Source organism: Microtus pennsylvanicus, chromosome 2 (assembly GCF_037038515.1).
Source record: "Microtus pennsylvanicus isolate mMicPen1 chromosome 2, mMicPen1.hap1, whole genome shotgun sequence".
NCBI classification, from domain to species: domain Eukaryota; kingdom Metazoa; phylum Chordata; class Mammalia; order Rodentia; family Cricetidae; genus Microtus; species Microtus pennsylvanicus.
Genome location: NC_134580.1, coordinates 96588668 through 96728790, shown reverse-complemented (window position 1 = coordinate 96728790; position 140123 = coordinate 96588668). Strand labels below are relative to the sequence as shown.

The window sequence follows — 140123 nt, the reverse complement described above, 5'->3', positions numbered from 1 at the left end:
CTTCCCCTCTGAAGCCCTGAGTGGTCCACGAGATTAGGCTTTCTACGGCAAAACTGAGCCGTTTCCTTTCTTCCTGGTGCCGAAGTGTTGAAGTCAGGTCTGGAGACTTTCAGGAAATTTGTCTCACTTCAGCAAGGCTCCCTGCAGCAAACCCTGGGCTGAGGAACCGCTCGGGGAAGGACACACTAGCCATGGGGCAGGTAAGCTATAAGCAGCACAGACAGCGGGGTGGGCCATCTGCCTTGTCCAGGGGGACCATGAGCAGAACCCATGCTTGCCCAGTTTCCGCGGGTCCTTAGTAGCTTGGTGAAGGCTGGTGCACGTGACTGTTGGTGCCTGAGGGTGCAGCCAGGGTAGGCAGAGTCAGCAGCCTGCCAATTTCCCTCCAGCAGTGGCCTGCCAACTATCAATCTTCCACTCCTGGCGAGAATCAAGGTCGCTGAGCGGCTAGGACTGTCCTGCAGAATTCTTCAGGTCTCTCGGCCATGCAGGAACAGAGGATGAACCGAGGGAGCGAGGCTGCAGCTGTTTAGATGTGAAGACCAAGAAACACAGCGGTGAGTCCATCCAAACACCCCAGACATCGTTCTAACGGCTCTGGGCTGCCTCTCAGCTGGGTATAGGAATACCGTGTTCCTATGCAAGCTCGCCCCCCCCCCCCCCCCGCACCCCATCTCTCTGCCTCTGTCTCCTCCCCACACAACCCCCTACCTCCAAGGAACGCTGCTTGTCTCCTCAAGCCTGGGGACTTGCAGTAAACCTGCCCCTAGTGGTGTCGTACCAGAGCCCTGGAACCAACTTTAGCCTTCTGTGCCGCCACAGCCCCTGTGTGTAGCCTCAGGATTGCTGCTCACTTGCACTTGCTGGCTTTGCTGGTGCACACAAAGGCTCCCTTGTTTCTGGCCCCACAGAAGTCACATGCTTTCACTCTTAACCAGCGCTTTAAAACGAAACACCCACCCTCTCTGGCCCCAGATGACCCTGTTTACGTCTGCGGAGCCAGTTCCAAACAGCTACAGTAGTGAAAACTGCTTTCCAGGGCGACTTCTCGACTGTTGGTGTAGAGAGAACAAATCTTCACTTTGTAGAACGAGGGGACTTGAAGGAGTTTTGGGAACTGGCTTGCGGGGGGGGGGGGGGGGGGATACGAAGAAGCCAGCAGCTGGTCCCAACTTCTCTATTTTCTAAAATATCTTTTACCCGAGACCCCAGGGGTCAAAGACAAAGCTTGCGAGCAATAAAAGGATGAGCCGAGTTTTAAGGGTTAAGAGGCAGAACATTCTAGATATTCCTAGTGAGATCCTATTTTGTTTAATCCTTGAAGAAAGTGATATTTTCTTTCTTTTTAAGAAAGAGACTTTTTGTTTTGTTTTGACTGTGTGTGTGTGTGTGTTTAATGAGTTCATGAAACGTCTGGGCTCAGATCTGTTGTTTTTTTTAATTTTTAATTTTTTTCTTTTTTCCTTTTTTTTTTTTTGTTTGGGCCCTAAAGATTCCTTTCTTTCGCTTTGTGAGTAGTGCCCGCGTTTACTGTGAAGGAAGTCAAGTTTCCTTTGATTGTTCTTATTCGGATCAAAGTGGTAAAAGTTGTAGGGAAAACACCAGAGCCCAGGAGTCCTGGCAACAGTAGAGTCCCCAGATGAGGTGCCACTCATGAGTCACACAGAAAACAGCAAGGATCAGACACCTGCTGGTCTCTGTGCACCCGTGAGCGTGAGCGAGCAGTGGAGCTCTGGACAAGGAGCCAGAAGGCAGCTCCATGTCCTAGACCAGCGATTCTCAACCTTCCTAATGCTGCAACCCTTTAATACAGTTCCTCATGTCGTGGTGACCCCCCCAACCATAAAACTGTTTTTACTGATACCTCATAGCTGTGATTTTGCTACTGTTATGAATGATAATGTAAATATCTGATATGTAAGATATCTGATACGCGAATCCTGTGAAAGAGCTGTTCAGACTTCGAGGGGGTCGCGACCCATGGGCTGAGAATCGTAGTGATAGGGTCTGGAGAAGTTTCCAGGCAGGTGAGCTTCCTTCCCAGTGATGCTGCAACTCAGATGCTGTGTCTGAGCTCAGGAGAAAAAGAGTGCGTGGCCAACGAGCAGTGTGCCTGCACACAGGAAGAGAACACCGCAGCCATAATTGCCGTCTCTGGCTGAGGGAGCCTCAGAAAGTGGCCATACCACACTCATGGGAAGGTAAGCAGAGAGTAGGCAATCACAGAGAGGAAAGAGTAAACAGGATGGCAGAGGAGACAATGGGTCTCACTCAACACTGTAGTCCTGGATTAGGTGAACCGGGAGACCTAAGCAGAAGTGAAGTTTCACCTTTGAACCCAGGCAGAGGATAATTGCAGGTCACTCTGTCCTCTGTCTTCCCAGTCCAGTGATTCAGCGGCCTCATGTTCTAGCAATGTACTCACAGAATGGGGCAGCCTCTGTCCCCATGGTGGATTATGCAGGACAGAGCCTCTGGCCAAACTGCAAAAATGAACGTGTAGCCAAGAGAAACACAACCATTTGTGTGTGCGTGTGTGTCCGTGTCCACTGGATATGGCTAGTGTGCCCTAACCCATCCTGACTGACACAGTAACAAAAGGAGAGCAGGTTACCACCTTTCCGTTTTCTACCCACTGTTTTTAGGGTCAAGCTCTGGCTGGCTTGAAACTTGGTGTGCAGACAAGGCTGGCCCTGATCAAATTCACAGTTATCCACCTGCCTCTGCCTCCCAAATTCTGGGATTAAAAGTGTGTGCCACCACACCTGGTTTATCTATGTAGTCCTGCTATATAGGCCAGGCTGGGCTGGAATTATTAATCCTCCTGCCTCAGTCCCATGAGTGCACCACTATGTTTGCCTTCTGCCCATACTTGAAGCTGCTGTTTTAAAAAATGCCTGGGTAAGGTGGTGAACGGCCATAAGCCCAGCCTCTTGGAAGGTTTAGGTGGGAGGATGAGGGGTTCAAGGCCTGCCTAGAGCTCATAGTGAGAACCTGTCTTACACAAGTAAGCAAGTAAAAGCACAAGAGAGACCTTGGCAATTTAGTCATGCATCAAAAGATTTCTTAAGAAGGAAAAACAAACAAGCAAGCAAACAAACAAACCCAAACATGACCCTCTGATCACAATTAACAAAATATAAAAAGCTTTATTGCAAAGCAAAGGGTCAGCTTCCGCACGTACTAAACATAAAACTTATAAGACTTTGAGATCGGTTTCTTTTCTTTGTCTTTTTTTTCTTTCTTTTTTTCTTTTTGGTTTTGGTTTTTCAAGATAGGGTTTCTCTATGTAGTTCTGGCTGTCCTGGAACTAGCTCTTGTAGACTAGAGTGGCCTCAAACTCACAGAGATCCACCTGCCTGTGCCTCCTGAGCGCTGGGATTAAAGGTGTGCGCCACCACCACAGCCTGGTTCACCCTTCCTTCCTTCCTCCCCACCCCCTTTCTTGGGGTCTATAGCCCAGACTGGCTTTAAATTCACTAAGAGTCCAAAGATTACCTTGAACTTTAGATCCTCCAAAGTGTTGGATTGCAGATTTATGTCAATACATACAGTTAATTTACGCAGAGCTGAAGATCAAATCCAGGGCTTTGTGCATGCTTGGCACGCATTCTACCAACTGGGCTCCATTCTTAGACCCCTGATTTGTTCATTCTTCATTCATTCATTCATTCATTCTCTTTCTTTTTATTTTCTTTCTTTTGAGACAGGGTTTCACTGTGTAGCTCTGCTTGGCCTGGACTTCTCTTCGTATGAGAGTAGGGGAGGATGGCCTGAAGTCATGGAGATCTGCCTTGCCGCTCGAATGCTGGAATTAAAAGCACACTCCACCATGCCCAGCATCTCCTTATTTCTTTAGAAACTATTCCTAAGTGCGGCGTCTGGGTAATAAATGTAAGGACTACTAAATGCCAGACTAGATAAAGCTGCCATTTTCAAGAGCTTCAGGCAAGAGTTTATTTCTCAGTCACACGTCTGTCTAATGTGAGTGTGTGGCCTGCGACCTTTATGAGGCTCTTCAAGGACTCACAGTCCATCCAGCTTATTATGCTGTCGCCACCAACAAGTTCCTTTAAAAGCCACGGAGTCTGGAAAACACAGGGTGGAGAGCACACAGCAGTCTCTCAGCTTGGAAGCGTTGTGTGCCACCCCCTGTCATCCCCACTCCCTGGGCATCAGGGAAGGACTGGTGACCTAGGACCAAACTTACCTCAAGGAAAACTGAAGGCTAATGTTGCTGGCTGGGTAGCCGTCCTCGGAACGCTTGTTATGTGAGGTGTTTCTGGTAAGAATGAACCAATGTATATTCACCCCAGATAAGGAACCAAGGACAGCCGATTCTACCCAAGAGTTGCTGAGACCGGTGAGTTTATTGGGCTCACTTGTAGGAACAGGAGTTACTCACAGGAAGGATGGGTACCACAAGCAGCCACATCATCAGAAAGTCTAATCCCATACTTCCCCAGAGCTACATAGAGTGCATGCTCCCTTAGTGGCCTTCCACTTTCTGTATTCTCTGGCAACTTCCAAGCTGGGGAAGAATTATATGCAGCTTGGAGGAAGGGATGGCCAGAATCCCAGGTGAGGATCTAATGTCTCTCTCTCTCTCTCCCTCTCTCTCTCCCTCCCTCTCTCTCTCTCTCTTTCTCTCTCTCCCAGTTAACAGGTCTGAAACTGAGGCTGGCTTGTGGGTCAGCACAGTTGCTCTGGATCTGATAGCTGTTACACTCCGAGGGGACCGCTTCTTGGCACCTGTGTATTGTGGAAGGCCACTTGATTGTAGACAGCTGTCATCTCTGGTCACACTAGTATGAGTTTCTCAAAAGCTTTGATGCCTGTGTCCAAATTGTCTTCCGCTAAGTCTATACCACTTTATGCTGTTATTTCTAGTACATCACAATTCTACATGCTGTGGAATAACCCTTCTGTACACTGTGCGAATGTATGTCATGTGACTGGTTTAATAAACAAGCTGACCGGCCAATAGCTGAGCACGGTAAAGTTAGGTGGGAAAGCCAAACTGAGAGGGACGGGATGAGGAAGGGTGGAGTCAGACAAGTTGCCAGCCAGCCTCTGAGGAAGCAGGATGTGTAGAAAATGAGGTACCAAGGCATGAACCAACTGGCAAAGCATAGATAAGAAATATGGGTTAATTTAAATGTAAGAGCTAGTTAGCAACAAGCCTGAGCTATTGGCCAAGCATTTATAATTAGTTTGTTACTTGGGAAGCTGCTGTCAGTTATTTGGAAACAGGTGGACAGGACAGAAGCTTCTGTCAATACCTACCGAGTAAAGATTATCTAAAATGAAAATAAATAAATAAAAAGATTATCTAAAATGAAATGCAGTGCTATAATCTGAAGCATTTTTATTTTGCTAATTTTGAACGAAAGGGGAACATTTCATTGTTTGATATATTCTATATTTTCTAAAATAACAAGAAATATGTGCATGCTTAATTGGCATAGTTTCTTCTGTTAATTGTCTCTTGTTATTAGCTCTTTTTGGGGGCGGGGGCAGACAGGATCTTAATATATAGCCGAGGCTATCCGTGAACTTGCAATCCTTCCATCTCAGTCTCTTGAGCACTGACTGAGATTACAGGTGTTTTGTTTACCACCATGCCCATAAGTATTTAACTCCTTTAGCTTATGGAGTTAGTATTTTATTGTCCATTTGTAAAAGTTCCTTACAAATTGTTATTTGTTTGATAATTTTGTTTATGTGAGTTCCAACATTTTTTGAGATACTGAAATTTTCCATACTTTCCCTTTATGTCTTCTGTTGCTTTTATGCCTCTAAAGTGTTTTGTATAAAAATAAATCTTTAGAAAAGAAAAATAATCAAATGTTGGTTGAGGAGGGGACCTTGTTAGTGGTAGGAGCACATGTCCAGGATGCATGAGGCCCCAAGTCCAATTCCTAGAACCAGTCAACAGCAACAGCAAACCCCAAAACGTGTACCTACAAAAGTTTCTAGTTCTTTCTGGTGCTTCACTTCTACTGGGTTTGGTGATGCCTGCCTGTAACTCCAGCACATGCTCAGGAGGCCAAGACTGAGGATCTCAGCGTAGGCCAGCCTGGGCTATAGAATGACGGAAGACAGAGGATCTCAGCATAGGCCAGCCTGGGCTATAGAATGACAGAAGACAGAGGATCTCAGCTTAGGCCAGCCTGGGCTATAGAATGACCGGAGACAGAGGATCTCAGCTTAGGCCAGCCTGGGCTATAGAATGACGGAAGACAGAGGATCTCAGCTTAGGCCAGCCTGGGCTATAGAATGACAGAAGAAGACCGCATTTCAAAATGCAAGCGAGCAAATAAAGAAGCATTGCTTCCCTCCAAAAGACAGTCGTCTGTTGCAGCTGACTTTCTTTCTGGTGTATGTGTGTGAGATGGAGAACTACAGTATGGGTTTCTCCTACAGGCAGTCAGTTCCCTGAAACACTTCTCTGCTGTTGCCACTCGCCAGAGACCTAGAGTACTGTCAGTCAGGACTGAGCTTGCGCTAATAGCCTTTTGGTTACATGAATACAGCCATTCACTCGCACCCGGCCTTTTCTCTTTCTCACTTAGCTCTCCCCTTTGTTACAACACGCGTTTCCAAGTCCACGTGAACGAACTCTGTAAAGGAAGGCTGAGACACTGGCGGGTCACACAACTCACTGAAATGGCTAAAACCCAATTAATCCCCCTTCTTCTCATCGTTAGCCACAAGGCAAATCACTTCTATCCAGTGGTGTTATGTTCCCACCCCGAGCAGCGGTCTCCTCTTCAGCTTCTACCCAGCCACCTGCCAATCTTTGATGGTGGAAACTCCCCATGCTCCCTCTCTTCCCCTTTGGGGCATGAGAAATCATTTTGCTAACTCATTTGTCCTCTGCCCCACAGGCCAGAGCTCCTTTCTCTGAAGTCACGAGTTTTCTGAGTCTTGTCTGCAAGGCTGACCCCTGTGGCTTCTCTAGAAACCGGTTCCATTGTTTCTAGATCTGTGTAGCTCTTCTGAGTTTGCCCTCGGCAATTCTGGACTCACTCTTCACCGGGTCTCCTGGCAGGCCTATCTATTTAGACCCACCTCTGGAGGGGTCAGGTGTCTCTGCTTCTCCCTGGGCCTGGAAAACAGTTGCCCCAGGAGGATGTCCTACCCGCAGGTCTTCTTCAGTGAAGGAGGAACAGACAGGGAGGACAAGATGGTAGAGTAGCATTCACTGAGTCAGGATGTATCCTTGATCACCACGTAGGTTTTCTGGAGGTTCTTAGAATGGACAAGTCCGATTAATGCCTTGGAGAAGCAGACTTTCCCTATCTCAGAGTTCTGGCCTTTACTGACAGTCAGAAATGACTCCAATATCCTCAGTTCTGAGGCTCTTTCTGAGAGGCCTAGGATCCAAAGCTCTTCCCTGTGAAGAGGCCCAGTGGTTAAACTTCCTCAAAAAGAAGGCAACTTGTGGGACAGATTCTCAGGTCATGGGCCACAAGGAAGCACAGTCTGGAGAACCAAGTTCTTGAACAATCCATGAACTTTCCCTAAGTCTGGCGACTGTGGCAGCTGTGAGGTTAGTGACCAGAGGCGCTCTCCCTCCCCCGAACTCCATCTTCCAGGGGGCCCTGGTGGATTTCCTTCCCACTTACCTGCTTCAGATGGCCCCATCTGCTCTCAGGATACTCCCATGACCTGCTAGGGGGGCGGGGGGGGTACGGAGGGAGGGCTGCTAGGGGGAGCAGGGGGGGCCGGGGGGGGGAGGAAAAGGTAGTTTCCTCGAGAGACCAGGGCAGGGGACCAGCAGGGAAAGCTGCCTGTCTGCAGAGGAAGCTCGAGAGGAAGGCCGAGACTGTTTGAACTTCTCCCACGAGCTGACAGGAAAGTTGCACAAACACCACGAGGCTCCGGCAGGATGTGAAGGAGCAGCCAGGATGAAGGAGCTCCTTTGAAGGCCCCACCCTGACTAAGGGTGAGGAGCGAGAAGTAAACCTCCGCATCACCTTACAGCCACACCGGAGAAGGCTGCCCTGTAGTGGAGTCCCCAGCATCGGCAGAACCAGGGGATGTAAGAAGCTGTCACCAACAGGGTCGGTCCCCAGGGAGGCTGGCAGGAGCTACATGAGGGCCAGGGCAGCCTGGGTCCTAGCAGGAGAGCAACGATGAGGCCTAGCCATGGTCCTGAAGATTGGAGATCAGCAATGGCCTCAGGCAGGGCTGTGAGGTGAGACCTGTCCTGTGGGACCTACAGCCAAAGGAAGTGCAGGTTCCCTGTTAAAACAACAACAAAACAAACAAACAGACCCTAAAGATGCGTTTAAGCTGTTGATTAAATCCTTCTGAGCATTAGGCCCTGTGCCATTGGCTGCTTTAGGAGGGCATGTGAGGTTAAGCGGAGAGAAGGGCAGAGAGCAGGGGACAAGGGAGGGATGAACCTGGACCAAATGGGAAGGGGGATGGGAGGGATTCCCTGAGGAGTCCCTTGGTGCCCAACACACTGGAGACAAATAGACTCTATTAACAACACATTTTTAAACTTTCAGACAGGACTTCACATCTCTGAAACCATATAACAAAGGTGACAATTTTATGAGCCAAGTTGTGCGTAGCACATTTTATGTTCCTAAACGACCTCGGTAATTTTTGTAGGTCCTTCACGGACACTAAAAAGTAAGTGTTGGGGCTGGAGAGATGGCTCAGTGGTTACAAGAACTTGCTGCTCTTCCAGAGGACCCGGGTTCAGCTCCAACACCCATGTCGGGGGGGGGGGTCACAACCACCTATAACTCCAGCTCCAGGGGCATCCAAAGCCTCTTCTGGTCTCTGAGGGAATCCATGCAGTCCCAAGCACCTAGATCAGGAGGTTTATAACCACCTGTGGCTCAAGTTCCAGGGGTCTGATGCTCTCTTCTGACTCTGAAGGCACACACATAAAATAAATAATAATTTTTTAGGGCTGGGTGGTGGTGGTACACACTTTTAATTTCAGCACTCGGGAGGCAGAGGTAGGCAGATCTCTGTGAGTTCGAGGCCAGCCTGGTCTCCAAGACTAGTTCCAGGATAGCTAGGACTATTACACAGAGAAACCCTGAATCGAAAAAGCAAAAATAAATAAATAATAATAAAATAATTTAAAAAATAAGCTTAAGTGGAGAATTAGCAAAGAAGGACACCCAATGCTTACCTTTGGCCTTCACAAGTGCACATGTGTCCACACTAACAGGTCTACACACAGCACAAACACTCGCAGAAATAAATAAAATCCTTCCCTCCCACCTGCCCAAATGTATGGACACTTCCCATTCCTAGTTTTATTTGCCACTGTCTTATTTACTGTTTGGAGACAGTCACCCCAGGGTGATTTGGTGGCTCAAACATCTTCCTGCCCACCCACCCCAAGTCCAACTCTCCCTTTGGCTGTCGGTCAATGTGCTTCAATCTGCCTCTGGAAATCGGAGCTCACAGAAGGGGAGGATCTGGTCCAGAGCCTGAAGCGAAAGGTTGAAAGGATAAAAAAAGAAAAGAAAAGTGGGTACCTTTCCAGCCCTGCCAAGGTATGCGGCAGGCAAGAGTTCATGCAAAGCGGTTCACTGGGGGAGGGGGAGAGAGAGAGAGAGGAAAGAGTGGAAGGTCTGCTCGGAGCCAGCCAGGACATGAGAGACGCAGACAGATAGAAGAGGGAAAAGAGACAGGAGGAAAAAGGGAAGCAAAAGAAGCAAGAGAACTAAGAGAGGAACAAGAGGCAAAAGAGCGAACCGTGCCCCGAAGACACTCTTAAGGGGTGGCACATGTCCAGTAGCCGAGGCTGGAAAGGCCCCTAATTGCTTTGGCGGCAGAGGCAGGCTGCTGCCGGGGCTGGGGCGGAAGCTAACGAAGGTGGGGGAAACTGAGGGTGAAGAGGTACTGGAGCCAGAGGGAGCACCACACAGTAACACCTGCGCTCAAACTCCGAGACTGCCGATCTCAGAAAGAGAAGCCAACTTCCAATGGAGGCGCGAACATTAACGGAGAGTTGACTGCTCCTGATTGGCTGCAAGGAGGCTGAGAGCTGACATCATGTCCTAGGTCAAGATGCCTATTCCCCCATATGCCCACGCTATGCTTTAGACAGCTTCATAGAACCCAGCTCCCTGCTCCTCCCGTTGTCTTCCCAGGGTGGGATTGCTGAGGTGGAGTATCGTGTCCAGCAGGATTTCGGGGGGCAGGGGCGGGAAAAGAAATCTGTCCAGCTTGACAGCCTCCAGCCAAGCTCTGTCCTCACAGCAGGAGAACACTGCCTATTGCCTACACCAAACCTTCAGTTCCCCTAGTCTGTGCGGCCCCAAACAGCCTGTGACAGGAGGGGCCCGATCAAGAACAGACCTGGGAAGGATCACAAATCAGGACCGTGTGTGTGTGTGTGTGTGTGTGTGTGTGTGTAAGATAACTGGCAATTTCCAGTTCCCCCCCACCTGCAGTGATAGTGGCGGCAGGAGCTCAGCCAGCGGGTGACAGCGGGCGCCCAGGGTAGGCCTCGTGCCCTCTCGGTGAGGGTGACTGAATCTGCCAGCTGTGGGGCCTGTCCGTGCCAAGTCTGCCCTGGCTCCGTCTAGTCGTAATCGATGCTGGCGCCAGGCCAGGCCCCCTGCCAGCTCCGGTCACACTCGGCTAGGCTAGCGCGAGAGGCCCAGCCCATTAACTCCTCGCCAAGGCCCATTGTCTGGGTCCCTGCCCAGTGGTTTATTTACTCCAGACTGGACGGGAGGTGGCGGCCAGCGCGGGCGGGCGGGAGAGGATGGGGTGCAGGGGAGGCCTCCAGAGCCCCAGGGCAGACCTGCTCTTAGGGCTTTTTGTTGGGATTTTAGGGGCTTGAAAGATTCCTGGTAGAAGCAGAAGCACCTCCAAGCCACCTCGGGGCTCCAGTCGGAGGTGCAGGTGCCGCAGAATAGACCCTTAAACCCCACCCACGATCCTTAAACCACACCCATAACCCTTAAACCACACCACGACCCTTAAACCACACTTACCTCCAAAGCCCCTTGAAGAACTTTTTTTTAAACCTCTAATAAATACCGTCTTGTGCTTTTAAAATTGGCATTTAAATGTTTTCATCACAAGTTTAGTTACCAAGATCATTCTTCCCAGTGTCTTCATTATACGGAATAGTCATGAAGTTTTAGTGACATTTTACAGTTATAATTTAGGATCTCTACCGGGCGGTGGTGGCCTATGCCTTTAATTCCAGCACTCGGGAGACAGGGATAAGTACATCTCTGTGAGTTCGAGACCAGCCTTATCTACAGAGTGAGCTCCAAGACAGCCAGAGCTACACAGACAAACCCTGTCTGGGGGAAAAAAAGAAAAGAAAAAAAGCATCTTTATTTTTTTTTATTTTTTATTTTTGCTCAAACTCAGACAGCAGATGCCTTTACCTTCTGAGCTATCCACCTGGCCTGATTTTCCATTTGTTTGTTTGTTTTGTTCGAGGCAGAGTCTCACTTCATAGCCGAGGTTAGCCTGGAACTCGCTATATAGCCCAGGCTAACCTCCAACTCACTTGTGGCCATCCTCCTGCATAAGTGCTGCAATGATAGGTGTGAGCTAGTGAAGTTCTTCTAAATAGCCAAGGCTGGCTAACTAGCACAACTTTTTTTTTCTCCCACAGCAGTTTTTCACTGAACGAAAATGAAGACATGACTGTACCTAGGTGTGGGTGAGGAGAAGGTTTTTATTGTAGGTATGAGGGAGTGAACAGCCAGAGACCTCTGGAAGAGTCCAGACGGAGCATGGCCAGCAGAATAACCTGGACCATGAGAAGAGAGAGTGGGGTGTGGGAGGAGAACAAGAGAGAACCAAATGAGGAACCAAGAGAGAGCATAGTCAAGTGACTGGGTTTGACAGGGAAAGAGAAGCCGGGTGGGGTGGGGGGAGCAGAACTCAAGGGCGGGAGAGGTTTAGGGGTGTTGGGAAGGCTAAGAGGAGCCTGGTGCCAGCATCTGCTTTGAGACGTTGAATAGGCATCTCAGTTAGTCATTTTCCCCAGGTTTCTCTGAGACCTAACATGAACCATTCAATATCCATTTAAAAATCATAGTGGAACAAGCTAAAGTTTCTGTTGATTTATGTTTTTGAGACAAGGTCTTAGTGTATAGCCCAGACTAGGCTGGTCTCAAACTGAAGATTCTCCTGCTTCAGCCTCCCAACTAATCCTTCTCTTATTTGTTTAGTTCCTTCTTCTTCTTCTTCTTCTTCTTCTTCTTCTTCTTCTTCTTCTTCTTCTTCTTCTTCTTCTTCTTCTTCTTCTTCTTCTTCTTCTTCTTCTTCTTCTTCTTCTTCTTCTTGAGCTACGGTGTACCCTGGCTGTCCTAGAACTCACTCTGTAGACCAGGCTGACCTTGAATTTAGAGATATACCTGCCTTTACTTCCCAAATGCTAGGGTGAAAAGTATATGCCACTATTAGGGAGTCCCCTTTTAAGAATGTTTGGCTTTATGGGTGTTTTAGTTGTTGTTTGTGGTGGTTTGGATAAGAATGGCCCCCACAGATTCATGATTTTGAATGCTTAGCCATAGGGAGTATCACTATTAAGAGGTGTGACCTTGTTGGAGTGGGCGAGGCCTTGCTGGAGGAAGTAGGTCACTGGGGGTGGGCTTTGAGGTCTCAGTGTGTCTCAGTTTACTTCCTGCTTCTTGCCCATCCAAGTATAGATCGCTCAGCTCCTTCATCAGCACCACGTCTCCCTGCATGATGCTGTGTTTCCTGCCATGGTGATAATGGACTAAACTGTAAGCTAGCTTCAGTGAAATATTTTCCATCCTATGAGTTGCTGTAATCATGGTGTCATCACAGCAGGTCGAAACCCTAATGAAGACACTGGTTTGGTTTTTTTGAGACAGGGCCTTACTATTGCCGGCAAGCCTGAAACTATCTATGTAGACCAAACTGGCCTCAAATTCAGAAGTCTGCCTACCTCTTGTTTCTTGAGACCTGGGATTAAAGGTATACATGACCATTCCTGGGTGTTTTGTTTCTTCAGTTTAATTTTTAAAAACTTGAAGTTTTATTTTATTTGTAACTATGTGCATATGTGGCAGGGTATGTGTGCAGGGTGTGTGTGCAGGGATGTGCATGTGAGAGTCCAGGTGCCCTTAGAGCCCGGAAGACAGCCAATGCTCCTCTGCAGCTGGGGCTACCAGTCAGGAAGCTTCTGGACATGTCTGGCAGGAACGAAACACAAATCTTCTGCAACTTCTGTGATATTGAACTCACTATGCTCCCGAGGTTGGACTTGAACTCCTGATTCTCCTAGCTCAACTTTCTAAGAGTCAGTCAAAAACTTTAGCACATTTAATAAAGCTCTGAATGTTAGAAAATTTTATTGTTATGATTTCAGTTATTGTAATAATTAATATTTAATCAGAACAGCATTGTTTGTAAAATTTGATAAGTATTACATGTAAGAAGTAAAGTTTTATTGGCAATGGATCTCTGTTTAGAATATTTGTTTTTGCACGTGCATGTGTGTGTGTGATTTTGTGTGTGCACCACAATGCATTTGCTCTTGTGTAGGTCAGAGAACAACGTATTGAAGTCATTCTCTCCTTCTACCACGTGGGTGCTAGGGACAGAACTTCAGACCTGGCAGGGAAGCACCTTCCCCTGCTGAGCCAATCTTGTCTGCCCAGAAATGGATCTCTTAATGAGATGATTAGGCATTTTTTGTTCGTAATTAGTGCATGTTATGTGACAATGATAATGGCTTGTTGCTAGACTGACTGATACATCGCAACCTCGATTTCACTCTGTTTGTGGATCACAGACTGCCCCCCCCTTTGTGAGGTCTCATTATGTTGCTTAGACTGACCATAAACTCCTGACCCCCCCTCCCACCACGGTGAGCGTTGAGATCACAGGTGTGCACTACCAGGCCCGGCTCAGGCTTTGTCTCTGAGAAATAGTATATCCAAATAAGTAAATACAGAGTCGGGGACCAGTGTGCTTTACTCTAGGGATGTCATTCAAGTCTTTGAACTTCTTCCAAGTTATATAGTATTATCAAAGAATCAGTGACAGTTTGATTAGTAAGCCCTTCGGTTTTGATGACAGCAGAGTACTCAGCTTGCTCCTCCCTCACTTCACTGACTTCTTCATTATCATCTTCTCCGCTACCCCCAGTTGTCGCTCTGGGCACCGTGGGTCTCATTTCTTTCTTTCTTCCTTTTTCCTTTGTAGTGTGTGTGCAATAATGCAAGCATGTGTCAATATGGAGGCGAGAGGGCATTCAGGCAGTCTCCACTTTTTCTGAGATGAGGTCTCCCTCTGGCCTGGAACTCTGCAAGTAGACGTCTCCATGTCTGGAGTCGAGCATGTGCCACCACATCCAGGGCTGGTTTGGCTTGTGTATGTGTGTTTTTAAAGATTTATTTATTTATTTAGTTTACAGTGTTCTGTCTGCTCGTGTGCCTGCAGGCCAGATAAGGGCCCCAATTTCATTACAGATGGTTGTGAGCCACCATGTGGTTGCTGGGAATTGAACTTAGGACCTTTGGAAGAGCAGGCAGTGCTCTTAATCACTGAGCCATCTCTCCAGCCCATGAACTTCCTTCTTTTGAGAGAAAACAGAAGCAGGGAGGTTGTCTTCCCCCAAGGTCTCATAAGGTGTCTATATGTGTGCCCTAGCGACTGCCTTCCCTTCTCACATTGGGTGAATGAACGCATGGGTGGGTGTGGCCATGTGTGGCCTCTTCTCTTATCCCCAAGCAACCCCAGCCCCTGTGTGTCACATCTTAATCCTTCCCCCTAAGATTGTCTCAGTTACTCTTCTATTGCTGTGAGAAGATGCCCTTACAAAGTCAGCTCACGAAAGGAAGCATTTCATTTGTACTTTTGCTTTCAGGGGGCTCGAGTCTGTCACAGCAGGACAGAGGCATGACGGTAGAAAGAACTGAGCACTTACATCTGATCTGCAAGCACTTACATCTGATCTGCAAGCACTTACATCTGATCTGCAAGCAGGAGGCAGATAGGGAGACACTGGGAATGGCCCCCAAACCCACCTCCAGTGGCAAATCTCCTCCAGCAAGACCACATCTCCTAATCTTTCCCAAACAGTTCCACCAACTGGAGACCACATAGTCAAACATATGAGCCTATGAGGATCATTCTTCAAACCATCACAAACACTCATCCCGCCCCCTACTCTGTCCACCTGCGTCCCACCCCACCTCCCCAACCATGCTGATCATTTCCTTCTGGACAGAGTAATGTAACTCTCATCTTACAAACAAACACTTCTTAGACTCTGTCCCCAGCTTCTGTCCTGCCTGCTCCCTCTGCTTTCCTCACATCCCCTTGCATCTGTGCTGGCTGCCCCCTCCCTGCCCCCCCGCCCCCCCCACCGCCTTTCTTCTGTGCACTGAGATTGTCCGAGTCATCAGTGACTTCCTTGCGGGCACACTCAGAGGTCCATCTCTTGTTCATCTCTCATCAGTGTCTCGCTAGCACTGCAAGCGAGTGTCTTCTGTGTCTTCACGTGGCGGTCAGAACACCACACTGGCCGACTTTTCTTTCTCTGTGGCAGATCTTTTTCCTCCTCCTTCCCTGGCTCTCCCTCTTCTTGACCTCTAAATATGAGCATGGCTTGGGAAACTTCTTTCTGAGTTAGAAAATAAATAAGATTTATTTTTTTCTTATCCCTGGTTAGATCTACCTAGGCCTCTACCCTTAAACAGAATTCAGAGATTGGAATCTTTGCAAGCAACAGGGGAGAAAGTAGACAATAAAACAGTGGGCTTTAAAGATAGATGGAGGTGGTACTCGCCTTTAAACCTAGCACTCAGGAGTTCGAGGCCTAGAACTCTGTGAGTTCGAGGCCAGCCTTGTCTACGTAGTGAGTTCCAGGAAAGCCAAGGCCACACAGAGAAACCCTGTCTCAAAAAACAAACAAACAAGCAAACCAATGGGCTGGCATGCCTGGCCTGTGGGAACCCCACTCTGCTCTGATGAGCTGTGTAGCTACACTGTTGTTAATGGACTCATTAGGAAGTTAATGCCTCAGTTAGAAGGCAGTGTCCCTAGATTCTCCCTTCAGCAGCTTTGAGATACAGACTTCGGAGAATTAGTAGCTGACTTTGGGATGTGATTCCAGATAACAGGAGTGATGGGGAGGAAGAGAGAAATAGGGACATTGGGGTACTGCTGCAAGGTACGTTAAGAAATGAGTCACCACTGGGCAGTGGTGGTGCACACCTTTAATCCCAATAGAGACAAGCAGATTTCTGTGAGTTCAAGACCAACATGATCTACAGAGCGAGTTCCAGGACAGGCCCCAAAACTACAGAGAAACCCCAAAACAAACAAACAAAATAACAACAAAAAAGAAAGAAAAGAAAAAGAAAAAAAATATGTTACCTCCATTGGTGGCTGTTCCTTGATCCTTCTGAGATTTAGGAAAGTATTTCAGAATTTGCCAGAGAGTCCCGAAGCTTCCATGCAGTACCTCATAGAATGAACTGTTCTGTATTCTGTGTGTGCACGCGCATGCACGTGCGTGTGTGTGTGTGTGTGCATGAATGATGTATGTGGGGACCATGTGTCACGATGCCTATGTGGAGGTCAGCGGATAACTTCATGGAGTTCATTCTTTCCTTCTGCCTTTTGTTTTGTGTGAAAACCAGATTTCTCTGGAAATTAGCTCTGGCTGTCCTGGAACTCTGTAGACCTGGTTGGTCTCTAACTGAGAGATCCACTTGCCTCTGTCTCCTGAGTACTGGGATTAAAGGCATGTATCAGCAAACCCGGCTCCTCCTGCCTTTGTATGAGTCTTAGAGATGAAGCAACTCACTAGGCTTATGTGGCAACCACCGTTACCCTCTGGACCATTTTATTGGCCCTTATTCTTCTGATTCTACGTGGGCCATATGACAATGCTAAGCACATGTAATAACTGCCCCTGTACTGGGTCAAGAGACAAGAAGCATCATAAACGTCCGGTCAGGGTGCCTTTACGTGACACTTGCCAAGACCTATGCAAAACTGGTTATTGCAGTAGAGGCTGGAACAAGAAGTGAGGCCGGGGACATTTATTAATTTCTAAGTAAGATTTTATGGTTTAGTTTTTCTTTTGTTTATGTGTCTGTGTGTGCACTTGCATGAATATACACACCATGTGATACAGGTGCCTAGACAGGCCAGAAGAGGGCATCAGATCCTCTGGAACTGGGACTTCAGGCAGCTGTAAGTTACCTGATGTGGGTACTGAACCATCTCCCCAGCCCAGTTCAAGGACATGTGTCTATGCCCACGTGTCCAGCATGGATGGGGATAACTTGACCTTTGCTCTATAGCATTATTCGGGTAATTAAATAAATAGCTGCGTGTTCACCCCTCAGCAGTGCCCATCAGCACGCTGGAGACCCTTTCCCTGACATCTCCTTTGCCTAGTAAACATCTTGGAGGCTTGGCGTGTCAAAAGCAGAGCTGTGATCCCCTGTCCCTCCCCTCACCCAACTCTTTGTCCTCGCAGTTCTCCTTCCCCCCAACCCCTTACACTAGTTCCTTACCAAAGTCTGACTTCAAAATACACAGCCTGACCTCCCCATTAATTCCCATCACAGAGTGGCCAGTCCCAGCCAAGTCTCCATGAAGCTGTGCCTGGCCCCATGCCATAGCCTCCCAACTGTCTTCCTGCCTCTCCCTCTCCTCTCCGCTGCCTCTATAGTTTATTCTCCCACAGTGGCCTGAATGACTACAGCAACTCTCTTAATGGCCCATGATCCTTCTTAAAATAACAGCTTTATTGAGATATAATTCACACACCATGTAATTCACTCCTTTAAAGTGTACAATTCAATGGCTTTTTGGTCTATTCGTAGGGTTGTGCAAACATCACCACAATTGGTTTTAGAACATCTCCATCATCCCTCCCCGCAAAGAAACCCAGTATCCATTAATGTTCTCTCCCTGTTTCCTTCCAGCCTCCAGCTCCGGGCAACCACTAATCTACTGCCTTCTTCCTCTGTAGATTGTTCTATTTTGGTTGCTTCATGTAAACGGAATCATGTAATTGTTGTGGAATATCATTTTAACTGGGCAAAGATGTGTTGCATTTGTTTATGCTGCAGAATATTACTTTAGCCGTGTAAAGGTGTGTTGCATGTATTTATACTGCATTTGTTTAATGATGTAAGGATGCGTGATTAATCATGTAAAGATGTGTTGTATCTGTTTCACCTTGCCTGCCTAAGGTACCTGGTTGGTCTAATAAGGAGCTGACTGGCCAATAACTAGGCAGGAGAGGGATAGGTGGCATCGTGGGGCAGAGAGAATGAATAGGAGAGTGAGAAGGAAGAAAACAAGAAAGAGGGAGACATTGCTTGACAAGAAGCCAGGCAGCCACCAGCCAGCCAAACACAAGAAGCAGTGAAAGTAGATACACAGAAGGAAGAAAGGTAAACAGTCCCAAGACAAAAGGTAGATAAAGAGAAACAGTTTAAGTTAAAGGAGCTAACCAGAAGTGAGCTTAAGCTAAGCTGAGCATTCATAACTAATAAGTTGTCTTCATGTTGTGATTTGGGAACTGGTTGGTGACCCAAAAGAAAAAGCCTGGTACATGTAATATGTAATCTTTGTGACCATTTCTTTTCCCTTTTATTCCTAAATAGAATCCAAATCCGCAAGTCCAGCATGATGGTGTGTGCCCGGTGGCAAGAGGGATGGGTTTTATTCTAGCACTCAGTAGGTCAAGGCAGGAGGATGGTGAGTTAGAGGTCGGGCTGGGCTACCTAGTAAGACATAAACCGTACCAGAATGGGTATGGTGGCACACACCTTTAATTTCAGAACTCTAGGAGGGAGAGGCAGTCAGTCAGATCTCCGTGAAGTTGAGGCCAGCGTGGTCCATATAGCATGTTCCAGGTTATCCCAGAACTACACAGTGAGATCCTGTTTCAAAGAGACAAAACAAAAGCAGTACGATGAGCTATCCCAGAACGACACAGTGAGATACTTGTCACAGCTTTCCCCCAGGCCTGGTGAAAACCCACCTTGTTATACTTTATATTCATTCTCTACTTTTTGTATGTATGTATTATTGTTGCTCTTTTTAGTACAGAGTTCCATGTATCCCAGGCTGACTGGGTCATTAGGCCTTATCCTTCCTCCTTCCTGTCAAATGTTGTCTTCCTTGTTTTTGCTGGCCTGCAAGTTTCCAGGGCTCTCCTCTCTCTGCCCACTCCTGCCAGAAGAGCCGAGGGATTACAGATAAATCCTCCCATGTCCAGTTCTCTCTGTATTCTTAGGATTAGAACTCAGGTCCTCACCCTTGCATAGCAAGTCCATTTACTCACAGAGGTGTCTCCTGGTCTGTGAAGCCGCTTTATAGCAAAGAGGAGAACACAGGAAGAAAGCAGAAAGAGAATTGCTTTCTTGAATTTTTCCTCGTTTTAGGTGATCATTACAGAAAGCAAACCAAATTTAAAAAAAAACTCACCATCCTATTTATGAAATTTATAGTTGTGTGAGTCCTTAGAATCTTTCTAGAAACTGAAAGCATTCAGCAGTCATGGCTGGTACAGAGTGTAACCCACCTCCAGCATTGACTATGACACCGAGTGTGGCCTGTGAGCTCTCCAAAGACATGCGCCTGGTTTTGTTTTGTTTTCTTCAGAGTGTTCCCAACACCAGCACCGCAAATAACCCGCAGAAGCCACTCAGTTAATGCTGTTGAATGAGATATGAATTAACGAACAAGCAGAAACATTTCCTAATTTAGCAATGGAGCCTGTGCACCTTGGCAAAGGGGCTATGCTGATATGATAGGGCAAAACGGGTGTCTCTGAGCAAGGAGGAAAAGAGAAAGGCCATTTGGGAGGGCCAGAAAGTACACTGTAGGTCTGGCCAGTAGCTCTCCCAAAGCAGGCTTTCTGTGTTTTTCTTGGCAGCAAAGTTCCCAGGATCAGAATGAGCAAATACTGGTTACAGAGTTAAAATGACCATGAAGCCCATGTAATCCGCTGTGGCCAAAGTCTCCTCGTCACGGCATCTGCTTCTCCAGAGCCTTTAGTTATTTATTTTCAAAATGTGCATTTGTTTGTGTGTGTGTGTACACACATCTGTGTGTACGGGTACTGTGTGCATGCAGCACCTATGGAGGCCAGAAGAGGGTGTCAAACTCCCCCTGGAACTGGAGTTAGAGAGCGTTGTAAGTGATCATGCGGGTGCTGCGAATGGAATCCAGGTCGTCTAGAAGAGCAGCCAGTGCTCCTTGCTACTGAGTCATCTTTCTGGTCCCTCCCTCTTTCACGTGGCTTTGGCTCTGCACACCTGGAGAGAATCAGAACTCCGTGGTCACTCTTTGGCGAGAGCTTTGACCCCTTGGTGTGCTATGCTGCGCTGCTGTAAATGGGCCAGGCGTGTTCCGGAGCACACAGTGCTCTCCTGACAGCGGCTCTGTTCTGGCGCCGGACATGGTTATACCCTGCCAGGAAGGTGATATTAAGTGGAAGACAAGGCCAAAGCTTGCCCTGTGTATGCACCCTTGCCTCTCCCAGGCCCTTGCTGTCACCTTGCAGCTGGCCTAGTCCTGAATTGTAGTTTCTGCTGGCCTCTCTTACGCTCCTTCCTACATCTGACCTAGGGTGTCTCCTCTCGAGCCTCCTTTGCCAAATGGTCTCTGCAACTGGAGACAATGTAACTCTGGGTTTGAGGCCATAGGGTCTGGCAGGGGAAGTGCTCAGTGGTAGCAGTCGGCCTGGGGAGTGCTGCAAACGAAGCCAGAGCCCTGTCACAGTTCAGGCCTGTCACATTCCTACCATCTGATCCCTCCATGTCCTCTAAGTGAGTATTCCTTGGTTGTGCGCTGGAACGGGTACCCCAGGGGTCCTCAGGCAGCTAACTCCTGGAGTCTGAGTGCATATTTTGCAGGCCAGAGGTAGGAGTTTGGCCATTAGGCAGAGTTTCAGGTTCAGTTAGTGCTTGGTGCAGGGAGATGTCTCAGCACGGAAGTTCCCAGTACGTGTTTCCTCAACCTGTTTCAGGATATCCCTACATCCCTGGATCTGGTTCAGAGGGGAAACTGGGTCCTTAGCGAGGACCCTATGGCAGGCTGATCTTTTTTTCGGGCTAGAGAACAGGCCTTGTCAGTGCTCCAGCTCTGCAGGTTCAAGGCTATTGTGACCAGCTGTCCCACCCCCTGCACACTCACCCTCCCTTCTGGAGCTCCACGTCCCACCTCAGGGGACCAGGATGAGGCCAGTCAGCAGAGCAGGGCCCACTAGGGGCTGAGGGGCCTCGAGGAGAAGAGTTACAACTATTGTCCCTTCCCAAGAAACCTCCACCTTCCAAAACAGAATCTCTCTGCCTTTGGCACCCAAGCAGGAACCCCAAATCGGTGACACAACCAGAACACTCCCTGTGGCAGCTCTAGAGAGCTCTAAGAACGCCCCATACCATCCTTAGCCGCTGAATGGAGGGTGAAGAGCCCCTTGCAGGCGCCTCAGACTCTGGGGCCTCTCGGGTTCCCTTGGAGGGAGGGGGCTGCTGCGAGCCAGCTGCAGCTGTGGGAAACCACACACCGCAGCCTGCAGGTGCAGGGGGCCTGGGGGAAGGGGAGACAATTAACTATTTCTTGGGAGCAAGCCTTTTCCATTCCCTCCTCTCCCAAACTGTGTGCCCCCCCCCGTGCCCCGCCCCACCTCTGATGCTAGGGAGCATGCGCAACAGGAGTGTGGCGCAGATAGGCTGTAGCACTGTCAAGCCCCAGCGGTGCTAGAGTCAATCAAGCCTCTGCCTCAGATGCAGGACAGCTTCTGAGCTACCGGGAAACTTTGTCACCATGTCCCTTCATGTCTGGTTCCTTCTCTCCTGAGCAGTCTCTTACCATGAAGGGAGGGAAAAGGAAGCCTCCTTTTCAGGGTGTGCCTCTCACTGCCACCTTTGGGTTGCCCACTGAGGACTTTCAGAGAGTCCCGCAAAGGCCGGTGGGCCAAGTCTTCTAGGACAGCAAGTGGCTGAGCAGGCTGCTCCTACTCAGCCCGGGCCTCTACGATGCGATCAGCGCACACCGGCGACTCTATGCTCGCCAGGACTTCGATACTGCTCCGGGGCTGTCATGGGCTGGAAGCCACGCGCGGGAGAGCTTTCTCACACAGCTTCCAGACATCTCTTTCAGCTGTACCTGTCCCCAGAGGCTGGCTCGCTGCTTAATGCTGCCAGCTGCCTGCTCCGTTCACGCGGGTCAGATTCTTCATCCTGTCAATCCACCTGCCTGTTGGAGCATCTGCCAAGAGCAGTCTTTACAAAATGGGCAGGAGGCTTAGTGTCCTGCCGGAGAAGGCTCGCCTTGACCTTGTCTTAGTCGTACCCCGCTCTCAAGTTCATTTTCATTGTTCCCAGTAGAAACATAACCTTATCACTACTATCCACCCCCCCCCCCACACGCACAAGAGGGTTTCTTTGTGTAGCCTTGGCTGTCCTAAAACTTGCTGTGTAGACCAGACTGACCTCCAACTCACAGAGATCCACCTGCCTCTGCTTCCCAAGTGCTGGGAATAAAGGTGTGCATCACCATCACCCGCCACTACTATTTTATTTTGCCTAAATATGAGAAAGGCGGTATTCTCTAGGAAGAACGGGGTTTGTTCTGCTCACGCGGTGGGCCTGTATGACGTGCCGGACTGCTCCAAGGATTGGAAAATAGACACTTGTCCCAGAGGAACTCACAGTCAGGGCGGATGGCTACATTCTAGTCAGAAAAACCCAGACTCTGTGAGGGGAAGCCCCGAGTTCTTAACGGGCAAAGGACGGGGGTACTGAAAAAGGGGGTAGAGCCCACGAATGTCTCACAAATCAGTGCTGGTTGTTTGGAGTATGGCCCACAGGGATGGAGTGCTTAGCAACAAACTAGGCAATAAAAACGTTTATAGTGGGCTGGAGAGATGGCTTAGTGGTTAAGAGCACTTGCAGGTTTTGCAGAGGATTGGGGTTCCATTCCCAATATCCACATCAAATGGCTCACAACTGTCTGCAACTCCAGTTCTAAGGGATCCAGTGCCTTCTTCTGGCCTCTGTGGACACTAGGCATGCTTGTGGTGCACAAACACATGAAAACAAAGCATTCATACATATAAAGTCTTTTAAAAACTTTTAAAATGTGTGTATGGTAATACGGTTGTTTCATAGTCCCTATGATGCAGTAAGGGACTGGTTCAAAGGGCTTTCAGAATTTAGGACGTTGGGGTAATCAGGTAAGACTTCCTTTTGTTTTGGCTGTACTGGGGATTGCGCACAGGGTTTCACTCATGCTAAGCAAACCCCCTACTGCTGGGTTGTATCCGCAGACCACCACCTACCCATAAGGCTGGGGGTGCAATGTGATATGTTTTTTAAAATTATGTTTAATTAATTAGTTATGTGTGTATGTGTGCACACATGTGCACATACACATGCCATGGTACTTATTTGAAAATGAGAAGACACCTTGCAGGAGTGGTTCTCTCCTTCCACCATGTGGGTTCCAGGGATTGAATTCAGGTCCTCAGACCTGGCAGCGTGTGCCTTTATTGCCTGAGTCACCTTGCTGACCTCTCCCCTCTGACCGACTCTCTTTTTACTGTTTTAGTTTAGTTTAGTTTTTGAGACAGGATGTCACAAAATTTCCCAGCCTGGCTTTAAACATGTGATCCTCCTGCTTCAGTTTCTGGAATAGCTGTAATTATAGACCTGTGCCACCGGACCCTGTTAGTGAAGGTTACTAGAAGGGGGCAAGGCATTTGACCGGAGGATACCATAGAGAGCTGGAGGAAGGCAGACTTGAGTCACGGGGACCCTGGCACAGGTGCAGAGACTGGAAGATCTCTTCCTTTGAGGAGACCTGGAATGAAACATGTGACTGTCAAGAACTTAATTTAGATAAACTTTAGAGACGGATGGTTGAAGAATTTGAGACCAGGTTCCTCTGGGCACTGAACATGCTGGTGGCTTTCTGATCTCTTCCTTCTTGTTAGCACAAATTCAGGTGGGAGTGGGTTCCCACGAACAATAAAGAGTATACCCATCAACTGGGAAATCCCAGGTATTTTGTAGCTCTGTGCCAAAAAAAGGAGGGACAAAGACAAAGAACAGCCCAGATTAGTCAGTTCTTATAGGGAAAAGGGATCCTGGGGACAGAAATGTGGATGGGTGGATTTATAAGGTCAGAATTGATGATATCAAGGCTCAGTAAAGCTTGACAGTGTGACAAGATGAACTAAGGGAATTAAAGCTGAAGCCCTGAGGTGCCTCTGACCTCCCCAGCACACCCTGTGTCTACTCTCAGTCCTCTCTCTCTCCTAAACACTTAGAAATGTTTCTCTGACGTTACCTTATCCGTCCAAAGACCAGACTCACCAAGTATTCTTCAGTCTGTTCACTGAAACATCTAAAGACCAAGAATGTGACCAAAAGGTTAGAATTGTCACCCTCAATCTGTATCCAACTACACCCTAACCTCCAGGGAGGGCAGGAAGGGTGTTGTAGATTGACCCGTGGCCAGTGGTCATCGGTCATGCCCAGCTGAAAGCTATGGGCCTGGAAACCGGCAGGAGCTCCTGTTGGTGAGCAGAGTGATGCCGGTGGGTGGGTGTGCATTCCACAGGGAGGAGCATCTGCTTTGGTCTTCTCTGTTTGAGATGCTGACCTGTGTGCCTCTTTCCTTTGGCAATTCTAGAATCTCATATATAATTTTATTTATTTATTTTTTTAAAGATTTATTTATTATGTATACAATGTTCTGTCTGTCTGTATGCTTGCAGGCCAGTAGAGGGCACCAGATCTTATTACAGATGGCTGTGAGCCACCATGTGGTTGCTGGGAATTGAACTCAGGACCTCTGGAAGAGCAGTCAGTGCTCTTAACCTCTGAGCCATCTCTCCAGCCCCATAATTTTATTTATTTTATACAACCTTTGGCTATGCAGCCTGGGATGGCTTCCAACTCAAGTGACTTCTGCCTCTGCCTCCCAGGGCTGGTGTTGTAGGCATATGTCATCATGTCTATCCTGAGTAATATATTATAATAAAAGTTAGTGTCCAGAATGGGCTAAAGAGTAAGTCCCTATCTCCAAACAAAAACATAAAGAAAGGAATTGGGGGGAGTGTAGCTGGAGAGGTGGCTCAGCGGTTAAGATTGCTTACTGTTGCCAAGTTTGTTTCCCAGCACCTATTCCAGACGGCTGAGGACTCCTTGTAACTCCAATTCTAGGGCATTCTATATCCTTCTGTCCACCCCCCAGCAAAAATAAGTTTTTAAAAATATTTTTAAAATATTTAAAACTTAGCCAGATGGCGATGACACATGCCTTTAATCCTAACACGGGAGGCAGAGGTAGGCAGATCTCTGTGAGTTCCAGGTCAGCCTGGTCTACAGAGCGAGTTCTGGGATAGCCAGGGTTATACAGAGAAACTGTGTCTCAAATGCTCCCCCCCCAAAAAAAAGAAAAGAAGAAATTAAAAATTAGGAGCTGGGGACAGACTCAGAGGCATGGCACTTCCTAACATGTTGAAGACACTGGGCTCCAGCTCAGCACTGTAACAAAATAACTAAACAAAGCCCCAAGAACCTTCTTGCTGTATGAAAAACATATTTTTACTTTCTGTGCATTGGTGTTTTGCCTGCATGTATGTCTGTGTGAGGGTGTCAGATCTTGGACATGCAGCCTGCTGTGAGCTGCCGTGTGGGTGCTGGGAATTGAACCGAGGTTCTTCAGAAGAGCAGCCAGGGCTCTTAACCATTGCCATCTCTCCAGCCCCCTCTTGTCATATTTTTTAATACAACAGTAATTGTAAGAACATAACTTTCAGTTACTTCTAGAAGTTATTAGAATGAATTATCATTTTTTAATTTTTTTGAGACACTATCAGGTGTCACTGAGTAAATTGTCAAATTTTTTGCTTGTTTTTGAGACAGTCTTTTGTTTCCTAGGCTAGTCTCAAACTGGCTAGGTAGCTGAGGTTGACCTTGAACTCTTGATTGCAGCTGGTCTTTCTTTGAACTGCCAGCCCCCTAATGATGACATGAAGACTTATTATTAAGTATGAAAGCTTGGCCTTAGCTTAGGCTTGTTCCCAAGTAACCCTTATAATCTAAATTAACACGTTTATATTAACCTATGTTCTTCCACATGGCTCTTTACCTCTCCTCCATACTGACGCTTCACTTCATCCAAATCGCGCTGATGAATTCCCGGCCTCTCAGATTGTTCCCTCAATTCCTATCTTTGCCTGGAAGTCCCACTTTCTCCTCTCCTCTCCTCTCCTCTCCTCTCCTCTCCTCTCCTCTCCTCTCCTCTCCTCTCCTCTCCTCTCTCTAGCTATTGGCCGTTCAGCTCTTTATTAAACCAATCAGAGGGCGCCATGGGCAGCTGATGTTAGAGAATTGCGGTCATTTGTGTAGAAGATGGACTGGGGTTGTAACTCAGTTGGAAGAGCCCTTGCCTAACGTTCGCAAAGCCCTGAGTTCTATTCCAGCACTGCATAGACCCAGCATAATGCGGCTTGTCTATAATCCCAGCATTTAGGAGGTAGAGGCAGGAAGACCAGAAGTTCAAGGTTCAGGAGTTCCGTTCTTTCTCAGTCTTCCTCTCTCCTGTCTACCTCCTTGACCACCTGGAAGCAGCGTGCCCTGTGGAGGCCCTGCCTTTATACACATCACTGCTGACTCTCCTTATAACCAGAAAGGTTATTTTGAGGAGAGAGTCTTGGGACTTGAGTGCCTGAGACAAAGGAGTAGCGCGCAAAGCCCTCTGCCCTGTTTGGCAGACAGAAGGTGAAGGTTGTATTGGGGTGAGGAGGGCTGCTGGCCTGATGAACTGGGTACTCCAAGAAGGTGAAGCCCCTCCTTCAGCCTCTCCTCCTCTCTGTTTGCTGAGAGAGGCAGTGCCTGGGATGGGGAAGGGAGGGAGTGGGGCCTCTGGCTCCGAAGCTTCCAGCCCCATTGACCTTAACACCCCTGCTAAGGTCGCCGGTGCTCACCCAGGCCAACTAACACACACCCTTTTGTGTTCACGCTTGTACACACACATGTGCACACATTGTGTGTAGCAGGAGCATGTCAAGCCCCATGCCTGCCTGACTTTGGGCCGCTGAGAGTTACCACACGTGGGCCTGGCCTTGCTCTTCCTCTCTGCTTTTGCTTTCTGCCAACGCTAGATTTGGCAGGGTGCAGGCCTTCAGACCAAACGCCCGGTGGAGAACAGCTTGTTCCCTTCTCCCACACCATCACCCACTCTTCCACCTCCAACACTTCCTGCACCCTGCCCTGAAGTTGCCTCTAAGAGCCTGAGATCATGACTCACTTTGTTTTTGTTTTTTAAAGATTTATTTATTATGAACACAGTGTTCAGCCTCCATGTATGCCTGCAAGCCAGAAGAAGGCACAAGATCTCAGTACAGAAGGTTGTGAGCCACCATGTGGTTGCTGGGAATTGAACTCAGGACCTCTGGAAGAGCAGTCCGTGCTCTTAACCTCTGAGCCATCTCTCCAGCCCCCCATGACTCACTTTGAAATGGCTCTGGGGTCCATTTGGCCGAAGACACGTGGGTGAGCTGCTGGGAGACTAGAGAGCAGTGTGACCCTGTCCCCTTGCACACTGGAAAGCAAGCAGGCAGTGGATATGAAGTTGATTCTTCTTCTCAGGGAGTGCTGGCACCTAGAAGGGAAATGTAGAGGGCCTTCAGAAGGACACGGAATGTATTTGGGAGCTTGGGGCCTCCTCTTGCATTGCTACCCACAGTATGTATGGCTCTGAGGAGCTAACATGGAACTACTTTCAGAAAAATTGTGGTCCCTCTGTCTCTCCTTATAGTTCCTGTCCCCTCCTAAGCATATTCTAGGGCTTAGAAGGACAGAACATTAGATTTTAAATCATCATGGGGACTTGAAGAGTAGTGCCAAGTCTGCCACCCCTAAAGACTTCACTTTGGTGACTGGAGAGATGGCCCAGTGGTTAAGAGCACTAGTTCTCTTCCAGAGGTCTTGAGTTCAATTCCCAGTGTCTACACGGAATTTCACAACCATCTGTAACTATAGTTCCATGGGATCCAATGCCTTCTTCTGACGTGTAGCCGGACATGCAGACAAAACACCCATATGTAGCAAACACATACATAAATACATATTTTTAAAAAAGATCTCCTTTGGTATTCTGATGACTTCAAACTGAAGGACTTGGGGAATGGTTAAGGTGTGGGGTGTGGGGGGACTTTCTGTGGGCCATGCTTACCTGCCTTAAGACAGGCACTCTAGAAAACGCTTTAGTGATGGGACTCTTCTCCTTGAGTCTCTTTGCCAGGAAAGACTTTTACACTTGAGAGGAGACTGGAGGTCCATACAGTGCTACAGGCTCGGTCACAGGCTGTCACCTATTCTAGGAGCCCCTTCATCTTTTCTCCACATCATTTCATCTTCCCTTGTTGCTCTGGCTGCTCCCTGACCCTACCCTCCTGTAGAGAAGCCACATATACATCTAGATCTTACTTTGCCATTGGTCCCCTCCTCCTTGTCAAACACTGCCCTCCTGTGTGTGACAAATTTGCATACCTTCCTCTTCTCTCCCCCACCCCCAATCTTTCCATGCCGGTTTAAACTTACTTATCAAGTCCTGGGAAGGTAGAGCAGAAATTCTTCCTCATCCGTACAAAATGAAAGTCTTGAAATGGAAATTTTAAAGGACACTCAAGGGGGACAAGGCATTGGGAAGATTGGGGTCTGTCCTTCCCAATTATGACTGTACCCCACTCTTCTCTGACCAGTGTGCCCTTCCCCCAGTCCTGTGTGTGACTAAGTACATCAGGCTCCTGGAAGCTTCCCAGCTCCTCTACACCAAGAGTTTGGGAATTTTCAGTAAAACTGTCCTTTCTTTCTTTCTTTCTTTCTTTCTTTCTTTCTCTCTTTTTTTCTTCCTTCCTTCCTTTCTTTTCTTTTTTGTTGTTTTTTTAAAGGTCTTGCTGTGTAGTCCAGGCTAGGCTGAACTCATAATGTAGCCTAGAATAGCCTCAAACTCACAGTGATACTCCGGCTTCAGCTTCCCAAGTACCAAAATTATAGGCATGTGCCACCATGACCAGTAATTCCTCCTTTATTATTTGAAATTTGTTTTATTATTGCATGTACGTGTGCACTATGAGTATGTGTGGGTATGCATGTGGCAGCACCCATGTGGCGGTCAGAGGACAGCTTTGTGGGGTCAGTTCTGCCTTCCACCCCCCCCCCCCCCACCGTGGGTTCTGAGGCTGGAACTCAGGCTTCCAGGCTCATGGGAGGCACCTTTACCTGTTGAGCTTGGATAGCTCTTGTTGAGAGAAATTCTCAGGCCAAGAGGCCCAAGCCATTCTTAGTCTCTGTCTCTCTCCTGTTTAATTCTATTTTTGAAGACATGGTCTCATGCAGCCCAGTCTGAATTTGGATTCATGACATAGTCAAGGCTGGCCTTGAATTCTTGATCCTCCTGTCTCTGACCTCCAGGGTGCTGGTAATATAGATGTACACCATCATGCTTGGTTTCCTTATAATCTTATTTATTTTTAAGACATTATCTCACACTATAACCTAGGCTGCCCTGGTTTTCACTATGTAGCCCAGATTAGCCTTACACTCCTGGCAATCTTCCCGTGTCTTCTGAGAGCTGAGATTACAGACATTGCCAACTCCCCCTACATGCTTGGTCTTTTTGAAATGAAGATATGAAGGATTCAATTCAAGTTCTGAATTGAGTTTTTTACTTAAAAATAAGATTTGTCCATGTGTCTGTCTGTGTGGGGGTAAGCACATGTGAATATAGGGACCCGCAGAGTTCAGGGAGGGCGCCAGATTCCCCAGAGTTGGGGTGATGGATGGTTATGAGTCATCTGATGTGGGTGCTGGAAGGTGACCTCCAATTGTCTGCAAAAGTAGTAAGCACTCCTAACCCCTAGAGAGTAGTAAGGGGCCCTAACCCCTAAGCCATCTCTCCAGCCCTCGAGACTTTTTCTACTCCATCTGGATCATAGCTGAAATCAGGTTCTGATTTTCCTCTCAGCTATCCCAGCTCCAGTTCCTGTGAGCACCCTAACGTGGCCTTAGAACATTAATTAAAATCACACATTTTAATACTGCAAAGGACCCTAGAATTCATCGATTCCAATTTCTTACATCGCAGAGGAAGAAACAGGAGCTCGACAGGAGATGATTGGTCCCATATCTCATGGCTGACTAACGACAGAGTGGATCTTAGAACTCAGAGTTTTGTCCCCCACTGAGCCCGGGGTCTGGAGCTCAAGGCCTTCTTTAGAGACCACATTGAAAGGATGAGGCGCTGCCGCTGCTGCAGAAGCAAAGTTCTTGGTCTGGATTTCACTGTCTCCAGTGGAGCTGGGTCTGGGGTGGAAGGAGATGGGGCAGAGGAAGGCTGCTGAGCTGAGCAATGGGCTCTCCTGTGCTCTCAGCCTGGGTTCATGGGGGCTTGTCCAAACAGCCCTGGGAGCAGGTGTGAACCCTCTGTCCCCAGAGTTTCTTGAAGAACAGTTTGTTCTCCCGGGGAGGGGGTGGGGATGGGAGTGGGGGACAACAGTCAGCGTAGGCGAGTGAGAGACAGTAGTAGGCCCTGGAGTCTGTTGCAGCTGCTTCCTGTTGTCAGAGCACTTCCGGATGGAGAGGCTGGTCTCCCTGGCCCTACACACACACACACACACACACACACACACACACACACACACCCCTCTAAACTGTAACCTGCCTCAGGCACTTCCTATGGATACAGAGGAACCAGCCTTAGGAAGCAAGGACTCACTGAGAAGTATGGTTTTGGCTTCAAGGCTCACCAGCCCCCTTGGGGGACTGGGTCTCTGTCTTGAAAAGTGCCCACTCAGTCCCGTCTTTCCCTGTGTGAAAGGTTTCTCTTGTCTTGTCTGCAGCGCCCGATTCTCTCCACTCTGTGCCTTTCTCCCCCAAGTTCATTCTTCCCCAAGGTTTGCACACCGACTCTCTCAGCTTACTGGCTCTCCTTGACCATGAAGCAAGCCAGTGTGGACCCAGCCTCCCCTGCCTGTCTTGTGGTTTGACATTTCACCTAGGTTTGTTCTGTCCCTTCCTCAAGACCGATAGACAGGAGACTCTGGGTCCCTAACCACTGCCTCCTACTTCAAATTCCATCCTATATAGAGTCAGCTCAGACCTGACCCTGTAACTGGGGACTCAATAAATCTTCAACACAAGTTCTCTCTCTCTCTGTCTGTCTCTCTGTCTCTGTCTCTGTCTCTGTCTCTCTCTCTCTCTCAGTTCCTGCCTGAATTTTAATCATCTGAGATAGTTTGCCTCACACACTGGCATGTTGAAGAAAGAATGGCACCCACTCTCTTCCGTGGAACACCCTGCGTGGCAGACACTTGTCTCCTTAGAGGAAGCTGACCAAGACTTTGCTTCTTTCCAGGTTTGTGGCCCCCATGGCCTTCCAGACACCCCTCTGACTCAGCATGAGGGGCTACAGGAATGGCCTGAGCTAACCACTCCACCCTTCAAAGGATCCCTGCAGTGTGAGTGCTTGCAAGTGGTCAGTAAGAGAAGAGGAGGGGGCGGCCCCTGGACGGCTGCCTCTACAATGTTCCGCATAGAAACCTCTGGCCTCTCTCACTTCTTGAAACTCTCTTCACTCTAGACCTGCAGCAGGGCCTGGATCGTTCTCCCCAGGGGGCCTGAGAAGAGCTGGAGTGGGGGCAGGGAGAGCCGTAACCTGGTACTCTCAGCCCTGCACTCTTCCCCCAATTGTGAAATGGCCTTGGATGAGAGCCAAGCCGGAAGCTGCCTCTAATCTGTGGTCTGGCGCCTGGGGTGTGAGGCCTGAGACAGACCCCCCCCCTCACCCCACACCTCCCCAGTGGTGGCTGAGGCTGACACATAGGCCCACCTGTCAGGAGACAGCCCTAGTTGTTCTGGGGTAATCCAAAGGAGCCTCTGCCTCCATCCTGCCCTGTCCTAGGTAGGTGGGGATGTACAGAAAGTGTGTGAAGGGCAGTGGCAAGTGAAGGCCTGGACTCAGGACTCCCAGTGTCTACTTTCCCTTTCTGGCCCTGCTCTGCTTTCTTACTTGAGAGTAACTAGAAGGAAGCTGGACATAGCAGCTTAAATCTTTTAATCCCAGCACTCAGGAGGCAGAAGCAGGCAGATCTCTTGAGAGTTTAAGGCCAGCCTGGTCTACAGTGTGAGTTCTAGGACAGACAGAGCTACTTAGCGAGACCATGTCTTGAAAAAAAAAACAAAACCAAAAACACTCACCAGACCAACCAACTAAACACACACACATGGAAATAAGTAACTAGAAGGTTAAAGGTTGAACTAGAACTAGAAAGATCTGGAGAGGCCTTTGCTTCCCCAATCAGTGATTCATTGACATAATTATGAGGATCGATCAGGTTAGCATTCTGTTGCGTGTCTGTTTCCTCTGCATAAGTCTGCACCTGTTCACCGGCCAGAGGAGTGGAGTAGTTCCCTGGCCAATCAAGGATGACCGAGGACATGAGAGCATCCCTTGCTTTGGGAGTTAGGACACCTGCGAGGAAATCTGTGCAAAAATTCTCTCTGTATTATTTCCTGATTATTGACTTCCAAGATGGAAAGTTTAAACTCGGGTATGGAGGTGCACACTTAGCACTTGGGAAGCAGAGGCAGGTAGATCTCTGTGAGTTCCATGGTCTACAATAGTGAGTTCCAGGCCAGCCTGGTCTACAGTTGTGAGTTCCAGGACATCCAGAGTTACATAGTAAGACTCTCTCTCAAGAACAAAACAAAAACAAGCAAGCAAGTTTGGGACCCCTAATCATCATGAATAGAAGGCCGTGTTTCCCACCCACTAAAAATGGAGGGAGGAGGAGGACGGGAGGAGAACACGGCTGGCCTTCATAGTCTAGGTCATTCTGCTGGGACTGCCTTGACCTCGGTTTCCTTTTGTACAGCATGCGGCACACTCTGCATGGTGCTGCCCCCGCCTCTGCACCGGCACACGGGGCCAGGGACTGCTTATGGGGTGCAGTCCGTAGGGCATAGGGAATCCCAAGTATCTCCCCCAAACTCCAGCAGCTGAAGTGCCACCTTAGAGTCTTTCCTTCATTCAGTGTTGCCTCGGTTTCCTCCTGAGATGGAAAGCGGAGTGTGGTGGAGCAATCCCATAATCCCAGAACCCAGAAGGCAGAGGCAGGAGAGTGATGGGTTCGGGGCAAGCTTGTGTGGAGTCCTTGCTTAGCTTCTGGGACTTGACCCCCGTGGGGACAACAAAGGAATGAAGAAAAGACAGACACACAGACAGGCACCCGGGAAGCTGGGGTAGGGTGGATTGGGCTCTTAGATCGAGAAACCACAGTGCCCTGGAAGCTCAGTGTTTATCTAAGAGAGCTGAACAGGAAGGCAGGGTTATTGTATCCAGATGAACAAGGAGGCGGTGTTAATATATACAGATAAACAAGAAGACAAGTTACTGTATACAGCTGGATCAAGGATTAGGTGTAGTCTCTTTAGGGGAGCTGTCCTCTGGCCCTAAACATGGTGGCGTTGGCGGGCTAGAGCTCTGATGGGCATTATTGTATATACTGTCAGCATCTTCACACCGACCAGCAGGGAAGGCTCTGCCTGTTTCCCTATGAGCGTCACCCAGGCAGGCAATGGGGAAGCATTGCCATTTTCCTATGGTCCTTGACATGGCCACGCCCATGTTAGCAATATACTGTCTCTCAGGGTCTTTCACTAAGATTTTCCTCTGTTTCCTACCAGCATGAGCTACAAGCTACAAAAACAAAACAAAACAAAACAAAAACAAAAACCCCACAGAAACAAAACAAGAGAGAGGGAGAGAGAAAGAAAAGAAAAAGGGGGCATTAGAGACCTACCTGTGATGAACACATTAGGGAGAGGTTGCTAAGCGGCAGCAGTGAGGAGGGACAGGCACAGGGTTTCCCTAGGGTGAGGAGATGGACTTGGGAGGACCGACTGTGCTCTGGATAGCCTTTGAATTAGGAAGGGGAGAAGACACTGGCTCCTGGCCTCTCTGGGTCTCAGTTGTGGGATGTTTCTGTGCAGGGTCTCATTTAACTCTCCCCAGTGAGGAAAACCTTCCCATCTTCCAGTTGAGATGGAAGTTCTTAGAAACCAAAGTAACTCTCCTAGGCTGGAGAGATGGCACTTGAGAGCCCTGGCAGTTCTTCCAAAGGACCTGGGTTCTATTCCCAGCATCTGCATGGCAGCTCACAACCACCTGCGATTCCAGTTCCAGGAAGCTGATGCTCTCTTCTGGCCTCCAAGGGTGATGCATATGTTACATGTGCAGAAGCACAGGCAAAACACTCATACACAAGTAGATAAACTTCCTTTTTTTAAAAAGTGACTTTCCTTCAGATACATCACTAGAGAGTGCTGATTGGGGCCTAGAATGCAAGAGTTTGAGGATTCAGGAGACAGGATTTTGCCTGGAGTATAAGGGAGGACCAAGGCTTGGAATGGGGGTTCAGACTCAGAGACAGAAAAGCTGGAGCGAGGAGAGTGGGGTGCCGGAGCTGGCCAATATTCTGCCCTCTCCCCTTACATCTGTGTGGCCATATCTGCGGATATCCGAGCAGTCCAGTCTCCAGTGGGGGTTCCCTTCAGACTGGGCTCAGCCATTTTGACGTTGTACACTGGGCCCTAAAGATCCAGTCCTTCTTGCTGTCATTTAACCTATCGGTGCTTTAGTGACATGGGCATGAAGCATTCAATCTCAGAGTTGGTAGGAGGACTGAAGAAAGCAAAGGTAAGGAGCCTAGAAACGAGCCTGGCACTTGGTAACTCCTCAGTACATTTGCACAAAGCTGCTCAGCGAAGTTACTCCGTCCCATACAGACAGGTCTGCTTTGGATCCCCACACAGTGAGTATTTGGCACCACAGGGTGTCTGGTTAGTCCCTGTTCAGTGACTGGATGACTGGTAATCTCCTTGTTCCGCAGAAAGTTCCAGGCCCCTCCTGAAGCATGCTTTAAAGATAAAGCCCAGAATCTAGGATGTCTGGCTAAGGCTATGGTTCTCAACCTGTGGGTCGCGACCCTTTGAGCGGGTTGAACAGAGCCTTTCACAGGGATTGCCTATCAGATATCCTGCATATTACATATTTACATTACAATGCATAACAGTAGCAAAATTGCAGTAGTAAAAAAAGTAGCAACGAAAACAATTTTATGGGCAAGGGTCACCATAATATGAGGAACTGCATTAAAGGGTCGCAGCATTAAGAAGGTTGAGAACTGCTAGGTTCAGGTAAATTATTATCCAAGATCTAGGAGCCCCTGGGCGACTAAGGCTGCACCTGTCCAATAATGTTATGGCGTCCCCTGCTGGCTGTGAGGAATACTGCAGGAGAGCTCCCAGAAGGCTGAGCCAAGGAGCTGATGTCTGCCTGCTGGGAAGATACGGGGCCTCCTCAGTTTTATCTAACTAAAGGAGGAAGAAGGCCAGGACTAATTGCATACATTTGGAGGCGCTAGAGACTTCCAAAGAGGGGTTCTGGGGAGAGAGACCATAGTTCTGACTATATAACTCTGGTTGCCCGGGAAGTCACTAGCTAGATCAAATTGGCTTCCAATTTGCATCTGCCTGCCTGCCTCTGCCTCCTCACTGCTAGGATTTGGGGTACATAATACCAGGCCTTTTCAGTTCTGGGAAGTGAAAGAAACTTTAGTAACTAATATAAATTCTTACAGGATGGTGGAATTACCTCCTTGCAGCTGGAACACAACCCTTTGGGGTAGGTACTACGGTCAGAATAAGGTCCAGGTCTCACACAAAAATGAGGGACCGGGATAACTCCAGACCCTCTGATTCAAGTTGAAGCTGTTCACACTGTCTCTATAGAGTACTATGGCTGGGATTAAAATTTATCACTTCATGTAGCTGCTGAAGGAGAAAGAAGCCAGAACAGAACTTTACCTGGTAAGCCACAACCTCGTGTTGATATACAGATTAATAGAAATGGGTTTATTTAAGATATAAGAGTTAGCCAGGAACATGCCTAAACTAGTTGGACAAACAGTATTGTAATTAGTGTAGTTTCTGTGTGATCATTCGGATCTGGGTGGCCGGGAAAGGAAAGAGCAGTCTCCTTCTACAAAAGCAAGATCAGAGTGTGTGCTGACATGCCAGTGTGGTAATTCCTGTAGGAACACACAGGCTTCCAAAACACATTTTCTCCTCCCTCTGGCTTTCCCTGGGGTGCCTTCACCATAGATAATTTCATCCCACTGTCTCAGCAGGGATCTAGGTCTTAGGACCTCACTCTGTCACCCTGAACCCAGCCTTGAGTCATTTCCTACTTTCTGTCAGTCTCTCTCTCATTTCCTACTTTCTGTCTCTCTCTCTCTCTCTTTGATTTTTGAGACAGGGTTCCTGTATCTTTTGGCTCCTGTCCTGGGACTAGCTCAGGCTGGCCTGGAACTCACAGAGATCCGCCTGCCTCTGCCTCCCAAGGGCTGGGATTAAAGGCTGCACCACCACCGCCCAGCTCCCTCTTCTCTTTCTATCAGGAACAAAATCCAAATTTACTGGGGTTATGGGCCTACATGATCTGGCCACTGGCCTCTTCTCTATTCTCCTTCATTCCTCCTTCCACATGCTTTCTCTTCCTCAGAGCACAGTAGGAGGAAAAAACAAAACTGTGAGTGAGAAGCTTCCTTCTAGATAAGAGTCAAGAAACTTCCATACCGTTGTGATCAGCACTGCCTGCACAAGAGATGGTACTCTTTCTAAAGATACTGCGAACAGTGAACTCCGCTGTCTTAGGATGCTTTTGGCCTCTTTTATTCCTAGATGTAAACAATGCACCCCAGAAAACCACCTTACACGTTCATTTAAGATAGAAGTTTCTAAGTAAAGCATCTTATTTTGTAAAATTTTTGTTTATTTATTTAGCCATTTGTTTATTTGAGACAGGGTTGATCTGTGTAGTTTTGGCTGTCCTGGAACTCTGTAGACCAGACTGGCCTCAAACTCACAGAGATCTGCCTACCTCTGCCTCCCGAGTGCTGGGATTAAAATCATGTGTCACCACCACCCAATGTAAATTTATTTTTAAACATTGTTAATCTTTAAATTTTGTATATACTTTTAATGATGTAACTTCAAAAATTATAAAATCATGTATATATATATTCATTGTAAAGGTGCCCAACTCTCTCTCCCCATACACGAGGCACGCACCTTGGGGCTGTGCACCCTGCTTCTCCTAAGTATCTTTCTAAGCCCTGGTTCTTACATCCAAAGCATGTATGCACTCTTATTTCTGCTTTAAAGTGGCCAATGCTTCTCTGTAACTCTGATCTGAAGTTGTCTGCTATGGTGCAGCTGAGGACTGGGCTTTGTTTGAATGGAGATTCTTAATCAGGGAACTCCTCTGAGTCTTGGCGTTAATCTGAGCTGTGTCTCTCTGCAGGGCAAGCTCCCCTGACCACCATTTAAAGAGGTGCCTGTCACAGCCACTGTAACCTTTCTTCGTTGTCTTTACAGTATCTGTTATCGGAAGCTCAGTTACTCACTCTTTTGGTTATTTCCTCCTTACCTGTTTTAGGAAATTCAAGGAAACCAGGACCTTAGTGTGTCTCTGAACCACTGTACCCCCAGACCCTACAAGTACACATCGCAGGCTAACAAGCGCTCACCAAAAGCATGTTGCAAGATTGAAATCTTGCCCTTTCAAAGGCCCAGGGTTCAAGTTGGCTTTCAGTAAAGCAGGGCCTAGAACCCTGGCCTCCTAACTAAATCTGGAGGGAGAATTGGCCTGGACGTTAGTCACTTTTGTTGGAACTGGGGGTTGGACTTTAGGGCCACCCAGCCTACTTAGAGATATTGGGATGCAGATAGGCTCAATGGTAAAGTATTGATTTGCCTAGCATACACAAGGCCTGGAGTTCTAGGACCACATAAACAAACATCTATGGTTGAGAATGGCAATGGAAATAGCAACGGTGTGGTGGAAATAAGAATGGCCTCCATAGACTCATATATCTGAATGGTTAGTCACTACGGCGTGGCACTATTTGGAAGGATTAGAAAGATTAAGAGGTGTGGCCTTATTGGAGGAAGTGTGTCACTGGGGGTGGGCTTTGAGGTTTCAAAGCTCATGCCAGACTCAGAGTCTCTCTGCCTAAGCATCAGACTATAGAACTCTCAGCTACGTCTCCAGTACCATGTCTGCGGCATACAGCCAGGGTCCCTACCATGATGATAATGGATTAGCCTCTGAAACTGGAAGCAGGCTCCCAGCTAAATGCTTTCCTTTATAAGAGTTGCCTTGGTTATGGTGTCTCTTCACAGCAACAGAACACTGACCAAGACAAACGATTAAAGCTTAGTTAGCTCTTCTGGGAACCAGACAGCGCTCCATATTTCAATATTAACGCATCTGCTCTTCTAGTACCAGACAGTAGTCTATATTTCAATATAAATTCATCTGCTCTTCACAGCCATGTTGTGAAAGGGGTACTGTTATTCTCACTTTAAAAATAAGGAACCCGAGGCAAAAGACTCTTGGGTAACTTGAATGTTTCTATCAAATCTTTCTTTTGCTCTCATTCCTTCCCGGCCTGGGGTGAAGCATGGCATGACAGTCCAAGGCCCCAAAATGTCAAAGGCATTCTTCATCCTGGGCAGGCTGAAGGTGTAGGGTTTGTGAGTGTGTGTGTGTGTGTGTGTGTGTGTGTGTGTGTGTGTGTGTGTGTGTGTGTGTGTGTGTGTGTGTGTGTGTGTGTGTGTGTGTGTGTGTGTGTGTGTGTGTGTGTGTGTGTGTGTGTGTGTGTGTGTACGCGCGCACGCGCGTGCACAGGAGGGAGGCAGGGATTGGCGGAAGAAGTGCAACTAAGAGCGGAAGCCCCGCCCATCACAGAGGAGACTTCCGGCTGTAAGCGCTCGTCCGGGCTTCTGCTGACGGAGTTGTAACTTGCGGAAACCGGGATGGTTTTGCTTGAGAGCGAGCAGGTACCGGCTGCCCCGGAGGGCCGGGGAGTCGAACAAGTGGGGTCAGCTCGGGCTTCTCCTTTTGCGGGCGGGCCAGGGCGGTGACGCGGCGGGGCGAGGACTGGAGGCTGCCTAACTGGGCGTGTTGTGTTGCAGTTCCTGACAGAGCTGACCAGGCTCTTCCAGAAGTGCCGGTCCTCGGGCAGCGTGTACATCACCCTGAAGAAGTGTAAGCAGCCCCTGGGGCCGGGGCCGGGGCCGGGGCCCGCGCGGGGCAGCGGCTGGAAGGGGACAGTCCGGAGGCCGTCTGCTGTCGGGGAGCCCCGACTCCAGGGCTCAGGGTCGCGGCGGCGCTGGCAAGTGTGGCTGGTAGGGCTCCCGGCACCCACTCACCGTGACAGACGCCCACGTGTGCCTGGCAGCCCAGTCCCTGCTCCGTTAGTGAGATCGCATGTGCCTTGGGGGTCACAGTCTCAAGTTGTTGCCCCCACGTTTGGCCATATCCGAACCACTTAGTGATGGTGGATTGGGTCTCCCCTGTAACCCCTTCTCTGCGATTTCCACCTTGGCCCCAGCAGCAATGCCTGTGGCGGTGTTCACCAGGATGTGTTATTATTGTTTTCCGCAGATGATGGTCGCACCAAACCCACTCCGCGGAAGAGTTCTGTGGAGGGCCTCGAGCCCGCAGAAAACAAGTGTCTGTTGAGAGCCACGGATGGGAAAAGGAAGATCAGCACTGTGGTGAGCTGGAGTCTTGTCTTTTCTGCCTTATTTTTTAAGTCTGTCAGTCTGTGAACTCAGTCTCCTAAATAGCTGAGGTACTGGTGCAACCCATGCCACGGCCAGCTAGTAAGCTGAATTGTGAAAAAAATCTTAGGAGCTTGCTGTGTAGTTCAGGCTGTGGTCTCAGAGGATCACAGCAGGCCCTTCAGCCTGTACTGGGGTCACAGGGCTGTTATCAGCGGGGACAGATACAGGACGATTTTTGTGGGACTAGGCCAGGTCTTCTTCATGCTAAGTCATCACCGTGTTATGACCACCACCACCAGCTCCCTGAACTGTATCTTTTTTTTTTTTTTTAAATTTTTTTATTATGCATATAATATTCTGTCTGTGTATGTCTGTAGGCCACAAGAGGGCACCAGACCTCCTTACAGATGGTTGTGAGCCACCATGTGGTTGGCAGGGATTGAACTCAGGACCTTTGGAAGAGCAGGCAATGCTCTTAACCACTGAGCCATCTCTCCAGCCCCCCTGAACTGTATCTTAAAACTATATTAACCCAGGAGGGGCGTGTTTGAATTATTCCCTCTTGCTTTCATTCTTGGCCAGTCACTTCCAGGCTGTTTTGGGATCAGGACCCACTTTTGTTTTGTTTGTTTCAGATGAGGTCTCATGTAATTCAGGTTCATTATGTAGCCTAGCATGGCCCTGAACCCTTGACTCTGCTGCCTGTCTCCAAAGTAGTGGGATCATAGGTGTGGACCACCTTCCCAGTTATTTCATAGTACAAATTATCAACAGTAAATGTTTAAAACAGAAAGTAGAAGCCAAATGCTTGTTCTGCTAAAATTTCTCTGGAAATAAAATGAGTTTATGGGTCCATTCTTTCAGCAGCTGTTATGAAGACTGATTTCTGTGCTGGGCCTTCAGTAAATAATTTATGGGGATTAGATGATTTTGGTTTTTCAAGACAGGGTTTCTCAGTATAACAGCCCTGGCTGTCCTGGAACTCACTCTGTAGACCAGGCTGGCCTACAACTCATAGAGATCCACCTGCCTCTGTCTCCTGAATGCTGGGATTAATGTTCCACGCCACCACTGCCCTGCTAGATGATTATTTTCAAGCTGATTTCCCCTTGTTTTTGTGGTTCACTTAGCAAACCTGTAACTGCAGGGTAGGCTTTGCACTTGAAATTATAGTCAGGAACTGTGGTCTTTTTATGAAAGGTTGAATATGACAAAACAAAAATTTCCTGATTCAAAATGACGGACTGACTTGTCACATTAGCCCATGAAACCCATGGAACTGCAGACAGTAACTGATGTGTGTCATCCTCTGTGAGCTATCCTGAGGAGACTTTTAAAGCAAAGCAAGTTCGTGTGGCTGTCAGAGAGGAAGCTGAGGACTCTTCCTAGGCATTATTTCTTTTGTGGCAGCTTGAAATGTGCCTATATTAGTTTGAAATAATGGAAGACAAAGTGGGCTTTTTTTGTCGTTGTTGTGTTTTTTTTTTTTTTTTTTTAATTCTTGAGACAGGTTCTTGTTTCTCTAGCCCAGACTGGCCTGGAACTCATTTTCCTCCAGCCCAAGCTGTAACTCAGGCCAGTGCCACCATGCTCAGTCGAGGGAGTTGGATTGATGTATCCTTTGATGTCTCTCTGAGTCCAGAGAAGAAACTCAGGGGCATCTGTATAAGTGATTTTTTTCCCCACCTTAAATTTAAAGCTGTCTTGCCCTCTCTGCGTCACAATTGCAGGGACTGGGATTACCAGCGTGGGCTTGGCTGAGGGATTTTTAAGATGAATAGGTTTGGTGGGAGCCCACTCCTGCCTTCCCATCCTGGTGCAATCTCATGTGTAAGAAGGCACAGGGCTCCCTTGCTTGTTGGCAGAGTCTCTGTGCAGCCCTGTAGCCTGCTCTGCAGACCAGGCTGGTCTGCCGCCGGAGTGCTGAGAGAAAAAGGCATGTGTGTCACTGTGTCTGGCCTAGGTGTTGTCTTGATGAAGCATTTTGAGATCTTCTTTGGGTAAAATAGGCGGTGTCTATGTCTATAAAAAGAGGTGGTCTTTTTCCTTTCCAGGTGAGTTCCAAAGAAGTGAATAAGTTCCAGATGGTAAGCGCCATTTCCTTGTGTCCTCCATTCCTCTCTAGACGAATGGGTACTGGTTGGGGGGCGGGGGGACCATCACTGCTTGCCTATGGTGTTTGATTTTATGAATATTGTCCAATGGTGGTTTTTTTCCTTTGAATTTTTAAGGCTAGTTTTGCTTAAACTTCACATATACTGTATAATATTGTCGAACGTAAGTTGCCTGGTGTTCTTTTTTGCTTAAAAAGAGTGCAAAGCCTGCAGCTCCCTGTGGAAGAGTGTTTCAGGAGCTTCTGAAGGCTTTCTCTGTGGCACACCAGTTCCCAGTGTGGGTGTCCCATGGTGTCCCCGTAGCTTTCTGATGCTGGCTGCTCTTAAGTCCGTTGTGGAAGAGTCAGCTGTTGCCCCAGTTTGTACCTTTTCTTGCTAAGCCCCTGTTCTGGCTTCCAGGCCTATTCAAACCTGCTGAGAGCTAACATGGATGGGCTCAAGAAGAGGGACAAGAAGAGCAAGAGTAAGAAGACGAAGCCAGCACAGTGAAGGCGTGGCCATTACCAGCCAGCTGAAGTGCAGCTTCCTGTTGGCTGCTTTTGGCACCCCCTGTATGTAACTGTTTTCATACAGGCATCGTTTAAGGGAAGGGTTGGACCATCATAAGGTAGTTGTGCTAAGAAGCCAGTTGGTTTTTGATCTCCATCGTGTGGCTGGGTATTCTTAGATTCCAGCCTTCAAGTGTCATCTTTGAGATCCATGCATCGTCAAGGGCATCCATGCTAGCTGTTTCTTTGCCTACCCTGTTTGTGACAGTAACTACTAACTCTAGAATGATAGTTACTCAGTGGTTTTTGCCTTGTCTTTGAGAATACTGTAATAGAAATCTGACAGTTTTATTAAAAGTCATGTTATTCTATGGGTGGGTTTATTTACTTGGTTGTATAATTTTAAAAAGTTACATTTATTTTTATGTTCGTGCACACATTTGCTCTGTGCCACAGCATCAGCTTGTATGATAGGTTCTCTCCTACCTCATGTATCCTGAGATTGAACTCGGCAGCAAGTATCTTTACTGCTGAGCCATCTCCCTGGACCTTGTTGTCCAATCTTGTAATTTCTTCAGCAAGTCTGAGTTCTTATAGCCAAACAGGAGTTCACTTAATGACAACAGAATAAATATTATGTTATAGAATAAAGATTCTGCCTGGTGTGGTGGCACAAGCCTGTACTCTCAATGGTCTGGAGGCAGGCCGAGTTTGAGTTTGAGGGCAGCCTGGGCTGCATACTGAGACCCTGTTCTGCACTCCACCTCCAACTAAAGAGACAAAACAGATCACAAGGGATGGCTTTTGATCTCTATGTCTGTTTATCTACTTGGAAAATGTTAGAACATTTTCATGTGCTTAGAGTGCAGGATCAAGGGAAGAAAAAGGTGGTTCTCAGCTCCATATACCTCTAGTGCTGGCAGAGCTACAACTGGCAAACGGCAGATATGTATGAAAGCATTTATTATATCCAAAAAGATAAATTTATAACATACGTGAAAAACCTACAAAGTTCAACTTTGTAGGACAGCTTATTAGAATTTCAAGTTGAAATGAATTGAATGTACAACATTCCATTATTCCAGTGTAAGCCCCTGTCCATTCGAACAATGCAGCAACAGTTCTTCAGCGTCAAAACAGAATTCTGTAGTAGTCATCTCTGTAGCTGTACAGGAACAACACCGACACCCTGCAAAGAAAGGGACAGGCAGGCTGATGGCAGACTTAACTCAGTAGGGTAAAACACCAGCTGAATGTGATGGGAGACTGATCACTAGAAGAGTGTGTAAGCTTTCCTGGAGCTGCAACTAACAAAGGCTTGATGTAGAAGACAGCCACTCAAGTGTTAGGATTATAAGTGTGTGCCACCATCCCTGGCTTATTTCTTTAATTAAACATTTTCTGGGGCATGGGAGATGGGGGTAAGGTGCACGCCAGCAAGCACCGAGTTTGGATCCCTGGAACCAATATGGAAAAGCTGGGCAGAGTGGTACACGCCTGTAACTCTAGCCTTGGACACGGTACCGATAGGCGGGTCCCTGAAGCTCACTGATGCCAGTCAGCCTAGCTGACCTGATGAGCTTCAGGTTCGGAGAGATGCCCTCTCTCAAAAGGAAAGGGTGAAGTGTGACCTCTACGTGCCACACAGCCCCACCCCTTCCATGAAAAGCCAACGTACTTTTAGAAATAGGGTACCTGGATGAACAACATAATTGGAGCAGCTGCACTCAGGCCCACGGGGTTTGTAAGACAAGATCCTCACTGTGATTCAGATCTGAGTAGGACTTACTAGCTGTCAGTCACCTTTCTGAATTGCCAGACCTCAATAAGAAAAACCCTTCCCTGAACTTTAACCATAGGAAACCTGCGTAACTTACTTCTTTTCCACTTTGATGTTATAAATTTCATCACAGACGAGTTTGAGGTATCTTTGCTTTGGCAGGCGCGACAAGAGCTGCTTCACAGTTGTGTTAAATGCCTGTTCATCAGCATCCCACTAGGAGAGATCAGACCAGATATGACTGCAGAGCAGCAGGGTCATTGCCTGGCCTTTGCTGGGTCAGAAGAGTGGGTTCTCACTTTGAAGACTGCAGGTGTGGGGGCGTCTTAACCTTGCCACAGGTGTGCCAGTGTGCCTTTAGGTTGCTGTTCCTAGGTACTTTGTGTAAGCGGAGACTGTGACCTTAACATCTGCTCACTGGACTGGATCACAAGTCCACAAACTGCCACAGTGCTGGCTGCTTCCTTGTGTGGTCGCCAGGGAACGAAGAGACAGTCTTACTCTGGAGCACTGTCTGGCCCTGAACTGAAGACCCTCCTGCTTCCAATTCTTAGCACACAGTCTATTTTATTTTTAATCCATGACTAAACAGTATGGATAGATAAAAGTTATTTGATGGGAAATTTTTTAATTGATTTTTATTGAGCTCTACATTTTTCTCTGCTCCCCTCCCTGCCTCTCCCCTCCCCTTCTACTCTCTCCCATGCTCCCAATTTACTCAGGAGATCTTGTCTTTTTCTACTTCCCATGTAGATTAGATTCATGTATGTTTCTCTTAGAGACCTTGTTGTTGTCTAGGTTCTCTGGGATTGTGATTTGTAGGCTGGTTTTCTTTGCTTTATGAGTGAGTACATGTGATAATTGTCTTTCTGGGTCTGGGTTACCTCACTCAAAATGATGTTTTCTTGCTCCATCTATTTTCCTGCAAATTTCAAGATGTCACTTTTTCTGCTGTGTAGTACTCCATTGTGTAAATGTACCACATTTTCCTAATCCAGTCTTTGGTTGAGGGGCATTTAGGTTGTTTCCAAGTTCTGATGTGAAATGTTTCAAAAATTACTTATAGCCTGTAATCTCTGCTCCTGGGAGCCTGAGGCAGGAGGATTACTACATTTCAAGGCCTTCTTGGACTCTGTGCTGGTTTGTTAAGGACACAAACTAGCCTGGAAAGAGGAACCATCAGTAGAAGAATTGGCTCCAGTAAATTGGTCCCTGGGGCATTTGCTTGAGGTGTGATTTATGTGGGAGGGCCTAGCCCACTATGGGTGGTGCCACCCTGGGCGGGTGGGCCTAGGCTACATAAGAAAGCAAGCTGGCCAATAGTCGCATTCCTCAGTGGGCCCTTCCTGGCCTGGAGTTCCTGTCTTGGCTTCCCGCACTAATGGACGCTAGCCTGAAAGAAGTGATAAATGTTTCATCCCCAGTTGCTTTGGGGCAGTGTTTTATCACAGCTATAGAAAACAAACTAGGGGGCTGGAGAGATGGCTCAGAGGTTAAGAGCATTGCCTGCTCTTCCAAAGGTCCTGAGTTCAATTCCCAGCAACCACATGGCGGCTCACAACTATTTGTAATGAGGTCTGGTGCCCTCTTCTGGCCTGCAGGCAGACACACAGACAGAATATTGTATAGATAGTGAATAAATCATTTTTTTTAAAAAAGAAAACAAACTAGACAGGATCTGGTTTTCAAAAAATAAAATAAAAATCACCTGTAGCAATGGTTATTTTACTAACATGGGGAACTTCAATTTTTCTTTCTTTTTTTTCCTCCCTCTCTCTCTTTTTTGGTTTTTGTTTTTTCCAGACAGGGTTTCTCTGTGCAACTTTGGAGCCTGTTCTGGAACTTACTCTGTAGACCAGGCTCGCCTCGAACTCACAGAGATCCACCTGCCTCTGCCTCCCAAGTGTTGATATTAAAGGTGTGTGCCACCAAAAACTTCAAATTTTTAAAAATTGGAAAAAAATGTATAGAAATATAGGCCTGTAAACAAACTGACCTAAATTTTTGTTTTTTACAACAGAATCTTCTATGTGGTTGTGCTTCCCTAGCTGGGAGGAAGGTTTGCTTGGGAAACACATGGTACAATGGGTAAGAGCCTAGATTATACTAGTCTTCTAGGCTCAGGTCCAGGCGCTGATACTTGGTGGCTGTGTGATTCTGACCCAGGAATCCATATAGCACATACTAACAGAAAGGCTTAATGGTACTAGCTAAATTCCCAATGCTATCAGACAGACAATTACTAAGACAATGTAAGAGCTTCTCCCAGTTTCCCTCTGACAGGACTATGGAGTCGCAGTGCAGCACAGGTCCCGTGGCTTACCTCTAGTGATAAGAACTGTAAGACTGTTTCTCTGGGCAGGTCTACCTGTTGACACACAGAAATGCATATCATTTACTAAGCGCTCTTACGCAGCATCCACACTAGGCTGTGCTGTCATCGTGTGGGCGATAACAGGGTTGCTATGGATGCTGTGAGCCCCCACCCCCAGCGATGTGCATGTGTGCAGGCCCAGGCTGACACGGGAACTGTCAGCTGCTGTTCCCTCCTCTTTGAGGCAGCCCTCAGTGGAATTCAGAGCTGACGGATGTGCTAGTCTGTGAGCCAGGCCTGTGGGGTCCCGCCTCTGCCTTCTGAGGTTGTAAACTTAGGCATTTTTGTGGGTTCTGGGGATCTGAACTCTCGTCCTCATGCTTGCATGGCAAGTTCTTTAACCATAGAGCCATCTTCCTGGCCCTAAAGCCGACTTTAAATGGGCTGTGAACTAACAAGGACTTGAGACTGGATTTCCAGATTTCACATCCACCACACCCCAGAGGTCAAGCTGCCGCATGTGCCTAGTAAGGCCTGAATGTGAGTGTGGCCTTCAGAAAAAAGAAGAGAAGGGAAAAACACACCAACCACCTTCTTTTCCTCCCAGTTCTGTCTAGCTTTAGGCTGCCTGTCACATCAGGAACAGCCAGGTCTGACTCCAGATACAGGTGATAGCAAAAAAAAAAACCCCAAAACCCAAAATACCTGAATTCTGTGGCTACACTAGACAATGCAGACAGATGCTAGCTTCAAATTGTTAAAGAAAGTGACTTACAGCCAAAATTTCAATTTCACTGCTTTTCTGATGTAAATTGGCAAGGGTAGTCTGAAGTCGGGTTTGTACCTAGTAAGAAAATGGAGTTCAGAGCACGTTAAACCAAGCTGTCTCCCCTATTTCCTGTTCCAGAAAACAGCAGGGCAACAAAGCCAGGGTTAGAACACAAAGATTTGACACACGCTGGAGGGACTTGTTATGCTGCCCACGTGGGCCTTCCTTCCCAAGTGGTACACCACCACAGCTGGTTTACAAATGCTCTTAATAGCTGGGCTGTGCTGAGGCAGGCGGATCTCTGCTGAGTTCCAGGACTTTAGTTTCCACTAAAGCTTTGCAGAGATATAAACAAAAATGTAACACCTCAGAGACTTCTGAACACAAAACACCACTGTTCAAACTGAAATGATTATTTTTTGAAAATAGAGTTGGCTGGGTGGCGCACGCCTTTAATCCCAGCACTTGAGAGGCAGAGGCAGGCTGTTTAAGGCCAGCCTGTCCAGGACAGCCAAGGCTACACAGAAAAACCCTATTTCGAAAAACCAAGGGAAAGAAAAAAACAAAACCAAAAGCCCGAAACAACAGCAACAAGACCCACAGCTGCTCTTCCCATCCGCTCCCTTACGTCTGTGTCACACTCCTGTCGCTCACACGCAACACACTGAACTTGCCCTCTCTCCTGTTTGTCCTTTGCTCTCTGAACTCACAGTGAACATGTGTCTAAGGTTACACACATGGCCTTAGCGCAGGCATACAGCAGACACCGAAACCATGTTCAGAACGAGAAACTCACTCTTGTGACTGCACTAAAATGCTCTTATTTAGAAGAGAAACAAGCCGCTTCCAGCTACCACCGGTCATCTGTTGACAGTTGCTGCCTAGGGCAACATCTTTGGTGGACAAATCGGCACCAGAGACGGTCTGCTGACATCTTCAGAGCAAAAGGTTAAATAAATCTTATATTTCCTTCCTGTTGTTTTCTTCTCTGTAACTCTTGTTAGAAACCAAGGACACAGGGCTGGAGAAACGGCTCAGTGGTTAAGAACACTGGCTACTCTTCCAGAGGACCCGGGTTCGGTTCCCAGCACCCACACAGCCACTCAGAAGTCATCTGCAGCTCCATGTCCAGGGGCTCTGATGCCCTCTTTTGGCCTACAAAGGCATGAGGCATACACGTGGTGCACAACATACATGCAGGCAAAACACTCAGACACAAAATAAAACCTAGTGAAAAAAGAAAAAAAAAAAGCCAAGGAAAGGTGGATGTGATGTACCTGAATCTCATGCCGCCTCCTGGTGCTGGCTGACAGCTTTTCTGGGGATATAATACTCACGGTGGGGACTACTGTTGTTCCATGGATTTCAAACAAACCTGAGGCAGAAAGTTTCATGTTATACAGCCTTTATCTGGGCCCAGTTTCTAGACACAGCAACTATAAAGAACTCCGTTAGTGTACATCTGGTTATGGTTCTAGGGGCTAGAGCACATCTGAGCCTTCTTTCGTCTCTTTGAGACAGGGTTTTGTTTTATACAAATATTTATAGACCAGGGTGGCCTCAGACGGCACCCTTTGCCTCAGTCTCCCGAGTGCTAAGATTATAGGCATGTGCCACCGTATCCGGCTTGAGATACATGTCTTCCATCCCTTGTATGGAGGAAACATATACATTTCATGTGTACGGCAAACAGGGAAATGAAGGTTAAATCACATGTATGGCTGCAGCGGTGAGCTAGACTAGGGTTGGAGGGTATCCCGAGCCCAGGCTGCGTTAGTGCATCCAGGATGCTGGGGCTCAGCTCATGTAATACAACCTTGTTGTCATGTTCCTTTAAAAGGTATTTTCAAGGGAAGGCCAGCCTTAGTTCCTGTGTGCTCAGTGCAGACGACACAGCATTATTCTTACACTTGGGTTCCAATTAGTAATTATACCTGAAGCATTAGAAAACGACCCCTTCAGAGTCTGTACAGCAAGATTATCAGAAGCTTCTCTAAAAACAAGCAAACAAACAATTAGGAAATCATCAATAAGGCAGAAAGCAACTCAGATAAAGGTGCGCTCACAACATGCTGCCTTTCCTACTGAATATAAAAATATGGGCCTCTTGGTTATTAGTTGGAGGGAAAAAAACAAAACAGAAAATGCTCTTAGTGATCCTTTTGGTCATGAGCAAGTTAAAAAAAAAAGAATTAGGAAGGACATGATTGAGGTTAAGAAACACCTAAGAAAACATTGTGATTCATTCCGCTGGGTCTGAATCCTGGCTCCACATAGGCGGTTATTTTAATGAAATGTAATGGGCTAAGTCCACACCTTTTTCTTTATTTTAAATTTTTGTTTAGATGTACTTAGATGTGTTTAGTTTATATGTATGAGCCTTTTGCCTGCATGTACATATATGTATCAGGTGGTCAGAAGAAGGTATTGGATACCCTGGAACTGGCTGGAGCTACGGAAAGTTGTGAGTCACCATGTGGGTATTGGGCCTTGACCCGGGTTCCTCTGCAAGAACAAGCTTACCCACTGAGCCATGTCTCACCCCCAAGCACTTAGAGTTTTAATGACTGTACTTTGCTAAATTAATATATAGGAGATTGAGTCATGTGTACATGAGCTCTTTCCCCAAAACCTATTATTAATGTATCTTTTGATTTGCATAGATAAAAACTGCCAAGAGTCTTTCACTAAACAGATTGAAGGCAGACAGATGCTGACTTTTTCAAATGATTTTTAAAAACTGCGAAAATATTGCTATGGTTTGATATAATTTAAATGTGTTTCCAAAAGTTCATGTGCTGGCAGCCTGGTCCCCAGAGTGGAGATATCGAGAGTGGGGGGGCTATTAGATAATATTAGGTCACGGATGCATGGCTTTGGCAGAGATTAACGATGGTTTTATGGAGTAAGTTCTCTCAAATTCAGGTTGTTATGAAATATTTATTTTCTATGCCTACGGCTGTTTGCATTTCCTCATCTCTGTCGTGTTAGGGTACAAACGGGGCTTTCTCAGAAAATAGATGGGGCTGCCCAAATTTGACTTTTGGTACAAATTGTCAGCTAAATTACTTTTATTTTTCCTTTCTTTTTCTTTTTTCTTTTTGGTTTTTCGAGACAGGGTTTCTCTGTATAGTCCTGGCTGTCCTGGAACTCACTCACTCTGTAGACAGAGTGGCCTTGAGCTCACAGAGATCTGCCTGCTTCCTGAGTGCTGGGATTAAAGGTGTGTGCCACCATGTTATAAATACTACCATCTATAAAAAGAAGAAACATAATACAGAAAGGCAAATATTGCAAGCAAGATATGGCAAGTCTTAGTCAAGTGACATAATTAAAATGTCAATTGAATTATTCAGAAGCACCAGAATCCTGATTCATCTGTCTCTCCAGAGAATCAACTTTAAATTTATGTAGGGTCTGTTCAGAGTCTGTGCAGAGTCTTCTGGGATTTTGTTCTAAGTTACCTGATACTCCTTTCGTCACTGACTTTGGTCCTCAGTTTCTGCAGGACATGATCCACAAGATCTGATTCCAGCACACGCTTCTCTGTTTGTCTCTCCTTCTCAAAGGACTTGACCTTGAAAAGAACGAAACAGTTATCATTTGGAGGTTTCTGATGCCAAAAGGGGAGCTCATGCTCTAGGGAGGTGACTGGGTTTGTTGTCAGCGGGTCCTTAACTGGGGGTGATTCTGCTCCCTGGAGAACACTTAGCAATGATTTTTTTTAAAGTAGCACTTTAAAAATGTTATTTTATATATTTTGTGTGTTTATGTGTATGCCTATGGGTGCATCCATGATGTGTGTGTGGCAGTCAGGGAAGAACTTGCAGGAGTGGAGTCCCCTCTACCACGTGAGTCCTGGAGAAGGAACCCAGGCTTGACTGACGGCTCTGGAGATGCTTTTATGTCACAGCTGTGTGTGTTCCAGCATCCTGATATAGACCTGACAAGGTCAAGGTCAGAGATGAAGCAGGGATGAACCACATGGCTCCAAACGTTGAAAGTGTTGTTGCTGAGATACAGTGGTTTGTTCAGGAATAGTTACGAGACAACAGAATTAAAACAAGAAATGGCCATGATGAGGAGTTCCCGTATTCCCACATTATTCTCTTAAACATCCCATCAATCATCGAGGTGTCTCAGATGTCAGCTCTGCCTCCCTTTATAAACCAGACCCTCCCGTCCCATGTTCACAGTGCCTGCCCTTTCACACTAACTTCTGGCCAGCGCCCAGCTGTGGCCTGGGCTAGCCTGATGCAACTGTCCCATTGTTTTCACTTCCCCCACTCTCCCAATAACATCCCGGCAAATAAACATTTTTCAAATTTAATTCTGATGTTCCCTTTATCCAGACTTCTACTGGCTTCCTACTGGCTACTACATCACATCCAAACTCCTTGATTTAGCTATGACCATTCTCGCCTGCTGAAATATGTAGCCTTCATCCAAAATAGACTGTTGGGGTACAGTGGCACTCGTCCTTGGGCGAGTCAGAGCGGCAGCTGTCTACTCCAGATGCTCAGGATGGGGCCCACAGAAGGGCAAGAGAGTTTCCCTCTAGCCGTCCACCTCTCACCCCACCCACATGTACCCTGTCCCAGCTGCGCGAGAGTGTGTAGATGGTGGACTGGGGCAGAGACTGTGGAGAAGCAGCTGTCAGGAGCTGTCATTGCTGCAGCTGCCTTTGAGTCACCCACACTTTTGTAAGTAATCTCAAACTCATTGCTTCCCCAAGCTGGACTTGGATAAAATAGTTTATTTGTCCTCTTGGGTACTTCTGTACAACTCAGTGGGAAAAGTCACACATTGGATAGAATCAGAATGTCGTGTCGTCTCCTCCTCCTCCTCCTCCTCCTCCTCCTCCTCCTCCTCCTCCTCCTCCTCCTCCTCCTCCTCCTCCTCTTCCTTCTTCTCCTCCTCCTCTTCTTCTTCTTCTTTTTTTTTTTTTTGCTTTTTTTCCCCAAGAAGGGTTCTCTGTGTAACAGTCCTGGCTGTCCTAGAGCTCTCTCTCTGTAGACCGGGCTGGCTTTGAACTCAAGAGATCTGCCTGATTTTGCCTCCCAAGTGCTGGGATTAAGGTGTGCGCCACCACTGCTCAGCCAAAATCAGAGTATTTCTAAAGATGTGTCCCTGTCTTTGAGATAGCCTACTACTAACACTCTGTGACCTTTGCTATGCCCTCTGAATAAAAGGCCCTTCATCACAAATGCGTGGGAGTATAGTTTTCCTGGGATTGAATCAAGGGTCTCACCTAGGCAAGGCAAATATTTGGACCCTGAGACACATCTCCAGCCCTTCTACTATCTTTACCTTAACATGGCTTCCTTCTTTATCAGAGACCAGGGCCACATAGGTGATTTCATGATGTCTGCAGTACTCCTGTAACTCTTCTTGGGACTGAAACAAACAGCAAGACAAATGAACACAGTGTGCCTGGAGCCCCCTCAGGTCATTGCAGACAAAGAAAATGCTGCTTCCAGTTGTATTCCCAAAGTGAATTACTAATATGCTGACTTCAGGGGATAGGACTGCTGAGGAAGAGGAGCACAGAATTTCAGGAAGGAACTCTCCCCTGCTTTCCCTACTTTCGTGATTGTTTTGAAGGACAGCAAACAAGGAAGGTAGTCGTGACAGGAAGAGATTTTCAGTGGCATCAAGTCTTAACAAAAGGTGCCAAGAACTGTAACACAGACAGTCTTTTAGGAAAGTAGAGGAGTCAGGAAACCGTAGAAGGCAGAAAGCAGAATTAAGCTGGGTATTATGGTTCTTGCCTGTAACCTCAGCACTCAGGAGGCTAAAACAAGAGGATGGTCTATCTGTCTCACAAAACAGAAATAAAGCAACAGAATACTTTTCTAACATGAAACAAACAATTGATGCTTTTTCTATCACATGATTAAAAACTGATGCTTAGCCTTCTGACAGCAGCTTTTATATGAACACACACAGAGCAGCTGCAGAAGACTGCCAGAGACTTAGCCCGTCTGTGTTCCTGGTCATTGCAGAGTCCTGGGGTACCATTAGTGTGGCTAATCTAGAAGGACCCCTCCGTCCATCATCTGTCTGTGACAGTGCAGACACCGGGTATCTGAAGCTCCCACCCCCAATCCTGAAGGGCAGGCCGGTGTCCATGGCGCCACTTTCCTCACCTCCACACCATAGCAGGAGGAGGTCTGCAGACTCAGACACACCAAGCCCAGAGCAGAGCGCCTGCCCTCGCCATGGCCCCATGTGGATGTCCACATCCTAGTCCCTGGAACCTGCCAATGACTGCCCTGGGCCATCTCGGGCTGAGACTGGCAGAGGTAAGGACAGGAGCCTCAGGGAAGAAGCCGCCACACGGCTGAGTTTAAAAGGGAGGAAGAGGCAAGGAACAGATCCATCCCTAGGGTCCTGCCAATATTAATCCGGGCTTCCAACTTCCAGGAATTAAGCAAACAAAATCACTAAGCCCCTGGGTTTGTGATCATCTGTTATAGGAGCAATCAGAAGTTAATGGAGAGAGTTAACTGATAGTCTCTGGGTGTACACTCTGGCAGGCACGTCCAGTTTTTTCCTTTTTGAATGTAATGTATTTAATTTATGTGTATGTCTCTGTGTGTGCATGTCTACATGTGTATAGGTACCTGCAGAGGCTAGAAGGGGTTGGATCCCTGGAGCTGGAGTTAGTTGCTGATGTAAACCACTTGACATGGGTGCTGGGAACAGAACTTGGGTCTTCTGGAAGAGCAGCAAGGCACTAACCACTGAGGCCTCTCTCCACCCGCTATGTCTAACCTTCTGACATTGCTATATGACAGTGGAGTTAGACTCCCGAGAGGCAACACAAACAGGGAACACAAAAGATAATAAAGACAGCAAACGCCCAGCTTCTTTCTTCCTCTCATGACCTGAGACTAAGACCTAACAGCACGGCCCTGCTGACAGCAGACTGCACTAACAAGCCCAAGGCTAGATCAGGACACAGTTATTCAAAGTTTTGGGCCTATCAGCTTCCCTGTCTTTGTTTAAACTGACCAACCCTAAATAAAGGGACAAAGACTGCTCAAAGACCCTTCAAACTCCCAGCTCTCAAGGAGCCTGGACTTGAGGCTCCAAGACCCGCCTCTGCACAGTTGAGGGTCTCTTTATGTGCCTTGCTGTGTCTGAGATTTTCCCTCCTGCTTCCTGTTGTGCTCAAGATTTTTTCTTGCCTTTAATTCTTTGCCAATGGAGACCCCGAGACAGTACCAGTATCATCTACAAAGCTCACCCTTGAGAACCTCACCACTGAGCTGCAAGTAAGAAGCAACAACAAATGTTATAAATAGACTCTGGATTTGGCTGGCCCTATGGTTCCAGGTGGCCGTGGGGTGACGTGCCTGTGAAGGGTTGATTTATCCTCATCCTATAACATTTACACTCCATTCATAGCTTCTGTCCCTTACCTGTGACCAGTCATACATGATCTCCGCAGTGATTCCCGCTGTCCAGAGTTTCTGGGTTAGGTTGATGGCCCTGGACATGGACATCTGGCCAACGCTGACAACCAGGAGGTCACAGGAGCTTACTGTAACCTGGTAAGAAGCAGCAGTTACACCAGGGGAACACTGCAGCTGGGGGGGTGAGAGCAGCACCCTGAAACTGTGAAGAGCCACACAGTGCAGATGGCTTTGGTTTAAGATGACATCGTGGAAACAAGACACAGTGAAAAGAACTTATGTCTGTCTTTTAACACAGACATCATTTCAGCTGTCCTTCACACTAGGAAGGTACATTTCTACCCCTCTCCGGGAAAATGGATCGTGCCTGAAATGGGGAAAGGCATTTTTTAGCTTTATAGACTATAGCTGGGTTTTTGATCAAGTGCATTGACAAAAGTGTGTTAGGAGCTGGACTATTTTATCTATACGGTATATTACAGACGTGGAGAGAGGCAGGAGAGGTGCCTGGATCTGCAGCAGCGGGAGAGCAGGGGACAGTGCTGAGATGCAAGGACCATGTGACTCTTAGGCTGGACCACAAGGCCATTTCCAGAACACTCAGCCGCTACATCTTCAAGGCAGCTCTGTGCTCTTTGTCCCCATCTCTTCAAATCCTAGAGCCATCAGAGAGATGGGTTTTTCTATACTAATGAGATAACTGACAGGAGTGGGGGGTTGACCCTTGGGTAGACTAAGGCAGGCAGGATAAAGGGTGGGGCTTTCAGACACAGCCCCAGTGCCTGGGAGAAGGGGCTAAGTGGATCACTGTTGAGATAATCAACTGCTATGCATGAAGCCTCCACAAACCACAAAGGTTCAGAGTGCTCCGGAGTGGAGGAAGGAGGCTCTGGGAGGGCAGCCTGTGGATCCCTAGAGGATGGTGCTCAGAAGGCAAAGAAGCATGGTGTGCCTTCCTGAAGAGCCACACTGTGTCCTCATCTCCTTTAGATTAACCGGGTCAACAGTGTTCCCCTGAGTTCTGTCACCTGCTCTAAGCAATGGCTGAACCCAAGGAGGAGGCGATGGGACACTGAGCCACAGTGAGTCAGGTGCAGACAAAACAAATGGGACTTTCATCTGGCATTGGAAGTGGAGGGGCAGATTTGGGGACCAAGCTCTCGGCCTGTGGGGTCTGCCATTGCCACCACGTGGGTGGCTAGAGTCACAAGGGAAGGGAACCATGTCTAGCTCGTGTCTGCGGCTGTGATAGAACTCACTTGGTGAGTGAGAGTGTAATTGGGGAGGCTGAGCTCCCAAGTTCAGTAGTGGTGCTGAGCAGTGGTGATGTCTCAAAGCATGCTGGGAAGCAGCAGGACTTACAGGCTCTTCCATGTTGAGGACAGCAGCGAAAATCTTGTCTATGGCTATGCTGACACCCACAGCAGTAGGGACTGGCCCCAGAGCCTGTGGGCCTCTGAACTTGGGGATCTGTGGAGAGACCAGAGGGCTGGTTATGGAATAGGGAAATATGTTGTGGGGAAAGCATTAGTAAAGGAAAAGCAAGCTCTCAAATGCCTAGCATGATGGTGCATGCCTATAATCTCAGCACTTGGGGGCAGAGGCAGGAGGAGGATCAAAGGTTCAAGGCCAACCTTGGGTATGAGAGAGTCTGAGGCCAGCCTGGGCTGCACGAGACAGTGTATAAAAACAAACAAACAAAAGAGCTCCCACAAACAAAACAAAAAACCCCAACAACTCCCCCCCCCCCCCGTAAATAAAACCAAGCTTTGTGTCAGTAATTAAAGAGTCCAACAACAACAAAAAAAATGGTGTGTGTGTGTCAGAGAATTGAGCACGCATTCAAATTTAGGAAAATATTAACGAGTGTTTTGTCTAGATCTAAATGGCTCACTGTGCTAGCCGCTAGCTACACGTGACTACCAAGTATCAGAAATCCCCAAGCTGACACGCGCTGTGTGGGTAAAGCACATGCTTGCTGCAGACTCAGAATGATTAAAACCAAGCTTTACAAGTTTCAGTGCTTGTTGAAATAGAACTTGGGATATAATAGGCTAAATAAAACTTGGTAGAATTAACCGTGCCCCTGCCCCCTGCTCTTTCTTTTCTTTGTTTTTTCAAGACAAGGCTTTTCTGTGTAGCCCTGGCTGTTCTGGAACTTGCTCTGTAGACCAGGCTGGCTTCAAACAGAGATCCACCTGCCTCTGCCCCCCGAGCACTAGGATTAAAGGCGTGGGCTAGTATCACCCAGTTCCCAATCTATTTATTAGTTAACATCCCTGGGTAATTTAACATCACACATGGTAGGTTCTGGGTTGTGACAGAGTAAACGTGTATCTCTCTACTGTTTCTGAGCACACTGAGAACCCCGACCATCATACAGCATCAAATGAGTGTGTAATGTCTTGACTGCGGCGGGGGCTCTGGAGGTCTACATGATGAAACAGCGCAGAGTACTCAGCGTGCCCATGACAGTCTACAGTCTGTGCTCAGTGAGATGGGTCGGGAAGGAAATGTGTAAAGGGTCCCAGAGACCTATTCATAAAATCTTTGCAATTTCCAATAAGCCTCAGATTATTTATTATTACTATTATTTTGGAGTGTGTGTATGTGTGGAGTCAGATCTCTCCTTCCAGCTCTAAGGGCAGAACTCAGGTCACCAGGCCACCATAGCACGTACCTCTACCCATCTTACTGCCCTGTCGGTGTTCCGGAACCAGGCTGGCCTTGAACTCACAGAGATCCGCCTGCTTCTGCTTCCCAAGTGCTGGGATTAAAGGTGTGCGCCACCACCGCCCGGCCCCTGTCGGTTTTTTATTGGCATATATTCATCGTACCTAGTACTGTATTTTCTAAGAACATTCCATACAACTATATTACACTTTGACCATTCTCCCCACTTCCTGTTTCCTCCCACTCTCCCCTTTGCCTCCCTTCTTTATACAGTTTTTGTTTTTTAAAGACAGAGTTTCATGTAGTCAGTCCATGGTAGCTTGAGCTTGATGTGTAGCTGAGTCCGGCTTTGAGCTCCCGCTCTTCCCGCTCCTCCCACCCCTCCCGCCCCTCCTGTGTCGCGTCCTAAGAGCTGTCGCTGTCTGCTTTGTTTTTATCTCTGTCTGGCCTGGAATTTGTTATGTAGCTCAGGTTGGTCTTGAATTTGCAGCAATCCTCCTGCCTCTGACACCCAAGTGCTGGGATTCTATGAGTGCATTGCCATACTTAGCTCCATGGTGCATTCAGTTTCCTAGACAAATGCTAAGAGGGATTTCATAGGACTTACTGGTTTACCTTTTTGCATCATAGTGAAAAGAATCCAAAATAGCTGAAAAAGGGCTGGAAGTGAGCCAGGGCTAGTCAACACACAGAGGGCACGCGCTCACCAAGTGAGCCAGGGCTAGTCAACACACAGAGGGCACGCGCTCACCAAATAAGCCAGGGCTAGTCAACGCATAGAGGGCACGCACTCACCAGCAGGTCATATCTGCCGCCAGCTGCCAGGATCTCAGGCACGACCCTCTGCCTGCGTCTGCTGAAAGCCAGGAACTGGAAGATGATGCCAGTGTGCTGCTGCACCTTGTAAACCAAGCCTAGGTTGATGGAGACCTGTGGAGGGAAGGGCAACAACACAGGTCAAAGCGTCAGTTGTGGAATGTGGACAACAACTGTTTCAATTATTCTGCATGAATGAAAACCTTTGGAAAGATTCGGCAGGAGCTGTTTACTAGCGCCCACTAAACTCTCTGACAACAGCCCCCTCCCTGAGGTACACACCACAGCGTGGGTGTGTGACAGAAACAGCGACTCTTGCAAAGAAATCCCAAACCGAGTTTTTACGAAAAAATACAACACTGGCATTAGGGCAATAAACCCCCCCCCCCTGGAGCCACTATGAGTACTGCAGGCCCGCATTGCAGGCAAGGAACAGCTGTCAAACCTGTAACTTCACGCCCAGTTTCTTCAGCAGCCCGACAACTTCCTCCAGATCCTTCAAGCCATACTTCACCAGCTGGGCAACACCTGTTTTCTGTTTTATTAGTGAGTTTATTGTTGGCGTTAGGTCTTGCAAATCCCCCTTCTGCTCGATGAACTTGTAGAGTCGACACAGCTGGAAAGCAAAGAGGCCCAGTCAGCTGCCGCTCTGCAGAAGGGGACAGTGTGCACAGTGCTTCCACAAGCTGGGGATACATGGAGCCTGCACAGCCCCAAGAGCGGGGACTTTGGGGGTCAGGTAATCCCAGCCTTCGCTACAATCCTGAAGATTATCCTTTTCCCCCAGAGTCCAGTTTGAAGCAGCAAAGAGAAATGTGAGGCACACAGCCCACTCATCCAGTGGTGTGCACGGGCCAGGGGGCCTCTCATGCATCTTCCTCTATGGTAGCCTTGTTCCCCTTTCCTTCCTCATTTCCATCACCACAGGGGCACAGACGGGTGGGCAGGCCAGACTTGTACAGATATTTACAGTAGAAATTCTCTCTGCTCCCTTTGCTGGAATCATCTTAACTGGAAGCCTGGAGCTGCCCCCTCCTGCTACCCCCTCCCCAGCCTTTGTCCCTTCAGCTCATAGTGGATGCTGGATGTACATGATTTCTGACATTGTCTGATCCTGAGAAGTTCAGTGCCAGGGATGGTGGGCTGTGGCCGACCAGAGTGTCCAGCACACAGCAGAACGAAGAGGGAGTACCTATGGACATAGGGCTGGAGAGAAAGCAACCAGGAGCCAAGCTGGAAATCAAACCAACATTATAGCTAAGCGACACTGCAGGCAGAATCTAGTCCACCTATAAATTGGTATGCCAAACCCAGGAGCTGAACGCTGACTTGCTTAGTGCAGTCAGTTAAGCATAATCATGTGCACTTTAAATCCCAAAGAGTTTGTTTCTTTCCGTTTTTGAGACAGGGTCTCACTTTATAGCCCTGGAACTCCTTATGCAGACCTGGCTTCATACTCACAGAGATCTGCTCTGACTTGCAACTCTCCCTTCTCAATGCTAGGATTAAAAGTAAGTGCCACTTTGCCTGGTCAAGTGTTTCTCTTGTAATTTGCTAAGTTAAAGATAAAAAAAAAATTAAATACAAAATCATGTCTTTGACTTAATTTTTCCTCCCTGGGGCCGGCAATGAAGTCTCCCCCTTCAGAACCGGCCAGGAGCCGTGGAGAAGACTTTGCACACATGTGAATCAGGATGGAGCTCAGTGTCTCTTGGGTTTCAGGATGTCACTGTGAATTAAGATTGGTCAGGAAGCTGGCACCTGCCCTGCAGTGCTGCTCCCCTTTCCGATGCACCTGGGCCACCATTTGAAAATAACAAAGTCTTCAATGTCATTATTAGATCCCATTTTTTTTTTCCTTTTAAAACTAGTCAAATACATTTCTTGCTCAGCATCATCAAAGAAAACTTGACGTTTTAGCAATAGTGTTTGACATCTGTGAGACATTTTCAAATGTGGCGTTAGCTCAAAGAACCTTCTGGGAATAGAGTCACTGATCTGGACGGTTTTACCCAGATTCCTGGGTATTGTCTACTCTTGGGACCATGTCTGCACATAGGAGCTGGCTGTGGGCATGTGTAGGAGATGTGTAAACATGTTCTTCATGCTGAACCTTAGGCCATTAGGTCACTAATGTCTCCTCCAATAGTAAACATGCTCATCTCTAAGCTCTGCATCCTCAGCATCTCATTTACTTTCTATTCTGGTTAGTTTTGTCATATTGTGATGTGGGAGTGTCATATATCAATCTGTTGATTTCATTGTTTAAGCAATAAAGAAACTGCTAGGCCCATTTGATAGGCCCACCCTTAGGTGGGTGGAGTAAACAGAAGGGAAGGCTGGGAGGAAGAGGAAGTGAGGTCAGACTCCACAGCTCTCCTCTCCAGAGCAGACGCCTCAGGAGAGACGCCATGCTACCTGCTCCAGGGAAGACGCACACCATGCCCCAGCTCCGACCCAGGATGGACTTAGGCTAGAATCTTCCCGGTAAGCGCACCTAGGGGCGCTACACAGATGATTAGAAATGGGCCAGAGCAGTGTTTAAAAGAATACAGTGTCCGTGTAATTATTTGGGGCATAAGCTAGCCGGGCAGAGCCGGCGGCTGGGGTGTTGGGGGACGCAACCCTGCCGCCGCTCCCCCTATTACTACAAATGGCGCCCAACGTGGGGCTAACTAAACCTACTTAAAAAACCTGAGAAGGCTTAAAAATAAGGAAGAGAGCGTTTAACACAGATTTTTGCTGTTTGTTGGTGGCGTGCTGTAGAGAGATTTCCTGATTCGGCAACAGCAGCAGAAAAAACGCTGTGTCATTTCAAAGCGTGGCTTCCTGGGGCTGTGCCGCCAGTGCAAACTCTGGCTTTATGTTTGTGTTCCCGCTTGGGATCGGAAGGAGAGTGCTCTGAGACCTTGACGATGACTCAGAGCTCCCCGCCTGCTCCTGGGCAGAAGGCAGAATCAGGCTTAGGCAGGCGGAAGAGCATGGCGGATTCCTGCCGCCATACAGAGACGTGTTTTCAGACTGCACAGTGCTCTGCGAGTCAGATTTGGATGTAACTTGGATGAAAAGAATTTCTGTGCTGCACACTCAGTCTCAGAATTAAAGTGCTGAGTGCCGCTCCTACCTGGTGGCCCCAGAGCTAGCACAAAATGGTATGTCCTCCATTTTGAAATTTTCCTGACTCAGCAGCAGGAACAAACCTGTGCCGTTTAAAAATACCGGCTTTCTGGGCCATCCTGCCAGGGCAAACTCTGACTGTTTGAGGCAGGAGGGCCGGCTACAGAGAGAGGACTTGAGTGTTGTCTGTTGTAGTTCGCTGGCTGGCAGGGACCTTGAAATGCTATAAACATGGCTACAGCCAGTACCTCAGCCTTGAGGCTGGAAAGCTAAGAAATGGACTGGATCTAGCTGCCAAAGCCACGCCTTTAGTCCTACTGATATTGCTTGGTAAATTAAAGGCTCTTGTGGTCAAAAAACAGAGATATACAGTAAAGAGAGATTCAAAGACAATGAAAATTTCTGAATGGTTTAAAGTGTGTTAAAAATATATGCAAGCTGAAAGTTGAAGTTCTTAAAAAAAAAAAAAAAGGAAGAGAGTTGTTGTGTGTCCTAGTACACGCCTTTAATCCCAGTGCCTAGAAGGCAGAGACAAACAGATCTCTGTGAGTTCAAGGTGTAGTAGTGTACGCCTTTAATCCCAATGCCTGGGAGGCAAAGACAGGCGGATCTCTGAGAGTTCAAAGACAGCCTGGTCTACAGGGTTATTCCAGGTCAAAGATGTACTCTCAAAAAGCAAAAAGTTAACCTAGGAATGTCACAGCTTAGATTCTTAAGCATCTAGTGATTTAAAGGTGCAAATCAAAAGTGCTCCTGGATAGTAAAAAATTGCAGATTCACAATAGGACAGATTCAGACCGCTAAACGAGTCACACTGTTGGATGAATGTACGTAGGCTTGGGAGAGAGAAGAAAAAGAATATAGAGAATAAAGTTAATGGTTTAAAAAAAAAAAGGTAAAGTCTTTAAAGAGACAGAATAAAGTAAAGTGATAGAGTAAAAATAAGCCGTGTAAAGATGAAAAATTCACAGAGAGTCTGGATTCTTTGTATTATTGTGTTTTCTTTAAAATTTTTGACTGTGAAGGAGCTAAGTACAGAGAGAAATTTCATTATATGGGCTGCCAAGTGGAACCAGAACGAATATCATGAGGGTATGATTTCAGAATTTGGATCTAAGGATATGATACTTTGGAAAAGAGATTCTTTTTTTGTTTTCACAGAGGATGAGACCCTGTTCATTTCTTCAATCCCGATTTGGTATGATGGACCACGTCCTCCTGAAGGGTTGCTGTGAACATCTTCAGAAAATTGCTTTGCTCAACTGCCAACTGAGATAAAACTAGCACACAGGTTGTACCATGAAAGACCTAATTAACGACGCCCCCATTCAGCAGGAAGCAGTTTGGAGAGAAAAAACTGCGCCCATGTTCCCAAATATGGTTTATAAACGTTCTTTTACATTTAAAGGGGGATATGATATAGATATGAATAATTTGTATTAGTATAGATTTTGCTTTATTGATAGAGATTTACGGTCAATTTTGTTATAAATGTTTCTGATGTAACTTTTACTTGATAACTGTTTTGTTATATGTAATTTTGCTATGTTAAGGTTAAAGCCTTCCTTTTTTTGTTTAAACAGAAAAAGGGGAAGTGATGTGGGAGTGTCATATATCAATCTGTTGATTTCATTGTTTAAGCAATAAAGAAACTGCTAGGCCCATTTGATAGGCCCACCCTTAGGTGGGTGGAGTAAACAGAAGGGAAGGCTGGGAGGAAGAGGAAGTGAGGTCAGACTCCACAGCTCTCCTCTCCAGAGCAGACGCCTCAGGAGAGACGCCATGCTACCTGCTCCAGGGAAGACGCACACCATGCCCCAGCTCCGACCCAGGATGGACTTAGGCTAGAATCTTCCCGGTAAGCGCACCTAGGGGCGCTACACAGATGATTAGAAATGGGCCAGAGCAGTGTTTAAAAGAATACAGTGTCCGTGTAATTATTTGGGGCATAAGCTAGCCGGGCAGAGCCGGCGGCTGGGGTGTTGGGGGACGCAACCCTGCCGCCGCTCCCCCTATTACTACAATATTGATATAAACTAGAGTCACCTGGGTAGAGGGACCCTCAGTCAAGGAATTGCCTCTATCAGGCTGCTGAGCGAGTCACGGGGTGCTAGCCAGTAAGCAGGGTTCTTTGCTTCACCCATCCTGACTTCATGGAAGTGTAAGCCAAATAAGCCCTTTCCTCCTCAAGATCTTTTTTGGTCTTTGGTGTTCACCTTGGTAAGAGAAAGCGAACGAGTGCACCTCCCCTAAATGAAGGGGGGCCGTTTCTGTCGACCATCGTCTGTGGGTGCCCTGTGAAAGTTGTTTCAAAGAGACGAGGGTAGATCCATATTGTGAAGACCCCCCTCATTCCTCTATGTTCAGGCGCGTGCTAGCCATACAGTAGGTGTCTGGAGGAGTGAGTGGCTCTACTTGGCTTATCTGCAATCATATTTTAGCCTACAGAGTCTGTGAATTTTGCTGTCACCATAAGATCATGTCATGAAGTTTCAGACGAAGGGTTGTAAAGCTTCTGGGAAAGTTTTTTATTTCTTATTTTTAACTTATTTTTATTTCTTAAGACAGGGTTTTTCTATGTCCCTCTGGCTGTCCCGGAACTTGCTCTGCAGACCAGGCTGGCCTCTAACTAGTGCCTCTGCTCTGGTGTGCTGGGGTTAAAGGTGTGCACCGCCACCTGCAGTTGCTTCTGGGAAAGTCTTTCCTTGGGGCCAGGCTGCAGTTTAGTGTTAGAGTGTGATTGCCTAGCATGTGTGGGACCTTAGGTTGAGTGTTTAACACTGCAAAAGAAAATTAAAACCACCCTTTTCTTATATTAACATGGAGGAAAATACACAATGGGGTCTGTTTTCGCCCAGGGTCCGGCCACTCAGGTAAACGTGAATTTACCTGTGTCCGAATGGATTACTGGACATTGGCAGAGATACAGCTGACCTGCTTACCATTCAAGAGTCACCCATTGCTCGCTGGATCAAACAGAGGGTTTTAGAGGTAGGAGTTAATTTTCCAGAAAAGTAAGAGCTCCAGTTCAGCTCTGAAGAGTAGAGGACCTGGGGTGAGCACAGGAGTAACTAGAAGGATTTACAGAAATCTGTGCCCTAGTTCCACACGACCTGTTTCAGAAGCGGGCAGCTTGGTGCTGGGCCTGCTCAGCAGGAGGCTGTGCCAAGCACAGGCTGTCCAAGGGCGATGAAAGAAGGGGCCTGGTGATAAGAAAGGGAGGGACAGTCAGCACGTGGAGGGCACACACAGAGGGCACTCTTTGATCACAGTGTTCATTTCTCTCTTCTAATCTCAGCGGTTGCCATGGCACCAACACTGGGTGGGGGGAGCTGCATCTGTGAGCAGCAGATGTGAAGTGCTCGCTACTTCACTGCCACAGAAATTTGGTGACATTTTCTGACATCATAAAATGGCAGAGACGGTGGCGGTCACACCAGCAGAAGGTACTCACGCTGTTAGAGGACAGCGACAGGTTACAGAATTTAGCTTCCACCTCTCTCCTTGTCAGCTTCTCGGTCTGAGAGAGAATAAAAGGGGACAATGAAAGAGACCTAGTTCCTGGGGGACAGAGGCAGGTTCTGTGAACCCAAGCTCAGTCTGCGCTACATAGTGAGACCCTGTCTTAAAAAGCAACAAAACAAAACAGAAAAACCTCAAAACAAAAAGAATGAACTACGAGCCTCCCTCCCCTGCCCCGGGGCCTCTGTCAGTGTCCAGCTGCATTCCGCTGCACCCAGCACTGCCAAACAGCAGCGGCACTTGGGAGGAAGAAACAGTCTCCAGAAAACAGACAGCAAAGCTGGGCTCTTGAAGTCAGTCTGCCAGATGAGTGAAACGCTGGCCAAGGCTTTCTTGTATCAAAAAGTAACAAGAATGAATGTCACTATTCATTCTGCATTAACCACAGAATGTCCACACTGTCACCTCCCCCATAGCATAGACACACTATTAGAAATAAAATAGACCGTGGCCACAACCGGTTCTGCTGCATCAGAGCAATGCAAAGAGGAGGTGAAGTCTCAGTGTAATTTTAGGGTGGCAGGAGTTGGAGGATAACCGGGTAGTACTGTCATCAGAGCGAGTGCTTACCACAGCATCGTACAGGATGACGTAGACCTGACTCAGTTTATCCTCTGGAATCCCGCAGTGCAGCAGTATTGCCTTCAGTAACATTGTGTGGTTCAAGTAAATGCTGTAATTTCTTTCCTAGGATATAGAGAAAAATGCGATTATTTCATTATAAAAGCAAATAGGAATGTGGGCCAAATCTGAAATCCAGTAATTAATTTATTATCCTAATCCCACAGAAGGGCTAAAGTGTAGCATCTTCTCTCCAGGTTAATTTTCATAACTATTATCTCCACAGTGTTATAGTGGAAGGCTTTTATAATATGCACAAAAATACACTGGCTGATCTTCAACTACATTAAAGAGCCCAAAAGAGCTCATACAGACTGCCAGCAAGGATCAGTTCAGTGGTAACTGACTTGCAAGCAGACGGTGGTTAAGGTTATCGTTACTCTCGGCCACAGCGGTCGAAATGAGTTCTTACAGTGTGCTGGGACAACCGAAGAGGTGGCCCAAGGGCTCTACCTTGAACGAGTAGGCTGTGCTTGGAGGAAAAAAAAAAAATCAAGCAAGCACATGGATGCCCCATGTCAAGAGCTGTGAGGGTTGAGACTAAAAGGTGACCAGCCAGCCAACCCTGAGGGGCTTCCTAGGAAGAAGGGTTCAAACCATGGCCGGATGAAGACCTTCTGACACATGGACTTCGGTGGCCAACAGTGGGGGATGGCAGGGAGTGTGGAGAGCAGGCAAGCAGTCTCCATCACTGAGGGAAGGGAACTGCTGAAGAGACACAGGTGCTGGGAGTTAACAGACAAGCTGGAGGAGGAACACTGAGGGTTCTGAACAGAGGGAGCGTCATGGGAAGCTTAGCTTCATTCTTGAGTTTTTCAAGAAAAGGTAGAGAAACAACATTCACCCTACCCCCAACAAATCAGGGTAGAGGTGAGAGTCTAAGATGAAGCTCGAAGCATCATCCTCAAACCCTTCGCCATGGGCTTCAGAGAAGCTGTGATCTGCTCCAGCACCGAGCAAGAGGCGGCAGCAGCTGTGGATTCCCACCACACTTAAGGACAAAGGCGAGCGGCGCCATTCAACACATTAAACGCCATTCAACACATTAAAACGCAGAAGGGACCTGAAGGGCGGGAAACTCCTGGATGACTTCATAGATGGTGTAGATGGTCTCGGCAGTGGGCAGAGAGCTGTTGGTGGTAGACGTGACGATATCAAAGGCACATTCCAGGAGCTCTTTGGGATGAAACCGGTCTAACTTGCGAGGTCTGAACACCCGCTCTATGCAATACCTGGAGGAAGAAACAGGCTTTCTCAGGTTGCTAGTTACTGGAAACACATATGTACAAGAAAGTGCTGAGTGTGAGAAATCAAACTGAAGATGGAAAAAAAAAAATCCATGTTGTACCCGGTGGTTCAAAGCCAGATTTGAACCAGACCAGCTTTGCCTCCCAGTCTACAGCCCAGGTTCCCTGCACTGTTACACAGTTTTGTTGTTACTGTTTTTTGTCTGAAAGAGAAAAGTTACACCAATTTTCCCTTAAGTGATGGCCTTCAACACAGAACCACCCACACTTTCTGGCTGATGTAGGTAACTGCAAATTTACAGCACTCAGGGAGCTGTGGTTTCACTTGACGAAAGAAGCTGGGAAGAGGTGTCGGCTTCACCGACAGCAATGCAGCTCAGACTAATGAAGATCCCAGAATTTGACCCCCGCAGTATCAGAGCGGACACAGAACCGTCCCTGCTGCCAAGCGCCCGCGTCTCAGCGCTGGGTGCTCTTGCTGAGTTACCTCACTCTCCACAAGCAGCGTCTGTTCTGTTACCTGCACAAGGAGCTTCCCAAGGCCACTGGCCGTCTGTCCTTCCAATTAAACCTTAAAGGGGCCATCTGAGATCAAGAACAGCCAGATTCTTTTCCCCCAAGCAACCATTTGAAAACATTGGACACACAGAAAGTGCAGAATAGGAGGCAGGCCTGTTAGGTGACCCAACCGCTTCATTTCTTCTGAAGATGTCTGGTGACATTCTAGTCATCTGAGGACAAAGGGGCCCTGGGGCTGGGCTCCCCGACACACGCTGCTCAATACTTCAACCCCAAAATTCTTTCAGTTTCAGAATGAAAAAACCCTACTCTTCCCTGATTTCTTTCCCATGTCTACTCCGTGCTGGGGTCATGTGACTTACCGTTTTAAATTCAGTATGTTATTTCTTGCCACATATCTTGCAAAAGGGACCTGAAAGAAGAAAGTTGTAAAGACCGGTGTCAAGAAGGGACAACTACTCTATTCTTTTAGTTTTTAAAGCAGCTTTACCCACACATTGTTTGAAGGTATACAACTCAGCGGTGTTGGGGTAATCACTAACAGTAAACCCGCTTAAAAGAGAGGTCAGAACGACTGCATCTACAACAGCAGCTCCAGAAGACTGCTGCCCAGCGATCTCCAGCCAGCACACTCGGTGACATCAGCACAGTGATGAAAACAGCCTGCTGATGCACTTCTTTAAAACTCTACCCTAGCCTTTAAGTGACACCCAGGGGTGCCCCGAGAGCACTCACCTCTGACACGGTCATGAGTCCTTCAGTGGCAGTGGAATCTAGTCACTGTGGCCTTTCTGAAGTCTCAGGAAAATTCTTTTTTGTTGTCATTGAAAACATAGCTATTTTATTATGCCCATTTGTAATCTGTGTAGGTTATTGGCTATCTATGATTTTTTTAAGATGTAGTTTAGGGACTAGAGATTCAGTTTAGTGGGTAAAAAGGCTTGCCATCCGCACTGGCTAGCTTTTGTGTCAACGGACACAAGTTACGGCCATCTGGGAAGAAGAGCTAACATTTGAGGAAATGCTTCCAGACTGTCCTACAGACAAGTATAGGGGTCATTTTCTTGATTGATGATTGACATGGGAAATGCTCCCATGGGCTGGTGGTCCTGGGTGCAATAAAGAAGCAGGCTGAGCAAGTCACTGGGGGTAGGCCAGTAAGCAGCACTCTTCCATGGCCTCCACATCAGCTCCTGCCTCCAGGTTCCTGCCCTAACTTCCTTTCATGATAGACTGTGATGTGGAAGTGTAAGATGAAATGAACCCTCTCTTCCCTAAGCGGCTTTTGGTCATGGTGTTTTATCAAAGCAATAGAAACCCTAAGACACCATGTAAACCTAATGACCTGGGATTGAGTCCCAGAATTCACGCTAGAAGGACAGAACCAACTCCCAGAAGCTGTCTCCTGGTTTCTATAGACATATTCCTACATATTTCCCTTTCTCTCTCTCTCATTCTAATACAGTTTTAAAATTATCATTATTATAGTAAAAATGAGTACTCTCTCTTAGGGTGAATTTCCTGAGTTCCATATCAGTCTCTTAGAGGAAACTACCCACACATGATCAAACCGGTGTTAGACTTCCCAAAGAGATGTGACAGTATTTTTTTTTTCGAGACAGGGTTTCTCTGTAGCTTTGGAGCCTGTCCTGGAACTAGCTCTTATGGACTAGGCTGGCCTCGAACTCACAGCGATCCGCCTGCCTCTGCGGATAGGATTAAAGGCGCCACCACCGCCTGGTTGTGACAGTATTCTTAATGTGCCAAAATGCAGACAATGGCCTCTCTTAGTTTTTGCCTTTGCCTATCGGTGTATGGAAAAGGAGGTTAACTACCTGCCCTTACCAATCCCTTAGTGACCAGAGAGTAAGAAATCAGCTTTAAGCACAACTATGTAACCTCTGTACTTTTACTCTTTAATAGAGCCCAAATGGTGATAGGTTTATTCACTTCTATCAAAAAATAATTCCAAACTAATATTAATTAATTAATAATTAATTCCAAACTAATAATTACAAAAAATAATTTCCTTAAAAGGAAAATAAAGGTGCAAAGTACAGAAGGAAGGGCTGAGAGTGTAGCTCATGGGATTCACATAATTAGGGCCCCGAGCGCTACTCCGAGTGTGACCACAAGCGTGTGCACAGGGCTCTCGGTCTCTCCTCCCCTCACCTCCCCCACATACACATAATATGGGAGGGATTTCCTTTTACATCATAAAAACAAAAGTTGTTTTTGCAATAAGCCTTAACAATTAGACATAAAAAAGAAAAGCAAAGAAGCCTTTGTTGTATTCCTCCTTCTAGGAAAGTAAGTAGAAATTCTAAGGTCCTTCTTGACACCTTACATTTTGAAGAGGCCAAGACAGGCTGGTGTGCATGGTGACTCACACGTGTGTCAGTGTGCTCTTCTCACATATATACCAAGTGCACGCGACACACACAGCACCTCATGAACACACAAGTTCCTTTGAACTTAGTTCTTTTTTAAAAAAAATTATTTATTTATTATGTATACAGTGCTCTGCCTGCATGTATCCCTGCACACCAGAAGAGGGCACCAAATCTCATTACAGATGGTTGTGAGCCACCATGTGGTTGCTGGGAATTGAACTCAGGACCTTTGGAAGAGCAGGTAGAGCTCTTAATCACTGAGCCATCTCTCCAGCCCCCTGTGCTTAGTTCTTAAACTATCAATATAGTTTGGACATGTTTAAAGATAAGATATAGTAATATATATATGTGTGTGTGTGTACATATGTATTTATGTATATATATGTTCATATGTATTTAACCTTACATAGATGAATACTTAATATGTAGACAATTAACTCTAATTTTTAAATACTTTATTTTATGTGTATGTGTGTGTCCCTGAATGTACATGCAGGTAACAAGTGCATGTATGTGCCTGCAGAGGTCAGGACAGTGTGACAGATGCTCTGGAACTGGAACTACAGGCAGCTGTGAACATCCACGTGAATGCTGGGAACTGAATCTGGGTCCTTGGCAAGAGTAGTAAGCGCTCTTAACCTCTGAGCCATCTCTCCAGTCCCTCTAATTTGTCTCAGGTGAGTCTCAACACATAATCTGGATGAGCCTCAAATTTGTAATTCTCCTGCTTTAACCTCCAAGTGCTGGGATTAAAGGTGTAGGCCACCATGCTCAGCTAAATTTTTTAAATAGCTTAATATTCCATAATATTGATGACATACATCTAACCACTCTTATAGACAAATATAATTGGTTTCAATTCCTTTTAACACTCATTTACTATGTTATTAAAACAACAAAACCTCTTACAGTATATTGCCATTTCATAGAATATGGAATGTGTATCAGAAATTTAAAATTTTAGGGGTCAGTGGTCAAGAGCACTTTCTGCTCTTCAGAGCACTGGAGTTCTGTTTTCAGTGCCCAAGATGGATTGCTCACAATTGCTTGTAACTCCAGGTCCAGGGGCCCTCTTCTGGCCTCTGCACACACGGCATACACTTACATAGATATACATACAAACATTTAAAAAAAGTTTTAAAATGTTTCATTAACTTCCATTACTTTTCTAAGGACTTGGCAATTAATATTCTCATTGGCAGTCTTCCTGAATCCTGGTCATCTCTGGATAACATAAACGTCTCTGCAGTCTGCTGAGTAAAGGTGAGCACGTGTGTCCAGTCACACATGTCTGGGCATGTCCTCAGCATCCTTTGGAAGTCTATCATGTTGTTCATTTCCCCTCTGAGCATTGCCCGGTTATATGCTTTCTTTATGTCTCTATCTGTAGTTTTAAAATGTTCTGGTACTGAGGATAGACCCCGGAGCACTGCACATGCTAAGTGCACACTCCCCTTCTGTACACTAGGGGTGGAGCCCTGTCTATCATACTCACTGCATGTTTTCCTCAAGTCACGGTGCAGTTACCAATGGGTTGTTAGCAGTCAAGGCGAGAGGAGTGAAAGACCAAGGCTGTTGCTGTTAAGGGAGCCCTGGGGGTCACATGAAAAAGAACTTGGGCGGAAGTCAGCTCACCCAATCAGCTGTTGCAAGCATTAACTGCTCTGAATAGTAACATTTTGGGATTCTACTGAAGATCTAGCTGGGAAGGAAATAATCCCTGCATTCATTTGTCTGAGTTGAGGTTACCTTGTTATAAGGTTACCCTGTGGACCTTAGCATCCGCAATACAGGCTCAAACATTTACTGAATTCTAATGTGTTTTCACTCTGATTATTCTTTTCCTTAAGGAGATATCCCAAATACAGGCCTATAGTGGGGGGTGTCTGGAAGGAGTAATTCTTTAACACAGCAGATATGGCACCCAGGCTGTTGGAGCATCCTGCTCACCCGCAAGTCGAAAGGAAGCATCACTAGCATGCCGCTGTGGTCCATGAACACGGCGGCTTCATTGTGCTCGTATATTTGCCTGTTTCGGGGGAGCAGCAGTGGGGTACACAGCTGAACAGCTCCTACACCAAAATAAAGAAAAAGCAACTGAACCTCGGGTTCTTACGCTGCTTCGGAAACAACCCAGAATGCACACAAACCCAGAGGTGAGTGGCCTGCCCCAGGGTCACTGAACGCCCATCGCCAGTATTTCCTTAGTTTTCCAAATGGAGAACCGAGTTAGGGCTAAGTCTGCCAATTTAGCCAGATTTTAGACCCCACAAGCCAACTGTATTTTAGTAGCAAGGCTGGAACAGTCAAACCAGTTTCTCCTCAGCTAGCAGAGCTATGAAAACAAACTTCACATGTCAACTGCTTATAACCGAATATTAATATGCAGTTATACTGAAATCTACCAGTAGCAGGTTTGGTCTTTTTCCCCCCTTTCCTTAAAACAAGGCCTCACTATATTGCCCCACTCACCCCCAAACTCATGAGCCTCTTGCCTTAGCCCTGTGTGCTGAGATTTCAGTGCGTACAACCATACCTGGCCTTCCTTTCTCTTCTTTCCTTTGTGTGTGTGTATAGCCATGTGGTTTGTCTGTGTTGGTATGTGCACACACGCACAGTTTGTATATTAGGTGTGCACATATGCTGGAAGTTGATAATAAGTGTTCCTCACTCTCTTTGGTGAGTTCCTCCCACTAAGCCTGGCGCTTACTGACTGAGGTGGCTTGTCTGGCCACTGAGCTCCCAGGATCCTCCTGCCTCTGTGGCCCCTGGCCCCTGGCTGGCATTACAGATGCATGCTGTCATATCCGGATTTTCCCTGTGGGTGCTAAGGACTGAATTCAGGTCCTCACGCTTGTGTGCAGGCGCCCTGCAGATTGAGCCATCTCTTCAGTCCCTGGAAGTACTTCCTACTGATTCTAGAGAACTGTTTGAGAAGGCGTGGATTTTAGAACAGGACGTACCATGCCTTTTAAAGACGCGAATGATGGTCTCACACACAAGCTGCTGAATCTTGGCGGTACGAATCAAGAAGTTGCCCTACAATGAGATCAGTTAAGATGTCACCACTGAGCCTAATCCAAGAGTTCCGCTAAAATGTCAGTCTGCGCTTGACATTTGGCACTGGGAAGCTCAGTGCCAGGGTCACGGCAGAGGTCTCGACAAGTATTTCTTTGAATGTATTTAGAGGACAGACATGTATACCTGCTTAAGGGATTTCCTTTTCATTCCATCTAATTATAGTAATTTTAGAAATGAAAAATAAGCAAAAAGACAAAATAAAGTTACCTGTAGTCATGTAAGAAACTATCCAAGGATAATTTTTTTTTTTTCGAGATAGGGTTTCTCTGTAGCTTTGGAGCCTGTCCTGGAACTTGCACTGTAGACCAGGCTGGCCTTGAACTCACAAAGATCTGCCTACCTCTACCTCCCGAGTGCTGGGATTAAAGGTGTGCACCACCGCCTGGCTTCCATATACACTTAAAATCTATACTACTTCCCTACTCTTCTATCCTGTAATTACACTACAGGCTAACGATATAAGATTACACGGCAGAGATAACCAATACTGATTATCTATTCACCCAACTCCTTAAATATTCCTCTAGATTGTTTCAGTTCTTCTGTTTTATATTTTTAGAAATGAAATAATAAAGGCTCCTAAAATTGGCATCTTGACTACTACTCAGTAACTCTCTGGAAGTTTTTAAAGACTCTTGAGATGCTGATAGCTGAAGAGCCCAGGCCAGGCACCAGAGCTTCTAGGGAGCCAGGGAACTTTGCATCAGCTTCCTAGGCATGTGCCAGTGCTGGGAGCCACTGTTACCTCCCATGGATCTGAGTGCTTAGATGTCTCTGCTTGGGCATCTGGGTTGGGCTCTGTCTCATAGTCTCTTAGGTGGGCACAGAGTGAGAAGGGTCAAGAATCAAGTAAGTGATTACCAGCATGGCTCTTCCCTGAGCTACGCACAGTCACACTTTTTGCATGTGCTTTTGGGTGTTTTGGAACTCAAGAACTTACAGTGGAGAAACAGCTGGTTAAACCCAGTGCATCACTGGGTTCGTAAAACCAAATCCAAACCAGAAGTGGGAAGGCTCAGCAGGTGAAGGTACTTGTTGCCTAGCCTGAGAGTTTGGGTTCTGTCTCTGAGTCACATGTAATGGGAAGAAATGACAAACACGTGTGCACCATGATTTGTACGGTGTGTCCACCCCCATAAATAAATGCAACTTAAAAACCACACAACATGAAGTTTAAATAAACATTAGGGGGGTTTGGGGTGGGAGGAGGGTAAGAAAGGGCAGATGGGGGAATGTGATCAGAATGTATCCTAGACACACATAAAGACTATCAAAGAATAAAGGAGAAAGCCACTGTTTGCAAGGCTCAGCCCACCTTCAGGATGTCACTGTCGTAGGTGTAGTCTATGGCGGGGGAGATGCGCTGGGAGAAGATCTGGCCCATCATGGTGCGGTAGGCCTTCCCGTCTATGTTGGCCAGCGTGTGGTGCAGCACTTCGTGCAGCTCCGACTCCTCCATCTGCGGCGGGGGCAGCAGCTCACTCTTGAGCAGCTCTGTGGCTGTGGGCCGTTTCGCTGGATCATGGTTCAAGAGCCAGGAGATGACGGATTTCTGCAGTGTAACCGGCACACAGCTGGTGAGGGCACAGCAGGCAGAGCTCAGGAATCTCCCCAACAGGCCGAGGCTCAGGACACTTCTTACACTGACATTTCTGAGAGTTCTGACTGTGCCGGTCGTACCTTGTTATGACCACAGACTTGTGGGTAAATGTCTGGACGATTTCTAGAAAGGGAGAGGCCCTTTCTATATCTCTGTCACCAACAATCCAAACATCCTTAACTCATCAGACCACACAGTAGCTGAGTTAATTCTTAGAAACACATATTACTGTATAAAAAGGGATACGGAGAAAACACCAAAGAGCCCGATGCCTACTGTTCGCACTTAGCATAAAGCACGGGGCAGCTAGCGTCATCAGCGCTGACTATGGTTGTCTTTGCTATTCTCCATTACGCTATTTACTGTCCCATTCCCTGAATTCCCTTGCTTTATATTGTTTGTTATGTGTCTGTAGTACAGATCCCTCTGAAGCAACAGAAACTTTTGAAAGGTTTCATAAGGACTCTTCCTTCTTTTTAGACAGGGTCTCACTATACAGCTGCCTGGTCTGGAACTTACTACATATACCATGCTCCAAAGAGATCCAGCTGCCTCTGTCTCCTGAGGGCTGGGATTAAAGACGCGTGCTGCCTGAACTATCAGGCAAGCATTTATAACTAATAATAAGTGTTGGAATGGTTATTTGGGAGTGGCTGCTGAGACAGAGAAACTCCGCCTACACCGGTGGTTGAAATAAGTGACTTCTGCCCAACTATCATCGTCAAGAAAAGTCAGTCAGGAACGTTTCCCTGCGATGAGCATCAGTGAGTGAAGGCCTCACCACAGCAAACCACTACCAGCAGGAAGAAAGGAGCAGCAGCTAAGCACATGGCCCAGGAGGAGCCCCCATGTTCGCTGGGTGCCAGTGTTAGCCTGAGACAACCACACAAGCGCACTCGGACAGTTATGGTATATGTGAGAAATGACCTTGCTTTGAAATACTGCGACATTAGCTGCAGAGATAGCTAGCATGGGGGGGCTGGGTTTGATTCCCCCAGCATTATAAAACCAAACCACCCCCAAACCTGTAACAGCAGATCACTTGGAGAGTGTAAGCCTTCCTGCAAAACCAGAATTACTTCAACCACAAAACAGACTAAGGATATAATTTAATTTTTCCCTTCAAGTTCTAAGTTTTATCTAAAGCAACTTGTCAAAAGCTTTTCTTCCCCGCCTCCCACAGCTAAGCTGATGGTCCAGGTAACACTTCAAAGGCACAATTAAACTCACAAAAGAAGTCTGGAGTTTGTTAATTTGCTCTGTCAGACCTTGGCCTTTTTTACAGTGTACCTCAAGTCTAGTAACATTTTAAAAGCTTTGTCTTTTGATATTTTCCCCCCACATTGTTCTTGGAACACAAGAGAATTAGTGGCAGAAGATTACTAATTGAATATGAAGAGAAACAGTAATTAACACCAAGACTGAAGCCACAGCAATGAAAGCAGCAGAATTACCTGCTTGGCGTGCTCTCCATCATCGAAGTCCTCCGGGAACCTGGGCGATGCGGGCTACGAGAGGATTATATTCAAATCAGCAAGTGCCTGGCAGACTGCCACAGGCAAAGCTTTTATTCATCACAGAAAGATAACCAAAGAGCCAATTAAAATCTGCTACCATGACACCTTCCCCACGCCCCGTGCTCACTCTTCCAGTACACACGGTCTACTAGGGTGGACTTCACCCAAATGACTGCCCAGGTTATGAAAATCACGTTCCTTAAGTTTAAATGAGAGATACTTTAAGTAAGAGACTTGCTCTGACTATCCTTGTCGATAAAAGTCAGCACACAGGACATATTAAACTTAAGGGTTTCATAGAGACACAAAGTAGGTTTAATGAGACACACAATGAAAAAAGGAAAAATGTCATCAAATCATCAACCTAAGAGAAAAACTTGGTGTGTGGAGATAGGAGGATCAAGGCCAGCCTGAGTTTGAGGCCGGCTCAGGCTGTATTTAGTTAGCACCAATCCTGATCATTCCTCCAAATCCTCACTTTTCTGATGAACAGGACCTCAACTACAAGATTAAGTTGATAGTTTAGATATTCTTGAAATGAAAGAACTAAGTAATTTCCCGTTACAGACAGGCAGCTCCTCAAGGACACCTCATCTGGGAACATTCCAGCCCTTGGTTCACTGACACCCCATGAGCTGCTACCCACATGCCACTGCCAAAAGTAATTCAACTATTGTCCAAAGTATCCGTAGGTTTTTAAAAATTCACTAACACGACACCTTCCCCACACCCTGGGCTCACCCCTTCCAGTACACACACACAGTATACGAGCGAAGACTTCACCCAAATGACTGCCTAGGTTGTGGAAATCACCTCCCTTAAGTTTAAAAAAGAGAGAATCTAAACCCATCTCAGTGTGTGAGCTATTGACTAGTTTGTTATCTACTATGGTGCTGACAGGATCTTGCTGTACAGTCCAGGCTGGCCTTGAACTCATGACCCTTCCTCTTATATGCTGGGGCTGCAGGTGTGCACCACCAAGCCAGGCTTGCTGTATGCAATTTAGTTTGCTTGCTTTTGCTCCCCAAGGATGAGAAAGGCTCTCCAGATCTGTGGCTCATAAGTAACTGAGTCTAAATTGCCCAGGCTTTCTCTCCACTTTCTTAATGCCCTGCGTCACGGGCATCCTTGACCTGGCGCTCTGCAGCACTCATCTCTATGAGCCCACACAGCAACAGAGGCAAGGGGCAATCTCAAGAACACGAGTGGAAATTTCATTGGGGAAAACAGCTCAAATGACTGATATTTTTGAGAGAAATGTGTGTGTCAGGCTCGGCAAATACTCTGCCACAGAGGCCTGTCTCCAGACTTCAGATCCATTTTAACTTCTGGTCATCTAGATTTGCTTTACGCATATGAGACCAGGTCTGTTCAATGTGAATCTTTGTTTTTGGGGGGCGGGAGGGGAGATAAGGTTTTAAGTCTTATGTAGCCTGGGCTCGCTCATCTCAAACAAACTTTTATCACTGGGCACACTGAGAGATGTGGGTTTTTCTCTTACTAGAACACAGAACAACAGTCTATAGTGACAGTCTCTAGTTATCAAAACTGCTATGTAAACACCTCAAATGAGGAGACTCACCTTACTCTGAAGGCAGTCACTGAGAATGACGGCTGATTATCTTACCATATATCAGCCAATGAGAGTCATTAAAATGACAGGAGGCAGTCAGGGTTGGGGTCACACACCTGCAATCCCAGCATTTGGTAGATTAAGACAGGGAATCTTATGCTTCGGGCCAGCCTGGTTATAGGCTAAAACCAGTTTGCTTGTTTGTTTGTTTGTTTAATGAACAATTGATAGCCTCTTCTCTATTTCAAATGCCAGGGAAATATTCTGCTTTGGGTTCTGCTTTCCACACGAGACTGAGGACAAAGGAGTGTATGCAGCAAACTTATCTGACACCCACATCTCGAAGCTGGTTGAGAACGAAGATTCTTTCTGAGGCTGTCACCATGGGGTGATAGGACATCTCAAAGAAGATAATTCCCAGGCTGAAGAGATCCACTTTCTGTGGGGAAGGCAGAATCGACTTTAGAGGGTTCTGCTGTCTGAGTGAATTCCAGGAACTGTGGTCTGCACTGGGATGGGGCTGAGAAAGCTGATGACCTATTCTAACAAGTCTTCAGACTATAATTTAAAAAGAAATCATCCAAGTCTCCGCTCAGATATGATTGTCACAGTCAAGCTAACTTGTCCATCTATTTAAATAGCTACCATTCTCTCTCTAAGAATATTTGAGCGCTAGTTTCTGGCAATGTTTGAAATGATTGGACATTATTATAAGCCGTAGCTGCCATGCTGCACAGAAAGTATTCACCCTACAAGAACTTGCCCTTGACTTGCTACTTCCCCTGCTTCACCCCTTCCTCTCTCTGGCACGCTCTGGCCCTGGCTTGTCACTGCTACCGACAGGACCACGCCTTTCACACGCCGGCCAAGTGCTCTACTGAGCCACCTCCCTAGCCCTGGCCTGACTTTGTTTGTCCTTTATTCTGAATGCCATCCTTGTAAGGGTCTTGGTGGTAGAACACCTGCCTAGCATGTTTAAGGTCCTTGGGGTTGGGTGCCCAGAACTGAAGGAAACAATTCTCAGTGACTGCCAGGCTCCCACCTCTGCCTTGCTACTCAGTTCAGTTCTTCATCGGCCTCATGACAGGGGGGATTTCTCTCATTTCTTCCTGGTTCCTTGTTGGTTCCATCATCTGGGTCAGCTCCCTGAGGGCTGGGAACACAGCCCTCTTATTCCTGTGACTGCCTTGCTCCCCGTGTTCCTGACCTCAGTAGGGGAATAGCAGAGAGTGACTCATAGATTCCTAATGGATAGAGGGCCTGCAAGCTTCTGCAACAAAGAGGCCAGCTTCAATTGCTGCCCTTGGGTACCGCTGCATGTCCTGCCTAGATGGGAATCAGCAACTGTTCCCATTTCAACCGGTCTCTAAACCCTACCTGTTACAATCTTGATATCAGGTCTTTCTTGTAACTTACTCTTGAGACCTTCCCTCCCTCGCCCCCTCCCCCACACTCAAACACATTCTATACCTGGTTATATGCAGACTTGGTGCTTCCTTGGACCTCAGGGCTTACATAGAGAGCAGTGCCAACCATGCCAGTCAAATGGCCTGTGGAGGAAACCAGAAGGAGGGCATTCCAGCCATGGGCATGACAGTGAGTGGCAGTGAGCCACACTCCCCAGGTCTAGATAAAGAAAACTGAAAACCAAAGGGCTTCCTCCTCCCCCTTGCTCACATTTGTGTGTGTGTGCTGTGACATGTATGTGGCATGTGGGGGTCAGAGGAGAACGTGTGGGAATTTGTTGTATCTTCTACCAATGGTTCCAGGGATTGGACTCAGGTCATCAGGCTTGGCGGCAAGCACCTTTACCCGCTGAGCCATCTTGTTGGCCTAAAACAAAAAGAGCTTCTTAAAAGCGAGGCCTGGTTTGTATTCTGTGTGCAGTATTCACCAGGAGCGAACGTGAGCCCTACACTGCCCAGCACTGCCTCACACAAGGGAGTCTGCTTACATAGGAGGGCTAGATAGGATCCCAGACAGGCCAGGGCTTGAGGTAATCTGACAGGACCAATTGGGGTTGCTCAAAAGTGTTAGGCCTCCAGAAGACCATTAGTCTACTAACTGAAGCTCTTATGTTTCTGAAGAACAATTAACATAGTAAAAAAGACCCCTCTCCAAAAAACGGGGCTGGAGAGATGGCTCAGAGGTTAAGAGCACTGGCTGCTCTTCCAGAGGTCCTGAGTTCAATTCCCAGCAACCACATGGTGGCTCACAACCATCTATGATGAAATCTGGTGTGCAGGCAGAATGCTATATACATAATAAATAAATCTTTAAAAAAAATCCAAAAAACAACTTAAAACTTCCAAAAAAAAGTATTCAAACAAATCTTTCAGTTCACTTCAGAATAAAGTATTTACAAGTAAAAGGCAAGTTTCAGGCTGAGAAATTTTAAAGTCTGCTTTTAAACACAAGGATGAAAGAGAGGCTTTACCTGAAGGGTCTGACTTAATCACGTGATCGCCTGCCTGGTCGTCCTGTTTGCCATCAGCCTAAAACACAATCGAGTACAGGTTAAAACCTTAGTGCACCCCATGGGAATGGCTCATCCGTTTCTAAACAAAGCCTGAAAAGCTAACTTGGACGTCAGAATAATTATCACCATGCTTTTTTGTTAGTTTGTTTTTTCAAGGCAGAGTTTCTCTGTGTAGCCCTAGACCAGGCTGGCCTCAAACTCTTGAGATCTGCCTGCTTCAGCCTCCTGAGTACGGGGATTAAAGGTGTGTTCCACCACTGTGTGGCTATCACCATGCTTTCCTGAGTTATCTCATTTACTTATTTTTTTACATCTAGTTAACCCATTCATGCAAAGGCTCAAAGGAACCCTGGGAAAACCGGAGGAAGAAGAGGAATTCACTGGGCAGCTCTCTTCAGGACAAAAAGGCCCACACTCTTGATAGAAACCAATTCTGTTCAGACCACAGATTCCAAGAACAGAACTGTTTACCGGGAAGCATAGACGATGAAAAACTGCAATGAAGGCTTTGCTCTGCTTTTTCTGGTGCTACAACTTTTCCAGGTCAGCTTTGCTGTTGCTTTCCCCCTGAAGGCTGGTCACTAACTTGTCCCTTGCTGAAACACTCACTGGGCAGTCTTGCCCTCTTCCCCACACCTCTCGGTCACACCCTAAATGAGCATTGTGGTTTAAGTGAGATATTTATTGCCCACAACGTTAGACATTTGCATACTTGGTCCCTAGTTGGTGGCTGTCTGGGAGAAGAGTACTAGATATGACCTTGCTGGAGGAAGTATGCCACTGGGGAGGCTTAGGGGTTTAAAAGATTCACATCATTCCCAGTGTGCTCTCTGTCTCCTGTTTGCCTCACATGCTAGCTACCCCAGCTTTGCCACCATGGACTCTAACCCTCTGATACCGTAATCCCTAACTAAACTCTCTACACCGCAGCCACAGAGGAGCAGCTGACACAGCCAGACCACCCCTCCAGGCGCTGTGCTCGCCTTCTGTTCTGCTCTGCTGCTAAGTCTTTGACACAGGTCTTAGAATGCGCAGATTTTACAGGTGAGGCCCAAGTGCTGTTGTCTGCCTGAGTCAGTGGGTCAGTTGGGGATAACATCCCATCGTGTGGCCTGGGCATGGTCTCTGCACTTTTTAATATGCTTTACCCACTGGGCGCAGGACCCAGGCTTTGCTGCTCCTCTTTCACCTCCTTTTATCAGGAGTGGGTCTTAGGATCTCACTCCATAACTCTGGCTGGCCTAGAACTTGCTATGCAACCTAAGCTGGTCTTGAATTTGTAGTAGTCCTCCTGCCTCTGCCTGCTGGGATAGTTGGTGCTCACCGCCACTCCCAGTTCTTTCCTGTCTCCTTACTCTCCACTTCTAATTTCACCTGCTAAGTTAGGCCTGGTGACTATTCTTGTCATCGGCTAATTCTGTTTTCTTTCTCTGACCAGCCTTGGATGAGCTGCACTTACCATGATCATGTCACCTAAAAGCTGGCTTAGATATTCAGTAGGGCCCTGGCACTTGAGTGTGCCCAACTTTCCAAAGACTTCCTCTCTTCACACCAGCCTCTCTACACTTCACAGTTCCAGCCAATCAGAGCATGGGGTACTCACCTAGGCCCTTGGCTTATACTGGAGGTCCCTGCCCCAGTAGAACTATGCTCTGCCCTGACTCTGGCCTGCTAGACTCCTACCTACCCTTAAGGCCCATTCGTAACCCTGTTGTTATAGAGTCTTTCTTTTTCCTTGGGTGTCAGGGGTCTCATTGTGTGGCTCAGGCTGGTCTTGAACACCTGGGTTTAACCGGTTCTTTTGCCTCAACTATCTAAGAGCTGAGACTACAGTATGTGGCACTGCACTGGGTCTACAGCTTTTTTTGTTCCTCACAACCACATCTCTGCCCCTCCTTACTCTTACTGCTTCCCTACCTCACAATAACTAGCTCTGTATGCTAAACCAATGCCAGTGTCGGACCAACGCTTGTCCAGGACTAAGTCTCACCTCTGCAAACCAGCTAACAGGTTCTTACATGTAAAGCATCTTTTCAAATGACAGCAAGGGAGACCAAAGTATCAAATTATTTCAGAAAATATTGTATATCTTCTATGTAAACATTGTTCATAAACCAATAACTTCACGTCCTTTAGATTCAAAGCCTAAGAGACGCTTGCAGTTGGTCCCTTCGGCCCTGCCTCCCAGCAGAGGGTAACATGGCAGGGCACACGATCCCATCTCTTTCCAGGACTATCCAGGCACCCAGGCAATGTCCAGGCATAGCCTGCTTTTAAAAATACTCACAGGGAAGGCTAGATGGTCTGTCGCCAAACCAAAATCACCAATTTTCACATGGTCATCAGAATCCAAAAAAATGTTGACAGGCTTCAAATCCCGGTGAATCATTCCCTGTTGGAAGACAAGGAAGAGTCCAACAATCGCTTCCCACAGAGTTTAACCCTTTACATCTTTCCAATTTCAAATGGTGACAACTGGAAGAGGCTTCTCCTGTGGTCCTCCTGGTCCTCGATGTCTGACCTCTGGAATGTCCTGAGGGTCCTGTGGCCTCCTCACTGGTGGTCCCAAGCAGGTCCTCCCAGGCTCCCTCCACCAGCTCCCCTCAGAGAACTCATTACCTTTCCCTCTACCACAGCACGAAATCCCGCTCTGGTCGGGCCCCACACTACTCTCATGCCCGCTCCTGCTACTCTGCACGGCTTCTCCTGCCCAGGGCACTCTGAGCTTCTCCACCCATGCTAGTTGTACACTTACCCATTCCGCTCTTTCATGAGCCTTGCACATTATTCTAACAATTTGAGTTTGTACTGCCAGCTCCTGGGAGGAGCTCAAGGGTGGCATCACAGAATCCTGCTTTCTCCTTCTCCTGAGGGCTCGCCACACTCACTTTCCCACCTAGAAGTGCTAACTGGAATAAGAACTCTTCCTTTTACTATGCTATAAAGGCGACTTCTGGCTCTGAGAACAAGAGTCCCATGTCTGTGCCTGTGTGTAGTTGACGTACAGTGCTGGGGACCCAGTGCCAGTCTGCGGATGCTGGGCGCAGAGAGCACAGACCCAGGACCCCAAAACAGGACCCTAGGGAAGATCTGTAAGTAGGGGCTGGGGAGACACTTCAGGAGGTGCAATGTTTTCTGTGCAAGCACGAGGACCTGAGTCTGGATACTCAATAAAAGCTGGGTACAGAGAGTGGTAGACAAGCAGATCCTCAAATCTGGCTGGCTAGCCAGCTGAAAAGGCAAGCTTCATGTTCAGAGAGAGAGAGAGAGAGAGAGAGAGAGCAATAAAAGACATTTGTCTCATTTGTCTTGTTTACTTTTCTATTGTTGTGACAAGACACCGTGACCTGGGCAACTTATAGAAGGAAGGGTTATTCGAGCTCACAGTTTGAGAGGGTGAGTCTGTAACAATCACGGTGGGGAGTATGGCGGCAGACAGGCAGGCATGGTGCTGGAGCAATAGCTGGGAGCTATATCCTGATCTACAAACTCTGAGGCAGAGAGAGCTAACTGGGGATGGCATTCCCACCACTCTGGAGTTCACCAACTGGAGACCAAGTATTCAAATATACGAGCCTCTGGGTCCACTTTCATTCAGCCTACCCTGTGTTGACCTCAGCATCCACAAGCACATTCATAGGGGAGCTTATCCCTAATTCCCACAATGCGTGCACAAACGTTCATGCAACACACAACACATAACTGATGTAAAGAGAAGTCCACGGACATGGGACCTTATGAAGCTTACTTTCTCATGGATATAAGCTAATCCATCCAGAATCTCCCGGAAAAGCCTCCAGAGCCTGCTGGTGTCTCGGAACAGTCCCTGGTCAATGGTGTCTCTCAGGGTGCTCTTTTCGCAGTACTCCATCTACGGGAAAGGAGGGACCGGGCGGGACCTGATCACACCAAAGGCTCAAAATGAGGAGGCTAGCTTGCAGTCAAGGCAATCACTCATTAAACTTGTAACAGGGATTTTAAGCAGTTTTGGAAAGAATTGTCTTTTTTTAATGCTAAAAGATAAAACAAACTTAAGAGTATTATAAAAAAAAAACACCTTGAGTAGGGGATGTAGTTCAGTGGTAGAGCACAGTACATTCTAAGCAGACATGAAGCTCTGGATTCAACCCCTAGCACCCCAAACACCCCCTAAAACCCTAGGAGCAAACATATGTTTAATAGTAATATTCTCTAGAAAGAGAGAGAGAGAGAGAGTGCAATGCTTAAGAGCATTGGTCCTCTTCCAGAGGACCTGGGTTCAATTCTCAGCACCCATACGGCAGCTCACAACTGTCTGGAACTCTAGTTTCAGAGTATCTTGACTCCCTCACACAGACATACATGTACGTAAAACATCAATGTATATAAAATAAATAAACAAATACAATATATACAGCTGCTTATTTTAAAGATGTTTTACTTGTTTAAAATCCTTGTTACAAATGTGAAAATTGAGATTGCAAGAAAATGTTATTACGTTACAAAATTGCTTCCAATCTCTAATTTTCAATTGTTTATTTGCCTAATGATGTCCTTGACTTTATTTGTATAAGAATAACAAACACTCTTTGAATCTAGAGGAAAACATTATACTTATGGAAGCATTCAAGCAGGGCTCTGACTCACCCTCTCTTGGGTGTATTAAGAGAGAAAACAATGTAGCATTATTTAAGACCAAGGTCAATGTGTGAAAGTAGCTTCCGGTTCTGGCCAGGACCAGTGAGGGGAATTCCTCAGGCAGAAGTGTGAGGCTGTTTTTACAGGTCAGCCTTGTCTTCTTCTCTGCAGTCACTGCTGGCACACGCTGAGTCACCCTCCAGGCTCGGCTCTGGACCTCTCCAAGCTCCCATGAGTCCCACCCACTTGGCAGGGTTGTTTAGAGAACGCACACATGCAGACAGTTCAGGCACGCCCACTCTTGCCTTTATGGGATTCAGACATGCTTAGAAGCACTTCTTCATCTTAGTTAGTTGTGAGAATAGTTAAGTTGTGGGACACTGAGGCACAGGACACTAAAGACTCTCATCTGTGCTAATACAGTGGTGACAGGAAGATCCAGGATGTGAACGTGAACAGCCTGAATCCAGAGCTGCCCTCAGGTGCCTCTGACAACACTGAGAAAGAAACGCTGAGTTCAGCGCTGGGCGGGAGGGGGAGGCGTCCATGCTCTAACTTTCCTGGCCGATTAGTCTCTGGCAATGTCAATCAGCCCCTTTTGCCCATTACCTGTGGCACATCATGAAACACACGTCCAACAAGCAATGAGCGGCCCCTGTCACCGAGCTGTCCCCCAGGGTCTCACCTGGATATAAAGGTAGTGCACAGCCTCAGTTGTCACCGCTGGCTCAATTTCCTGGCGACTGTCCTTGTCATTGCATTCTTCAGCCTGGACCAAGAGGAGCAAGGGGAACTCAGACTGAGGGCTGAAGTTAACAGGCATATCACCATCTTCAAGAGTTTGTGTCTAAGACCCCAACTTCACCCCTGTGCATGGCTTCTTATCACTCCGGGGACATCGGCAGAGCAGAACACAACCACTGTCCTTGAGAAGCTTGAGGCAATCTAAGCAGAAATTCTGCACAGCTTACAGATCTGTTATTACACGAACAATGGGAGAATGGGGAACAGGAGATGTGCAATAGCAGAAAGTCTGCTCCCGTCTTAGCACTGAAGGCCCATGGATATGAAGGGCAGAATGAATACAGGGTTCAGTATCAGTAGGCTGTTTTCCTGTGGTGGATTCACAGAAAACAGTTTTAATGTGTTCACACTATCAAAGGGCATACTGCCCTTTGGGTTACACTCCTGAACAACCGCTTTGCTGCCACAATTTGCTTGTCTCTCCTAAGTCATTTTCCTTCTAATGCATGACATCTTAAAAAAAAAGTCTTTTCCAGGATTGGAGAGCCTGGAAAAAGGTTACTGGCTCAATGGTTACTATTACTTACTACTGTAGCAGAGGACCTGGGTTCTGGTCCCAGCACCAACATCAAGCAGCTCACAACCACCTACAACTCCAGTTCCAGGGGATGCAGTGCTCTGCAGCCTCCATGGGGAGCTGCACTTATATGGTGTGCACAACTTCAGACAGAAACACACATGCACGCATTAAAAATATTTTTAAAAGCCGGGCGGTGGTGGCGCACACCTTTAAGTTCCCAGCACTTGGGAGGCAGAGGCAGGTGGGTTCCTATGAGTTTGAGGCCAGCCTGGTCTACAAGAGCTAGTTCCAGGACAAGCTTCAAAGCTACAGAGAAACCCTGTCTCGAAAACACACACACACACACACACACACACACACACACACACACACACACAGAGTCTTTTCTTCTAGACAGACATATTTAAATACTTTTAACCCAAAGTAGGAAAAAGTATGTTAGTTCTGATCATTTATGATTTACAGGGTTTTTATTAGATTCTTTTTTTTTTTTTTTAATATTTATTTATTTATTATGTATACAATATTCTGTCTGTGTGAATGCCTGAAGGCCAGAAGAGGGCACCAGACCCCATTACAGATGGTTGTGAGCCACCATGTGGTTGCTGGGAATTGAACTCAGGACCTTTGGAAGAGCAGACAATGCTCTTAACCTCTGAGCCATCTCTCCAGCCCATTTTATTAGATTCTTTAAGCTACATCTATGTGTCCATGACTTGTGTGGGTGTGCGCATGTAAGTGCTGAGTGCTCCTGGGGGCTAGACAGGGTCGTGGGATTTCCTGGACCTGGAGAACCCAGACAGCTGTGAGCCACCAGACATGAGTGCTGGGAATCAGTCCTCTCTGGAGCATTATGGGCTCTTAACTGCTCTCCTGCCCCCTGACTCCAGTTTTTACGAGGAAGGATGTTTCCCAATATTTTTGCTTTTTATAGAAAAATAAAAAGTTCTGCTCTTGAAATAACTGGATTCAACTATTGAATTACTTCTATTCTCTGGAGATCATCTATGAAGATTATTAATCCCTTGGGGTTTCTCCCCATCACTTAGAAAGCTCATGGGATGTTGCCTTTAACTGAGTCCAACTGGAAGCATAAATTTGATGCCCTTAATAAGCAAATGCACAGATAACACTAAAAGCAAATAGAATTTTTGCTTTAGCAATTTAAATTATTTATGCCATTATTGTAGCTAAATTTCTAATTAAGAAATGAAAGCATAGAATCTTAACTGACAAGTACTTATTAAAAACATACTGGCTAATTCATTCAGATCTTCAAATCAACCCAACTGTGTATCTAACAGGGTCTACATACTTGACTCCTGTAAGCACACTCAGAAATGCTGGTGGTTATCTTTTTATCCCAAGTAGTAAAGTTATCACAGACCATATCTAGCTACAGAACATTTATTTTTCTGAATCTACAATGGACGGCCCACGATTTTTCCTCTGAGATTAGGATCAGCCTGGAGCTCTACAGCCTGACCAAGAAGGAGGCAGGGGTGCGTGGAATCTGAGACATATAAGAGTGTTTGTTGTCAAGTGTTTAAAACCACAAGCTGTGTGGAGAAACGTGTTTTATATCACACCCACTACACATGCCCACAAGAGACTACTCTTTAAAAAGATCATTCGCATGTGTATGTGTGTAAACATCTGGAACTGGAGTTACAGGCAGCTGTGGACTTCCTCTTCAAGCACTGAGTCAGCTCTCCAGGCCCCAGAAAGGACATGCGCTATCAATAATTTACTTTCACTAAAAGTAAGGTGTATTCACTCTTCTTTTTTTTTTTCCCGAGACAGGGTTTCTCTATGTAACAGTCCTGGCTGTCCTGGAACTGACTTTGTAGACCAGGCTGGCCTCGAACTCACAGAGATCCACCTGTCTCTGCCTCCCGAGTGCTGGGATTAAATGCATGCGCCACCACCGCCCAGCCCATATTCTCTCCTCTTGTCCATCTACAACATCAGAAATAAAAAAAGACTGGCTGTGAGCCTGTTAATTAACTGATCAAACATTCCAGAATCATTCTACATAGTTAAAACACTGTTCTAGAAGATGGTTTATCAAAGTGAGCATCAGGGTTAACCGATGTGGGAGAGATTAAGCTCACTCTATTCCATATTGAGACTTTAATTTGCATTCAATCCTCATCTCCAACCATAGAAGTCATTTCCCAATCTGCTATTAAACTTAAAACGAAAGCATTTTTAAATTGTATTTATTTGTATGTATGTGTGCCTGGAGGTTAGAGGACACTGGATCCCCTGGAACTGGAGTTACAGGTGATTGTGAGTCACCATGTGGGTGCTGGCAACCTAGCTCAGGTCAGCAAGAGTCCTCTTAACTGCTAAACCATCTCTCTGGACCCTCTGCAAAACTTTTCACCACATGTGAAAAATTACTGTGTATCATTTTTTTCTCTTTCATGTCAATATAAAACATGATAAATTTATACATGTATATATTGGTATAAATTTATGATGTATAATAAACACTAGCGGCACATGTTGTAAATGAATGCGCATGTTTTAAAACTGACGCTCATGTCAGATCAATGCTCTGACATTCTGCCTGTTTCTTCCATGCCTGTCATCTCCTTACACACCATGCTGAGTAAAACAGGTAACTTCTACTCCATATTTACCTGATTCTGACTTTTACTGTTTTCGTCTTCATTGTCAAAGATGATGTCACTGTCAGAATCTGAAGCAGGTCTGAAGAAAAAGAAGTAAAGAAATATTAGGAGGCTTTGTTGGAGGTGTGTCACTAAGGGTAGGCTTTGAGTTTCTCTCCGTCTCTGTCTCTCTGTCTGTGAATCATGCCTGCCTGTCTGCCTGCCGCCAAGGTTCCCACCAAGATGGAACTGGAGTAATTCTCCAAAACCATAAGCAAGCCCCTAATTAAATGCTTTCTTCTATAAGTTGCTTGGGTCATGGGGTCTCTTCACAGCAGTAGACCCGTGACTAGGGCACACCATGACTCTGCAGCATCAGTACAGACTGGGCTGCTGCTGTCTCTTTTCTGTTACCCAAACTCAAATCTTTATTTAAAAAAAAACACACACTTTTTTTTTAAATGTGTACGGTTCATGCACCATACGTATGCAGTGCCTACAAGGACCAGAAGGGGGCATCAGATTCCCCCTGGGACTGGCATCACAGATGATTGTGAACCTTGCTGGGTATGGAACTCAAGTCCTCTGGAAGAGCAAAAAGAACTCTTAACCACCCAGCAATCCTCTTCAGGCCCCAACAAAGAACTCTTTAAAAAGCAGCTGGGGGCTGGAGAGATGGCTCAGAGGTTAAGAGCATTGACTCCTCTTCCAGAGGTCCTGAGTTCAATTCTCAGCAACCACATGGTGACTCACAACCACCTGTACTGAGATCTGGTGCCCTCCTCTGGCGTACCGGCATACATCGAGGCAGAATGTTGTATACATAATAAATAAATAATTTTTTTTAAAGTAGCTATATTGTTTCTCAAAGTAATTAACTGCTAAGATAAATTGTATCCAACTGAATACAGTGAAGTACATAAGGCAAACGCCCCCGGGTCATAATCACAGGTCTCAAGGGCAGTGAAGACTGACTAAGTCAAGATTCTAGAGACTCCTAAGTGGTTCACAGAGTGGGAAGCTGTGATTTTAAGCACTGCCCTGTCAGAAATTCTCTTAAATCTTTCAAGATAAAGTATTGGAAATCATTTCTGCTTTTCCTTTCTCCTGGCCTCAGGTGTGGGCAATCTTTAAATTTCCTGTGGGTTCCATTTGGCTACTCTCTGAAAGTATTTCTCGTTCCTCTGGTGTGGGCCCCACTGCTAGCGCTTACAGGAAGGACTGTGAGAAGACGCCGTCATGCTCATCCTCATCCTCCTCGTCGCTGCTGGAGTCCGGGCCGGTGACTGGGAAGCGCGCGCTGGTGGAGCGTTCAGCAGAAGTGCTCCACTCCACTGAGCTGCTGAGGATGGGAGGCGGTGCTGCAGCTTCTACGCTGTCCAGCTCCACCGTGTTGCTTGCTGCTTTCCCGCAGGCAGCTGGACTGTCCTGGACCTGGGGCTTGCAGTCCGGGGGTGGTGTCCTAGGCACCGCTGGGCGCTCGTGCCTTTCGATCCAGGCGTTGTAGTAGCGCACAATGTTTTCATGGTGCAGGCGTGACAGCAGCGTCACCTCGCCCTTGATCCTGCGGAAGTGCTTGCTGGCAGGGTTGATTGGGATGCGCTTCACGGCATAGCAGCAGCCGTCCAGTTTGTTTTGCACCTGCCCGGCAAGTAGAAGATAGGACCTGGTCAGATCCGGGGCCCAGGACCTTGCACATTGGCGTTTACACCTCCCGGCTCCTTAGTTCCTCCCCAGCAGAATCTGGAATTCTGAGAACCCACAATAATAGCTAAGAAGAGCCACAAGGCTTGAATTCAAACCAAGGAAAGCATTGGTTACCCCCAAACTAGGGTAAATGCTCAAGGAATCCAGACTGGGGATCGGGCTTCCTCAGGGAAACACTGGGGAGGGTGCAGCCTTCATCTCTCTGCCTCCTTGTTTCTCTCCCTTTCGCCCATCTCTTTTTGGGACAGGATCTCACTATGAAGCCGGGCCTGTAACCTGACATCCGCCGGCTTCAGAGCTGGGATTACCGGAACACACATAACCTCCGTTTTAATCACGTTTCTTTCCTTTTTAGGTAGGGTCTCATTTAGCACAGGCTGGCCTTAAACTCCCTATGCAGATAGGTTTACCTTATCCTCTGCAACCTCCTGCATCCACCTTTTGAATGGTGGGATAGGCATGGGCCAACGTGCCTGAGCCCATCTTAATAATTTATTCCGTTACTGATAAGCATAACATTTTCTTTTCTTTGAAAAATTTAGATTAACATTTTAAGTAATAAGTTCCACTAATTAATTTTCATGACATTACTTCCCTTTTCATATTACATCTGCTAAATAATACATTTTAGATTTAAAGTAAAATTAATTTTCTAAAGCCAGTGTAAGTTTTTATCTGATGATTTTATTTTCTTAAAACTTAAAGTCACTAAAGATGAATGAAATTTCAGAAATGTTAACAAGTCTAAAAATGCCAATTAGCTTATAAAGAATGTATAAGGCTATGCAAATTTGAGAGAGATACTCAATTTCCTCGAACTCAGTTTTCTTAATTATATGGTACTTATGCTACTTATGCATTTTCATTACTGGCCTGAATTCGGACACCGAGGAGATAATTGACACATGGAGAAAGAACATTATCCAAGCCCAAAGACTACGCTTGACCAACTGCAGCAATTACAGTTAACATACATGCCGCCCATTGATTTCACCCAACTAAGATTGATTAAAACATGATTTTAAAATAAGACAATAAAAATAGGAGCAGAATGAATCAACAGAAAAAGTTGTCTCCAAGGCCAGTAAGCTCATGGGCCATCCCTAGGCTGAGGACCGCACTGGCCTGACTGAATTAAGTACACCAGATTTCCCTTCTCACTTACAGAAGACCTAATGCACTAAGAATAGCAACTCAGTTGTCCAAAGGAACAAGTGCACACGGTGAAGGGTCAGCTGCCGAACAAGCCTGACTGGGAAGCAGACTGCACTATTCAGATGGCAGCAAGGGGAGGGTTTGAGAGCTGAGGGGAGAAACGAGGGCCGCACAGAACAAGATGCCCTCGTTATAGCGACTCACTAATTGTCTCTAAGAACATGTAAATAAGGAAGGCTACAAGGGACCCTTGACCAGAGAGAAAAGAAAAAAGAAAGACATGAAGTTTAACAAACTACATCCACAGTGTTTGAAATTCAAGAATCTAAAAAAAAAAAAATGTATGGAGTTAATAAAAAGGACTGTGAATTAAACTCCTAGAACTTGAGCTTTCTTCTGGGAAACCTGCCTTGCTAAAGGCTGCCCCTCTTTCATTGTGGGGAAGTTAATTGTTTCGGTTGAGAGGTAACCTGCAGTAATAGTGATGCTTCCAGGCGGGGTGTGGCAGTACTTTCTGTGCTCCCAACACTTGGGAGGTGGAGGTAAGAGGACCAAGGGTTCAAGGTCATCCTCAGCCACACAGCCTATACTACATAATACTTGATCTCAAAATCCCACATGGGATACAGCTCATTTAGTAGAGTGCCTGCCAAGCACACACAAACTCTGGGTTTGACCCCAGCACACGTGAAACAGGCAAGGAAGCAACGGCCTGAAATCCCAGCAGTCAGGTGTTAAGTAGGAAGAGGAGAAGTTCAAGGTCATCTTCTGCTACACTGAGTTGAGGCCAGCCTAGGTTCCAGGAAACCTTGTCTCAAAACAAGCAAGCAAACAAATGAGAAACAACCACAACCCAACAAAACAAAACAACAACCTCCCAAAAGCCACATAAAAAAAAATCAACCAATAAACAAGAGTGACACCTTCCTCCTCATACTCTCAGAATCAAACACACATATGTTCTTCATACATTTCAATCTGCATCTCCTATGGTTTACAGCACACTTGAACTAAAAGCACAGCAGAAGCCTCTTCCTACACTCACATAATAATAGTTGCCCCAGACCAGAACAAAGAGTCCCACAGCAGCTCACCTTAAAACAGGCCATTCATTTCCCAGGTTTGAAAGCCAGAGGATGAGAGCCATCAGGACTGTCTCCCAGTGACTGTCTCCCCGTGACTGTCTCCCCGTGACTGTCTCCCCGTGACTGTCTCCCCGTGACTGTCTCCCCGTGACTGTCTCCCCGTGACTGTCTCCCCGTGTGCACGCCACCTCTGTTCTCACTGTGGAACCCTTTTCCCTATGGCAACTCCATCAAAACTGGGGGAAAGGTGGAAAAGACAATTCCCTTCCTGAACTAAAGTACATAAAAATGTTCATGACCACTCAGGATGTTATAATCATGTGTTTTTCATGTCATGAGCCAACCCAGGACACAGGAATAGCGCATTCTTAATGTGTCCAGGTGACATTAAAGCCAGCCTTTCCCTCACAGCTTCCATTCACTTTGCTCTCTGCTCTTAAAATGGAAAACACGCTCGTGAGGCCATGAAAATGACAGGGAAGAGCTTTAAAGAGGACTGGGGACAACTCTGTCACACCTTGATGACTGCTCCAAAAGCTCCTTTCCCTAGAAGCTGTAATTCTTCAAACTCAATGAAGTATCGGGAAAACTGTCTCTGGGTCTCACTGAAGAAAGCAGCGCTGGGCAGCTGGTTGCTGGGAATGACGGTCTCAATGTAATCTTGTCCTCCGGAATCTAAGATGAAACAAAAGCATTAGAAATATAGGAAGACTGGGCCAGAGAGATGGCTCTGTGGCTAAGGGTCCATACTGCTTTTACAGCAGACTGGAGTTTGGGTCTCAGCACCCATGTGGGCAGCTCACAACTGTCTGGAACTCCAGCTCCAGGGAATCTGATGCCCTCTTCTGGATTCTCTGGGCACTGCATCCACATGTGAATATATCATCCCCACCATCACACAATTAAAAATAAAATAAAAAAAAATAAGGAAGTTCATAGAACCCAGCAACATAAACATGAGAAGAAGGGGCCCCAATTAGTGGTCTGAAAATGCACTTCTTACATTTTGACATCTTTTTTCACCTTGTAATCTTTAAACGAGGCAAGGATATATAGTCAGCCCACTGTACAGGTGAGGGTAACAGGCACGGAGAGGAAGTGACTGAACTAGACAGACAGAACCTAAACTCAGCTCTCCTGATCTATCCCAAGCTCTACTAAGGTTATGTGGCAACAGTAGTGACCTGGCAAGATGAGGATGTCCACTCCATCAGCAGACACTGGACAGCCAGGCTTGTAAAGCAGTCCCGTGCATACAAGGCCTGCACGTAAGTGGATATGGGTAGGCTAGCATCGGCAAAATAAATAATCCATGCAAATGTTCTCAGATTCAGGCTTTATGTTTTCCTAATTTAAAAAGGATGGTAGTCAAGTATAGTAGGGCATACCTGTAGTCTTAGCTCTCAGGAGGCGGAGGCAGGAAGACCAAGAGGTCAAGTCTGAACTACATAGTGGAAGCCTATCCAAAAGAAAAGAAAAAAGAGAAAGAAAGGCAGGCAGGTAGAACTCACCTTCAGGACTCTGCTCCACTAAGGGCACTTTGGGCTGAGGGTTTATAAAGCTGTGTTTCAGCAGCTGCTGAGGGCTCCATCTTTCCTTGTCGTCCAGGCAAACACACCTCAGAGTGGGAGGGAGAATCTCAGCAGCGTATAATATAAATGCCTTCCTACTTCATCTACCCATTCAACTACGCTTTCCTTTACAGTACACATTAGCATATTCATGTTACTGATGGAGCAAAGTGTGAATTTAGATGAGTAAGCACCATTTCAGGGTTTGCATGTCCCACAGCTGACTGGATGTAAGTAGAAAATGAAAAAAAGAAACGAAACAGGAAAAATGAATTGCATTGTTGACGACAGCAGCATGGACGACCTGGACGCACTCAGCCCACAGAAGCCAGCTTCGGACCTCCACTTCCATTAGCCTGGCCACCTGCCCTGCTGAACTAAGCCTGCTGGGGACCAGGCATAAGGTAAGTTTTCCTAAGAGAGCAACCAGACGCTGGTGACCCTGGAACACACTGAGCAACACTGTTGAGAAGCCCACGCTTCACCGCACACCTTCAGTAGTCGTTCCTTGAGCCTCCTGACTTAGCACTTGATGGTCTAATGTTCTAACAAGTAATTTTTGCTTTGCTCTGGATGAATCAAAACAAGCCAGACTAGGAATTCTCAAAGTGGGGTCCCTGAACCACATTTGATTCTGTTTAAAGACATATTTAAGATAATCAGCTGTCACTGTGAGTTCCAGCGTTGGAACCTACACATACGAAGCAAGAACAGCAGCCATCATAAAGGATAACTTAGGTTTTATGTCACAGCATGAAGAGGTGAAACACTACTTTATACCTGGAAAGGGCAAGAGAATATCATTTGTATAAATTCCTGTGAATATTAAAATATTATTCAAAAGTTATATAGTATTTTATTTTATTTTTGAGATAGGCTCTCACTGTGTAACTCACCAAGACCTGGAACTCACTCTGTAGACCAGGCTGGCCTAGAACTCAGAGATCTGCCTGCCTCTGCCTCTGGAGCGCTGAGATTAAAGGTGCACACCACCATGCTTGGCCTGATTTTATTTTCAGATTTATTTTTATTTTATGTTTATGGTTTTTTTTTTGCCTACATGTAAACATGTGCACCATGTGAGAAGTTAAGAGGGTGCGGGATCCCCAGGAATTAGAGTATGGATAGTTGTGAGCCACCATGTGAGCCCTAGAGACCAAACTCAAGTCCTCTGTAAGAGCAACAAGTGCTCTTATCTGCTGAGCCACCTCTCTAGCCCCTTACTGCACAGCTGAGACGGGTTACTCTGTATTCCAGATTGGCCTTGAATTTGCAATCCTCCTTTCTTATTCTTCCAAGTAAGGTCGTAGGCATGTACCACCTACACCTGACAAACCAACCAAACCAAAAGCTAGTCTTGTAGGGCGTGGTGGTACACACCTCTAATTCCAGCACTGGGAGGCAGAGCAGGAGGATCTCTGAGTTCAAGGCCAGCCTGCTCTACAGAGCAAGTTATAGGCCAGCTAGAGCTATAAAGTGAGGCCCTGTCTCAAACAAACCCAAAAAACTAAAATCGAAACCAAAGTTCTTGCCTCTGATTTTTCCTTCCTCTTAATCTCCATGTGCATTGCTATAGACCCTTTCCCATCTACTTCTATACACAATGCACAACAACCCAGCCATGACGTTATCAAGAACACTGAGATTCTTAGACAACATTATCTTGTACATATCAGTTTTTAACTTGCCTTTTGCAAGTGGCCTTTTCAGCCACATGTCTTAAAATTTATGTTAGTAAAGAGCCTTTCAGACTCCAAAGTCAGCTTGGACCTGCTGGAATGAATTTATATATTCTCCTAGTTCTGTTGGGGTTATTTCCATTTACACGGTCACTGTACTTCTACACACACCGAGCTCAGTTCTAAAGTGCACTGTCTACTCCAAGTCTACCGCGACATTAACGGGACTCACACAATAGATCAGAAAAGGTATAAAGCTTGCTGAGAGCGAACCACACTTTTCAGGGGCTCTTACTTGAAAAGATTACGCTCTTGGAATCGATCATTTTGGCAGTAGAGCAACCACAAGGAGGAGAGGCAATGCTAGCTCCAGCTTTGAAACTGGAAGGGGTGGCAGGCCTGGAGCCTTCCTCGGCTCACACTGCTGAGGGTACCGACTCAGCAGGGGCCAGTGGCAGCATCTGACAGGTGCCAACTCACTTAACCCAGAAACAGCCAGGGAACTACACACATTCACCTACTGTTGGGATTGTCCCCAGTCACACACACACACACACACACACACACACACACACACACACACACCCCTCCCGTGCTGTCTTAGATTTCTGAAGAGCACAATCAAGTCTCAACTGTGACGTTAATGTGACTGATGTGACAACGGATATGGATCAGAACAAGTTTAAAGCCCATGAGAATGACTTGTAGTTTCAGATATGGAACTAGTTTCAGAACCAGGAACTTGCTAGTGGGACCCAGTCCACCATCTGACTCCAGGACCTGAGCTCTCATCCACCACCTCACAGCTGACTTCCTAAGGTGTCGATGGAGTATGGTAGGGACCACAGATGGGATTCACTGCGTTTTTGTGAATTATTTACTTCTCTTGCTAACTGGGGTGGAGAGCAAAGCTAATGACCCAACACCCCACTGTTATCCACCCCAAGCAAGGAGTCCACCAGAGCCTTCCCAGAGACAGGAGCACACACAGTAGCCCAGGTGACGGTTATGGTAACAGAACAAATCTCAGATCTCCACATCTGAAGTGACGAAGGGGAGCTGATTCTGTAAGGGGTGACCAGAAGAGTTTCAATCCTCCCACCCCACTGCTTGCTACGGAGGTGAAAACACCATCTGTGTAAACCCCGTGTCGTTTGTGAGTCCATTAGTGTCACCCTTGACTGAGACACTCCCGACCAGCGGACAGGAGCAGAGGGCTCATGGGGACAGGGGAAAGACAGGAAGAAGATTCTCACTGGAACTCGTCACCCCGTCATTGCAGCTACCCTCACTGTGGACTGCACTGAAATCAGTGTTTTAAAGTTCTACTTCATTCCAAAGAAATGAGATTGCTTTAAAAATCTAAAAAGTTTATACACTTTAAGGAGAGAATGTTGCATACAGAATCAAAGTTAGCCCCTTTCCTCAAATGAATTATCTATTGTGGCTATTTTTGCAACACATTAACAGCCTTGCTTAAATGCTACGTGTTGCTTAACAACAGGACAGAGCTTGAGAACATGCCATCAGGTGCTGCATAAATGAATGCAGCTCCCGTGTCACATCCAGTCTGACGTGGCCGCCATCACCTGTGCAGCTCCTCCACTGACAGACACTCTGACGTGTGATATAAGATGCTCAAAGTCAGGGGCAGTGAGCAGCGAGCTGGGGGGACAAGAGATCACTGTGGGTCAGGCCAGCTGGAGCTGGGCAGGGGGGAAGGAGAGGGCACGAGAAAAGAATGCAGAGATGAAGAGGACAGAAGTGAATGACTAGGAAACAAAGGCGAGAAGCCAGACAGTGTGAGGACAGGAGACGCAGCCGGACAGCTTCCACAGGAGGCTGGACCGGGGCACTGCAGAAGTCCAATTGAAGAGTATATTTCTTCCATTTATTAGAAACTGAGAAAGTAGCATTGGCTTAGACTGAGAATACTCAGGGTTAAGGTAGAAAACCCTGAGGGGAATGACCTGGACGAATCCTTTAGGTCAAGGAAAGCCTCTTTACTAAGGATTCTCTCCAGCTAGACAATCCTGGCTTTGGGCCAGGGAGATGGCAGTGGGAGGAAGTGCCTGGACCACAAGCCTGACTACTTGACAGCCTGAATCTGATTCCCAGAGCCCACTGTGGAAGGGGAGAACAGACTCCAGAAAGTTGTTCCCTGACCTCGATACACGTACCGTCAGTGGGTTCTTGCACTCATAGACACGACAAAAGAACACACATACAGACATATGCACACAGATACACCCTACACAAACACCTCCCCCCCCATTTTTAAAGCTGGCTTTGCAATGATTATGTACCTGTGAAGCACAAGTACGGAAAATCCTTTGCTGAAACAGGTGGTCATCTGATCCTCTGACCTGGCTGAGTGAGAGAGTCACTGGAGAGAAATAGTCAGGAAGAAAGGGGCAGAACCACACTTCTCAGTGGTTTGGTCTCTTAGGATTGAGCAGCAAAGTGGATGAAGAAGTTCTAGCACATGGAACACCCAGGACATTCTCTCACTACTGTGGGAGAGACAGGAATGGGGAAGAAAGTCTAGACTGTTCCAGGCAGTCTTCCAAAAGTAGTTTGTGAATCAATTACTGAACTCAAGTGGGTTTAGGAGAATGTGGGAGACCGTGATGAGGGAACAGAACACAAGAGCCTGGGAAAGACTTCACCCTGGCTCCCCTCCTCAGGTCTCAGCTTCCCCACTCCTTAAATGCACAGGAGGAAAAGCAGCTCAACAACCAACGATACTCACTTCTTCAGGAAATCTTGGAAGTCAGCTGGTAAGTCACTGGGGATGGTCACGGGGTATTCCCCACACTCTTGTCCTTGGCTAAGAGATAGCAGCAGAAGGCCAAGCCGCCACACATCCCCTTTCTTTCCTGGCTTATAGGGCAGGGCACTGTCACTAAATCGAACTCGAGTTTGCTCAAATACGTCCTCCTTGCAAATGTCTGCCAGACGCTTAGAGATGCTGTAGTCCGTTATCTTTACAGTGCCCTCAGCATCTACCAAGACACTGGATGCACTCAGAACCTTGTGCACCACGGAGTTGCTGTGCAGGTAATCCAGGCCTGCCAGGAGCTGAGCTGCGTACTTGCGCAGCTGGTGCACAGGAATTGGGCCCGAGTGGCTCAGGTGTGCAGCAAGAGAGATCCCACTGATGTGCTCCGCCAAAATGTCTACCACGATGGAGTCCTCCTGCTCTCTGGAGTTCATTGCAAAGTAGCGTACGATATTTGGATGGCTCAGTTTCACCAGGGAGCTGAATTCTGTCTCTGCTCCTTGAATCTGAGAAGAGTATTAGGCAAAAGACATTAACCAGTGTTTCACTTCAAAAGTAAGGAGTGAGAGGCCGGGCGGTGGTGGCGCACGCCTTTAATCCCAGCACTCGGGAGGCAGAGGCAGGCGGATCTCTGTGAGTTCGAGACCAGCCTGGTCTACAAGAGCTAGTTCCAGGACAGGCTCCAAAACCACAGAGAAACCCTGACTTGAAAAAACAAAACAAAAAACAAAACAAAAGTAAGGAGTGAGATAGAAAATATACTTTCAAAGACCACAGAAGAAAATGTCAAATGCCATGACCTGACTCTTCCCCTCAATTGGTGAGTCAACCTGACAGTAAATAAAAATGTCAGAAATTTTAGCTAGTTATTGCCTCAGTGTCAAAACTGAGTTTCCAAATCCATAAAAACTGGGTGACATGGCAGAAAAAAAAAAGAAAGAAAAGAAACATCATTATATCTAAAATAGCATTTTCTGATTATACACTAAGGGTTATTGTAAAAAATTAAGACTCTGGGGGGTGGAGGTGTAGCTCAGTGGTAGAGCATCTATCCAGCAGGCAGATGACGTTAAATTTAATTTCTAGAACTGTAAAAAGGAAATTTAAATAAACATATAAAACACTGTAGTGGTTTGAAAGAAAATGGCCCTCAAAGGGAATGGCACTTTTATGAGGTATGACTTTGCTGAAGGAAGTGTGTCACTGTGTGCCTGGTGCGGGCTTTGAGGTCTCTCTTCTCAAGCTTCACTCAGTGTGACAGTCAGTCGACTTCCTGTTGTCCATAAGTCAAGATGTAGGATTCTCGGCTATTTTTCCAATACCTGCCTGCCTGTATGTTACCATGTTCCTTGCCATGATGGGCAGAACCTCTGAACTGTAAGTGAGCCACCACAATTAAATGTTTCCTTTATAGGAGTTGCTGTGGTCATGGTGTTTCTTCACAGCAACAGTAACCCTAACTAAGACAGAAGTTGGTACCAGGACTTGGGTATTGCTGTGATAGGCCTGACCATATTTTTCCTTGGAGGAATTTGAACTTTGGTAGTTTAGGTTATGAAAGCATTGATTGCTTAATGGGCCATACTAGTAGGAGAATAGAAGACAGTGGTGCTAAGAGTTATTTGAACTGTCTGGAACTCACTCAAGAGATTTCAGAGGAAAATTTTAGTATGCTGTCTAGAGATTGTTCTTGTGATATTTTGGTGAAGGAGTGGCTGCATTTTGCCCTAGTCTGAAGAGTCTGTCTGAAGCTAAAGTAAAGAGTTTTAGATTATTATTATTATTATTTTTTTTGGTTTTCGAGACAGGGTTTCTCTGTAGCTTTGGAGCCTGTCCTGGAACTAGCTCTTGTGGACCAGGCTGGCCTTGAACTCACAGAAATCTGCCTGCCTCTGCCTCCCAAGTGCTGGGATTAAAGGCGTGCACTACCACCACCAAGTTTTAGATTAATTCTGTTGGCAGAAGAAATCTCAAAACAGTCTAATATAGTCTCTGTCATGCGGATATTAGTGGTGACTCTAATGAAGATAAATAATGAAAGGAGCAAGCTGAGCAAGGGAAAATATTTGAGGAGAAAAGGAGCAACAGAAAGTGGAATGAACCTAAGTCTTTGTTCAAGGAGATAAATAGATTAAGAAATGGAATAAAGGGAGAGGAAAAAATACTCAAACTTATTTATATGCTCATCATCCAAAAATAACTACTGACTTTGGAGTACTTCAGAATTCTCTTGCTTTGGTTGTTTTCTAACCTCTTCAATAAGCAAAGACAACATACAATATTAAATGCTCCCCTGAGTTCATCATATATACTCATGCAAAATTCTTTTCTCATTCCCTGTATTGCACAAAAACAAAAGGAAACCCTGGATCCTAGAAATTCAGTTTTAAAACAACATGTTAAAAGAGCAGAGAAAATATAAGTGATTGCAAATTGCACAGTCATGAAGCAGTAATTAACCCCAGCCAGACCAAAGTGATGGGGGCTGAGACAGGCGGATGCACGGCTGTGATAGGCTACAGAAGCCAGAGCAGGGCTGAGATCTGGTGAAGATGTGGGTCTCTCATGGTCCTCACACTCTGTGGACCATCTATGGGAGCCAATGGAACACAGGCGTTTTGCTTCATCATTCACAGTTTGGCCAGCCATCACGCAGGGTTACCTACTTGCTTTTTGCACTTCTCGACCTTCTCTCTTTCTTGACTGGTGAGGAACGGGCCCATCTTTTTCTGCCACTGAAGAACCCACTCGTACAACAAGACAAAGCTGCCTGTGGCTGTCTCCAAAGCGTTGTACACCACCTTCCCCAGTTGCTCATCGCTGCCTGCAGAAACATAGGAAAGGTCATCACATCCACTTCCATTTTCTGTAAATGTGTGTGTGCATATGCATGCATGTACGTGTAGTGTACTTTAACTCCAACAATGGGTACCACATGCTAGTTATTATTTATTACAATACATGTCTGTTTGTAACCAATTTTTAATAATTACCAATATAACCCAAGCCTTCAAATACTCATAGAAAGTTCGGAATCAATGATGGGCTCTTAGGATAGGGACAGATAAAGAGACTAGCATCTTATTGGACCTACAGTCCTGTTTCCCTAAGCAGCTCCCCTTGCTGGCCATGCCTGCTCTCTCCTTCACACTTCAACTTCCTCAAGGTCATTCCACTAATAGATTAGTGTGCACAGTGGAAACAGCTTTAGTCTAATCTGGAATCATAATCAGTGGCACAAACCCCGATGATGCTCAGCAAAGCCAAACTGCCCAGTGCTCTGGAGGGTAAGAGCCAGAATGACAGCTGAGGCTAGGAAGTGGTGCACCTAGTTAGCTACTGGCACACAGCTTCTTCTTGGGGACCGGAACTGCCGTAGCATCAAATACTGTTGTACAAAATCTCCGTTGCCATTAAAGAGTATAACAGAAGGAGAAGAAAACATAATTTTTGTTTTACTCTTATTTTCCTTTCCTCTGTTCTTCTTTATTCTTTTTCTTCTGATGTTACCTCAGCATAGCACATGTAGCACCCAGGCCAGACAGTCCTTGGTTGTAGGGGATACTTTGTGTCCACTTGTCAACAAATAAAGATGCCAGTAGCCTACCGCAATATCAAAAATCAAACCGACTGGGGTAGCTCAGTGGTAGAGCATCTCCTGAGCATGTGCTAGGCGTGAGAGTCAATCCCCAGAATAGTCCTTTGAGCATCACAAAGTGACCCCAGGCTCCTAACTCCTCTAGCTGAGAACCGCCAATAACAGAGTGATCTATCCCTGTGTGTGCGTGTATATGCTGTGTGTGTGTGTGTGTGTGTGTGTGTGTGTGAGAGAGAGAGAGAGAGAGAGAGAGAGAGAGAGAGAGAGAGAGAGAGAGAGAGAGAGAGAGGGAGAGAGGATATGAGAATGTGTATGCATGGCTGGTCCTCATGCTGTTATTGAGGAAGGGTCTCTCACTGGCCTGAAACTTACCCGTGACTGGCTGGCCAGTGAGCCCCAAGAATCTGCCTGCAAGCGCACACCGTCATGCTTAGCTTTCTTTTATTATTTGAAATGTGGGTTCTGGGGTTGAAGTCAGGTGTTCTTGCAAGCTCTTTATGGACCAGCTATCTCCTCAGCCTAACCCTTTCCTTTTAGTACAAAAAGACTACTTTTCATAATGTTACTTCACTTTCTGAAAGAAGAAAAATCATTTAAAGGCCACTGGTAATTATGTTTTCCATTTGAAAAACCAGAAGCAGAAAGAACCGGCATCTAGAAGACAGTTTTAGCAAAAGTACTTTGGAGAATTATGGCTGAATTAGCTCACCTAGACTCTGCATCTGACATGGCAGTTTTTACTTCAGGGAAATGCTGGCAATTCAGAGATTTTAATTACAACAATCTAATTATTTTTTCGTCATAGTGACTCCTAAAAGTCTTAGCCTATGAGGGAAAAACCCAGATGTTTGGAAACTTGTCAACTAAAGGAAGCAACTTTAGGAATGTACTGAGCGGCTCACTGGAGACCGCGACACTAAGAATTTATGGGATGGAGGACGACATGATTGACATGAGTCTCAGTAATGCACTGTCTAATATGGATTCATACACAAATCATTTATTTATTGGATGTGTATGCACACACACTTACGTGTGTGTACGGGGACAACTTCTGGGAGACTCTTCTTTCCTTTTACCATGCGGCTCCACCTACCAACCTCAGTTGCCAGCTAAGTGCCCATCCACTAAGCAACTTCACGGGCACTGCAGGAACAGCTAGACATTCCATAACTGCTAGGGATTTTACATTATAATTTTATTTAGTTACCCTCCTATCACCTCTCTCTCGGTGGAGACAAACCAAGGACTCTTGTTAGACAGACAAGACCAAGCTGATGGAGAGGTGTTGGCAGGACACTGACTGAAGCTGTCACAGGCCAGGGACTACCGCGAGCAGACAGTTGTCAGCGCCCCTCCCACAGCCCCTCCCACAGCCCCTCCCACAGCCCTAAGCCATTTTCTACTCTCTCTAGCTCTGACAACTTTAACTGAAAAACAAACACTAATCGGTTGCTTTTCAAAATAAAAATATTAATTAGTTGATGGTTAAAAAAACTTCAAACAAAACTAGGGACTACTGACAAAGCCAGACCGACTGTGAGAAAACAGTTTACCCTTGATAGTTAAAATGTGTCTCCTCCTGAAATCACCGAAGGGGACACTAATAAGCGCCAGTGAGACTAAGAGCCCAAGGACGTGGCCTTCCTCATTTCCCAGGTTATTTAAGGCAGGGAATTTCACGCTGCTGGTTCACGGTCGTGAAGTTTCTGAGTCAAGGACAGTCTCAAGTCCCAGGCCAACCACCTCCTCCATGGTCTTGACCCTGCCTAGTGGCTGTTTTGAGTACATCAGCCTTGTGTCTGCAGAGTCCTATCTGTCTAGGTAGCTATCACAGTAGCCAGCTTGAGTGGCCACGGACTCTTCAGGGATTGGTTTCACCCCCTCCATCGTTAGCTGTTCTCTGGCTTATCCATACCACCTTAAAACGGAGAAAAAGATGCCGCAAGCAAGCAAGCTTGATTCTTGGTATACTGTCCATTAATTCTGGCAAGGATATTTATAGGATTGAAAATGAAAGTTAATTGTTAAATTCAGCACATGAAAGCAAGCCCTAGCAGCTTGTCTATATGGCTAAGAAAGTCAGTATAGAAAACTGGATTAAAAAGAAAATTAAAATCCTGACTTGTAGAGAAAGGTTCATTTCAAGTAGCCACCAGAGGCAATTGCTAAATAAGATGTAGAGAAAATAAGATTTTTTTTTTCTGCCCAGACACAATGTGCCACGTAGGAAAATGCCACGCAGACAGACAGTAGCTTAAGATGAGGGGACCTGGGGGCCAGGGATCTGACTCAGTGGTAGAGCACTGGCTCAGCATGCACGAGAATCTTGGTTCAATCCCCAGCACCACAGAGGGAGAAAACAGTGATCTGGTTATAAAGATCACAAAAATCGGGGCTCATTTTGTTCACACATTTTATCAGTACCAGATGAACATGATACAACATTTAGGACTATCTGCCCACTATATATTTCCAAGAGCATGGTTTTATTTTCACGTCACATTAGAGGAGCTGAGGAGCTTCTCATCCCAGGCATGAGAAACAGGAGACGGATTATAGCTTCTGCTAGGGAGGGGTTCCTCCTTGGGCTATGCTGGATTAGATGCCAGTCTCCGGTCTGTTCTGTCACATCAGGATTAACTTTTGCCACTAAACAAACTTAATGAACTCGGCTTGTTTACTCACCAACACACTTCCCTTTATGCACCATGAGCTGATCAGGGCTACCCACACTGAAATACAGGATTTCACATGAGCCCGGGGAGGCTTCGCCACTACAGACAGAATACTGACGTTCTCGCCTTAAAAATAAATTTGGACAGTGTTTTTTTTTTTCTTGAACTTACAATTCACATAGGAAACTCTTGCCCCCCCCCCCCCCATTCCTCCTAATTATTAGGCCATTCAGTGCAGTCTCTGTCTCCCGGGGATGGAGTGGAAGGCTCCAATGGGGAAACCATCTACTGCCCACCTCCCGCTGTTCCCTTTCTGTTCCCTTTCACACAGGAATGGCATAAACTCCATGCAAGGTGAAGTTAAAATTCAGATCTTGACCCAGCAAGATGGCTCATGGGTAAAGATGCTTATCTCAGAAGCCTGTGGGCCTGAGTTTGATCCTAAAAATAGGAAGGAGAAAACCAACTCTACAAAGTTGACCGCCACACAAACACACAGCACACACACCCAAACACATCATACACGAAAAAGTAATAACATCAGCTAAGTTCTTGTGCCCCAATCACCTGGGGCTGGTGATTACCGTGCTGACAGCAGAGACATGGAACATTTCATCATCGCAAGACGTTCAACTGGCTGTACAGTTTACATTCGTCCCTCAAACATGCCCAGTGTTTTATTCCCAGGCACGGCTGCATTTGGAGAATACTCAGAGCAGGCCTCGGAGTCCTCACAGTTCCAGTCTGGCCTTCCTTTCTTCTCTTACTGTCTTTGACAGACACTCCCTGTCATTTCCCTCCATGACTGTCCCCAAATGCTACCTCTCTGTTTCTTTTTCCTGCTATCCCTCCCCTCCCTTCCTCTCCTTCCTCTACCATGGATGGGGAGCAGCACAAGCTGGGAACCTAGAATGCAACAGTAATTAACAAGTTGGGGGACAGGGCTCCAGAGAAGGAGTGAAGGAGAACCACTTTGATGATGTCTGCAGCAGATCTCCAAAGATGTCTCTTATGCTAAACATAACCCATGGCATTTACTTTTGCTGAAAACAAGGAGCACATAGGGAAATCCATGATCCCAAGGGTTCCACCCATAAAGAAAGCTGGCGCTGACAGCAGGCAACACTGAGGACAGACTGCAGACAGCGCCTCAGTTCCATTCCCTATTGTCCTGTCTGGGGTCTTGGTCTAGCGAGTCCTTCCCCAGAATTTTCAATCTATTCCTCTCAATCCCACACTGTCCTCTCAAGCTGCACTCTTCACACCTGTCTCGGCTTTTCATATACAAACGGCTGCCCCTGCTGTCTCCATTCCAGCCTCCCTATCATCCACTCCTCACATCGACATTGTCTGCCTCCGCTATCAGATTAGGTTTCATTTTCCTGTGGTTCTTTGACCTTGGTTGGTGGCATCGTCACCTACTGGGCTTCAAAGTCCTACATCCTCCTCACCTCTTCACTAGCTCCCTGTCCTGTTTGGACAGCTCCAATTTTTCTCCAGATACAAACACTGCTCAGTCATAACCCAGTGTCTCTGCTTCCAGACTTATGCCCTTCTTCCACCTCTTCCCATAAAGGGTCTCTTATATCACACTGTCCTACATGTTCTAAATGCTGGGGCATGATGGATACACTGTCCTACATGTTCTAAATGCTGGGGCATGATGGATACACTGTACTACATGTTCTAAATGCTGGGGCATGATGGATACACTGTACTATATGTTCTAAATGCTGGGGCATGATGGATACACTGTCCTACATGTTCTAAATGCTGAGGCATGATGGATACACTGTCCTACATGTTCTAAAGGCTGGGGCATGATGGATACACTGTACTACATGTTCTAAATGTTGGGGCATAATTGATACTCTTTATGCTTCTTCTTATGCAAAGGAGAGCGCACTAAGGTTTGCAGAGAAAAGGACAAAGTTCCAAAATTATATGCTAGACTACAGGAGGAGTCTAAAAGCCTTCGGTTTGAGCTCTGCCCACGCCAGAGACGGTGCTACACAGTCCCTTTAGTCCAGGCCATGCCACTGTCCTTCATCTGACAGGTCTGGAGGGCTGTAGAATCCTCAGCACCATACTTGAGTCACAGAACATGGAGATAGTAAGCTGGCACTGACCTGTAAGCTTCACTCCTACGGGCTAACTTTAAATGTACTAGTAGGAGCTGTGCACACTACACGAGGGTGAAGTAATCACTGGTCTTGCCCACTGTGAACTTGTGAGCTAGAATAAGGTCAGCCCTGACAAGATAGGCCTACTGGTGTAACAGTGGCATGAACATTATTGAAGTAACTAACTACTTTGACTAGATTTATGTACACTTCACAAGATGAAACCTATACCTGGTACCATTGTTGGGCCAAGAACCCGTGGTTAGACAGGTCCTAGGCCCTGGAAGAGAACTTACTACTATGATTTAGCTAAATGGACATTGCATCAAATCAATTCCTACTGGTGTCTCTATACCTAGATTAGTGCATTTCTCAACCCTCATCAGAGAGGCTTCTATTTGCAATAGATGGTGATTATCACAGAGGCCCACAACTGGCCAAATTAGAGACTATGGAGTGCTCAGCCCTAAATGGACATCTATTATCACATTCTCCTCTTCCTAAGGCTCAGTGACCATTGCAGAAGAGAAGGTGGAAAGACTTTAAAAGTCAGAGTGACTGAATGTATACAAGAAAACAGTATTCTCTGGATACAACAAGGCAGCTGGACAAATAAACTCACAGTGATTGTGACAGCATGCACAAACCCCATGCACACTCAAGTCAGACTAAATGCCAGCATGGAAAGGGATGGTGACATGCTGTTCCACCCCTAGCTGAGATACTACTGGCAACTGTTGGCTGCTGGGAGAGGGAGGTCAGTTTTCTTTAAGAGTTTAACCTTGGTACGTAGGCCATGCTCCAGTGGAGCAGTACAGAGCCAAGAATATATAAGCAGCACAAACTGGACTTGATGTATATTAAAAAAAAGGACATAAAGTTGGGTGGGGGAGGAAATGGAGGTTGAATTTGGAAGGGGGTGGGGGGCTGATAAAACACAGTGTGTAATGATCTGTTGTGTCCCTTTAAGAGACAAGCCATGCCTAATCCTCCCCTGCAGTCCAAGGCAAGCTGATCTTCAGCTTCCAGTCTGAGTCCTTCCCTTTTTTGTCTCTCTCTAAGAGAGGTAGCTGCTGCTGTGGCTTCCCGCCCCCACCATTTCTGTCTCTGTGTCTGCCTCTCTCTCTGCTCTTCTCCCCCTTCCCCCCCATAACCCATTAAATAAATATCTAACCTCACTCTGCACGATGTGCCTATTCATGTCTCTGTCTCTCACCCGCCACATGGCTCCCTGCCTAGGACAAGCCTTCAGAGACTTGAAGTGTGGTCTCGTGGTACGCCCATCTGCCTATCTCTCCTCATGGAACTAGCTGCCCCATTGAGGTCTCTCACCCACCATGTGGCTCCCTGCCTGGGACTCACTGCCCCGCATGGCCCACTGCAGCCACTTGGGAAACTGCACCATCCCTGCCTGGAACTGGCTGCTCTTGGAACCACTGCCTGCTGCCACTTCGGGGACCTGTGGCGTGGTCTCATGGCCTGCTGCCCACTGCCACTTTAGGGACTTGCAGCGTGGTCTCATGACCTGCTGCCTGCTGCTACTTCAGGGACATGTGGTATGGTCTTGGGACCCACTGCCCACTGCAACCACTTGGGGACCTGTAGCATTTTACTTTTACCATAACACTGTGAAATTCTCAAAAGAAAAAAAATTGACTACCACATTTACAACTGTCAACAATGTTAGGGCTGGGATGTAGCTTAATGGTGGAATACTTGCCTAGTATGGTTTCATGCCCAGCACTGCAACAAATAAGTGAACACATGAATAAATAAACACATACATAAAAAAAAGTGTTAAGAGGATAATTAGGGCTAAAGGAAAAATGGAGATGATTTTAAAAGTCAAAGTGTCAATAATATAGTAAGTGTGGCATGTGCCAGCCAGGAGAAGCTGACATTGAGAACAATGACAGAGACTAGACAGTACATCACCAATGAACAGAATTTAAAATAAGGAAGAAACAGGAAAAAGCCAAGGAGCAATGCTTACTGTTTACTTGGGATGCATGAAAAACTGGGCTAGAAGAACCCAGGAGCCACTCTGCTCTCAAGACAGCAGACAGCACCTCCATGAGGCCAGAGGTCTCTGCAGACAGTGACCTAGGTCTAGAGTCTGTTCTGATTACAGGTGGCTCGAAGTTTGGGGAAACACACTTAGGTCAGTAGCTTTGCTAAGGAGCTGAGGCAGCACTGAGCCTAAGAAGAAGGTGGTTTTAAACAAAAATAGCCAAATACTAACAATTGGGTCTCACAAAGCTTAATACAATTCAACTTTAGGGGCTAAATAAGGAATGTAAGTTCTTAATAATTGAAAAAAAATGAGGGCCAGTAAGATGTCTTAGTGAGTAAAGGCATTTGCCACCATGACTGACAACTTGAGTTCAATCTGCGAATCTACAAAGTAGAAAGAGGTTGTCCTTTGACCTCATGTGTAGGCACACACACAAAGCAAGAACCAGTGAGATGTCTCACAAGCCTGATGACCTGAGTTCAATCTCTAGAACCCAGTCAGGTGGAAGGAAAGTTCACTCCAGAAGTCTAAAAACATTTTTTTTTAATGTTTAAAATGAAAAACTAAAAGTGAAAAAAAATTAAATAGGGTTCAAGGGGCATGAAACTAAGTGGTTGCAGAACTGCTTTGGCGGGGGTTTAGGTCCCAAAGAGGATGTGTGGAGTTGGAGGGGGAAGAGGAGGAGGAGATGGACAAGATCTGAGGGTGGAAAGGGACAGCTGCCAGCAGTTTAATTGAAAATAAGAATACACTTTTATAGGCTATAGTTGCACATAGGATTAAACTGAAAAAGGGGCCTGTGAACTGAAGAGTGGCTTGAGAACAGGGGTTGAGGACTGACCTTGACAACAGGCACCAGTAAAGGAGGGCCAGAAGTTCCTCTTGCTGGAGATGAAGACTTCAGCAAGCTGGAACTTTCCTCAAGCCCCTGAGGGAAGGGAGACCTTTATCCAAATGTCTGACCTTGGTCTTTCTCTTTTTCCCTCACAACAGTACCAGTCTGATTTCTCTATATTTATTAACTGAACTCTTGCCTTCAATGGCCTCAGGCTCTGGATCTGAATTGTAGGCATTTCATCCTTGGGGTCAGTTGTGTACAGTAAACCTCCAACTTCCCTGTTCTTGGTGTGATTAGGAGGACACACTAGGATTCCTGTGTCTGAGGTGGTAGGGATTTTTTTTCCAAAGAATTATTTTGTTTAGAGAGGCTACCACTGTAACCATCTGTCCTGTCTCTTTAAGACACAAGCCCCGCCCACTCCCTCTCCCACCCATTGAGGCAAGCAGATCTTCCTTCAGCTTCCAGACTGAGTGCCTTCCTCTCCTGAGGCAGCTTCTGCTTCTCTTCCTTCTCCCCACTTCTCCTCTTCTCCCCTTGTGTTTCTTTCTCTCTGCCTCTCTCTGGGAAAGGCATTAATATTGAGAATTATTAAAAATGAACATAAAAAGGTGCTGGAGAAGTGTGGTCTGCAGTGCTGAAAGGCTGGAACTCTGTCAAGCAGCAATGGCACCATGCAGTTCATGCCAAGTGGCAATGTGTCAAGTACCAGTGTCAGCATTGCACTGCTGTCCAAGACCTGCCACCAACAAGGTCAAGAATGTTCCTGTTACAGTTTGGAACTGGAATGCACTAGAAGACCCACGTGCTAAGAGTGTCCTCATGCTACAAGGCATTAGTAGTGTCTCTCAGGCAGGGCCGAGTGATTGGGAGGCGAGCAGGTTTGCTGTGTGATGTGCTGACTCACTGAGACCTAAATGAAATGGGGCATGGGACTGGTGAAGGACAGAACTGACTTCCACATGTGCCCCATGGCACACACACACAACACAAGCACAGCCCTACATACATTCACAATAATGATAAATAAAACTTTAATCAAAAGTGAGCTGAAGAACCTATAATAACCTCTCCACTCATGGCTTCTGCATTCAAATTCCTTTCTGGCTTTCAGGGGGCTGCAGCACATGGTCATAGAAGATCTTTAAGTAGGAAAGGACATGGAGAAAGTAGTATTCTTTCTGTGATCTCTAGTGACAGAGAATCCAGGAGGCCACCACATAGTATGGGGCTCCCTCCTTTTGGAATGGGTGTTCTATACTGTGCCCACTTTGGAAAATCCTACACATCTTTGTCTGTGTTTGTATCTAATTACAGCTGGTCACATAGCTCAGTTGATGAAGTACTTGTCCAACATGCACAAGGCCCCGGGCTCAACCCCCAAGATCCAGTAACCAGGCTTGCTCTAATCCCAGCATTTAAAGACAGAGGTACTAGGACTGAAGTTCAAGGTCATCCTTGGCTACACAGCAAGTTTGAGTGAGGTTAGCCTGTCTCCCCCCCATCCACCACCACAAAAAAATTACACAGCATGAAATATGGAATTTGAGTGGATAGTGATGATTCAGACAGATAAAAATCTTTAAAGTCAAATAAAATAGTTCTGAAGGTGAGATTGTGAAGTGTACAGGCTGTTCTAAGGGGTGCAGGTTGTGTAACTGGCTCCATTGGGTACTCAGAGTCAAGCAGGAGGTTGAAGCAAGAGGCTCACAAACTTGAGGTCAACCTGGGCTAACAGTAAGATTTGCTTCAAAATAAAATGAAAGAGGGTTGGGGGTAAGGTTTAGTGGTAGAGCACTTAGCCACAAAAACAAATACATGAAGTTACTTAGAAAGTGTTAAATAAGAACTTGGTTTCATGTAGCTAGCTAACAGATTGCGATAAAGTGCTAACCACCGTATTAATATTTCTATTTGAATACTGTGGCCATGCTCACTAAAGGTCATTGTTCTCCTTCCACATCTTTCAGCCCTCACAGGGGAAGTTGGAGGGACTTACCTAGATCTCCCTGAGGAGTTTGCCCGAGGTTTACCATTTCCTACAAAGTTGGGAGAGCCTCCGTGGAGAACAGCAGTTGCTCTGTGTCCAGCTGGGTCCCTCTTAGAGGCATGATCTTGGTTTGGCAAACTAGTAATTTCCAAACGTTCCTAGAAAAGGGAGAGGAAGTTCCGCATTAGCTGTCAGTGCAAGCCGATGACAAGCACGGCATGGAGTCACCCGCTAGTCCAGAAGAAACATTTCATTTGATGGGGATGTTTCAGTTTTATTTCTGTTGCTGTGCTAAGAAGTGCCTGAGAGGAAAAGGGTTTATTCACCTCACAATCCTGGGTCTTGTTTTACCACAGTGGAGGAGTCACTGTGGCAGGACCCATCTAGTCAGGAGCTGAGAGGAATGGATGTAAGCATGCCTCATATTCAGCTAGCTCCCTTTACTCTTATACTGAGGAACCTGCCTGATTCTATTTTAAAGGCAGAAGCTATTATGCTGTACTGTGAGAGTTGAGTTGCTGTTTCCTGGAATCTGACCTTCCCCAACCCATGACCTTGATTTGTTTTTGAGAGTACTCTGACCCTCCCTGACCCTCCCTGACCCTCTCTGACCCTCTCTGACCGTCCCTGACCCTCCTAACCACAGGGTGGGTGACCACATGCTGTTCTTTTTTCTAAAGTTTCTTTGTATTTATTTCATTTTTGCCCCATTGCCTCCTTTCTGTGAAACTACCAGTGATTTTACTCCTTAAAAAAGGTTCAAGGGACCCTCCCTCATCTGCTCGAAGAGCAATCAGGGTTCCCTGACCTGTAGGAAGCCGAGGACCGCCCACCTCTATCCAGGTCTCCTAAGGTAAGCATCCAAACTGCCTAGGCTCCTGACTTGATCGGGGGAGGGGGAGGGAAATGGGAGGCGGTTGAGGGGAGGAGGCAGAAATCCTTAATAAATAAATAAAAAAAAAAAGACAAAAAAAAAAAAAGGTTCAAGGGGTGGATCTGGAGCTGCTCTCTTTATCCTGACTTAGGAGGCAGTCTCTGGCCAGCTCTTGGGTGCACCCCGATAAAAATAAATCAAGCTTGCCTCAAATTTGGCTCAAATTGTGGTAGTGGTCTTATTCTCGCCATTGGGACTAACAACACAGACCCGAGCCCCAAACCAGGGAAATATCTTGGACAATCCAGACAACCTCCCACAGGCCCAACCTAATATAAACAATGGTGACGTTCTTTCCTGTGGTTCCGGATTGTCAAACTGACAATTACAGCTAACTATCAGTTTACAGTGTAACAGAGTCAACTTTAAAAAGGTCACGTGCACCAGGGAGGCTGTAAAAGCAAGGGCAAGGACCTGGATGTGGTGGTTTATGGCACCAGGGAGGCAGAAACAGGAGACTCCTGGAGGCTGACTGGCCAGCCAGTCTAGACAAACTAAGTTCAGTAAGAGACCTTGTCTCAAAAAATAAGGTGAAGAAGACCAGAGAGATGGCTTAGAGGTTAAGAGCACTGGCTACCCTTCCACAGAACCCAGGTTAGATTCTCAGCACCCACAGGGCAACACACAACTGTCCGTAACTGGTCGTCTTCATATGTGCTCTGTGTGTGTGTGTGTGTGTGTGTGTGTGTGTGTATCCAATAGAGTGCACCACCCCAAGCTGACTCTGGATCACGAAGGGAAGTCCAGGTCACAGTTTTAAGAGAATAAGACTTTTATATGTGAAACAGCTCAGACTCTGCATGGAAAGTTTGGGAGACAGAGCTAGAGGAGAGGATAAGAGATGGGAGGGTCAGAAAAAAGAATGGCTGCTGGGGGGCAGCCCAGAGGATTCAAGGTGGGGGGGGGTGAGGGCAACAGAAAACCACATCTGGCTGCGACATTACCCAGGGGTGGCCACACTACAGCCCTTTGTTCTTTTTTTTCTTTTTTGCTTTTTCGAGACAGGGTTTCTCTGTGGCTTTGGAGCCTGTCCTGGAACTAGCTCTGTAGACCAGGCTGGTCTCAAACTCACAGAGATCCACCTGCCTCTGCCTCCCGAGTGCTGGGATTAAAGGCGTGTGCCACCATCGCCCGGCTTTTTTCTTTTTCTTTTTTTTTTAGCCCTTTGTTCTTTTAACATAGAAAAGACAGTCACAGAAGAGTGTTCTCTCTAAAGTCACAGCAGGCAGTGGAAAAATAAAAGCTTAAATAAGGTCCCTGCTGCATGGGACCATTCTAGCAAAATATCTGAAGGACAGTGAGAAGGGCCCCCCCCATCACGTCAGCTGCTTGTCCTTTTTAAATTTGCTGCTGAAATAATTTTTTCTATCACCAAATTAAGCTTCGGGCAGGTGTGTAAGGTTCCCATTCGTTCTTTATAAGAACAAACTGTTTTGTTTGTTTGTTTAGAAAAAATTCTATTCCAGGCTAATTAACAAAATCCCAATTTCCTCTCTTTGGACTCATTTGATAAATTACTGTAATTATGTAAACCAAGGTTATTTACAGACAACATACAACACTGAATTTTGTCACCTATGTGGGAAATCTAAAAAAAACACAATAAGCAGGGCACAGTGCTTAGGAACAAGCTCTCAGAGAAGGGTGGCCGGGCAGAAGAACTGCACTCAGTGAGTACAGGGCTAGCCTACGAAATATTATGAATTCCAAGTCAGCCTAGGATACATAGTAAGACGCTGCCCCAAGCCCCTCTATCACAAATAAGAAAACAAAACAAACAACCCAAGCATAATCAATGAGAAAGCCTTTGTGTTTTAAATTTTAGCACGAGAGAGAAAAGTGTCTTCATTGGAAATACAGACATTTTACAGGAGGGGCCCAGAACGGACAGCACCTGCTTAGCCATCTCCTTCCTTTTCTTCTCCTCTTTGATCTCCTCTTTCCTTCTCTGGATTTCGTGGAGGATTTCCCGTTGCTGTAATAAATCAGACCGGGTCAGTCGCCAATCTCTGAAATGTACCCAACAAATCAACTCAGGAATCACAGAGCTTTTGAATTTCCATGACCCACAGTCCTTGTTTCCTGAGATCCACACAGTGAGCGTGGGGGAGCCACATCTCGTCTGTGCTGCCAGCAGTCCTGGGAAGCAGGCTTCCCTGCGGAGGTCGTAAGTCTGTATTCTTTTCCACTTCTCTAGCCTTGCCTTCTGCCTGTGTATAGGGACCGGATACGGGGCTGCTCTTTGCCATGAGCCTGGACAGGCATGGTGGAAGTTGGACATCCTCAGAGCCTGGGTCTGGGGTGGTGAAGGCCCAGGCATTATGTCTATCCCCTATGGCCTTAATCTGCCTTCTCCATCATCCCTTTAAGTATTAAAACTAGTATTTTGAGCATCATCAATTTTTCTTAGTTCTCACAACTCTAAAAGTACATCAAAACTATGAAGGAAATCATTAGAGATATTAATAGCAATAATAGAAAATGTGGGAACATAACCTATACTTATAGGTAGCTGCGGTGGTACACTAAGACACTGTTAAACATCCACTGACTTGTAACGATGAGCAAATATGCACTCTAAATGGTGACTAGACACACTTTAGTGGAAGCTGAGCAATTGTGGATGAAATCCATCTCAACAGACTATGAGGGATGGAGAAGCTCTGTCAAATGTTAGAGCCTTCTGTAGAGGCAACAGAGAGTCTTAACATAGCATAGGATAGAGAAAATGAGGCAGAAACAAGAACCAGGCACAAGCACCTAGAGGCAGAACAGGACACCTTGGGGAGAGGAAGGGTGCCAGAGAATGGAGAAAGCTTTGGAGGGACGAGAGAGAGTAGCAGGGGTGGTAAATATGACCAAAGTGTGTTATGTACATGCATAAAAATATTGCAGTGAGACATATGGCAAGTTAAAGTGGGAGGAAATTCAAGTCTCACAAGTACCGTAGTAAAGCTATACTACAGCAAAAAAACCAGACTTTCTTACCAAGAGATAAAAATAAACCTGGGTCTAGATAGAAAGTCTAGTATGCAGAAGATAGCAGTTCTTCCTAAATGAATATGCAGATTTCCTCTAATTTCAATCAAAATCTCAGGGGGGTGGGGGGAACGTATGTGTTTTGCTGAATCTGAAGAAACAATTCCATAGTTCACTGTGAAACCAGGTATGCGGCCCGTGACCGTGATAGCCATACTGTTCCACAGTGAGACCCGGCAGGTGACCGTGATAGCCACACTGCTCCACAGTGAGACCCGGCAGGTGACCGTGACACCACACTGCTCCACAGTGAGACCCGGCACGTGACCGTGATACCACACTGCTCCACAGTGAGACCCGGCAGGTGACGTGATACCACACTGCTCCACAGTGAGACAGACCCTGCCTCAGGAAAAAGAAAAGAGGTAAGAGAGGGAGAAGAGAGGAAACTGGAGAATGAGAAGTCAGGAAAATGGTTGAAAAATTATGGAAGATGAAGGGTCAGGGAAGGGTAGGTTGGCCTGTCAAATATTAAAAGCATTCAGAAAACTTCAGAGTGAAATACAAAACTTGAGAGTATATGAAGACTCAAGAAAAAAACAGATGAACTTAATTTACCAATAGACTCTAGCATAGGCCAGCAATGAAAACACACTCCAAAGGACTCCTACAGATAACGTAATGAGAAATTGCTGTTTACTCTGTTAGGGAAATGCCTCTTTCTATAACCTGCACCCACTTAAGTTCTCACTAAGTTGATCAATTGGCTAAACAGAAGACAATTTAAATTAAAATCAAGAAGGAAATCGAGAGAATAAACCATCTTCAACTTAAAGGATTTTCAGAGGCAGGAAAGGGTTCTTCTCAGGACAGACTCAAGGAAGAGTAGGGATGTCAGTTCAGTTCCTGGCTCTTCTACTCACTGGGCCTTAGGTACATCTCTCAGTCAAGGGAAAACAGCCTCCAGATCCAGGGGACTCCTGGACAGCTTGGCAGATACAGGACACACAACGACCCCTTCCTCTTTGTCCCCGCTCTTCCTTAAAAGCCCAGAGAGGGGCTCTAAGGGCAGGATGGCTAGGGAGGGAAATGTTTCTCAGTGAACTTGTAGGGATTTCTCCCCCACGAATGCACATCTCTTCAATCAGATGCTGAGCAAAGCTCACAGACACATTCATAGGCAGAGACGGAGTAGATACATGGACGCCTGCAGGCCTCCAGGCTTGGGCCAGCACCAACAGCCACTTCTTACCTCCTGTTCCTCCTTCTGCCTGGCCTCTAGCAACCTCTGCTGCTTCTCCTGAGCCTGCCTCTCCAGCATTTCTTCATGGAAAGACTTTGGAGGGGGCTTGTTATGCTCACTGAGAAAGGACTGCACGTGGTGTGCCAGTTCAAATATCATCACCTACACATGTAAACAGAAAACAACCACAGCTGGTTAGATGATGGCCGGGGCGGGGCCTGGAGAGGGGCTGCCACCCGGCAACACCATGAGCAGGCAACCAGACTGCACCTGCCGTGCCAGCATTCCCTCTGGGACGTGTTTGGATTAGGTGTGTGGCACAATCACAGCAGGAAACGCTTTGAAAGGGCTCACCGAGCCTGTAATCAAGGTGAATTGCTTGAGAAATAAAAAAGCTTCTCTCCTTGTGTGTGTATGGGGGGCTTAGACCTACCCAAATTTACTGTCATTTCCCTAACATCTAAACATGTGTATAAATAAAGCTGAAAAGTGTCTAAGCCTGCAGGACAGGAATGGCTGTTCTCCCAAGCAGAAAGCCTGGCGACACGTTGGCTGGGCAGAGCGCTATGAGCGCCAACCCTGCCACTTGTTCAGGTGGCACAGTGATCCGAGGCCCGAAAGCAATGAACCAGCAGGAGGCTGATCAACACGGCCGGGCGGTGGTTACAATCCTGTACTTAGAGCTCTAAATGTTACCCTGGGGCAGACTGGGTAGAGGATGCATGGGTCTTTCTGTATCATTTCCATAGCTCCACGTTAGCAAGCCTTACCTCCCCACATTGCTTTTTGGCCAGTTCTTCCAGGTGCGATTTTAACAAATTAACACTTTCATTTGACAGACCTTTAGCATTCTTTAACTCTATTTCAGGAACTCTGGAAAACAAACAACACAGAAAGGAGTTACTGGAGAAGGAAGTCTGCGGGTTCCCACCAAGCCTAAGCACCTAAGGACTCCACGCACAGTACCTCAGGACCTGCCATGTACCCTGTAATCTCAAAGGCCTTCAACTATAGCCCAACAACTCCAGCTGACACAGTGCTATACTATATGGAGAAGGGGACAGTCCCAGCCAGGCAAATCCCCACCTTTCCACAACTAGGCTTGACTCCCAACTCAGATGGTATCAGTTTAATGAATTCATTACAATTACAGCCTCTGATGCTCTATATAAAAATATCTTTCCTGCTCCTTGTCTGGCTGATGACTTGACAAGGGGCTCCTCCGTATGGTAATTCTTGGCCTTGATTAGACCCTGTCAGTCTAGTGCTCTGCGCATCCTCGGGCTCCAGCAAGAAGCACAAGCATGCCGGTGAGTGCAGCCTTCATGGTCCATCTAGGATCTCACGATGGGCTGTCCCTCACTCTACTTATAAACAAGGAAGGGATGCTGCTGAGTGTGTGTGTGTCTCGAACACCAGTCAGGTGTATCACACAAACCCAGGCTATTCCAACAAGGCTTGATTTGCTCACTGTTTCGTTCCTCAGAGCTCATCTGAGAAAATACTTTAAACTCAAGGAAATCACACAGTCAGCCTCAGGGTTTCCTTCAGTCCTAACCAGAAAATGTCCATTAATAGCTCTCTGGGATTAAACAGAATTTACGTAGTTTTCTCAATGAGAAAATGAGTCACCACTTCCTGTCAGGCATTTCTAAGCGGCTCTTGGCATTTTACCTTGGTGAAGCCTTCTTAAGCACTATTCCCCTGCCTGTGCTTTCTCTCTGCACTTCATTCCCACTCTGTGGGACAGGACGCTGCGGCCATTATCTGCCTGGACAGACGAAATCTGGGAGAGCTGGCTTATATTTATGAAAGCTGAGGGGCTGGAGAGATGGCTCAGTGGTTAAGAGCACTGACTGCTCTTCCAAAGGTCCTGAGTTCAATTCCCAGCAACCACATGGTGGCTCATAACCATCTGTAATGAGATCTGATGCCCTCTTCTGGCCTACAGGCAGGATACTGTATAAATAAATAAATCTTTAAAAAAAAAAAAAAAAGAAAGCTGAGTAATGCCGAACTGTACTGAGTCCACACCGCCCACCACACCCAGGGTCCCTCTCATGGAGGCACCAAGGACTACCATGCATAAACCTGTTTTCCTATGTCACAGTATTTAAAAAGGGCCAGACTGGTCCCCAGAATTAAGCCCCACAGAATGGTTTCTCTGTGATCTTTGAGCAGGTGCACATGTACAGGTGAATGCGCACACGTGTGCCTGTGCATGCAGAGGACAGAGGTCAACATTAGGCATTGCCCCTAGGAGCAGAGTCTGTCACTGGGACGCGGGGCTAGTGAGGCCAGCTGGATCACCAGCACTGGGAGCGCCACGCACACCATCACGGTCCGCTTTCTACAAGCCTGCTGGGATCAAACTCAGGTCCCTGTGCTTACACGGCAACCACTTTACTGATTTAGCTCCCTGGCACTTACATAATTAAAAAAATATATTTATCTATTTTTATTTTATGTGTATGGTGGGTTGTTTTTCCAGCATGTATGTCTTGTGTACCCACAGTACCCATGAAAGCCAGGAGAGGGTATCAGTTGGGGTTCTTATTACTGTGACGAAACACCAGGATCAAAAAGCAACTTCGGAAGGAAAGGGTTTATTTGGCTTATACTTCAGCATCACCGAAAGAAATCAGGACAGGAACTCAAACAGGGCAGGAACCTAGAGGCAGGAACTGATGCAGAGGCCATGGAGGGGGGCTTGCTCCACATGGCTTGCTCAGCCTGCTTTCTTATAGAACCCAGGACCACCAGCACAGGGGTTGTCCCACCCACCATAGGCTGGGTCCTTCCTCATTGATCACTAATTAAGAAAATGCCTTAGAGCTGGATCTCATGGAGGCCTCTCCTCAGCTGAGGCTCCTTCCTTTCTGATGACTCTAACTTGTGTCAAGATAACACAAACCCAGCTAGTACAGATCCCTTAGAACTAGATTTATAGAGAGTAGTGAACCATCATGTGGGTGCTGGGACTTCAACTTTGGTCCTCTGGAAGAGCAGCCAGTGTGCTTATCACTGAGCTCCAGCCTCTCCTGCCCTACATAATTTTTTTGGCCAGGTGTGGTAGTGCACACCTTTAGTCCTAGCACTTGGAAAGCAGAGTTGGGAAGATCTCTGTGAATTTTAGGCCAGGTAATCAGCATATTATGTTCTAGGTCAGCCAGTAACACAATAAAACCTTGTCTCAAAAAAAAAAAATCTACATAGCAATACTAACAAAACAGTCATGTACTACTATTGCTGTGGGATGATGATCTTGTACACTGTAAAGATTTGTCACTTGTATTGGTTTAATAAAATGCTGATTGGCCAGTAGCCAGGCAGGAAGTATAGGTTGGGCAACCAGACTAGGAGAATTCTGGGAAGAAGAAAGGCAGAGACACAGTTGCTGGCCAGACGCAGTGGAAGCAAGATGAGAATGCCTTACTGAGAAAAGATAAGAACTATGGGTTAATTTAAGTTGTAAGACCTAGTTAGTAAGCGAGGAAACAAAAAAATAAAGAAAAAAGAAAAAAAAAAAAAAAAAAAAAGACCTAGTTAGTAATAAGCCTGAACAATAGGCCAAACCGTTTATAATTAAGATAAGCCTCTGTTTGCTTGCTTGGGACTGAATGACTGAAAGACCAGGTGGGACAGAAACTTCTGTCTACATACTATACTAATTAAACTTTAATCTCTATGTCCTTGACATGTTAGTAATAGTTTTGGTGGTTGATATGATTTCTTTTTAACATTCTAAGCTCTAAGCATTTCTATGTTGTTTTAAAAGTCATCCCATCCTTGTATAGAATGGATATATAACTATCTGAATAGTTCTTTGGAGCTAGGAGCTTTTCAAGCAGGGTAGTTTTAGTTTCCTGGGAAACATTTGTCAATATCTGGAGACTTTTTGGTTTTCACAAGCCAGGAATGGGTTGTTCGACAGATAAGTCAGGATTACAACTCAACTTCCCATCATGCAAAGGATTGTTCAACTAACAAAGATCTTCCACTTAAACATATCAGTAGCTCCCAGGCAAGAAAATGCTCTCGTGTTCTTTTGTGGCCTCGAACTCATGGTCTTCCAGACTCAGCCTTTCAAATACTGGGATCTTAGGCATGAGCCTCCTGCCTGGCACTAGTCTATTTACTTTAAATAATTATGCTATAATTAACATTTTAGTACTCACATATCTGGGCTTTTCATGTTGACTTTTCAAGAACAAACATTTGCTTGAGTCTATGGTACAATAAAGAATATGTTACCAGCAATCTTTGGCCACAGCTTCTGGCTCAGAGGCCCCATTACCCTTGGAATTCCCTGAGTGGCATAACTCAAGGGAGCATCTTACATTCTTTGTCACAGACCCTTTTCAACCAGACCAGAGTTTATGAAGTGAGGCCAACTCTTGTTGGATGCCTGCACAGTGTCAGGATGGAGGTGGTCACAGACAGCTCAAGCCATGACTGTGGGACTTGAGGTATTCCAACCATACCCCAGACCTCTATGAGAAGGGTGCTGTTGGAGACAATGACTTAATCACTGCTGAGTCATTCCTGTAGAGCAAAACCTCTCCCACTCCCAGGAACAGCAGCAGCAGGGTACAAGGATATAGCGAGCTGCTGAGCATATGGACGGTGGCCTGGAGAGGACACGCAGGTCCATGCCCTTCCCCATGCTCTGTCCTGTGTAGCTGTTTAAATGAGATCTTTTATAACAAACCAGAAAATCAGTTTTCTTGAATTCTGTGAGTCAATCTAGCAAATTATCAAATCTGAAGGGTTTGTGGGAATCCCTACATTTACAACCAGTCAGAAGCATGGGTGCCTGTACTTGACATTTAAGCAAGAACTGTCTTGAGAAAGTGAGCCCTTGATCTAAGCAGTCTGTACTAACATAGTATCGGTACCAGGTATACCACACCTTGAAAAAAAGCTGGGCAGTGGTGGCGCACGCCTTTAATCCCAGCACTCGGGAGGCAGGGACAGGTGGATCTTTGTGAGTTAAAAAGGTAAGCCTGGTCTACAGAGTGAGTTCCAGGACAGGCTCCAAGGCTACAGAGAAACCCTGTCTCAAAAAACCAAAAAAGGAAAAGAAAGAAAGAAAAAGAAACACAAAAACCCAGAAAGCCACTGTCTTAGTTTTATTTCATAAACGTACTTTTCTTAGGAATTAGCCTATTACATGTCTACTATGCATGCTCTCTCAACACTGTTGGAAACACACAAGTTATTGACATCAGGAAGCTCAGATCTGACCACATCTTAAAATCATAGCCTCCACTCATGTGCCACCCACTGTGGAAGGTAGCTCTGCCTTTCAATTGCCACTCTCCTCAAGACCCCTCACGTGTCACGCATGGTAAGTTAGAACTGCTTGCCACCATCCCAGCCAACGCAGGGGATCTGGGGAACTTTACAGAGGAGCCCAGTAACACCTAGCACCTGCCTGGGTGTTTATAGCTGCCTCTACCACTGGAGAATACTCTTGGCACTAGCGGGGAGGAGCAGGGATAGTCAAGGTCTATAGGACAGTCCTGGAACACAGGGATAGCCCTGGACCAGCTGGTCAGGCTCACGCTGCTCCACTGAGAGAAACAGAGGCTTCAACATCCCTTCCTTTACTCCAGGCAGTAAAAGGCCAGGCAGCTGCAAGCCACATCATTTCCAATAGCTATGGCAGGGGCACTTTAAATGCTTGCCACACCTCTATCCTATGCATCTAAATCTTCCTTCTTTCTAAATGACAAAGAATTAAATAAGCATTAGGATGGTAAAAGCAATAAGGTAGCCAATGAGTAAATCCTAGTATCTGTAAGGAGCAGATGTAAGACAGCTCTTGGGAGAATGTCTAGGGCTGATGTAGTGCTGAGATACAGATGACAGGAAATGAAAGTTTACATGGAAGACAGAAGGAAATAGAAAATTCTCCTTAACTGTAATGTTTCGATGTTATCAAAGCTACTTATAAAGGTACTCACACATCTGGGTATGTTGGGGGGCATTTCACCCTCAAGTCCACCTGCACGTACACTTCTTCGCCAGTTAGGCCCTGAGGGTACAGAACTAAATTGATTTCAGGAGGCTCTTTTACCTAAAAGAGAAAAAGAACACATCTCTCTGTGACTTTTTTCCCCCCTGGTGAGTCAGTACTTTTAAATTTTATTATTTCATGTGTATGCGTGTTTTGCCTGCATATGTCTGTGCCTGGCGCCTGAGGAGGCTGGAATATCCCCGGCACTGGAGTTCTAGCTGGCTGGGAGCTGCTATGTAGACAAACTCAGGACCTCTGGAAGAACAGGTGGTGCTATCCTGGTACTTGTTTTGTAGACGAGGCTGGCCTCGAACTCACAGAAATCCCCCTGTCTTACCTCTCAAGTTCTAAGATTAAAGGTGTGCACCACCACTGCCAGGCTTGAACCAACTGATCTTAACAGGGAAGATAGCTATCGCCTTAGCTGAAAAGTTCTACTCCTGAGTTATGTAAGTAATGATCATTACACAGGTGTTGGGTCAGATTTCTAAAAGCACAGTTTGAAAACAAAACTCACGTTAGAAGAAATGTATTTCCCCTTTCAGAGGTATCAAAGGATTGAATGAAAAAAGAAAAAAAACAAACCGAGTGGCTTCACTGTTGGATGGCACTGGGTATGAACTACGTGCTAGTACCGGCCTGCAGGCCAGAGGCTGGAGGGGAACTTGTGCAGACCTGGCCCCATCAGTAGATGCACACTAGGACAGATGAGCAGTGGCAAGGCCTGGGGAGAGCAGTAAAGACAATAGGGCTGAGTGGTGGGACAGGTGGTGAGGGAGAAGCCACCTGAACAGATAGGGGAGGATGGCCTCTGAGCAGGGGATCCAGGCCAATCATCCCCTGCCCAAAATGCCTGGGGTGAGCTTCACTTGGTTTGGAATTGAAATATTTCCAGACTTTTAAGACTTTCTTTGGAGAGTAGTTTAGAATTCAGGTTTCAGATTACGGATGCTCACTTTGTATTTGCATTGCAATTTGAACCCTGAGACATTCACAGGGGGAACGCTTGGTTGGCATGGGGAATCCCGGATATTTCTGAAGCTACACGTGCTTTCTCAGCCAGGTGCTTTTCACCAAGTAACCGGACCCCTGCCCTGTTCACTCTTTTCAGCCTCCTTCCCCCCATCCCAGCCACCAAGATGCAGCTACAGTCTTTCTTAGTTACCTCCTTTTTAGCTTTGTATACGGGGTGATCTCCAACATAGACATATGAAGAGCGGCCACCCTTACTTACACTTAGATCTATGACAACTAACTGCATCAGAAGCAAGGATGTACAAAAGGACACCAGTGCCCTCATATACTCAAGGGTATTGCAGGCATTAGCTGGCCCTGGCCCAGAGCCCTGTTCTCCCTGCTGTCTAGTTTGGATATCTCATACCCAACCACAAGCCTTCCTGTTCATCTTCCTCAGTGATTTAGATGCTGCCATTTTTACCCTTAACCTTCCTTCTAGCCCCAGCCTGGCCCAATCACAACATACAGGAGCAGCTCGCAGCTGTCAGGATGGGCAAGTTTTTGTCACTACCTACAGGAAGCCAGCTCCTGCCTCTGAAGCATCAGGATTCTCTGCTGTGATCCTCTTGGGTACTCTGAACAGCTACTGAACAGTGTTTGAGGTGCAAGGGAACACGCTCAGATGTCACTGGCAATGTTTAGGTAAGTAGGCTGAGATTGGCAGAGATGAGTGTCCCCAGAGGCCAAAAGGAGACCAGTATGCCTGGGCACAGGCGAGAAAGGAGACCAAACAAAGCAGGCATGATGGGAAATGGATGGGTCACACAGGGCTTTGTCAGCCAGGTAACAAACCTGGCAGGATTTAAAGACGGCAATCAATGGTAAGATAGAACATATACTTTAAAAGACCCCTTTGGTTGCTGAGTAAGGAATGAATGGGTAAGAAATAAAAAGCAGAAATAAAAAACTAACAGTTTGACCAGCAATGTATAAGGGCCAGGGTTATATCCCCACAACTGTGAATTTCAGACCAACAAGAAATGATTCTAACAGTTCAGCCAGGGTCGGATGCCCAGAGGGAGAGAATGTGGGAAAGGGAAGAGAAAATGCATTTGAGATCAAGCTAATAGAGCTCTGGCTACGGAAGAGACAAAGGAAAGGGTCTTATCCCAGTTGTTCCCTGAGGCGGTGGAGGGTGCGTTCCAAGAGGACCTCACAGCCTGTGACCTTGACAAGATCAGTACCACAGGTCCCTCACAGAGAGCACGTGCTGAGGAATGACAGCAAGGTGAGCGAGAGGGCAGTGCAAATCCAGATGGCTCCTTCAAGGTTTGAGTGTTATGGGGGACATGAAAATGAGGAGGGATTTTGTTCTGATTTAAAGAGAGGAAAGGAATGCTAAAGCACGTGAGAATGTTGATGGGACAGTGTAGAAGAGCAGGCTGGCACAGTGAGGATCCTAGACACAAGCGAGGCAGCCAGGATGCTCAGCAGTCAGGATACAAAAAGTGGGGGAGGAGCCAGAAGGGGGGAGGAGCCACTATATGCAGGGCCTCCTGCTCCCTCTTCAGTCACAGCAGGCCAACATTGTGGCTGTATGTGCCAAGAGAATTCCACATAGGAGATATTTTGTTGCTAGAAACGACATGAAAATCTGATACCTTGATCATTCTCCTTAAATAGCTTATTTCAAAATTATTGTTATTTTTTTTAAATTAGTGTGTGCTATGTGCGTGTTTCTATGAACATATGCCACAGGTACCCAAAGAAGCCAAAGAAGGGTCCTGGATTCCCTTGGAGTTGCAAGCAGTCATGAGCTGGGAAACTCGGGTCCTCTGGAAGAGCAGAAAGCACTCTGAGCCCCAAACCAGCGAAAACCAAATGAACGAAAAGATAATGATATAATAGACCCTTGTACTTGCCATGAAGTTTCTACAGTTACCATTTACAGCCCAGTTTTTAGCCAAGGTTACTCTTTCTACAACCACCTGCTAGAGCTTATTCTAGGTCTTAACCAACCAGACTTTGTCAATAATTTATTTTCTGACAACAGTCTGGCATTTAGCTCAATTTTAGAGATCTACACACAGAGAGAAAGCTAGTCAAAATTTTATCTGTGCTTTTGACTTTTGACACCAAGTCACTACTGTCTCACTGGATATAAGTGTTGGAAAGACATTACCATCACCTGTTAACATTCTGTTAAGAAATTATTTTCCCCGAGCATAGGTTAGTTTAGAACAATACATAATACAGATGTTTCTGCAAGTGTGTGCAGGGGCGCGTGTATGTAGAAGAGCACACTCACTGTATGCACACGCACACAGAGCCTGAAGTCGACGCCAGGGAATCTTCCTTGATCGCTCTTACTTTATTCATTGAGGCTGGGTCTCCTGAACCCAAAGACTGCCACTTTCATCTGGACAGGATGCTCAGCTTTCCCCAGGGATCCTATCTCTGTCTCTTAAGTATTGGGATCACTGGCAATCACCAAGCCTGTAGATTCCAAATTTTGGCCTTCCCATCCCAGAATATGGTATTTTAATGCCCAAGGCAGAGCCAAGAAACGTGGCTTGAACCATTAATCCCATCTTCGGGGACACTGAGGCAGGAAGGCTACACACGAGATAAGCTATTTCTGAAAACGGTTTAACCTTCCTTCCCATCAGTTCTCTCTCTGAGTGTTGAATGGATATTGACTGACACAGACAGGATTCCCGTGGTCATCTCACTGAGGAGGAAAAAGAAGCTTATGTATCCACGTACTGGATTATCCATGAAAATTCATCTATAGTTAACATTGTAGATGCTGCACTATAACTAATTCTAAGAACACACTTTTCTGCAGCTCAGAAAATGGACTTTCCAGCTGGCACAACATCTTCAAAGAGTTTTCACCTGAACTTGTCTAGGATTTTTTGGCTTGCGTGGCTGAAGGTGCTTCACCAATATCCCTGGCGTGCACCTGCCTGCGTGGCCAGAGTCCCCCAACCAGGGTACTTCGTCTGTGAAGGCCGAGCCAAGGACTGACTTGTCTTATCTGCTGGTGAAAACTCACACTGAACTAGATCTTCTCGGGAGTCCTCAGACCACTACCCTGGTAGCAGGCCCAGGGCACAGGTAGAGCAGGAAGTGGAAGAGTGCCGCACATTCAGGAACCCCACTGCCATCATGGTCTCCTGGACTGAGCCTGGCTCTAGATGCCCAGGGTCCCCTCTATTACCTAGAAAACGAGTCCATCTGAATGCAAGCAACTAACCTCCCTGGCGAAGGGTCTAGGGAGGCCAAGGCTAAATCCTCTCAGCTGGAAGCAAGCTTCAGGAGACAGCAGCTCACGGGAGAATCACAGCACTAAGCCGTTCTGCATAGGACTCATGTAAATGAAGTGCAAAAGAGCCCGTGGAGGACTGCTACAAACTACAGGAAAAGAGGCATCTGAAGCCAGCTCCCGGGACCACTGGGAACACAGAAGGGTAACGGTATGCAGAACCCCAGGCTGAATAAGACATATCCAGCAAATACTCCTTGATTGGAGCAGTCACAGACCCTCAGGCAGGCTTCACAGTCTAGTTACACCCTCAGTACAGCACACCAGAGAACCAGTAGGGATGAAATGGCCAGCCCAGCTAATACCAAAACCAGCATGTGAGGACGAGGATAGAACATGATCTGAAGAGAGGAGACACCTGAGGCAGAAAAGGTCTCCACTTCCAGAGGTCCAGGAGCCCAGTGATGGTGGCTCACATGCAGGAACAGACCACAGCCACTCAGAAATAACCAGGATTAAATTAAGTCTAGTAACTTATCAGGGTGTGAGTTCCAAGAGAGGACGACCCAAAGAACAAAAACAGGCCACTGAAGCATCAGGCTGACTGGCGAGGTGAGTAGCCACTACAGTACTCCTTGGATGGATGGAGCTGTTGCGTGGCCTCTGTCTCGGTGCGAGAGGCCCTGGTTTCAGTACCCAAAACCACACAAAAAGGAGAATGATCATGTGCAATTTAGAGAAAAATGATCCTAAATAAAAGGATAAAACTTCTGATTTTGAGTTTTGCTAGACAGCCCAGGTTGGCCCTGAACTCACAATCCTGTCTTGGCCCTCTGAGGGTTCGGATTACAAATTTGTGCCCCCGGGCCCAACTTCATATGCACTTTCTCCAGGTTGGGATAAGGCTACAAAAGCTGGAGTTTAGAGACCTCTGTTAGACCACAAGGGCACATGAAGGGTAGAGCATCCTTAGCAAGACAGAAGAGCTCCTGGCCTCCAGATTTTAACACGCAAAAACTTTCTTGTAAGGTTCTCTGGCATATGCAGCTAAACTTAATACTAACTATCACAAGCTTACTGAAAGAAAACTATCAAAGGCGAAAATCTGCTCAAGAAAGGTTTTCTTTTTGTTTTTTTTTTTTTTTTTTTTTTTGGTTTTTCGAGACAAGGTTTACACTGTAGCTTTGGAGCCAGTCCTAAGAAAGAGTTCTTTCAGAGATAAGGCCACAATATTTGCTAGGTTTTACTCAAGCAAACAGAAAAAAATTTTTTGTTGTTTTTTGCTTTTTTTTTTTTGCAATATATGCTCAGAACACAAAGAATTAGCTTATGTTGGGTCCTGTAGCTGGATAAAATTTGGTTAAAAAGTATTTAACCGCCGGGCGGTGGTGGCGCACGCCTTTAATCCCAGCACTGGGGAGGCAGAGGCAGGCGGATCTCTGTGAGTTCGAGGCCAGCCTGGTCTACAAGAGCTAGTGCCAGGACAGGATCCAAAGCTACAGAGAAACCCTGTCTCAAAAAAAAAAAAAGCACAAAAAGTACTTAACCATCTCTTGTAACCAGGCAAGACTTCCAAGGGAGGGACTAGGACACCACCTCAGCCACATAACCTTCCACATACAATCTGTCCTGCCTATAATATATGCTGGGGCGTGGGTGGCACAGAAATCGTGGGAGTGGCCCAGGCCCACCCATGACTGGTCCAGGTGGAGACCCATGCCCTGAGAGGGAGCTCACCCCCTGGCACTGCCTGCAGGGCCAGGACCCCGAGGCTGGATGACCCAGAGACCTAGGATAGACAACCAAACAACAACAAACGCAATGAAATGAGTCCTAATGATATTCTGCTACACTCACAGACTGGTGCCTACCCCAGTTATCATCAGAGATGCTTCACCCAGCAACTGATGGAAACAGATGCAGACCCACAGCGGACGGTAGGTGGAGTCTGGGGAATCCTGCGGAAGCAGGGAGGAAGGAAGTCAGAGAGGTCAAGGACACCACAAGAAAACCCACAGAATCAATTAAACTGGGCTCATAGGGGCTCAGAGACTGAACCCACAACCAGGGAGCCTGCACGGGGCTCACCTAGGCCCTCTGTATATATGAGACAGTTGTGTAGCTTGATCTTCTTGTGGAGCTCCTAATAGAGTCTGACTCTTTTGCTGGCTTTGGGACCCCTTTTCTCATTCTGGGTTGTATCTTCCAGCCTTCAACTTGATGTACCATGCTCTGTTGATGTCCGCAGGAGAGGCCCTCCTCTGAACAGAAATGGAGGAGGAGCGAATGTGGGGTGGTGCAGAGGGAAGGTGGTGGTGGATGAACTGGAAGAGGAAGGAGGAGAAACAGCCGTCGGGTTGTAAAATAAATTTAAGAAACGTATTTAACAACTCTATGGACTGTTAAGTTTGCAAAGGGACTGGGTTAGATTCCCAGAACCCACATGGCTGGTCTGTAACTCCAGCTTGATGGGATATGACACCCCCTTCTGACCTCCTTGGGTATTAAGCACACATGTGGTACACAGACACACATTTGGGAAAACACTTATACACATAAAATAATAAAATGAGGAATTTTTTTAAAATGCAAAAAAATATTTTGAAGACTGAAAAATATTAGTGATATAAAGGTGGTACAACAAGAAGACCTGAGGTCAGACGTGGTGGTGCACACCTCTAATTCCAGCACTTGGGGCGGCAGCAGGAGGATCACAAGTTTGAGACCATTCTGGTGTACAGAACCAAGGAGAAAGTAGTTGAGAGAGGTCATGAGTCATCATAACAGAATATGAGCTAAACATATTTCTTAAAGTGACTATAGTTGGATACTGTTCTTTTAGCAAAACATCTAAGTAGACTCAAGCAAGAAAGAGAAATTCAGTTCTTTCTCAGGAGAGGCCATAGTTGTGTGGAACTCACAGACAAACAGCCAGCCAACCTCCTAGCTCTTCAAGAAACAAAGCAGCCAACATCTGAACTCTTAGGAACACAGAACACTATTGTAGAATATTATTTTAAGGTGTGTTACTCTGTTTATGCTCTCGAATATTTGTCTAATGATGCAAAAATGTGTTTGACCAAGTAAAATTCACCTGCGGTCAGGAGGCTGAGTCAGCATCTAGCTGACAGGAAGTGGTAGGGAGAAGCCAGGTGCAGAAGGGTTTTTAAGAAGGGGCGAGGAGAGGCAGTGAGCTACTTGCTATTCAGCCTCTCCGAGGAGCAGAATTCCACCGCCAACATTTGAATCTTGAGTTCCTTAGAGGGACGAGAGTTAGATAAATTTGGCTGCCGCGGCTGGAGTTGCAGTGGCTGATGACAGCAGTGGATTAAAAGGCAGCAACACTTTACAAAGAGGACATTATAACACTGGGTAATCTGCTTGTTAAGTCTGTGCAGAACCCAAAATGGAGACAGTGGACTGGGAAGACGGCTCGCTGGGTAAAAACACTTTCTGTATTAGCAAGAGGACCTGAGTTTAAATTCCCACATAAAACCTAACCAGATCTACATGTCTGTATGTGCCTACAACCCTAGCATTGGAGGGCAGAGGTAGGTGGATCCTGGGAGCCAGCCTAGGATGGTGAACTTAGGTACAATGAGAGATCCTGTCTCAATTTTTTTTTTTAAAAAAAGGAAAAAAAAAAACAAGTAGAAAGTAATAGAGAAAGACATCTGGTATCCTCCTCTGGCCTCAATATGTATTGGGGTACAGTATAAGTACTGCAAATACATGTGTGCATGCGCACACACTCATACGTCACATCAGGAAAAAAATGAAGACAGTAACAGCCAGAAAGATACCAACTGCAAGTGCTCAGGTAATGGAATTAGATGACATTCCTCTAGATTTATATAAAATGCCTTAAATATTTATTTCCCTCTTTCCTCCATCTCTACCAATGAATATTCGGTATAGTCACCAAATTCATCCTCTTTTCTCAAATATTTGCCTGTAGTCAAGCTAGTGAAAATTACAAAAGCAAACATTAGATTCTTTAATATTTCATATGATCTTCAGTTCCATTTTGAACTAACATTACAACATTCAGATTCTCCGTGAACATATGTACTGTTCCAGTAGAAATTCTAACAGGATTGGACATGGTGTTATGGTCCCATGTGCCCTTCAAAAGTTCACGTATGCAAAAAATCAGTTTATTCTTATATTCCGATGATAGTTGAGGTGGCACGGCCATGATGGGATCAGTAGCTTTATAAGATGACAACGACAGGCACAGCATACATGTTTGCCTTCCTTTGCCTTGCCAGGCCTTCTGCTGTTTGTGATGCCGCAAGGCCCTGAGTTTTGACTTCCCATATCCCAGGACTGTTTGGGTTTTGTTTTGTTTGTTGTTACAGAGTTTACAATCTGTAGTAGTACGTTATAGCAGCAGAAAGTGAACTATATTAGTACGTTATAGCAGCAGAAAGTGAAGGCAACCCCATTTGAACGTTTAGATTGAAAATTCCGTACAGTGAATGGCAACAGCATTAAATACTACATCTACAATAGTTTAAAGCAATGTTGTAACGGTGTTAAAAAAGAATTAAAGAGACAGTGGCAAGGAACAGATGTAGCGACATTTGAGAACGGCCAGTGGCAACTGTGGAAAGTTTTGTATCTAGCTCGGGAATGGGAGGGTAGCAACCTACAAGCAGGTGTTCTGTGAAACCAGCAGTCTGGGGGCTGGAAGGCAACACTTCTGCTGACAGCAGAAAAATCTGGAAAATTCAACCATTTCTCAGATTGTGAGACTGGATGGCACATGAACAATGTGATCTAGACCCCCATGAAGATGGAGCTTCTTTAAAAAAGCTGTAAACTAGCCAGGTGGTGGTGGCGCATGCCTTTAATCCCAGCACTCAGGAGGCAGAGGCAGGTGGATCTCTGGGAGTTCGAGGCCAGCCGGGTCTAACTGGCCGGGTCTACAAGAGCTAGTTCCGGGACGGGCACCAAAGCTACAGAGAAACCCTGTCTTGAAAAACCAAAACAACAACAACAAAATCCTGTAAGCTGTTTCTATATTTATCTGATGGAAGGGTTTTTCTTTTTAAATGAAGTAATGAAATAATCAAAAACGTTGGATAATTCATCTAACCCTGAAGCAAGGGAATGTTTTCCTTCTTTTTTTCTCTGTTTCTTGGGAATGAGGAACAAACTTAGGGCATGGTGGGCAATCACCCTACCTCAGAGGGGGAAGCACTTTCTCGAGGGGGGGAAGGGAAGGATACAATATCCAGGTGGCTCATAAGGTAAGGAGTTCATTTTGATTCTGTTAAAGTTTTAATTACATAAATTATATAAACAAGTCTATGCTTAATTAAGAGGAAATTTTTGTAGCATGTTACCACAAACATTAATTTTCCTAAAATATGTCTACCCTTTAATCACTGATTAAGAAAATAGACATTATGTAGAAAAATAAATTAACAAATATGAACAGTTCAGAGGAAAGGAAAAATAGTGACTTACAAACCAAGGTAGCTGACATGATTTCTAACCAAAGAAATAAAAATTACAACAGGACAAGTTTCAGTCACTTATGGTAAGTTGAAAAGTGTGACCCCTTCGATGTTGATGAAGGCCAAAGAGACAGCACACTCATTCAAACCAGAGGACCCAGACAGAGGCAAGGAGGGATCGCCATGCCTACCAAGCCAAGTGATGATTAAGCGGACCCTTTGCTGACACAGAAAGCTAAACAAGATAAGCAAGTAATACTTTTTAGATATCCTTGAATTATAAAATATATCTTAAATGACTGGTATCTAAACTTTTCAATATGTAAATTACTTTTTGATACACACTCTAAAGTGGTTGCTATCTATATGAACAATAAACTTCAAACTTGAAATTTAATTCATGACATATCCCACAAAAGTTAAAAAACAAAAAACACCTGATCTGAATTTATTGGCAGTAAATTTTGCCTGGAACGAGAAGAGGCAATTAACTGTCCTTCTTCTGTACTGGCTGAAGTTTGCACACTCATACATTTCATCGGGTTTAAATTTTGGACACGCCCCCGCCCCTCCCCCACCCCCAAGGCCTGTTGGGAGGTGGAGCAGGCACCCAGGAATGTTCCACTAGGCCTCAAGGGTTCTGGATTCAGAATTGTGAACCTGAATAACCTTTCCCTGAAGACGGTCAAGTAGCAGGTGGTAAAGAGGGCTTGTTCAAGAGTGGCTTCTGATTCATCAGCCTGAGCATCAATTACTTGCCTGAGAGGCTTATGAAAGAAAGTGTTAGCTATATTCCTCGTGATCCAGGTCAGAGAGCATTACTGACTACTTCCAGCTGCCTTTACATTTGGCTTCTGTGTGTAGTCTTCTTGGCTATAAAGGCCACCAGCTGTAAATTCTTAGGATTATCAGTATCATTACCAAACAGCAGCCGCTGGTTTCCATTCCATTTTCCTGCACCTTGGGAGCAGAAAAAGCTAAAGCAAAATCAGCAGGCCCAACCTGAGTGGCCTGCACATTCTATAACACTATTCTGGCAGCTTAGGTCCCACTTCCTGGTTCTCTGGAAACGGAAAAGTAGCCAGATGACCTATAGGTTATCTTCACTGTTTACCAAGATCGTGTATAAACTGTATGTGAAGTTACAAATAACTCTTAAAAGACCTAGAAAAGTAAGCTCCCCGCAGGCAGCAGGGGTTTTGTGCGTATTTTGTCTGAGGCTCTGTTTCCAGCGTCTAAATCGTTGGTTATTTAACGAAAAAGCGTATTGATTAATGGAAGAATCTTGGCCATGACAACTCCAGGAAAGACTATTTCATAAAGGAATGCTAAGTAGAGAGGTAAGGCAGATACTGTGAGTTACAGAATTCAGGCAGACGGAGGGTAATTCCAAAATGGCAATATGCAGGAACATTTTCGGCAGATAAACTATTCAAGGATAGGGAGAAACTGTCACTGTCCCCAGCTTAAGTTCCTCACGAAAAGGGAAGGAATATTCTAAATAAAACGGACTCGGTAAGTACTGCATTACAGAGACAATAAATGCCTTCTTCCTCAAACGCTTCAGAGGAAAGGTACAGAAAGTTCTTCCACATCGGATTTACATAGTGTGACCCGGGAGTCTGTTTGCACAAGGCCTGGACCCAAGCCCCCTAAGCATCCCCAGCACAAAGTAGCCGTGAGTGACTATGAAGGTGTGGCGGTAAACCGACCTTGAGGGCCTGGGCGAGAGAGGGGTGGGGAAGAAATGAGGGTTGTTAGGGGACGTCAGCGGGAATAAGAGGCAGGGCAGAGAGAGGAGCTGACTTGGAGGAAAGAGAATTTAACCCAGGTGCTGCCTCTGGAGACAAGCGGCGATGCAGGGGCAGACATTGAGGGTAGTGGAAATGGACAAATGAAAAGTCTGCAGGATCTAAGTGGTCGCCCCAATCTAGTGGCGTCCGGCTGGGTCCCTAGAATGGAGAACGCCGGGCCTGGGCAAGTCTGGAGCAGGCCAGACTAGCCACGTTCCTACCGGTTGGTGTGCATCCGGACGCAGATCCTGGAAGTCCGAGCCGTAAATGGCCTCCAGGGCCTGCAGCTCAAGGTCCTGTCGCTGCGAATAGCTCTCCTGCGGCTCAGCCCGGCTGCGTCCAGAGGCCCCGCAGCCCCCAGCCATGGCGGCCGGGGCAGGCGCAGCGGCCTAGCCGAGGTAGCAGTGGTGCTCGGCAGGGCTACCGGGCTCAGCCGGCGCGGTGGCCGAGCTAGGGGCGTGGCTCTTCGCCGGGGCGGCGCTTTGAAGGCAGGAACCCCCCCAACGGGAGACCAGTCTGGGGCGGAGCCTCGGCCGAAGGCCGGCCCAGGGGCGTGGCTCTGCGCGGGTGGGGAGGGCTGGGGCGGAGCCTAGAGCCGGAGAAGCGGAGAAGGCAATGGGCGGGACTTCGCCCCAAATTCCCAAGGCCAGAAGACTTCTAGTAGAACAGGGGTCTGGAACGCTTTACCCTAATCCTCAGGGATGGAATTGAATCGGGAATTGCAGGAACACGTGGGAGAACCAATCACTCAGGTTGGCGTGACGAAGACAGTAGTTTTCACAAAACAAACCTGTAGCAGTATAAATAGGCGCTTGTGAGGGGAAGTTTTTAAATGACAGATTAGTTCTTTTTTTTTTTTTGACAGATTAGTTCTTAAGTCACGTACCTTACCCGACTCCCCAGAATGAGACTACTGGGAGTAAAAATCATAAATCCTTCTTCCACTTTAATACCCTTCAGTCATCTCTTGAGCCATTAATTTAATATCCCATGCATGCGCTCTGGCTCCTCTGAAATTCTCTCTTTGCTCTATCAACTGACAAATTGTGCATTTTAATGAGCTACACTCCCACGAAAAGAATCATCCAACCAGTTAGTGTAAATTTAATGTAACCTGGACAGTTCATTTAAGTTTGAACTTTCTTTGTGTTGTATCTTACCTTACATGCAGGTGTGTATATGTGGCCTTATGTGGAAACGTGTATTTTGAGTCGGGTATTACTCTTGTAGTCTTCCTGCTTCATCCTCCCCAATGTTAGGGTCATGAGACCATGCCACCATTACTATCTGACCATATTTTTTTTCAAGCATATAATCTATTCAGACATTGCAATTGCTTTGTTGTCTATATGCTGCAGCTCGATTCAGAAAAAAAATGCATCAGCACCTCAAGTTAGGTTTAGGTGACATGTCTCTGTCCATCTTGTCTGCAACTATGTTGTCCATTTAGTAATGATTACTTAGGCATCTCACTGTTATTTATTCCTTCTGTTCAGACCACATAACGCAAAGGCCTCTTAAGAACCATCTGGCAGTGGCTTTAATCCCAGCACATGGGAGGCAGAGTCAGGTGGATCTCTGTGAGTTCGAGGCCAGCCTGGTCTACAAGAGCTAGTTTTAGGACAGGCTCCAAAGCTACAGAGTAAATCCTGTCTCAAAAAACAAAACAAAACAAAAACCCAACAAGAAACAATCTTCTCCCTGCTTTGGAGACTTGTTTCATGTCCAGTGACCACTGGCTGGGTCCACGGCAGCACTTACGAACAGTGAAGATCTGGATTCCAGCTCTCACATCCAAGTCTTCATCATTTCCTCAGTTTCCCCTAGGCTGCATCCCATCTCTCCCACCTCTCCAGGGCTCTCCGCTCAGCCGGTCTTCATCCTTGTCCCATGCTGAGCAGCTCTTCCTATTGCAAACAAAGTAAAGTGCCTACGTCACAAGTATGGTCACGTCATGTCAGTCTCTAAAATTCTTCCATTTTCCAACAGGTCTTTTCCCATTAAAAAAGCAAAACTCATTATGAAAAATTTCCAACACAAAAGCAGAGAGTATATTATAATAACCCTGTGTATTTGACACCCAAGGCATCAACTTCAAATGTCTCACCAATATTGTTTACTTTTCGCTTCTTCTAGAAATGTTTTAAATATCAGATATCATATTTTTTCTCTAACAACACATATATGTGTAACAGTAAAGACCCTTTGAAGCCAAAATATAAGGTGATCCTTTTACCCTTAAATGTAACACTTTCTGGTTGGCAAGATGGCTTAATAGGGAAAAGCACTTCCTGCCAAGCTTGAAATTCCAACTCCCAGACCCATATGGTGGAAGGAGAGAATTGACTCCCACATGTCCTCAGACCTCCACATGTGCCCCATCCTAATAAATAAATAAGTGTAACTTTGAAATTTTAAAAATTGAATTCTAAAAATGTAACAATTTCTTTTGAGGTGAAGGAATTTGCTAGAAATTGTATCCAGGACCCTAAGTATGCTAAGCCTATAGTTTAGCCACTGAGCACCAGGCTTAGAATGATATAACATTTTTTTAAAGATTTAAATTTTTTCAAGTTTTTGACTTGTGAATCTTAGTGCTCCTAAGGGTCAGATCCCCTGGAACTGGAGACACAGGAGTAGCTGGCATGTGCGCGCTGGGAACTGAACCTGGGTCCCCTGAAAGAAGAGTAAGCACTAAGAACCACTGAGCTGTCTCTCCAGATCCAAACAACAATTGAAAAAAGAATTCAACACCCAGTTTATATTTAAAACTTGCCATTTGTCTAAGATTGGAATCTATATTGGATGTCAGATCTGTGAAGGATGTAATCAAAACAATCAACAAAAATTGTAAGGGTGTGGATAAGATGGAAGTATTATATCAGTTTTCGTTTCCTGACTTTAATAATTGTACTTTGGTGTTGTGTGACAGTCTTTTCCTGGGGTGACACAATACACAACACACACACACACACACACACACACACACACACACACACACACACACACACACCGCACACTTCACCCCAAAGTAATGAATGCACCAATGTCTAACTTGGTGAACCAAGGAGTTTTTATTGGTGCTACTAATGGGAATATGGGTGAGAGGTTATTTACAAGGACCAGGGATGACTCAAAAGCCCTCCCAAGCAAGAGCAAAGACTCTAGAAGTTACTACATGAGTGGCCTGCTCACCTTGTAGGCAGTTCCACACTCCACAGTCCTAAAATCTCCCCTCTCTGGAGTCCCACAGGTCAGTCTCCTCCCCAGAAGTTGTTTACTCTTTTTTTTTCTATCACTGGGGAGGGGCATGAGAATCAGTGACCTTTAGTTTATTTCTGGGGGCTCCTGAGTCTGAAGGTGATGTTTCCACTCAGAGGGGACTCACAGAACAATGTGATGTCTGTGACGATGTAAACATGTGTTTCCATTCAGAGGGGACTCACAGAACAATGTGATGTCTGTGACGATGTAAACATGTAGCTATGTCCTGCTTATCAAGAAAATTTCACTGTAGCATTAATGGATAATGGAAAGTTAAACCGGCAATTTGTTCCAAAGTAATTAAAAAATATAAATAGGGAGAGAATGATAAGTGTATTGTCCAGTGTTGACCACTGGAGAATTTAAGGGAAGGATCATGTGAGTTCTTTGAATGATTCTTGCAACCTTTATGCAAGCTTGAAATTAGTTTAATGTCAAAATTTCAAAGTAAGAAACCAGAAATTCTCAAGCCGTATTCCAAAGTGGAAACACTGTATCGCCGTTAGTTCCTAGAGTTCCAGTTCCTTGATCTTGACAGGAACTTGAATCGGTGGTCTTCAAACTTGAAACATAGTGACAGATATACACCAGTGCCTTATTTACTGTTTTGAAAAGAAGCATCCTTATTTGTTCTGCTTCTTTGAAGGTTTATGGAGACTGAGGCTGGTACTGCAGAGGGCTCCCGTTTACCCTCGCTCCTCCAGAGCTTTCCTCAATTACATTTGTTATTCTTGTCAATGAGTGTGGCTGTTGTGAACAGAACTCCTGGAAAGAAGCTATGTCTGCAGAGACTGATTGACTGCTTCAAACTGCAGACGTGTGGAGGTCTGGATGTTACAAATCCAGAGGCTAAGTATCTAATCTGGGGATAGCTTTAGCTCCCTGAAAAGTGGTTCCTTATCCACCTTTGAGTTAGAACTAGCACTTGTGACTAATAGATTAAAAAATTTTTGTATCTCTTAACTTAGCAGACAACCAACCCAAAAGCTAAGAATGTCATCAGATAGCATCTGATGTCCATAGAAAAACTTCCCTGATCTTGCTCTAATAACCTCTCTGTTGGGGAATACTTGTTTAACTATGCAAAGATGAGTTGCATTTGTTTATGTTGCGGAATATTTATTTAACTATGTAAAGGTGTGTTGTATTTGCAGTTATGTAAAGATGTGTTGCTGTTTTACCTTGCCAGCTTAAGGCACCTGATTAGTCTAATAAAGGCTGAATGGTCAATGGTGAGGGAGGAGGTATAGGCAGGGAGAGGAAATAGGAGGAAGAATTTAGGCTCAGAGGAAGGGAGAATGAAAAAGAGAGACTAGGGAGATACCTGGGACCAATCAGTCAGACACAGAGAAAGCAAGAAAATAGGACATACAGAATGAAAGAAAGGTAAATGAAGGGGTTAAACCCACTTTTACAACTGAATTTAGGTTTCAGGGTTTTTTTGCGGGGGGGGGGGGTTGGAGGGGTTTTTTGTTTTTGTTTGTTTGTTTTGGTTTGTTTAGAGACAACGTTTCTCTGTAGCTTTGGAACCTGACCCAGAATTAGCTCTTGAAGACCAGGCTGGCCTAGAACTCACAGAGATCCACCTGCCTCTGCCTCCCGAGTGCTGGGATTAAAGGTGTGAACCACCACTGCTCTAGGTTTCAGTTCTTTAAGAGGGACAGAGAGGTGTCTCTCCCAACAAAGGGCCATTTATTAACCAACTACATTAAGGGCCAAGGGAGAGAACATGAACAAGGCCAGCAGTCAGAACCATGATATCTCAAGGACAAGTCCTAGAGCCTCCACTTCTGGGTCACGTCCAGATTTGCCCAGGCTTGAGCAAATATTCCCAAAGATAAAACCTCAGCCAATTAAAAGTATACTAATGTAACTGATGCTTGCTTAACCAATTATGTTTAAGATGATCTCACTAACTCCCCTTATCTGTGCTTAGAAAGAGCCTACATGCTCCTTTCAAGGCCATCGCCATTTTACACAGGTGATCTCCCCGCATATGCTGGCATAGTAAATAAATGCTCTTGCTGATTGCTTACGTGAATGGTGGCCTTTTACGGGATGACTCACAGACCCTATCAGTAAAAAACCCTAAAGCAAAATACAGATGAATAGAAACAGGTTAAATTAAGTTAAAGAGGTAGTGGAACAAGCCTAAGTTAAAGCCAAGTATTCATAATTAATAATAAGTCTCCATGTCTTTCTTTGGGAGCCGGTTAGTAGCCCAGAGAAAATTCCAGCTACACCTCTCTGATGGACCCACCAATGCATTTTAAGCTTGTCTTGATTTATGACTTCCTTTGTTCAATACAACTATAAAACTTAAGGAAACTGCTTCCATTTGGAGCATACAACTTATATCTGTTTTCCTGGGCCATGATCACTCAGAATGGCTTCAGAATAAACTATCTCGTATTCCCTTTAAGATGAGAGCTGTGTTTTATTTTCATAGATACCACATTGATACTAACATTCATTGTTTGTTTTAGGGTTCAGTGTTGTACAGTTCATGGATTAGAACAAATACAAAATGTCATCTGTCCAATGAGTAATCCTCCTGTCTCAGTTTTCTGTGGAGCTGGTATTAGACCTGACCCAATTCTTTTACTTGTGATGTTTATCAAGTTGCATTACCTTCATGAGCCTGAAGTAAGAAAAATATTTCTCTCTCACAGTGTATAGGAAGGTCAAATGCATTGTTTGT

The 140123-nt window shown here is 46.3% G+C and overlaps 2 protein-coding genes across 6 annotated transcripts; one reads left to right on the top strand and one right to left on the bottom strand.

Annotated features, from left to right (window-relative positions):
* The first annotated feature begins 38836 nt into the window (after nt 1-38836).
* Nucleotides 38837-42647, top strand: Srp14 (signal recognition particle 14). The gene is made up of 5 exons (XM_075961771.1): nt 38837-38945; nt 39081-39153; nt 39553-39665; nt 41729-41761; nt 42188-42647. The coding sequence occupies exons 1-5, from the start codon at nt 38922-38924 to the stop codon at nt 42275-42277; spliced, it is 333 nt and encodes a 110-aa protein (XP_075817886.1). The 5' UTR covers nt 38837-38921; the 3' UTR covers nt 42278-42647.
* Nucleotides 42648-43222: 575 nt separating this feature from the next.
* On the bottom strand, nt 43223-134626 carry Eif2ak4 (eukaryotic translation initiation factor 2 alpha kinase 4). Of its 5 annotated transcripts, XM_075961769.1 has the most exons (41): nt 134380-134626; nt 128989-129224; nt 128772-128858; nt 122623-122735; nt 117424-117526; nt 116663-116815; nt 114326-114406; nt 111507-111655; nt 104543-104658; nt 100923-101080; nt 98227-98762; nt 93736-93842; nt 92742-92899; nt 89491-89918; nt 88308-88377; nt 85021-85104; nt 83467-83589; nt 82006-82110; nt 79677-79734; nt 78710-78789; nt 77577-77678; nt 75604-75657; nt 73865-74101; nt 72432-72507; nt 71419-71540; nt 67438-67487; nt 66373-66541; nt 65259-65375; nt 64621-64686; nt 58495-58665; nt 58029-58163; nt 55923-56030; nt 54567-54695; nt 52450-52536; nt 50604-50716; nt 49074-49132; nt 48417-48514; nt 47146-47214; nt 46380-46424; nt 44154-44272; nt 43223-43465 (listed from the first exon to the last, which is right to left on the bottom strand). In XM_075961769.1, the coding sequence occupies exons 3-41, from the start codon at nt 128781-128783 to the stop codon at nt 43408-43410; spliced, it is 4818 nt and encodes a 1605-aa protein (XP_075817884.1). In that variant the 5' UTR covers nt 128784-128858; nt 128989-129224; nt 134380-134626; the 3' UTR covers nt 43223-43407. The 5 variants fall into 5 exon arrangements, 3 of the variants coding, with proteins under 3 accessions (XP_075817884.1, XP_075817882.1, XP_075817885.1); XM_075961767.1 differs by lacking the exons at nt 128772-128858; nt 128989-129224; XM_075961770.1 differs by lacking the exons at nt 122623-122735; nt 128772-128858; nt 128989-129224 and having other exon boundaries at nt 134380-134489.
* Between the last annotated feature and the right edge of the window lie 5497 nt (nt 134627-140123).

Bases quoted from the DNA above. Each gene is read 5' to 3' on its own strand.
- Srp14 (XM_075961771.1), top strand. From the start codon at position 38,922: ATGGTTTTGCTTGAGAGCGAGCAG. The intron at 39,154-39,552 runs GTAAGCAGCCCC...TGTTTTCCGCAG, and splicing joins GTACATCACCCTGAAGAAGT to ATGATGGTCGCACCAAACCC. The intron at 39,666-41,728 runs GTGAGCTGGAGT...TTTCCTTTCCAG, and splicing joins AAAGGAAGATCAGCACTGTG to GTGAGTTCCAAAGAAGTGAA.
- Eif2ak4 (XM_075961767.1), bottom strand. From the start codon at position 134,523: ATGGCTGGGGGCTGCGGGGCCTCTGGACGCAGCCGGGCTGAGCCGCAG. The intron at 101,081-104,542 runs GTGAGTAAACAA...ATGTTTCTGCAG, and splicing joins GCATAAAGGGAAGTGTGTTG to GCAGCGATGAGCAACTGGGG. The intron at 88,378-89,490 runs GTAAGCGCTAGC...CTTTTTCTTCAG, and splicing joins GTCTTCTCACAGTCCTTCCT to ACCTGCTTCAGATTCTGACA.